Source organism: Cryptomeria japonica, chromosome 3 (genome assembly GCF_030272615.1).
Source record: "Cryptomeria japonica chromosome 3, Sugi_1.0, whole genome shotgun sequence".
In the NCBI taxonomy this organism is placed as follows: domain Eukaryota; kingdom Viridiplantae; phylum Streptophyta; class Pinopsida; order Cupressales; family Cupressaceae; genus Cryptomeria; species Cryptomeria japonica.
Genome location: NC_081407.1, coordinates 903446025 through 903590203, shown reverse-complemented (window position 1 = coordinate 903590203; position 144179 = coordinate 903446025).

The following is a 144179-nucleotide window of genomic DNA, read 5'->3' as shown; positions in this document are numbered from 1 at the left end:
AATTATCTTCTTCTCATTTTTTTGAGATGAACCAGATTGATCTTACTATTAAGATAGAAGTGGAGTTGAATAAATGTTTGAATATCAATAGAGATCTATCAGATACTAAAAAAGAGGCCCTTGTGGACTTGTTGAAACTTCATAAAAATGCTTTTGCATGGGATTACAAGGATATGCATGGGATAGATTCAACAGTTTGCACCCACCATATTTATATAAAGGAAGAGTGTTGCCCACTCAGACAGCCTCAAAGAAGAATCAATCCTGCCTTGAAAGAGATAGTTAAAGAAGAATTGCAGAAGTTATTAAAAGATGGGTTTATCTATCCTATCTCTGATAGCCAATGGGTATCACCTCTGGTCATAGTCCCTAAAAAGGGAGGAAAATGGAGGGTATGTGTTGATTATAGAGCTTTGAACTTAGCAACAAGAAAAGATCATTTTCCATTACCATTTGTGGATCAGGTATTGGATTCTCTAGCTGGTAAAAGATTATTTTCATTCCTTGATGGATTCAGTGGTTACAATCAGATCCAGATAGCCCTCGAGGATCAAGAGAAGACAACATTTACTTGTCCATGGGGCACACATGCATATTCTATTCTTCCTTTTGGGTTGTGTAATGCTCCAACCACTTTTCAAAGAGCAGTGATCAATATATTTTCTGATATTTCTCAAGACATTATGAAAATTTATATGGATGACTTTACAACTTATGGTTTTGAATTTGAGCAAGCATTGGGTAATCTAAAAAAAGTTTTGCAATGATGTGAAGACTACAATTTGTCATTAAATAGTGAGAAATGTTTCATCATGATGGAAGAAGGAATAGTCCTTGGTCATTGTATCTCTGTAGAAGGCATCCAGGTGGATCCAACAAAAATTGAGGTTATTCAGCATATCAATGACCCTGTGAAGCAAAAATATGTAAGAAGTTTTCTTGGTCATGCCGGATACTACAGACGGTTTATCAAAGATTTCAGTAAAATTGAAAGTCCATTATATTCACTTCTTATTAAAGATATGGAATTTAAATGGACCCCAACATGCAATGAAGCTTTCTTAAAGCTTAAGCATGCTTTGACTCAAGCACCAGTTCTTAAAGGCCCAAATTGATCTCTACGATTCTAAATCCATACAGATGCATCTGATTATGCGATAGGAGTAGTGTTAGGACAAAAAATTGACAAATTGGAAAATGCAATATATTGTATTAGCAAGAACTTGCAGGGACCTGAGTTGAATTACATAGTCACTGAAAAGGAAATGCTAGATATCATATATGCACTTAACAAATTTAGATATTATATCACAGGATATCCCATATTTGTGTATACAGATCATACTACAATTAGATATCTCATGAATAAGCCATCAATTACTGGTAGATTAGCTTGCTGGTTATTGTTGATGCAGGAATTTGATATCATTGTTGTTGATAAACCAGGGAAGTCTAATGTGGTTGCAGATTATCTTTCAAGACTTCAATTACAAGAAGATTCTACAGTGATAGATGACGCTTTTCCACATGAACATTTGTTTCTCATTCAAGCTCACACTCCTTGGTATGCTGATATTGCCAACTATTTAGCTGCTGCTAAGATGCCAATTTATTTCTCTCCTAAGGAAAGAAGATTGCTAGTTGAAAAAAGTTTTAACTTCTCATGGATTGTTGACTGTTTATTTTACACTGGACTTGACCAAGTCATGAGAAGATGTGTCAGAGAAGATGAAACGTATGACATCTTGCATGCATGTCATGATGAGCCATGTGGAGGCCATTTTGCTGCCAAAAGAACAACACTGAAAATACTCAATACAGAATACTATTGGCCCACATTACATAAGGATGCAACACAATACACACGGAAATGTGACAGATTTCAGTGAATGGGAAGACCTACAAAATATGATGAGATGCCACTATATCCACAAATATTAGTTGCACCATTTGATAAGTGGGGATTAGATTTTGTTGGCACAATTGATCCACCTTCTAATGACATAACTTATATTTTGGTATGTATAGACTATGTAACAAAATGGGTAGAAGCTCGTGCCATGACACATGCAAGAGATAATAAGGTAACTGAGTTTCTTTATGAATAGATATTTACAAGATATGGAGTACCAAGGGAAATTGTCTCAGACCAGGGACCTCAATTTACTTCAACATTGATAACAACTTTGGTCAATGAATACAATATTAAGGCATAGAAAATCTACTCCATATCATCCACAAGCTAATGGACAAGTAGAAGTTACAAATAGAGAGCTTGAGGCTATTCTTACAAAAATAGCATCTGTTCATAAAAAAAGACCGGTCTCATAGGCTTTCAAAAGCAATTTGGGCATACAGGACAACTTGGAAGACACCAATTGGTTTTACACCCTTTGAGATGGTTTATGGCAAAACAACAATGATGCCTATTGAATTTGAGCATAAAACTATGAGGACAACTTTGCAATTAAATATGACATTATCTGAAGCACAGAAAGAATGCATTCAACAAATAAATGCTCTAGATGAATGGAGGAAAATAGCTATTCAACAGACAAAATTGATTCAAAATCAAAGAGAAAAGTGGCATGATAAATATATCAAGGACAAGAAATTCAAAGCTAGTGACTGGGCACTACTGTATGATTTCAGATATAAAGATGTTATGGGAAAACTTCAAACCAGGTGGTTAGGTCCGTATGAGATAGAAGAATTTTTCTAGAATGGAGTTGTTCGTTTGTCCATAATTGATCCTGTTCGATTCAAACTCTTAATAAATGGTCACCGACTGCATCTATAGCACAAGTTGACCACTAAATAGGAGTTCCTGCAACAATTTGCTCGATAGGATGAAACAAAGGTTCCTGCAGCAACAGACAAGGTTCCTGTAGCAATTGATAATGATCCTGCAACCACTCATCAGCTTCCTACTGCAGTTGAGCAAGGTAATAAAGGTAAAGTTCCTATAGCCTCTGCAGTGAATATGTTTGCCGCTTAATAATAAAATATTTCCATATCTTATGGGAATATTCTTCTTCGTAAATAAAATTCCATCCATGTCATTCCATCCCACGTTCTTACCTGTCATTTCACTTCATTTCGTCGTCATTTTTTGTACAACTATAGGTATGTGTATATTGTGTTTTGTTTTAATTATGCATGTATTAGTTCATTATGATTATATCCTTTTTAAATCTGCTCCACTCCCCAAAATCTCATCAGCTTGTGTGGACACGTGCTAGGTTAAGTTGGGGGGGGTGCTTTATGGTTCAATTTCCAAAGTGATTGATTATCTATCCTTTTTGGTACTCTGAATTGATTTCTTTCCATCATTGCTTATCATGCTATTATTTCACACAAGGGAATAATAAATTCTACCGCCAAAATTGAGATATGTATGGGAATTTCAATTTAGTAAGTCTGTCACATATTTCGGTCTTCTGTTTCTTAGCTGCAAAGTAAAAAATAGCAGAGTAAGAGATGGGTGGTGATCCAATTCGCCATGAGCCAACGGTTCACGAAGTGTTGTTGCAGGATGCTCTTTGTGAGCATTATTTTAGACACCACGGCTGGCTGGATTACTTCTTGAAAATCAGAGATTATAATGAAGAAATTGCTTCAGAATTTATGCATTCCTTTAATGAAGGAGTAGCTATAGTTAAGGGCTTGAAGGTTATTGTTACGAAGCAACAAATAGCAGAAGTAACGGGGTTGCCGCAGGAAGGAGAACTATTTTTAGAATCAAAAGATGCAAGGAGCACCAGGGCAGAGTTCACAATTCCCACAGATGGACCCCTAATGGTGGACAAACAAGGAACTAGAAGGGTTTCTCTGCCAGCAGAGTGGCCATAGGTAGCTTTGTATGTTATGAAATACATTACATGTAAGGGGCGATATTCAAATCTACATTCACCTCATTTTAAATTACTTAGTCATTTATGACATGGTCAGCGAGTGAATGTTCCTAATTTCTTATACCACCTCATTTTTACAAGCACTAAGGAGACACAGAAAAATAGAAATTGCTCCGTTAGCCATCATGGATTGGTTAAGTTGCTTGTACAACGGTCCCTGAGAGACGTTTCACAAATGGAATGGGGCGTATTTGAGGATATACTGCAGTTTAGGGTTGAAGATGGCCCCGTTGCAGAGAATCCGCCGATTGAAGAAGAAAATGTTGCGGAACCCTCTTTCCCCGTAGTTGCCGAAGATGAGGATTTGCTTGTTGCTGAAGGAGCCTCTACTTCTCTTCAAAGCGATTCATCAGTTCCTCGAAGAAAAGAGAAGGAGTTGGAAAGGGATGAAACAAATGAAGAACCCATGGCCCAGCCGCAGGTAACTCAGATTCCTCCTACAACTAAGAGGCATAGGACAAAAAGAAAAACTCTTGCAGCAACTGAAGCAACTCCTGCAACCACTCCAAAGGTTTATGTGAGAAGAACACGTAGTAAGACACAAAAGGCTCATCCTGAGGGTAATCTGATAGAGGTTATTACAGTGGAAACTTTAAAAGAAGGAAGCCCTGCAAATATTGAAATTCAAGAAGAAGGAAGCCCTTTAGATGATGAAGTCCAAGTAAAAGTTGATGAGGATAGACTATCAAATCTTGCTTTTGTGGCACAACAACTTGAAGAAACTGTTGGAAATATTTCTCAGCAGCCTGAAGAAATTGTTGGAGATATTCCTAAGTAGTTTGAAGAGACTGTTGGAGACATTCTACAGCAGCCTGAGGAAAATATTGGAGAGATGCCAACACAAATTGAGGAGTTTATTTGAGTATGGTGCAAAGATCAAGAAATTCACTAAAGGGTTACCCTCCCGGGTTTTGCAGAGCCCAAGGTGTAGAAGGATTTGCAAAATCCTTGTCATAGTTGGTCCAATCCTTGTGATAATTTCCACGATTGAAGTTGGATACTTCATAGAAATTGGATTGAGTGTATTGGTGGATTTTGAAGCATAAAACCCAATTTGGGAACCGACAGTAAGGGTGGTGGACATTGACTGCACTCCTACGTGCTTATTATGAAACCTTGGCCAAGGTGGCATTTTAGTCAGCATGCATCTATCAGTCCATGAGAGTTAGATGCACTACTAGCCATAGTGTCATGCAAGTTAGGGGGAACTTATTGTGTATGACCGATTAGTCAATGTAGGTTCCAAACACCAAGCTCAGAGGCTTAATGGCAATTGTTTTATCCGCTATCTACTACCCTTGTGAAAGGTCAGGCCCTTCCAGTAGCAATTGACATGGGGGACTTATGTCCATGGTTGGGCAGAAAAGCCCTTGATGATTCTCTGCATATCCCAGTTGTATTAGTTAAGCATTTGTTCTTTGGAAGTTCATTATTCTATAACTATTCATTTATTGCTTATAGATTAGATGAAAAAAACTTGCAGACACAATTGAATCCAAAAGCAATAAATAAATATCAGAATGGATTGTGGAAATCAGATACCTTTAATAATTCTATAAACTCTTAACCCCTCTCTTTCTTTTGTTATAATCAGAAAGTTGATTAGATGTTAATTAATTTTCTTTATGCTAAAATGGTTAGTTGGTTGAAGTAAAAGTTAGTTAATAACTATTTCAATTTTGATTGAATGTGATCAAAATGAAATTATTTTTAGAATAATAGTTATATTTAAAAGAAATTTTCCATTCTAGAATTTTTGGTTTTTACAACAAATTGCACACACTAACACATCCTCCAAGGTTGACATAAAAATGAAACATGTAGATGAACAATGAAGCACGCTAACCAGTCGGCCCAAAAAGATTATCCAATGCATAAAACTTAACATGGATCTACACACTCCACAATGAGACCCATATCAATATCGAAACACAACCACCAAAGCATATATAGACCAAAAAACTATGTTCTAAGTAGGATACACCAACACAATCAGTCAAAGTCCAAAATAGGTGAAACAGAAAACTCAGAACATCATATATCCATTTGTCAATCAAATTATCATCTAAAAATGATGCAGAGCATCCGCACACACACAACCAAATAAGGGATATCTTTCTCCCAAATCACCTATCCAATTAGGTGTCAACCCTTCACTTTCTCACAAGATCCCTCACAAGGTCATTAGGTGCTCACAAGGCCTCAATACCTCAAAATACACCCATGTTCATCAACACTTACCCAACCATTGATATACACTCAAATAGGGCAAAACAACTTAAATAGTCCTCAATCCAAACTTTCCAACACTCACTCGCCACCAACACTCTTTTGATAACCACTCACTCAATACCATCTTCAATTAGGACTTCTAGTTGTCTTGGATACAAATCCTAATTCCAATTAAATGCTCCCCATTCCAAGGTACTACATGAAAACTTTAAGGGAACTCTTTTCCATACCCAAACACCAGGCTTTACCCTCCCATCCACCTTAGAACACATGGAGAAACCTATTGTTGTAACACTACCCTACTATGTAGTCACAACTTGTTTGGGATAGTCAAGTGACTTGGATTATTATTTTTTCATAGGATTAAAAACACTAACAATGAAACTAAATGACTCCTCCATTCCCTCCACCACCATAAAACTCAACACCAACCAACCTTTCAACTTTGCAAAGTATAGTGATTTCAATTTACTGTCAAACCGTGACAGTCCACACCAAGTTGAGTATAGTCATGGAATATTCCTATTTGTTTTGTTACTTTGACTTGAAAACCCTTTTAACATGCTTGTGACACTATAACACACCCCTCATTGCATTCATAAAGTCTTTGGGGGTTCAACTTTGCATTCACACCGTCCAAACTCATTAATTCATTGTTCTATCAGGCTGAGACACAGTGAAATCAATACTTCTCTCCCATTTTGCACGTGCCATCTCTATTATGGATCCTTGCAAAGCATAAGGCATAAAATAAAATATTTAAAAAAGATTTTCCATCCATTGGTGCAGCTATTTAACTTGGAAATAAAAGAAAAATCATTATTCTATAGTCACTAATTACCCTAGGTCAAGGTATGAACAACTTTCACAAAAAATGATATATCTTTGTCAAAATTTAAAGAAATTAAATGAGACAAAAGGAAAATAATAGTAAATTCACTCCTTGATCATATCCAATGGTTTTAAAAAGCATATGAATGAGATATCATAGAGAAAAATTCCAAAATACAGACTATTACGTGTGAGAATTACAAGAAATGTGCAGGGAACTCCAAGATTTTTATTGATTTTCTTTTCAAAAGAATATCAACCCATTTTTGGTCATGGGAAGGACCCAGATTTGAATTCTTCCAAGGCCTCCCAATGGTCATAACCAATTTTTGAACCAATATCACTAACAAACACCTAATTACCCATACAAACACAAAAGTTGCTTTGACAATTTTTTGTCAACATTGACAAATTTTGCCTAGAATAGGATATAAACCCAACCTAAAACCATTATGACTCAACATTGGTACAAATAAGACAAAATAGATCTAAAAGTCCCTTATACACCATTAAATCATCACATTAGACCCATTGACACATATTCCCCACAAAAAGATAATTTTGACAATTTTTTTTATCAACATGACTCCTACTAAGACTCCACATACAAAATAATGGTATTAATGACCTTATTAAATCAAATATGGTCTTTCAATACCTTATTTAATAATTTAAATCTTCAAAACACATAGGTTTCATAATTTTCCTCATAGAGGCTTGATGGCAACTTAGGTGCTCCTGCACCAAAAAACCAAACTAGAACATTGCACACACCATATGAACAAATCCTTCGAACTGTAGCACTTGATTCCACATATCCAAAAGCCACTAGGAATAATTTGGACCTATTCTAATGGACAACCTTACTATTAGAAGCAACAACAACCAACTCTGCCAACTCAGCAATATAGGACTTGCAAATGTGATGGAGGAATGTGCACTAAACATACATACGATATTCAAAACCATAACACATAATCTTCACAAAGAGGAGGAATGCAAGAAATTATTCCTTTGGGACATTAAATATTGTTTCCTACATATTGAAACTTCTATTGTACCACCCTTCTAGAAATACATCCACATCTCCACTAGATAATTCAATAATATCATAACACATAACTAGTATTTCTTGCATATTGGAACTTCCGCTACATCATTCTTACTTATGTACCATCCTAAATTGTCCTCCCTTACAATTTTGTCCTCATTTGGGCCCTCACCTTGGTTTTCATGTCCCGAGGCCTAATCGGAGTCTTGATTTTGCTCACACCATGCAAATTCTTCATTATTTTCAACTTGCACTTCATCTACCCTTTATTTCTTAGTTCCTGATTGGTCATTTCCAGGGCATTGGCACCCTACTCCTCCTAATTAGGACCTATTTTTGGTCCCCTTAATTGTCACATCATTTTTGTTGGGACCTAAATCCCATGGTTCATATCGGAAAATTAAGTTGTTTTTCAACAGACAAGTATAAAAGGAGGTCTACCCCTCTCATTTTGATATATCTATAAAAGCAATCACATATCTATCAAGAAATCAAGCATCAAATTCAAGTGAGAAAGCAATGAGTCTCTTTTCAAGCATTAGAGCAGAAGTAAGGTCACTTTTCAAGCATTGGGGTTGACATTCACGTTCTATGTTTATGAAGACTTCATGAAACTTTAATTCCTTGTGGAGACAAACCAAAATCCATTAAAAGGTACATCATTAGTGTTTTCAGTCACTATTCAACACCTCCCTCAAAAGGAAGAACATTTCCATTACAACAATTAAAGTACATTTCATTTCCATTTCATGGTTAATTCCAAAATTGAGGTTTGACTTTAAGGCAAACTCCTAATCCCAACCTATTTCCCTTCTCTAGTGGGCATAGGAGCAGGTATGAAGTTGTGAACTTCATAATTGTCTTTATTTATAGTGATGAACAAATTCCCCTTTGGATGGCGAAAAGTGTGGAGGACCAGTGCGACGAGCATACCGGTCCCGACATTTTAGGAGCTCCTTCTAGGAACATATCCGAATACACTTACATTCCTCAGATCCAGGTTTGTGGTTCGATTCGATGACTGTAGCTCACTATTCATGTGTATTTATTTCAATTCCAACACATTTACCCTAATTTCAACATTTGTCACAATTCTACTTAAAAGAGGGCAATCAATCCAAATAACTAGTAAATCCAATAGAATTATCATCCCTATCCTTGTTGATTTCTGACTAGATCCATTGGGTTTACCCCTCTTGTAATGTAATGGTCCCTAAGTAAAAATGAGTGGTTTTCATATATCTAATTGTGGAAACCCTAATTTTTCACCATCACATTTTGGTGAATCAGACTCCTTACACCTTTATTTCTAATTTATGTTATGAGATCTAAGTGTTTGTGTAATTTAAAATTCAAATTTATATTTATAAGTTTAATTTCCAATTGAATTTGAAAAATTTAGAGGTTAATTTCACAAAAAAACATTTTTTAATTCGAAATTTGAGCTTGTGGGTTGTCTAATTTAGATTTATTATTTCAGATCTAATTATTCATTTAATTTAAAATTCAAATTTTTCATCCTAGATCTTATTTTCAAATTGAATTGTATAAATTTAGTGGTTGAATTTACAAAAACCCTAATTTATAATTCTAAAATCTATCATGTGTATTACATAATTTTTCAAATCAATTTCCAGATCTGATCTTTATGAATGCTATGCTATGATCTAGATGCATTATCTTTCAAATTCACAAGTCAAATTGCTAAATCAATAATTTTCATAAACTTTTGTATTGCTTAATCATAATTTTCAAATTCAAATTCAAATTTCCCTCCTTTGTGCATGAGTTTTACTACCATTAGTCCCACCTATAATATTCTCATGAGAAGAAATTGTAGAATTAAAGCTTTCCAAGGTTTAATTACCAAGGATATTAACTTGTTTCATGAGAATTTGGGTGGTTCTTCTATTCCAACAATCAATGTCATTTATCCCCATTCTTTACATAATTCTCACAATGAGGGTGAATCACTAACCAAGGTTCCCGTTGATCAATTGGAGAAGATTGATAATGAATTTGAAAATCTTAAACAATGGATGAGTCAAAAAAACCCAGAAAGTGAGGCTATTGGGCCATATCATTAACACTAATATCATGCCTATGAAAAGTTGTGCTAAAGCTATTGGTTACACTCAAGCACCTAGTCAAATTAATCATTCTATTTCTATGGCTACATCTATGCCTAGTGTGCCTACTTTCACATCTACCACCATGGCTACTTCCACACAAAATTTTAATCCTATACATGTTAGTTAAGGGGGCAACATTAATAATCAAAACTCCTTCATACCAGTAAATCTAACTTAAAAGAGGACAATCAATCCAAATAATTAGTAAATCCAATAAAATTCTCAGATCTATCCTTGTTTATTTGTGGCTAGATCCACTAGGTTTACTCCTCTTGTAATGTAATGTTCCCTAAGTAAAAATTAGTGGTTTTTATATATCTAATTGTGGAAACCCTAATTTTTCACCATCACAACTTCATCATCATACTAGAACACATAAGTACTCTTTCTTGCATATTATAACTTCCACTACACCATCCTTGCTTCAACATCTATGAAAACTCAAGGTAGATTGACATCAATGACAACACAACATAATATGTCAAGTTTGCAACATTCTCCACATTTGTCATTGATGGTGGCACGTGTACCACCAATAGAAAAGCCAATTGAACTCGACATGTATATCTCTCCTCCTTTGATATAAAAGACAAAGAGCACTATACTAAATTTTCTCCCCCTTTGACATCAAGGAAAACAAACATAATTTTGAACAACTCTACTTATCATCACATAAGAAAATAACGTGAAAATATCACAAGAGACTACAATACTCCCTTTGACAAGGATGTACAATAGCTTATACTTTTAGTCATTAGAACTTCTATCATTTTTTCTTGAATCTTCCTAAGAACATTATATTTAGTAATTTCTTCCTTCGTCATACTTAATTTCATAATAGCTCTAACACAACAACTTTTAGGAATTAGAATAACTTTTCCATCTCTATGCATAATAAATCTACTATAGGCTTCCAAAACCTCACCAATGAAGAGGTAAACTCAAGAATGTATGTTTGTTTAAAGCATATTTAGCATCAATCCACAAGAGGGGTTGTAAGATATTCATTTTGCTCTCCATCTCAGACTATGCATATTGTTTAGTTACTGGAAGAAGAATCAACACCACTAAAGGTAGGGACCCATCCTCACATTTTTCCTCCACCTTTTCTTTTGATTCCTTCACCTGGGACATATTTTGCATCTTCTTCTTTTCTTTATTGAACCATTCATCCCATTTTTTTCTCTGAAGTTTGGCAATGTGTCCAACCTTGTTACAATTATAATATACCACACCTTGCTTATAATTTTTTTCATTTGTTCTAACATTTTTATCTCTTATGATGGTTCCACTTGTTCTAAAAACACTTATGCACTCAACAACCTTATGACCCAAATTGTTGCAAGTATAACAACATCCATTGAAATTCTAAACATTTCTACTATTTAAATTCTATATCATTCTACTTCTGCACTGATTAACCTTATGAGCAACATCATTACAAATGTAGCACTAACCATTAAAAATTTGAGATCTTATTTGAATTTTTCATTCACTGGCTCTATATCCAAGTTTATTACATATAAAACAATTACCATTGAAAGTTGATGAGTACCATATTTGAGTAGAAGGAGAATGAGATCTCCCGGACAAACTTTTTTCTTAAATATGAGGGGAAATTTTTTCACTAGAGTTCCTTGCTTCATTTATGACCTTTTCTCTACTGGTTTCATTCTGTTTAAACTCCCAGTTGTCTTCTTCTAGATTCTTTTCAACAGGGTCAAGCACTAGTTCCATTGCCATGCTTTCTTTTGTTAGATTCAGTTCTTCTACTACCATCTATCCCCAACATTTATCTTTTAAGATATTCATCTTTATTATAGCAGTAGGATTATCCACAATCATAGCTATTTCCTCAGTTTGATTACAAAATTGTGCCTATAAACAATTACCTCCACTATCATCCTTTATATAGTAAACATTGCCATTAGTTCTTGTACCTCCTGCAACCAATCTTCTAGATCTTCCCTTTCTAATTTCACATCCAATCCCATTAAATATGACCTCACACCCTTTGCTACATATTTGACTCAAACTTTATAGGTTATGCATCAAACCTTTAACATAATAAACATCATCAATTGTATGCATACCATTAATAGAAATGCTTCCTTTTCCACAAATTAGTGCAACTTCCTCTCCTACTAACTTAATTGATCCACCATCACATTTCTCAAGGTTAAAAACTTGTCTTTATCACTCATCATATGATTTGAACAAGTCAATGATCCATGCCATTGGTTCCACTTTAGCACGTAGATCAAATTTATCTTCTCAATTTTTGGACCATCCATCAATATTTTCTTCTAAATCCAGGAATAAGTATTCTTCATTCTAGTCATCTTCTTCTTCTGATGATGACTAGGAATTCGTTGAACATAAATTCCTCTTCTACTTGTGTCTATCATCTCTTCTGATATCCATGTTATTCCCTTTATAGTTCTCCTTTCCTTTGTTATCATCGTTAGGTTTTCCACCATAATCTTCCTTATACATACATCTAGAAGCATAATGACCTATTCTCCCACAATTAAAACATTTCAGGGGTAACTTAACTTTGTATTTGTCATTTCCTCCCCTCAATCTTCTTACAAAGTTTGTGCCAATCTCATCCAAGTCTTCTTTCTCTTCTAGTTCTTTTGCAGGCTTCTTTGTGGCTTAAAATGTTGCTTCCTTCGTTTCCTTCTTGATGTAATCTGATTCTACAGTCTCAAAGGTAGTAAGTGATATGAGGAGTTGATCTCTAATATTGTTTCCTGCATATTGAAACTTCTACTATACCACTTGTTGTCATAAAAGTTTCACCATGTGATGATCAACCTTGATCATCAACCTTGTGAAACATGGAAACAACCTCCCAAGTGTGGGACTTGTAGAAGTGAGGTTGAATCTCCAGAGAAGGCCGACTTCCTATCCAATCCAAATGTAGAGTGTTGGACCAAACCAATACTAGTAAATCTAATCTATTGATCATGATAGGGAAAAGGGAGAAAGAAGGGAATGCTTGAAAGAGGGGAAAAGGTTTGCACCTAGATGGAATATTGATCCTCCTGCCTGTAACTGCACAAGACATTAACAAAACCTGTCCAAGGTATACACAAGATTCTATCTAGATTAGTTATCTGAGAAAAGATGAAGGTTGGGGTTCTTATGAGATACAAAGGGGGCCTAACATTTAGCTCACAAATTGCATCAAGGATGGATTCAACACCATCAACTACAATTGAGAAAACTAAAAGAGATGCATTCATAAAAAGAGGTGATAATTCACACAAATTTAAACGAACTGAATCTAGGTAAAAACAGACAAGCTTTATTAATGTAAGGTAAAGCAAAATTTACAAGTGCACAAGAACATAGTTTTTTGTAGAAGAAAAGAGAGAAGATCTGAGGAAAATATAAATAAATTGCCTTTATAGTTGAGGCACAACTGAAAATTGAATCATAGATGGAAACCTAACCCTAAGAGGGTTAGGTTACAAAAATATCTGCAAGAGGAAGGATCAGATCGATAGGAAGGATATGATGGCATGTAAAATATTGTCTGTGAGTGTCTAATGTCTGGGAGGAAACAAAAACTACCCTACTGATGAAGCAACCCCTACATATAAGCATGGTTAAGTACACTCTTGGGCGAAAAAGTATTTGATCTGCAATGAATGAGCATGGATTGCATATGAAAACAATCCATAGAGTCCAATCTGGAATAATGGCATCAAAATCCGACAGCCGCATTGAATTCTAATTGGATTTGAGGCGTCGACTGAGCTCAATAAATCACCTCAACCATCGGGTTGACAACCACCATACAGGGAGCATTTAAATTCTAATGGCCTATGCAAGTTTGAATTTGGGTTGTTGGATCTGCCATCTTGCGCGAAGATGGACGAGCGGGATGTGGTCAAAAGTTAAAAAAAAAGAGTTTGGCAAGACAAAGGCTTCAACAAGATAAAAAAAATTGGTTTTTCGCCCCAAAACTCTAGCCAAAAAGGCCTTCACAATTCCGCAAGCTGGGCCCACCACAGTCTCCTGCATCATCAAGACAAACTGCTTCGGCAAGACCCAAAAAATATTGTGTCGCTCAAGGAAAATGAAGCTAAAAAAGGCCTTTGCCACTCGGGGCTCATCACATTCATCGCTCGCAAGCTCACTAAACAACGTTGAGGGAGCCAAAAGATACTGCGGAGCCGCGAGAGCCCAAAACTAACTGCCTGCGTGGCCATCCATTTTTGCCTTTGATCTATACAAGATAGTGGGAAGGCCATTTGCCTACCCTATATTCTTATCCTGCAAGCTCCCTTCCTTGCTTCTATTCACCTTGCAGGATAACAAGAAGACCATTCACGTTGTTATTTTCTTATCCTGCATGACCCTTTGTTTGTACTTTTGCTCAGCGAGGGATAAGAAGAAACCATTTGCTTTGTTATTAACCTGCCCCACGCGACTGTTCTTTTTTTCCTTTCTGCCTTGCAAGATAAGGGGGGAAACCCCTGCTTACTTTTGTTATCATCCATGGTGCCGCTTTGAAATTTTAATCAATCGTGAGATAACGAGGAAGCCCCACCACCATACTTTTGTCTTACCTCACACAACCATCTATTTTGTTATTAACCTATTACGAGATGAGCAAATGGCCTATTGATCTTATCTTGCAGGACCTTTTCTTTTGCTCTTTACCTGTCGTGGGATGATGGGAGAAGCCACCTTTTGCTTTATTTCCTTACCTCACATGATGTCGCTTTGTGCTTTCACTCAGTCACAAAATAACAAGGGAACCCCTATCTGGCTCTTCGGGCCTTATCCCGCACGACCCTTCGTTTGATCACTTTTACCTCACGGGATAACAAAACAACCTTACCACCAAGCAGTGAGAATGAACATGGGGACCAAATCGCCAATGGATTGGGACCCTCCATCTAGTAACCTTAAGTGATTTGACCGCCCCGACCAGTAAACTCAAAAATAGACTTAGAGCTCAGAAAAGAAGAAAAGACCCCTTTTGCAGATTCATCAATAAGGAATATGCATAACATGTAGGTTATGCAAAACTAAATTTCTCATATGGATCCTAAGTTGATAGAAAAAGGTCAACATTTTGGCGACTTAGAGAGGGCTCTAAGCTTGCTTAGGGAAAGACCATATGTGTTTGTATATATCCATTGGGCACGAGTCAAAAGGGGAAAACGAAGAGGGAAAAGATCTTCGCAACCTGCAAAAAATACCAAAACTCACCATTTTGGAGGAATGACCTGCACTCGAGTGCTTCATGAAAAACTAGAAAGCTAATTACGGGTATTTACAATATTTACAATGGCTGAAATTCACCCTAAGCACATGCTTTGAGGTGCATACCATTGACTGCAATAGGGAGGCCTTCACCATTTAGCCTAGCCAATTGAAAGAATTAGCCTCCTTGCAGCCTATAATCACATAAAGGCCACTCCATATGGCATCAAATTTTGAGTGTCTGCCTAGTTTTTCTCTGTCAGCATCCCATTTTAGGACAAAATCTCCAACTTGGAAGGTCCTTAAAATGACTTTCTTGTCAAAGTATTTCTTTACCTATCCCTGATGGACATTTAAGGTCTACTTGGCCTTTTCTCTAAGCTCCTCAACCTCTATAAGTTCAACATACCTCACTGATAAGGCATCATTTTCCAATAGCTCCAATTGATGTGCTAAGTCTAGAGATGGCAACTCAAGGGATAAGGGAAGCCTTGCTTCCCTTCCATATACTATCACAAAAGGTGAGTTGCCCAAAGCTCTTTTGGGAGTAATTCTATTAGCCCATAGGGCTCTTCCCAATTTGAGGTTCCGTGACCTCTAATTATCTTCAAGAGTCCTCTTAATGATTCTAATGAGATTTTTGTTGGAAGACTTAGCTAAACCATTGCCTTGGGGATAATAATTTGATGATGTTTTCAGAAACACATCATGATGGACAACCCATAGATTGATTTGGGATCCCACAAAGCCCTTAGCATTATCTGATATAATTGTGGAAGGGGCTCCAAATTTGGTTGCAATCTCCTCAAGGAATTAAACCACTGAATTTTTAGTCGCATCCTTCAAAGCAACAACCTCTGTCCACCTAATGAAATATTCTATGGTGGCCAAAATCCACTTGTGGCATGCACTTGATACTGGATTGATAGGGCCAATAAAATCAAGCCCCCACTGTGCAAAAGGCTGATTAACAGAGATGGGATGAAGGGGCAGAGCTGCTAATCTTTGTTTTCCTACAAAGAGTGCACACTCCTTGCACTTCTTGACCCACTTGTGAGCATCGCCAAAAAGAGAAGGCCAATAATAGACCACCCTTATGATTTTCATGGTTGTGATCCTTGCTGATAAGTGAGCACCTAAGGGTCCATTGTGAAATTCTTCTAGCAACCCAAGGGTCTGATAAGCTTGAATGCACCTTAGTAGGACACCGTTTAGGTCCCTCTTGAATAGAACCCCATCCACCAAAGCATAAGGGATGGACTGCAACATGAGATGTCTCCTCTTGGTTCTATCAAAGGAAGGAGGATAGCTGCCATCTCTTAGGAAGGTGATCATGTTCCGGAACCAATCAGATTGCACAGTTTCCTGGTTTTCAATTTGTTCTTCTTGCAGCAAGAGGGAGACCTCTAAACCTTTCTCAAAAGATGAATTGAACTGCTCATAGATTCCTCTTCCCCTTACTAATATGGTGATTTTGATATCAAGGTCATACTCCATGACCTTAGTGATCCATCTAGCCCTTTTCTCATCTATGTCCTTGTTGAGAAGGAAATCCTTAACACTAGCATGTGGAACTAGGAGTTGAATCCGGTTGTTTGAGAGCATGTGCCTAAACTTTTTTAATTCTCTCACCACTATGATGACTTTCTTTTCCACATAGTTGTACCTGAGTTCATAGTTCTTTAGGCCTTCACTAAAAAAAGCTATGGGTTGCTCCAATCCTTCCTGATTTAACTATGTCAAGACATCATATATACTTGCATATATAAAGGATGAAATCCTCCTCATAGTTTAGATTTACTAAGGTAGGAGCCTGAGCAATGGCTTGTTTGATCTTATCAACACCCTCCTTCCTTTCATTGGTCCATTTGAAAGGCAGATCCTTCTTGAGCATGGTGGTGAGAGGTTTGACCAAGGCTGCAAGGTTTGGAAAAAACCTTCTAACAAAGTTGATTCTTCCCATAAAGCTTTGAAGGCCTTTCTTATGATGTGGAAGTGGAAGAGACGCAATGACTTCCACACTCTTTGGGTCTATGGCTAGACCATCTTTGGATACAATGTGTCTAAGTAGTTTGCCCTGATTAGTAGCAAATACAGACTGGGTGGGGTTCAAAGACACACCATACTCTCTACACTTTTTGACTACTTTCTCAAGGTGAGAAAAGTGGCATGCTACATGCTTGGAGTATACAGTGATATAATTAAGATATACTAGTACAAATTTTGCTAATACTCCCTTAAAGACCATATCCATGGCTTTTTGAAAAGTGGCACCTACATTTGTTAGTCCAAAGGGAATTTTACAATAGGCATAAGTGCCCCACTTAGTATTAATTGCAATTTTAAATTGATTTGATTCTTGGACTAGGATCTGATTATACACTGAGTATCCATCCAAGATTGAAAATCTTTCTGAGCCACTAAATTTGGCTAAAAATCATTCCATAGAAGGGAGGGGATAATGATATTTGAGGGAGGCTCTATTGAGGTCCCTAAAATACACACACAATATGATTTTCCCATTCTTCTTTCTAACTAGAACAAGATTAGCTACCCAAGAAGAATGCTTGATTGAAAAAATAATACTAGATTCTATAAGCTTGGATAGTTCTTTCCTCATCGAAGGCTCAATCTTGGGTTTTATAGGTCTTTACTTTTGTCTAACTGGTTTAGCATTAGTATTTAACTCTATGGTATGCTGAGCTAAACTAGGGTCAAACCCTTTTAGATCCCCATATGTAAAAGCAAATATGTCATTATACTCTTGACAAAGATTGACAAAAGTACCTTGATCACTTGGAGAATATACCTTTCCCAAGTTGAGAGTTCTTCCATCAGATATAGGGACTAATTTGTAGTCTCCTTTCTTTGAAGCTAGGTTCATTTCTCTTCCTTTCATCTGATCATCAATGTTAAAGATCCCCTCCAAGGTGATCAATCCCTTGGTCAGCTTGTTTGAGCTTAGCTACATAATCTGATCTCCATACTGGTTCTGCAGCATGCCCTACTTCTTATGTGAGAACTCTACTTCATCCTGTAGGAAACTCACAATCTTCTAATCAAAATTAAAGTCTTGCCAATTCACTTGGTGATCAGGCACTACAGGCCTCACCACAAGTCTGATATGTTGCTCTTTCTCTGCTGCAACATGAGATGGAATGTCATGTTGAGCACCAACTATTGTTAATTGGTCAACATGTTTATTCTAATTTTTAGGGACACTAGAAATATTAAAAGCCTCAAAACCTTCAATTAGGTCCCATGCTCTATGCTTGCATGACTTGAGAAGGTTTTTCTTGGTGGTACTTTGAACTCTAACCTGATTTACATCCAACTCACTGTCTCCATTCACTTTCAAGGATTTGATCCCTCTCTTTTGTGTCATTTGGAGACCCAAAATCAAAGCTTCATACTCAACAAAATTATTAGTGTAGCAGAAATAATGTCTAAATAAAAAGTAATATCTGTCCCCTCTTAGAGAAATAAGTGCACTGGCCCTTACGCCATTCTTGTTCCTTGCACCATCAAAGAACACATAGTCCATGCATGTCACTATCTTCTTTTGAGAGATTGGGGATAGGGGCATCCTCTTCATGGATGCAATAGGTACCTAGGAATGTCAAGCTGAAATGCATTTGCCCATTCATCGAGTAGGCAATTAGAAACCTCCTCCAATTGAGTTGCAGGATCTCTTTCTGAAATTTCTTCTTTCTCTTCATGGAGGGTACAATTCATGTTAACGAGACTTGGGGTATAGGGCTCTATATTATCATTACCTATAGGCTCAACCCTAATAGTTACTTTGGTGCCATATCTTGTCCTAAACAACATGTGAGACCAATCAAAAGATAGGTAGTCACCTATCGTAGCAGTGAACTACCTAAATAAGCAAATAGCAATATAAGCAGGGAGGTCATTCACTGAGATGTCTTGCAACACACTACAACTTGAGCAGACATACAAAGTTAAATTCAAATCCTTAATGATCCCCAAGTTTGAACTGATGTGCCATTAAGTTGTACCACCCCTCTTGTTATAGGCTCATACTTGATACCTAGGCGGTCATCTACTCCCTTAGGCATAATTGAACTACTAGCCCCACTATCTATCATACAATTGTGAACAATATTATTTCCTATAATTAATGACAGATAAAAGGGGGAAGGCTTATAGATTTTCTTTTCATTGTCTACCTTGAGAGGTTGCACCAAGCTTGTATAAATTGAAGAGCTGCAACCTTGATTTCCTCCTTTTGCAATGTCAATCCCCTTTAGGGCTTCTCGAAGTAGATCTCTTCAAGATGGAATAGCAAGAGTATCCCACATAGATACAATAAGTTTGGCCCTCTTCACCTATTCAACAATATTAAAGGGGGGTGGCAACCTTAGTAGAGGCCTTGGTAGCAAGAAGGTCTGATTTTCATATGATAGGAGCCCTAGGTGACTCCCCTTGCATGACCTTTTGAGTCAAATCGTGCTCTTTATTCGGAGCAACCACCTTATTAGGGGTCTTTGGCATTGTAGTCTTCAAGACAACCTGTGGAGTTTGAGTTGTTGTGGTAGAAGAAGCACTAGGGTCTATGGCCCTCTTTTTTATCTTGTATTGTTGGTCACATTGTCCCCACCTGTTTGATTTATTCCATAGAAATCAACCTCTTGCCAATTCATAGAACTTGTATCTCCTTGTGGATGACTAGATCCATCAACAAATTTTTGCTACCTTGACGTTGTTGGCTCATTTTGTGTCACTAAGGCCTGAGAGAACTCACCATTCTGACATGAGGTCTAAGTGTGTGGCTAATTGCATGGAGTACACCAATCTTGTTCTTGAGCAAGATTGTTCTGAATTGGCCCTATAGCCTTTGAGGTACTTGTAGCTAAGGGATTCAAGCTATTCAAAGGCCTGGCATTACTCCATTGGTTCTGCCCTTGAAAATTGGATCTCTAATGCTGATAGTTCAGATTTTGCTACTGGTAAGGCTTATTATTTTGAAATTGTTGCCTCTTCAAGGTTACCAACTCATTGCTAAGTCCTTGCAGCAAGGACTTAAGCTCTTGCGACTCTAAAGGAGGTGGAATAGGTGCACGTGTAAGTAGATGGGTTGTGGAAGCCACTATAATAGAAACCTAAATAGGCTATTCGGTAGGAGGCTTTGGGAACAAGTGAATTGGAGGCCTAGGGGACAACTTCCTAGCCTGTTATGAAACAATTTTTTGCCCTTATGGTAGTATCATATGCCCCTATAAGATTATCTCCTCCCATAGATTGAATCATAGTGGCAATGTTACTATTTAAAGCCCTAAGAAAATACAAAAAAGCATGGTTTGATGAAGGCTTTTCTAATGATTGGATTCTATCCCATGTCTTTTGAAATCTATAAGTTAAAATCACCCACGAACTCATGGGGTACTCTTTTGATTATAGTTAGCTACTCCATAAGTGATAGATGGTCACTATTGTACTCAAAATGTTTACACAATTCCTCCCATAACTCATCCCAATTATGGATAGAGCCAGAGGGCAAACCCCAATACCATTGAAGGGATTTTCCCTTGAAAGAGGAGGCAAGAAGCCTCACTAAAACATTATCTTTGGTGACATCAAACATAGTGTAGATGCTCACCACATCCTGGATGTGTTCCTTCAGGGAGGTAGATGTCTCTCTAGTAAAAAATGGTAGAGCATTTAGGGTTGTTGTTTGAATATTATCTTTTTGAGTTAGGACTCAGGGGCTACCACAATTAAAGGTGACAAAGGTGTGTGTTCTAGGAACCACCATGGCAAATAGTGGCCTATTGATATGAATGGTAGGGCCTCTAGACTAAAAAGGTTTGATAATAGGAGGGGTAGAGAGGGACATTAGGGGTGTGGATGCTTCTACTTGAGTTCCCCTAACCAGTGACAAAGAACACCTACCATTTATTCTCCTATAATCTGAATAAGGAAGCTGAATGAATTGAAAATTACCTCTTGATGATGATCTAGTTTATATTCTTGGCATAAAGTTACAACTGGCATCACTGAGAGTCTAAATTTGTCCTTAATATTTTCCAAGTGCTTGATTGATTGTCTCCAATGGCAGGGATGCTAAGAGCAGCACTGAATTCTTAGCATGAATGTTGAAATAGCTATCCCACTGGACATACCAAAAATTGTTGTCATAAAATTTGCACCCTGCGATGATCAATCTTGTGAAACATGGAAACAACCTCCCAAGTGTGGGACTTGCAAAAGTGAGGTTGAATCTTTGGAGAAGGCTGTCTTCCTTTCCAATCCAAATGCAGAGTGTTGGACCAACCCAACACTAGTAAATCTAATCTATTGATTTGACAAAGAAAATGAAGAAAGAAGGGAATACTTTAAAGATAGGAAAAGTTTTGTAGCTAGATGGAATATTGATCCTCCTGCTTGTAACTGCACAAGACATTAAAAAAACCTATTGAAGGTACAATAAGTTATCTGAGAAAAAATGAAGGTTGGGGTTCTTGTGAGATACAAAGGGGGGCTAACATATAGCTCACAAATTGCATTCAAAGACGCTTTCAACACAATCAACTACAATTTAGAAAACTAAAAGAGGTGATAATTCACACAAATTTAAACAAATTAAATCTAGGTAAAACAAACTTGCTTTATTAATGTAGAACAAAGAAAACTTTACAAATATAGAACATAGTTTTCTGCAGAAGAAAAGAGAGAAGATTCGAGGAAAATGTACAAAAATTTCCTTTATGGTCGAGGCACAACTCAAAATTGAATCACAACTGGAAACCCTAACCCTCCTAGGGTTAGGTTAGAAAAATATCTGTAAGAGGAAGGATCATATCGACAAGAAGGATCTGATGGCATGCAAAATCTCCTCTGTGAGTGTCTAAGGTCTAGGAGGAAACAAAAACTACCCTGCTGATGAAGTAACCCCTACATATAAGCATGTTCGAGTACACTTTTAGGTGAAAAAGTCTTTGATCCACAATGAATGAGCATGGATTGCATCTAAGAATGAGCCACAGAGTCCAATCTGGAGTAATGGCATCAAAATCCGATAGGTGCATTGAATTCTAATTGGATTTGGGATGTCGAATGAGCTCAAAAATTGCCTCAACCATCAGGTCAACAACCACCATATATGGAGCATTTAAATTTTAATGGCCTTTGCAAGCTTGAATTTTGGTTGTTGGATCTGCCATCTCACACATAGATGGACACGTGGTATGGCGTCAAAAGTTCCAAAAAATAGTTTGGAAAGACAAAGGTTTCGACAAGATAAAAAAGTTGCTTTGTCGCCCCCAAAACTCTAGCCGAATAGGCCTTCACAATTTTGCAAGTCGGACCCACCACAGTCTCCTGCATCGCCAAGATAAACCACTTCGACAAGAGCCAAAAATCATTGTGTCGCTGAGAGAAAACTAAGACAAAATAGGCCTTTACTACTTGGGGCCCACCACATCCATCACCCTCAAGCCCACCAAACAACGTTGAGGGAGCCAAAAGAAACTACGGGGCTGTGAGAGCCCAAAACTAACTGCCCATGCGGCCATCCGTTTATACCTTTGATCCATGCAAGATAGCGGGGAGGCCATCCACCTACCCTATATTCTTATCCTGTAATTTCCCTTCCTTGCTTCTACTCACCTCATGAGATAACAAGAAGACCATTTGCGTTGTTATTTTCTTATCCTGCACGACCCTTTGTTTGTGATTTTTCTCAACATAAGATAAGAAGAAACCATCTACTTTGTTATTAACCTGCCCTGAGCGATTGTTCTTTTTACCTTTCGGTCTTGCAGGATAAGGAGGCAACCCCTATTTACTTTTTTTATCATGCACGATGTCGCTTTGAAATTTGAACTAGTCGCAGGATAATGGGGAAGCCCCACCACCATACTTTTGTCTTGCCCCGCACGACCATCTATTTTGTTATTAACCTATCGTGGGATGAGCAAATGACCTATTGATATTATCCCATGGGACCTTTTCCTTTGTGCTTAACCTATAGCAGGATGACAGGAGAAGCCCCCTTTTGTTTGTTTCCTTACCCCGCACAATGTCGCTTTGTGCTTTCACTCGATCATGGGATAACAAGGGAACCCCTATCTAGCCCTTCAGGCCTTATCCCGCACAACCCTTCATTTGACCACTTTTGCTTCACGAGATATCAAAACAACCTTATTGCCAGTCGGTGAGAACGAACATGGAGACCAACTTGCCAATAGATTTAGACCCTCCAATGGGTAACCTTAAGTGATTTGACCGCCTCGGTTGGTCAACTCGAAAATAGACTTAGAGTCTGGAAAAGAAGAAAAGACCCCTTATGCAAATTCATCAATAAGGAATGCACATAACACAGGTTATGCAGGTATGCAAAAGTGAATTTCTCAAATGGATCCTAAGTTGATAGAAAAAGGTCAACACCACCCTTTTGGAAATACATTAGCATCTCCACTAGATAATTCAATAGTACCAACACACATAAATAATCTTTCCTACATATTGGAACTTGTACTATATCATTCTTACTTCATCATCATACTATAAAACATAAGTAACATTTCTTGCATATTGGAAGTTCCACTACATCATCCTTACTTCAACATCTTTGATAACTTAAGACAAGTTGACATTAATTACGACAAAACACAAAAACTCAACTTTCCAACAATGCTCCTAGCTCTTTACATTAATGTAGGATTCATTCTTTTTGCTACCCCATTTTTGTGAGGAGTTTAAGGTGTAGTTTTTTGCCTAACAATTCCTACATGTTCGCAAAATTCATCAAATTTATTAGAAAAATATTCACCCCCATTGTCGAATCTCAATATTTTTTATATCTTATAATTTGATTGCTTTTCAACCAAAGCCTTAAATTCCTTAAACTTTTTTGAAAACTTTAGATTTTAAATGCATGAAATAAATCCTACTATATCTTGAGACATCATCAATGAAGGAAACATAATACCAAAATCTATTCAAAGAGTCAATGTCCACTTGACCACATACATCCGACTGATTAATCTCTAAAAGTCTCTTAGCTTTATTAAATCCTTTAGAAAATGAAGATCTATTTTTTTTATCAAACACATAGTGCTCATCTAAATCACTTACTAACAAAATAATCAGAATTCCCCTCAACTAGTTTCTTATCAAGAATGGTCTTAAGACCTTTTTCACCAATGTGACCCAATTTATGGTGCCACAACAAACATGCATTTTCAGTCATAATTAGAAAAGTTGAATTACAAAGAGTAGAAGCATGAAGCTTAAATAAAGTCCCTATTTGAGATCCTTTATTAGTTACCAAACTTCCCCTTACCAACCTACAATAGGACTTATCAAATGTCACATGCATTGCAAAATCATTTAACTTGGAAACCAAATGTAAACTTCTTGCAAGATTTGGAATATGTAAAACATTATTAATGGAAACAATCCTTTCATCACTAAAACATGACTTTACCTTTCCTTTGCCCATAGTCTTCACTGATGTGTTATCAATAAGAAAAACTTCTCCATCATATCCTTTATACAAAGAAAACTACTCCTTGTGAGAATTCATGTAGGAAGCACCTAAATCAATAATACAAGCATGTACTAATAGAGTTACCTGAAATAAACAAATCATTAGGATCGTTATCATCTAAGGACTTATTTGTGGAAGCTTTGATATTCTTTTTCTTTTTTTTACACTCATTCACATGCCCTCTTCTACTGCAGTTTCAACAATTTACTCTTTTAGGGGGTCCTAGAATGACATTTTATATTATCCTTCTTATTATCCCCTTTAGGTCCTTTTTGCTTAGACCTTCGTCAAACATGCAAGGCATCTTGGGAGCCAACATTCATGGTTTTTCTCCTCATATCTTTTGAAAGAAGTAAGTGGACCATGCTATCCATCTTAGGCTTTGCACCACCACTACACATGACAACAAGTAGATTTTCCTAGGAGAAAGAGAGCAATTCAATATGATATATTTATCTTCATCATCAATCTTAACGTATATTGAAGCAAGCTATCTTATAATCAAATTAAATGTATTAATATATTCAATAATAGAATCACTCTCTTTCATTTTCAGAGAACACAATCATCTTTTTGAATATAACTTATTAGACAGACTCTTAGTCTGGTAGATCCCACCTATTTTCCTCCATAGCTTGTAAGCAGTGTCTTTTGTATAGACATTTAGGAGGAAAAAGTCAATAAGACACAACCAAATGCTTCCTCGTACCTTCTTGTCATTTTTCTTCCATTCTTCATCTAACAACAAACCGTTTATTGGTTTCATTTCTTCACAAACATATAACCAGTGATCTCTATCTTCAAGGAGATATACTTTCAACTCCCACATCTCATAACTAGTGCTATTGAACTTCTCAATATCTTGACATGAGGTAAAGGCCATAGTCTACAACCTTTCTCAAATTTACAAAAAATCCACAAAGAAAAATCTCCCTCTACAACACAAAACCTTCAACACTTAATAGAAAAATGTCCCTACCTCAACAAAACCATTAGCTAAGGTGAATAAATCTTGCAATATGAACTTAAAATAAAAGTTATTACAATTTTGAGACTAAATATTAACCCTTAATAATGTGATTACAAAATCAAAACAAGAAGAAAACCATAACACGTGAAATACCTAATTTACATGGAGAAACCCTTCTAGAAAAAAATACACTACATAAAGAGAGGCGAGTATATTACTAATCCAATGAAGATTATAATAGCAACATAACTCTTTATAAATCTCTATAGAATCTAGCAACACTTCATTATCCTGAAAAACTGAACAAGACCGAATGAATAACTCTAACCTAAGGCACCAATTTATAAAAGTTTGTGAGGATGAATACCACTATGGTATCACCAAACAACAAGAAACAAAAGAACTTTAAAAAACTCACACCCAACTCCTTAGAATCAATCAAATCCACCTAGACTAGCAACTTATAAATGCTCTTACAGTCGTCATAAGGCATCTCATATGAATGGGCACATTTGTAAGGACTCTATAATAGATGTTGTCATAGTTGTAATAGCATATTAAAAAAAAAATTATAGTTGTCATAGATCCTCTGACAACTTATGATGTGTGTAATAACCCCCCAAAAATAGGAGATTCCAATTGGATGCCTAGCTAGTTTGTCTTTTTCCTAAAAGACAGATGGTAACCATAACTTTGCTTTTACATGGTTTCTTTCACCTCCGTTGGTTAAATGATTTAACCTCTTATGGGTAAATTATAAATGACATTAGTAAAATAATAAATTAAAGGATTTAAAGGGTTTGTGACACCTAGATCTCCTAACAATGACCAAGTCTTCTATTATGCCCTCAAGTGTAACTACTGAACTATCAACTAATGAAGGACTATAGGAGCAGGTCTTAAATTAGGTAGTTGAAAACTTTGTATAGTTTCCTTGGTAATCACATTAATAGTTTCCCCCAAGTCAATAAATGTCTTTGATATCATAATACCATTAATGGTGACATTTACTATAGGACTGCCATGATCAATGTGTTTTGGAACAATGACTTTTCTTAGCATTATGTCTGCATATTGTCCTAAAACGTGGATTGTTGGAGAGTCTTTTCTCTTTCTTCTAGGTTTATTTAAGAACAACTCCATGATAGTTTATCTACAAATAGGTACATCCTCGATGGATTGAAATAAAGTAATATTCTTTCTCACATTATTCAATTGATCTAGCAAATCAAATGTTATTTCAAGCTCATACTTTTAGATTTTCGATCTCTTTGGAAATTGAGGGGCTTGTATAGTGACATGATCTAGCTTAGGTTGAAAACTATTATAGTTTGATGGAGTACTAGCATCATTGAGGGGTTCTTCTGAAGAAATATCCATGATTAATGGTGATATTATAGCAAGTAAAGTTTTTCTTGAGTGAAGATGCACATTGTTGATAACAAGGACATAGATAGGGAATTAGAGGGCAGAATTGGCATAGGTATGTTTAGAAATTCTATTTTTGGGGTTAGGTGAAGTTTGTGCTAGTATTTGAGTGGCTCTTGGTGATGAGGGATCGTGATTGGTTAGGCATGATAGCCAACTAAGAAGTTGTCGTAGGTAGCTAGTGTTGGGGTTTCCCCATTATTGGTCACCCCTCTATTGTTGCTACTGTTGCAAGTTTAGTTGTGGAAATTGTTAGTTTTGATGTTGAACTTGGGCTTGATATGGAGGCCATGTAATAGAAGGAGTATTGTATGGAGGTGGTCCATAATTTACCCAACTGGATGAAGGCTATTTTTTTCATAAAGTTAAATTAGAATAGGAAGTATTATAGGATAAGGGATCATGAGAAATGCATTGCTTTAATTCCATGGCTTGCATTGAGATAAGTATAAAACCTAACCATCTTCATCCTTCCAGAGCTTTAAATTTAGGTCCCTCATTCTTATCTTTTATATTGGTAATCCTCTTGCATTTACACTCTTTCTTCTTCTAGGGGTAATGAGAGTAGCACTTCTTTAATGCAACTTCCATGTACTTTGGCTTCTTCCTAGCATGTAAGTTGTTTGATTGAGTTTCCATGTGTTTAATAATGTATTTTTTCATGTCCTTCAGTAACATCATGATTAAACAAAAAAAAGATTAAAACACAAAAGATGCAAACCGAAATAGCAAGTATAATAACCCTCTTTGATGCAATGATATGTCCTATGATGGAAGATTGGATGTGTACTCACAAATTCGGTAACATAACGATAATAGTGCTTCAAGATTGCTCAAGCTATGAGGGTTGAATGTATGGTGGCAATGGAATGAACTCTCAAATTCCCTTATTTTCTTGCTCAAGTGTTTCATAATCTAAGTTTTCATCTGCAAGAGAATGAATTGAATGTTTTGGTTAAGTGTGTGAGAGATGGAACGAAGGGCCGAGATTGAGAAATACAGATCAAGGGTGGAGGATGACTGGAGTTCTCATACTCCATGAGAAGTTGACAAGTGTCAACTTAGGATAGCTTGGGAGGACATAGGTGGGTGTAATAGTGATGGATAGAGTGTAAGGAAGATTTCCCATAAAGGCATTTCTTGCCTCCACACTCCAGGGTACTTGGGAGAATGGAATAAAAGAATTTTTAATTCCTTAGAGGGGACAAAGGGAAAAGAGACCCATATGGATACTTTCCCAAAATAGTTGGAATTTAAGGTTGAGGTGGACATGGAGTTGAGTTTGGAGGTCAATGTTTGGGATTAGGATTGTGCACATGTTTAGAGGGAATGAAGAGAGCAATAATTGTGAATTAGAGGGCAAGTGGGAAATGTAGGAGGATTTGAAACCTAGAGAGAGATTGAGTGGGGGAGTTAAAAATTAGATTTTAATTCCAAGTGGGAGGAAAGGGATTAAATTAAATAAATAAGAGAGTTTATTTAATTTAATAGGTTGATTAAGATTGAGTTTGTGATGCAAGTGGGAGATGTAGGAAAATTCAAGTGGATGAGGAAAGGGGAAATTTGGATTATTTTTAATTCAAAATTGGAGGAAGGGGTGGGAATATTAAATTAAAAAAATATGAGAGTTTATTTAATTAAATGTGATTAAGAACTTTAGGTAAATTTATTGAATTAATTTATCAAGGACTATAGAAGAAGACAACATTAATTAAATAATTTAATTAGTCAGTATAATATAGAAGAAAAAGGATTAGGAAAATTAAATTAATAAAATGTTGGTGATCAAATTTAGGTGTCTGACACTAATCTCCATTCTTGACATTACTATAGTTATCTTCAAGGTAAGAGGTTTCAAGTTGTGGGTCTTCTTCATTGTGGCTCTGGAGTACTATCTGCAAAACTTACATACATTCTCCCAAGAAACTTTAGAGATGTCTCCTACACCTATTAAATCTAAGGCATCCAAGAAATCATCATTAGGTCTCCTTAGATTAATTTTAGGGAGTCATCCCCCAACCTATTCTGTTTAGATTTTTGTAAATTGGACAAGAACCTGTCTACATGGTCTTCCAATGGCTCATCTTCTTTTTGGCTCATCTTTAAGAAATCAGCTCCTCTTGTATCTCCTCCTTTGCAGTAGTCATTATAATTCTCATGGAAATTTCCTTTCACTATAGCCCAATTGGCTATTACATCCCTTCATTATCCCATGAACCAACTTGAGGTAGAATCCTTAAGAGTGGTGGGAAATACTCTTAGCCTATGGGCATCCATGGTGTAATCATAATTGTTGGGATAATTGTTGGCTATTTTATTATGTGTGTTGCACCTACGAGAATCTAAATGGACATGAATCACATAGAGATTCCATTTGGAATATTTTTGGGCCACTTGATGAGTTGCATTGTAACATTGTAATATTATATTATAATTATTTAATATTTGAGAAAGATATTTAATAAAGTGAAAACTTAGTACCCAATATTAAATAAGGGGTAAATGTTATTATTTTCACATGGTTTTGTGGTACATGGATTTACTTTACCACTCGATTGTATTTATGTGAGTTTGTGTCTATAAAAGAAAGCATATTTTTAGTGGTTAAGATTGGCTAGTAGTTTGAGTTGTCTTTGTATTAAGTCCTTTGGAGGATTGTATCTGTGAAGCATTATTGTGATGATTTGATTCATTCTTTGACACATGGAAATGCATTATAGGGTTTGATGGTTTGAAAATATTCATTATAACTCTATAAGTGCTTTGTATATCGTTGAATAATACAATGAAGTATGGATGCTTTTGGAAGTTGGTTTTTTCTTTCACAAGGGTTTTCCTAGGGTATATCTTGTGTTATCTTTTGGTTAGTCTATTTGATATTTGTATAATGGTGATTTTGTAAGCTTGTATGCATGCTTTTCTCTCATGGGTTAAAGGAAATAAATTAAAATATTCTTTGTTTAGAGAATTATTTCTGAATGACTGGTATCAAAGCTTTCATGGTTTGATTTGGAGTTATAACCTTGTTGGAATCCAAGAACACTGAGAGGGGGGGTGAATCAGTGTTCTACCAGATTGATCAATTTTAACCTTATTAAAATATGCATACACCAACTGGTATACCGATACATATAAAATTGAAAGAAGTAAAACAACTAATAAGCCAATCACATGAATGAATACCATAACACACAAAATTATATGTAGAAAACCTCAAAGAGGGAAAACCACAGTGGGATTTGTGACCCACAATATCAATCCACTGGCCATATGAAGAAATATTACAAAATATAGGGGCCTACACTTGCAGGAAGGCTTACAACCTAGAGCACACTGCTCAATCACAAAATGAGCATCAATGACTACATACAAATCCAGACTACAATCTGAAGAAATGATTGAACTGCAAAGATAGCATCTTCTATGCCTAAATACAGTTCCGGTTAAGTTTTGTCTGTTTCGGTCTGAAACCCTTAACCCTATGCCGGAATAACCCTTTACAAAAATATCCTCACATACATAATCTCTCTCATATATTTCGCATCTACTTCATTATTCCCTTCCTTATACATATGACACGATATATCAAAATGATCTAATCAACTGACCTATATACCCTTTACAATTCATGATGCCTTATGTCGGCTTACAAAGATATTTACAATATGAATATACATGTCAGCTAGATAACATAGAACATGAATATCAAAGACAATTGCTGATGCCGGATCCAAAAGATGTCGGTCTCCAATACCGATAACCTAATTCTAAACCATGTTGGCTAGTATTGTCGGTAACTAAAGAAATCTATCCAACTTGTCGATGTCGGTGAAGTGTCTATGATGTGCCTGTCGGTACACAACTGAACTAAAATATGAATCTGAAACAAGTTGCCATGTTGCCATCAATGAAAACATATTGAAACCAACCAATTGAGTGTCAATTTCCAACAATCTCCCCCTTTGGCATTGATGACAACACTCATGTGAAAAATGATCATAGTTTCCAACTGTTGGTTCCATCCTAAGCCTGGTCCCCTTGAGCTGAATATCCTGAATATTTTCCACCTATACTCCCCCTAATGTATACAACTCCCTCTTTTTCTTTTTCAGATAAATATCTCTCCCCCTTTGACATCAATGCCATCAAAAATTCCAAAAAGAATACGAAAAACTGGGATGAAGAATGAAAAATACCGTACAATGAATATTCCAAAAATACCTTACCAGAGCTGAATTTATTTAAAAATTTCCGGATAGGCCTTCTCCAAAAGCTCTAGATAAGTATCCCAACCAGATTTAAAGTGTCGGAAATAGATACAAGTCCATGTAGCATATGTGCAAATGATTCTATCTCATTTAACTCTATCGGTGTGGGCTTACCAACCATATCTATACACTCCTTCTTATGTACACTTAATGAATCCAATCGGGGACTCACCATACCTCTAAGACTTCTGGCTCTTCTTATGATTTTGTCTTTTTCCCTTTCAAGAGAAAAAACTTGGGCTTCCGAAACCAAAATCTGACCATCAATGGACGTAGTCAATGAATTCAATCCATCAAAAGAGTTGGCTATACCTGTAATCTCCTCATGAATGTCCTTAATCTTTTTATTTGACTTAGCTATGAGCAGATTTGTGTTACAACATACCCTATAGATATTTATACACTGCCTTAAAGAATTATCTATCGATTTCAACTTATCATTGATTTCCTTCCTTTCAGACTCAATCATTTGATCAAATGTAGCTCTTTTTGCCTGTGTGAATCTCTCCAGTGCTTGCCGGTTTTATATATGTTGCAAGGACTGGAAATCCTTTGAAATGTGTTCAGTGATTATCTTAAGCTTGTCAGATGGGCTCGGTTCATTGCCAAATTTACACTCTGGGACAAGTCTATGCAAAATAGTGATAGACTGATCAATAACACCTTTATCCATAGATCCTTCCTTCATTATTTTTTGTGCAGCCATTCATCATGAGTTCAGTAGAATTCATCTCAATTATGTTTTTCTTTTCAACCCGCAAGGTGTCAATTGACAACAATGATGGACTCACTATCGAATTCCTCTTTCTTCTCCTCTGATGATTTAACCTTTATAGCTTCCTCACTTGCACTGGTGGCTTCTCCACTTGGTGCAGTCTCTATAACTGTCAGTTCCTCCCTAGAAACTTGATCCTCATCCTGTACAATCTAATCTAGAGGATTATTGTCCTCAACATTAGTAACCTGTTCATTATCAACCTTTACACTCTTTGTATTTGCTGGTATCTCAATATTTTTCTATTTATTTGTATCTACCAGGGGCTCAATTTCCACTATCTTAATGTTTTTCAAAATTGAGGGTGAAGCACCCATAATACCTTTAGCCTTCCCTTCAACCAGGATGTTTGCAGTATCTGTCTTAGATTTCGGTGAAGTATGAAAACCACGGTTCTCTTCAAGGAGCTTAACCCATGCCTTATGGGTCTCCTTGATTATCTCATTGACCCTTCCTAACATAAGACTGATTATTCTATGCTTGTTGTTAAAGATTTTCCTATCTGCAAATTCAAGTGTCTTATCCATCTCCTCTGGAGCAATAGAAACACAAATAGATAACAACTCTTGAATCTTTATACGCTAGTCCTCTTGTATTGTTGATAGTCTTCTAGCATCTAACATATCATATAACTGTGTCGGTATTTGGTCTTCAACTTCTAACAGGGCTTTCTTATAAATATCCAAATATAACAAAACTACTTCCTCTACTTCTCTTTGTTCATCATTATCTAAATGTTCATAATAAAATTGTACATTTTTTAACATACCATCTTTAGTATTTTCATCACCTAACTCTGCACAAGTCTTTGGTGGAATAATAGTTACATTACTAGATTCAATTGCAAGATCAATGTCATCCTTCTTCTTCCTTCTTCCAAGACCGGATGTGTCTGAAGGTGTTTATTTTGGTTCTTTCTTCTGTGCTGGTACCTTGGTAGTAACTTTCCTAACCGGTTGCTTCTTAGCCTCTACCTTAGTTTCTTCAGTTTTCTTCCTTATTACCCTTTTGAATGCCAGGGGTGTGTCATCATCAGATGCAGACTCTGCTGCAATACGTTCAATGAATATTTTTGGTTGTTTCCTCTTCCTACCTTTCTCTGGAACAACATAAATCAGTGCTTTAATGTCTTTTGAAAAAATTTCAACATATTTACTTGCCTTTCCTTCCTGCTTCTCTCTCTTCTTCCGGTTGAACTCAGTTTCAACCCCTTGCTTCTTATGTTTAGTAGTGCCAAAGGTTTTGACAGTTTCATCAATAGGTGCCTCAATTAGCATTTGTGCATAAGCATCAAGGATATGTGCATCAACTTCATAACCCATTTCCTCAATCCAAATCTTTTGGGGTTTTACAACTTCCATCAAAGTTTCATCTTTCTTGACCATGAAACATATGTCGGTTGAGTACTTCTCGACAATGTTCTTAGGAACCCTCATCCTAGAATTCATATCCTTTTGAAATGCTTTAAAGTAACCCCTTACTTTGTCATCTCTCTGACTACCCAATGTAGCAATAGAATGTTTTAATTGCCTCCCTACCGGGATATCGAATGCCCATTTTCTCTTCCCAAAACCGGGAGTCTCATTGATGAAAAATAACATTAAACAAACAATTAGGTTACCATACTGGAATGTTCCTTTCTTTTCTCCTTTAATCTTTCCTAGATTAATCAATAATTCATCCAACATCCAACCACATAGAGCTAACTTCTCATTCTCCCTCATCATTTTATGAGTTGCGTAAATGCAGGAGCTAGAAACAAAATTTAGTTGGTTTGATTGAGTTACCTTGTAACTAATGACCATGCTGCCAAATCTGATATCTGTGTCGATGATAGTACTAATTCTCATTGATCATTTGTCTGATGTTGCATCAGTAATCTTGTTAACCTGATCATTTGAAACTTTCTTCTCCGGACATTGCCCAACTTGCGGTAAACCAGCGATTGCCCTTATGGCCTCCTTCATAATCTTATATGGTCTATCCAACCAGATAAACTCTCCATGTACTCTGCTCAAAACATACCTAACAATTTCATCTTCAAATTCTGGAATATCCAGAATGTCGGTAAACCCTATATCAACAATATGCTGGTATTTAGGTTTAATCTTTCCTGAATTTCCCATTAACTTATTCATGTACATGTCCTTGATATCAATCATTCTCAAATCCTCAGTATGACAGTGAATGTAGCCTCTTACATCTTCAACATACACTACTCCTTCCGGAACACAAGAAAAAGCTCCAACCAAATCTTCCAGGGTAGCAACATGCAGATATCACTTGAAAATTGGTCTGGGATGGTCCTTGACATCAACAACTGTTGGATTTGCAAGAAACATAGGTACAAATGATGATCCCGCTTCCATGATTGAAGATAAATACATGTGAATCTCTGCCGGTGAAGGACCCTAAAGACCTCTTCCAGTCGCTGGTGAAATTGCTCAAGATGATATCGATCGCATTGATTCACCTTAGACTTCCTTTGAATCGCTCTAAATTTCTCTAATTGCAAAGTGATCATAAATGAAGTGAATTTGACCTTTTATCCTACAAGAAACCCTAATCCATTATTGATATTAATGACTTCCGATGGAAGATACCGGATCTTGATAAAATATCTCCATGTCGGATAAGCATCTCCAATGTCTGGAACATCTTCCAGAACCTCTTCCTGGGGCATATACAACATCTTCATGAATTTTTTATACCCCTAAGGCATCTGCCTTAGTTACCGGATGAGCTTCCTGTCGGTGTAGGAGCAACCTCCTTTGCTGGTTGAGTAACCGATGCATCTACTGATTATTCTTCTGACTTCCTGACCCATGTCTGGGTATGATCTTACCGTATTTCATTAACCTTTTCTTTCCCTTTCTCATTTGATCCTCCATTACCAACCGGTGGATTTTTGCTTCTACAAAATTTAACAATATGTCCAACCTCATTACATGCATAACATGTAACATTGTTCTTTTGAATTGCTTTGCTAAGCTAAAATCAATATAATTGCTAGACCTGCACTGATTAGCCATATGTCCAAATTTTCCACATGCATAACATTTAACATTCATTCTGTAATCTTTTGTCTTATGTCCATACTTATTACATTTAGAACAGTGACTGAGAGTAGAATCAGGGTTCTGATTTGCTCTATTTCTACATTGCCTAGCCATGTGACCAAATTTATTACAAACAAAGCATCTACCATTAAATTTATAAGCATTAAACTGCCTTACTGGTGCCTTATGGTTTTGATCTTCATTTGCAGTACTGGAACTTTGTCTTTGTTTAAATCCAAGTCCACTCGAATCTCTATTCTGCCTTTGTCTCTTCAATAACTCATCTAGTTGTGCTGAACTAATCTTGAATTTTTCTTTATACTCACTCGCAATAGTCAGATCATCTCTCAGAATTGTCATTTGTCTCTCAAGCTCTTGTTCATTACTCTGGGATTGTACTAAATCAATTTTCAACATATCATTCTCATGAAACAACCTACCACATTCTTCAAATTTGTTCTTCAGAGATACAACAAGATTTTATTCCTTTTTCTTCCGGTCTTCAATCTCCTTAAATATTCTCACTGTTATAGCTTGCATTTTATTTCTCATGACCATGTTCTCCTAACTTAGCTTCATATATCTTTCATTAAGTGCATCTTTCTCATCATCATCCTTATTCTGCAAAAGTTCCTTCCTCCTAGCTTGAATAGATGACAGTCTCTCCTGTAGGACAAGAATGAATTCCTGAGCAGAATTCAATTCATCTTGTAGCTTCAAGTTCTTCATCCTTTCAGCATCATAATTGTCAAATGCCACCTCAAGTTGCTTTTCCCAACTCATATCCATGGATTCTGGATTCAGGATCTTCCTCAAGCTGTTAAACTTCTTCCGAGGCACAAGGCTTTGATACCAATTGTTGGAATCCAAGAACACTGAGAGGGGGGGGGGAGGGGTGAATCAGTGTTCTACCAGATTGATCAATTTTAACCTTATTAAAACATGCACACACCAACCAGTATACTGATACATATAGAATTGAAAGAAGTAAAGCAACCAATAAGCCAATCACGTGAATGAATATCATAACACAAAAAATTATAAGTGGAAAACCTCAAAGAGGAAAAACCACAGTGGGATTTGTGACCCACAATATCAATCCATTGGCTATATGAAGAGATATTTAAAAATATAGGGGCCTGCACTTGTAGGAAGGCTTACAGTCTAGAGCACACTGCTCAATCACAAAAGGAGCCTCATTGACTACATACAAATCCAGACTACAATCCAGAGAAATGATTGAACTGCAAAGATAGCATCTTCTATGCCTGAATACAGTTCCGGTTAAGTTCTGTTTGTTCTAGTCTAAAACCCTTAACCCTATGTCGGAATAACCTTTTACAAAAATATCCTCACATACATAATCTCTCTCATATATTTTGCATCTCCTTCATTATTCCCTTCCTTATACATATGACATGATATATCAAAATGATCTAATCAACTAACCTATATACCCTTTACAATTCATGATGCCTTATGTCGGCTTACAAAGATATTTACAATATGAATATACATGTCGGCTAGATAACATAAAACATGAATATCAACAACAATTGTCGATGCCAGATCCAAAAGATGTTGGTCTCCAATATTGATAACCTGATTCTAAACCATGTCGACCTGTATTGCTGGTAACCAAAGAAATCTATCCAACCTGCCAGCGTCGGTGAAGTGTCTGTGATGTGCCTGTCGGTACACAACTGAACTAAAATATGAAGCTGGAACAAGTTGCCATGTTGCCATCAATGACAACATATTGAAACCAACCAATTGAGTGTCAATTGCCAACAAACTCTAGCTTGAGTGGAGAAGGTGCAAAGTTGAATCCATGGCTATGCATGCAAGATTTGAGACATTACAAGGTATCAAAAATATTTGCAAGTTGTTTTATTGCAAATCTAAGGGTTTTGGGTTTGTTGTTATGATGGGTTGTTTGTAGATTTGGAATGTGGAAAGTTTTTTGTCAATTGGGTTTTTTGCATATGCATTCAAACGAGTGGCTCAATGGGTGTTTTTAGAAATGAACTCCTGGGCAAAAATGAACCTCAACATTGGATCCAAGTTGGCCAAGCAAATAACTTTGATATAAAATTTGTCCTAGTTTGACCACAGTTGAATTTTTAATTTTTAATTTTATATTAACGATCTAATAGCAATAAAATTTTAGTCTACTGAAAAGGGCAATTAAAAAATAAACTCTCGTCAATAAAATTTTTGTACCCTAAAAAGTAAATTATAAATAAAAAAATTTAAAATACTAAAAGTGGCTAAGGGGGTTTTATTTTACAAAATGGAAAATTAAAAACAAATGTTTTGGGAGGTGCAAACCCCACCTCTCCCCATTACCACATACTCAGTTGTAGGCCACAATCCTATCTGTGAGCTCCAACCCCTTTTTTGGCCTATGGGTCCAACTATGTCGACCCTTAATTTTGGCAGGGGTTTAATACTGCAAAAAATAAATAAAAACCAATAGTTTGAAAATTTTCAATGTTTTTCAGTATTTAATAAATAAGGGGGTTTATTTAATTTAACAAGTGGACTAAGATTTGAGTTTAGGATGCAAGTGGAAGATGTAGAAAAATGCAAGTGGATGAGGAAAAAGCGAATTTTGGATTAATTTTAATTCAAAGTTGGAGGAAGGAGGGAGAATATTTAATTAAATAAATATGAAAGTTTATTTAATTAAATGTGACTAAAAAATTTGGAAAAATTAATTATAGAGGAAGCAAAAATTAATTAAAATATTAAATTATTTAATTAGTAAATAGATTATAGAAAAGAAGGGATTGATCAAACGTTAGTAATCAAACTTAGGTGTCTATATTTTACCCCTCTTATAATGTCGTATCAAAGAATATTAAAACATTGATGATATGAAGAAAGGTTGAGTGAAAACATGCCCTAGATGAAAATGCTAGTTGAACTAGCGGGGATAGGTGATGCCCCATCGAGAGGGCAAACAAGAAAGAAAAGGGGCCAAGTAGCATCTCGATAGGAAATAGAGTGAAAAGGATGAGGATAAGTGGAGAAATGTGATTGAAATCGAGGAAGAAATAGATCACATAGAAGACAATAAGGTGAAAAAAGAAGAGCATAGGAGAAAACGAGACAAATTTTTTTTTTTGTAGTAGGAAACAATAGGCAAATTAGGATTTTGGGGGACCCTATATAAGAGGAAATTTAAAAATTACCCCTTATTTGCATTCGTGGAGTTAAAAGTTGAGATAAAACCCATATAAATTTGAGCGAGGAAAGCTATCTGTTAGCGGGCAACTGAGACATCACGTGGACGTGGTACAAGTTGTGCGACAAAGCGGGAGGTTAGACCCATTAGTAAGTGTTGACAAACCATACCTTGTAGCTTTATTTTGTTGCATTTAATGCACTTTAAGATTAGATTTAGGCAATCCTGCCAAATTGTGTTTGGTAGGATAGAAAAAGATAGGCAAGAATGCTCCCCACCAAATTCAAGGCATTGGTTATATTAACGAGTGAGGGCAAGAGTGGAGAGACCATCAACAACACAATAAGAATGTCTGTGGATTGGTGGGGTTGATGATCCCACTGGGATATGGGCAAAGGGAAAATGGATTGGCGGGACCAACATCCCCACCAAATATGTAAAAGGTATAAATAGGATTGATAGAATCGTTTGCCATTTGATGGGACTGATGGTTCCACCAGAGAAAGGAGGGATTAGAGGGATGGAAAAAGGTTTAGCGAGATCATTGGCCAAAACCAATAGAATCAGGTTTAGAATTGTGGGGAGGAGAATTACGTTAGAATAGAGAAGGGGGTTCAGAATGTTTACTATCACTACTAGCGAGATAGTGGGTTGCTTTGGAAGGAGAAATGTTCCCATTAGAGTGGGGAGTTTGGTTCAATAGGTTCGTAAGAAGGACCAACAAGTTTGTGAAAAAAGACTTAGAAGAAAGAGTAGTATGGACTTTAGAGGATTTTTTTACATGGTTTCTAGTGACTGTGCAGTGGAGCATAGATTCATTAGAGGTGTGAGAGAGACGATTGGCATTAGCGAGGATTGTCGTTGGCTTTGGTGATGCTTATCCGGAGATCATTGACCAGATAAAACTAAGTATCTGGTGAGGATGCCCCAACTGCAATCACACATGGGACTCCTAATAGCTCTGATTGAGAGATGACGGTTGGATACAACCACCTTCCATGTATCGACTGGAGAGATCATAGTCGCCGTAAAGGAAATTTACCAGATACTATGGATCCTAATTATGGGTTTGTAGGTAATGATGAGAGATATGGGGCATGCAACAATCCTATTGATGCTTCTAAGATAGACAAAGTGCCCCTTAAGAAGGGGAAATTAGTGTTGATAGATGCATATATAGTAGTGACGCCAAATTGATATATTTATGTGTATGTTTGTGCCTTAATCAACATTTTTTGATTCCAGACAAGGGAGAGAGATCAATATCGATAGGTATGGTGCAAATTGTTGTAGATGTGATTTATAAAAGGGGATCGATGGCATGAGGCATGTTGGTACAGACAGAGTTACACAAAGAGATGCACATGATATGATATCATGGAGGGTCCAACACATGTTTCAAGACATTGTTGCAGGTATGGGATTGGGAGCATATCATGCTTACAAACCCAATTGCTGAGAGGAGAGATAGAGCAGATGACGAGCTAGTTGTATATAACTAGTGAGGACCATAGATATATGTTGGAGTGCAGGGAGCAAACTATTGATGATTGATGTTAGATCACTTGATCGAGGATAGTATTATTCTGTGCCCCTATAGATGCATGGCTAGGTGTCCAGAGGATTAGGAGCCTATTTCGTACATGGTGATCCCTACATACATTGTAGGGTACAAGGATTTTGTCATAGAGTGGTATAGGCTAGACCGGGTCATGTGATAATCTGGTATTCCATAAGACATTCTTGGGTCACCACAAAGGTTTGTGTGACTGAGCTGAAAGGGTAGGATATTAAGGAGGACGGTGGATAGGCAGGTGGTGAGGGAGAAGTGGATGGACTTGGAGGATGTTGCATGGGATCCCGTGGGCAGAGTGGGATATCCAAGGTGACATAATATGATTAGTGGTGGTGATTGCAAAGGTCATCAACAATGGGACCATCAGGATAACCACCACCAATTATACTAAGGAGATTGGCAGGTGGAGGTTGAGAGAGGAGATGGAGAGGGGGGAGATTACTATTGTTATGTTTGGTGAGGGGAGGAGATATAGTGGAGGATATTGAGGAGGTGGAGGTAGAAGATGAGGTGGAAAGGCAAAGGGTGGGGTTGAGGCTGCTAAGGTAGAGGTAGATGAGCCAACAGGGGAGGAGAAACAAGGGAGATGAAGGAGGAGAGAGGAGAGGGTGAGGCCAATGGTGGTACCCATGGTGTTGCCACCTGGGAGGAGAAAACAAAGGCAGTGGGTAGGTATAGATATGGAAGAGTAGGCAGCCCGACATGATAGATTCATTGAGCACCAACAATGCCACATTGAGGACCTCATAGATCAACTTGAGCAAGTGTAGAGGCATGGGGAGAGTTTAATGTAAGGGGTGTCGTAGGGATAGAGGGTCTGAGAGCTACAGTTACCCTTAAAATGGTTTTCTAGGATTATATGATGGGATAAGGGTGGAGAGGGATCAGGCAACGAGGGAGCTAGACAAGGTGACTATGGTGAGAGACAACACCATATGAAAGAGGGACACACTATAGGTGGCATGAGATCCACTAAAGGAAACATGATAAAGAGGGGCTAAGTGGGTTGATAGACTGAGGAGAGAGGGATGAAGCCCAACGAGAGAGAGATGAGACTAGGAGGGGTGGTGGTGTGCTTGGTGAGAGGGCACTAACAGGTGTAGTTTAGGCATGGACCCTACAAATACAACAACAAATAGGATAGATTCGACAATAAGTAGATCAATTGGGAGCCCTCATAGTGTAGGCCACATGGTATATGGATATGTATGAGGCATCGGTACCAGCAAATAGGTGGTAGGTGTTTGTGCCACCAAAGATATCTAGTAGGTCAAGCTCACAGAGCAAATCATCGAGTAGTAGTGGGTCTTCCACCCATAGTGGGGGGTTGTCAAAGAGAGGGGCCTCCTCCCAAAGTAGTGGGAATTTGAAGAGGAGTACCTCATCTCAACTCAAGTCAATATTATTGATGGGCCCCCCAAAGGTACCTACTAGCTTGGGTTTGGGGCCGATTGGACATAGATTGACAATGGGATCACAAGGATGGTTGTAGCGCCAGTATGGGATGGGATGGGGTTAGAAGTTATCGTTGATTCTAGAGGATGCAAGGTAGAGGGGGATGAAATTCCCATGGGACACAAGCCTACACAAAAAGGCAAAAAGGGGTAAGGTACTCCCACATGACATGTGCTACCAGTAATAGAATAGGGATCTAGGAAGGGTCCAAAGGAGATCCAAATAAGACCAAATTTTGAGCAACTTTTTGAGCTCATATACATTCAAATTATGTGACAGATGATTCTTATGTATACATGATTATTTTGATCAATGGATTGTATATATTTTGGACATTTTTTGGATATTTATATACATGATAAACTTTGATGGTGGCCCATTCATGATGTGTTATGCTTATGTGGTTATCATGGATTCTTATATATGCATGTATTTATTATGATGGATGCACTAATAGTTTTTGATGTAGGATTTGATGCTATGTGATGCCTTAATGGATATGATGTGACTGATCATGTGTATGATGCAGGATGGGATGCATGTGTGTGAGGTGGTTAAATTACCTAGACTTCATAAATTAGATCAATAAATCTACTAATTTCATGGGGCCATCTCTCATTAATGAGGAGATTAAATTTAATCAATCCAACCCTAAAAGGATTGAATATAGATCACACTAATCCTCCTTGTTTGAGTTGAAATTGTATTTGAATTAGATTTGAATTGCAATGCTAGATCTAGGACAAACAATGATATTTTGGCACAAAATAACAATAACAATAAGTTCTAGATGTCATGTAGAGTTGTAAAGTTGAATCTAAGGATGGGAAATAGATCATAGCCTATGACATAAAACTCAAGATGAATTGTTGGGACAAGGAGGTGGGGGGTGACCCGGTCCTTCAAATGTCTAATGTAGACAAATTGAATCCATTTTGAATCAAGATGACACACAAAATCTCCTGTCTAAAGTTTGTTAGAAATTATTGAGACTAGGAGGTGTGGGTGACCCAGTCCTCTACTTTTTGCACCTTCAAAAGTTGGATCTTATTGTCATCATATGCTCTCTCAAATTCCTCACTCATGGCTCTTTAGTTGATTTCCTATATGCATAGAGAAATAAATAAGGTTTGTTGATGGGGGTTTACCTTATGTCAAACCCCAATTTAGAAATTAACCTTTAATTGACCTGAATTATGAAATGGAAATTCTAAAGTAAATATTGTATGACATACTTCAGAACTATAATAATTGATAGCGGATGATGATGTAATGTCCTTTAGACGTTATCACAAGTAAATTGATGCAATAACATGACAAAGATAGAAACTCAAATACAAACATATGCTTGCATGAAAGTTGATGTGATTTGCTCCATGAAGCTTGAAGAATATGGTGGGATGAAATGCTACCTTGAATGGTTGAGAATGCTTGATGGAAAATTCTTAATGAATTCATGAATGATGGGGCACATTGTGGATAACTTCGTTTACATTGTGTTAGATCAGTTAGCTTGGGTGAAAATGTTGGTAGGAGACACTGTTCTGGTGAATATTGGTGCATGAGAAGTACTTAGGAGTTGTCATTGATGGAAAATTAGTATGAATATCATATCCGATGTATGCAAATTTGATTTACTGGAAGTCATATTATTATTAGGCATAAGTTTGGAAGGTGGAATACAATAAACGACAAAGTATGAGTACAATGTGTAGATCTTGATTTTGGTTGTGTAATTTCTATTATGGTGATAGAGGAAGATGATTCGAGGTTAAAGGAAGCTTATTTTGTGATCCCAATATCCGGTGTTGATTCATGAACGAGATTGAAGGTCTAGTATCTGGTAATCCTGGTAGAACAAAGCTATTTTGATGTAACGTGTGGTGTGAAATATTTAGGTTGCGTTCGGTGATTTTTTTTATGTTTCAGGAGTTTGGGCTAACATATGTGAATCCTATTATCATTTTTTTTGGGTCTGCATATGGATTTGTGGATGGATTGAGCCAACTTGTTGATACACATTTCATGTTGCGTGTTATGTGGTTTTTGGAAGCGGGTATGAGAATTGATTTATTTTTGCAGTGCAGATATATAAGATCGACTTGTATGATCATTTTGATATAGTAGATGTGTGGTAGATGTGTAAATGTAGATGTGTGATGAGAGAATGAGCATCAACATGCAGATTTGGTGCTTCGGTGTATGACTATGCAGTAGAACGTGACAAATAAGCAGAACAAAGGAAGACAGTCTGATTGAGCTTAACCATAACTACTATTTGGCATTAGTAGATGCTCTTATTCAATTCATTAATTATTTTAATCCATTCTAATTTCTATAAGGCACTGAGCCTTCCTCTGGGTTGTAGCCCTCTTTTGTAATTGAGCAGTGATCTCTAGGCAACGTGCCTGAATGCACGTGCATTCTCCTTTTGTAATATATCATACTCATGATCAAAGTATAATAATATTGCGGGTTCAAATCCCACTGTGGTTTTTCCCTTTCTAGTTTTCCATGTAAAAACTATGGTGTTATGGTATTATGGTTGATTGGTTTATGTTTCTGTACTTTACTTTCATTCTTTTGCATCAGGTGGTTAAAGAATCAATTTAATAACATTGTAAATTGCAAAACACTGATTCACCTCCCCCCTCTCAATGTTCATTGATTCCAATAGAAAATGAATAGGAATAATGCTCTTATATAGGGTTCCTAAGGTAATTTACTGATTAGGCTAACCTCTAATAGTCAAATTGAGGTACAAGAACCAAAATCCTTCGAGGAGGGAAAGTGCATCAACCCATTTGAAATAGGGCCTATTTAAGGAAGATGGTGGCACCTAGGGCACTCTACTCCAAACAACGACACCCCAAGCACCCTTATGCTCCCAAAATAGGTTAAACAAGTAGGTAATCAGGAGGACACCATCCCAATATGGGGTTCACTTGGTCACACAACCAAGTGACATAAGATTTGAGGTAAAAAGAGGCCAAAATAGACCTAAGGGAGAACTAGAATGGGACACACTAAAGTAGAGGCACAAAAGGTGGTGTAAATTATACAAGGTTAAAATTTATGATGCTACATTGAGCCCCCACTTTAATGAGAGTATGAGCCTATGTAAATACTCACGGTAAAGTAAAAAGATGAGGAAGAGAGAGAAAGGGGTATGATCAATTAGGAGTGAGATCACAAAGAGATAAGACATCACTAATTTCGAGGAACCAAACTCCTAATCTTGGGATCTTAACTTGTACAATCACATGCAATGGTACACAAAACAAGACAAAGACAAAAAAATCCAAAAAAAGACAATAAAAGTAAAAAAAAACACAACAAATGGGTTATTATTAAAACAAAAAGCTATCAAGTAAACTAGTTGAAGAGATATTGATAGTCAAAATATCTTAGCCACTAATATCATTTTCAGAATTCTATTACAAGGAAACAAATGGTCACATGGAAAGAACAAGTGCATGCATCAAGTGATGAATCATGATCTAACAACTAGAAAAGCTATGAGCTCATGGGGAGGAGAAAGGAGAGAACATGGAATGCATGGGCTAGCAAGCTATGTTATGATAGGTGATCCATGAGAGAGAGCAAGACAATACATGGATTTCATGAGCTAGCAGGTTGTGTTATGCTAGGTGGTCCATGGATACATGAGTTCTCATAGGACAACAAGTCATGTTATGTTCAATGATCCATGCAGGATGGAAGAGTCAAAATAGTATAGCAAGATATGTTATGCTAGTTCCACTCATCCTGAAAATGCAACACAAGGAGGGTTGAAAGGTCTAGCAAGTTGTGTTATGCCAGTCAACCTACCTTAAAGAAGTTGAAAAAGGAAGAGTTGAAAGGTCTAGAAAGTTTCTTTATGGTAGTCAACTCATCTCACTATATATGTCATTGTCTGGTTTCAGTAGTTGAGCATCTCGTCTTTGACTTTGATAGATCTAGTTTTGAGTATGCAACAACTTGTATAAGACATGCAATTAAAAAAGTTCGATTTTGAGAATGAAACATCTTATCTAAGACTTTGGTCTTGTTCATAGCATGCACATATCGTCTAATATGTGCAATAAGGATAACCAAACAAAACATGTTCGTAAGGAAATTCACAATCTTGAATTTGAATAGGATAACCAAGCAAGGCATCGTGCAAGGAAATCCTTGGTTTGCATTAAACATATGTTAGGAGGAGGTTGTGAGGTACACCCCCCTCAAGATGTTAACGTAGCCCTATGTTTATGTCTTGAGGATGATGGAAACAAGGATGCATACCTTCATTACCAAGGATATATCCTTCAGGCAACAATGTACATAAATCCAAGCTAAAAAGAAATAACTCTTATAAGCAAGGAAAAGATATTTGTAAAAGAGATATCTTGCAACAAGTGTCAATGGATCCTTTTGAGGGATGCATGGAGGAAGATATATTTATCCAAAGATATTCACCTCTGAAAATAGAGGAGATCTTTGATAAAGATAACACTTTTTAAAAAGGAGAAGGAAACTAAGAATACACACCTTCTCCCAATTCTAGGAAAAAGTGGATTGTTAGTAAAAGATTGCACACATTCACTAAGGATAGATCATTCATAAGAAGACACATCAATGCAAACAAAGAACAAGTCCAACCAAGGGACATATACGTACTCACATGGAGGACCACTCTATGTAAGAAAGGACCTCAAGTTATGAAAAATAAAAACTCAAAGGAAAAGACAATCTTTGAAAAAGAGAGAATTGAAATATTATTCTTGCCCCTTGTAGGCACCTAAAATTTGATTAATCTAATTAATTAAATTTTATTATCCTGAATGCTTTTAAATTAAATAATTAGCACTCTTCTCCTTCTAGCTACTTAATTTTATTAATTATGCTATAGCCTTGTTTGGTTAATTAAGGGATAATCTAAGACCATTTAATTAATTAAATCCCCTTTAGCCCTTCTTCTATTAAATAAAATAAATTTACTTTATTTTATTTAATTCATTAGCCTTTTATCCCATCCCATTAATTAATTCCTAATTACTTAATACCATCTCCCATTCCCTTTTATTAATTAATTTCTCCCCTTCCATTCCCATAAATTAATCAATTCCATCATCTTCCCTTTTCATTTGAATTATTTAAATGAAAAATATCCTATTTAGGGCACACGGCTCCTAACTTTTAACCACCTAACCCAACCTACCCTAACCCCCATCTAACCTACCCCTATCCTTACCCTTGAGTTCTAGCAAATCCTATCCTTTCAAACCAACCCTCCCTCGTAACCTCCATGTGTTCACATTCCTCCATATTTTCCAAATATGGGAAACACCCTATTTTTTGGGTGGTTATTCCCCAAAAAGACATGTATCCTTGAGGACACATGTCATCTCTTCCCAAGACAAGTGTACCTCCTTTGGGACACTTTTGTCTTCCCCTTGAGACTTTGGGGACAAGTGTGTAACCTTCTTCCACATGGCTCCCTTTGGAGTGCCACAAGTGTTGCACTCTCTCACCCCCTATTCTTCCTCTTATCTCCTATTTAACCCCCCTCTTTTCCTATGTATTTCATCTACCTTCATGCAACAAAACTCTTACTCTACAGAAATCATTACTCTCATTTAATCATCATCCATTATCAATTGTACCAATAATCATGGAGCAATATCGAGCATCCAAAGACATCATCGAGCACACATAAAATCAAGGAATAATCAAATTGAAGTGAGCATTCTAGTTTGCTTTGCATTGTTATTTTAGTTCCATTTTGATTTTATCATTTTAATCTTGAGGTGTATGATGTTTCATGTATGTTGGTTAATTAGTCGCCATTTAATCCCTTTGTATTTTGTACACATTTTTCATCCCACATTTTCTGGCACGCCCAGTGGGACCCATTTCACGGGTCATTTCTCACATTTTTGTTGTTTGAGTATCTTTTTCACAGTTTTTGAGTACTTGCAGGCAAAAAACGTTGGGATATACATGGATTTTCACCTTGGTAAGGGTCTATTTCATTGATCTTGACATTTTTAGAAATGACGGGTTTGCTCCTAGAAGCAGTGGGTTCACGTTTAGAAATAGTAGATTCGCATTCCTCCAATTGTACGGAAGGTAAAATTCCAAAAGTTTACATTTAGGATTGATGTAAATGTTTCTTGAAGTTTTTCAACTAGTATAGTGGGTTTGTCACATGAAACAACGAAATTGTTTTTAAAATGGTGGGAATGAACTGATATCATTTATAGAGATTTTAGTAGCTTAGTTTCTTGCTTTTTAACAATTCTGCATACTCCTTAACTAGCGGGTTTGTACTGTCAAATAGCAAGTTCGCTATCATAACATATTATATTTTAAATCTACATTTTTATAGTGTTTGAAATAACAGGTTTGCATTTCATAGTCATGTTCTAGTGGGTTTGTATTGTGTATAAGCGGGTTCGTTGTCTGAAAAAATTACTGTCAATTTCCATAATGTTATTTAATCTGATTTGGATTGATGTGCTAATATTTTGTGTCTTGATGTGATTTCGCTAACATTTGTGCAACCAATCGAACGAGTATAAGACCCCAAAATTTGCAAACATTAACACTTTCTTTGCAGGATCACCAAAGAGGGGTTTCATTGAAACAAATCTACTTTGCTTTATTTCTTTTATCTTTCCATATGTGTGTCTTGTGTTAATTAGGCACACTTGAATTTCATAAAGGAAATGAACCCCACGTCTTTTGTGATTCACACACTTGTGCATGTGTAGAGTGGTCCTACTACTAACACACACTATCCTCTCCCTTGGCTCTAGCGGTCCTACGTGCAAGAGAAAAGTGTTAGTGATGGTTGATTTTCTTTTATAGGTAAGGGGGCCCATCCCCTGAGTAGCCTATAAGGTCGGGTGAGGGGAGAACGACCCAAGTGGTACTTTCTTTCGGTCTGTTATATAAATATTCATGATTTTAGCAAAAGCTATAAATCAACAGGTGCCATTATGTTATATTGATGGTTTCCCTTAGTATCGCCATGCAAATGCTTTTGTGATTTTGATGAAATCGCCGATGCTTGTGTGTCAAATGCGTAAAAATAGTGTTTTATAGGCTGGGATATCTCTTAAATGAGTTAGACACCACATGTATAACCACCTAATTACCTCGAAAGTTCCTCCGACTATGAACCAGATTATTTTAGCAACCCAAATCCTTCTATTTGTTGACTCAGATTTGTGATACGTGCATGTCGAAGACACCCCTCATGTACTCCTCAAATAGAGATAGAGATTCTTTCGGAAGTGATTACCCTTGGAATTCGAAGCTTGGCATGGCCGAGAAGTGTGTGTCGAGGGTGGAGCCAGTGCTACCAAGCTTCTATCTATCCAGTTGAATGTGGTATTCTAGGCCGGGGATTCAACAGATACTATCATTTTGCTCCTACGAAATACTTGACTATTTATTTTTACTCAAGTTGTTCTTACATGCTTGTTGTGTTTGGTGTCAAAGTAATGCAACCATAACTGGTAAAAACCCTCAAAAGAGTCAACCGACTTATGCAGCAAGAGAGACACAACAGAAGCAGCAAGATAACATAACAAATTCACATAAACAAATCATATTAAACTCTTAGAACTTCCGAAAATCATCCGACAATCATCAAAGAACATCTGGTAATTAACCGATTACATACAGGATTCAAGCCAGATACAATCCAACCGGGACTCTAAGAATCAACTAGATCACAACATGCAAATCTCAATCCTTATTCTGAGTTCTACTTCCTCTACTCCTTACAATGAATACATGATAACATATTTATACCCACCATAACACTTCTGGGTTGACCTCATAAGATTGCATTCACTGATGTAGGAAAATGAAATGTGTAATTAGGTCAGCCCTAAGAATTAAGAAATCTTTTCGAAAAATAACAACCAAGTGATGCGATTCAGAAGGAAGGTTGGTCACACACCAAAGAACATCGGACAAGACCCAAGATGGATCCACGCACCAAGAATCACATTGGTAATGAAGGAAAACCAACCGGTAAGCACAAGAACTATCTCAGAACCCAAAAATAGTCAACCGAAAGCGATAACTGACCAGTAAAGGACCCAAATGAACTGGAAATATGGAACCATGCACATAAAACCATATGGAAACCAAAAATAAGATCTGCCATGAGGAATAAGCAACTACCAGTACATATCGGTAAGGATAAATAAAACTGCACAGAGAACTAAACATGAACTAAACATGAACAAAACTGAAAGGAAATATTTTTGGTTGATGCAAGATTGTTCATCGACCGGGGATGCTCCTGCATCACAAAGTATTTTGTCAAAACATTAGTCTAGCGAGTTTGCAGTCTAGTATAGTAGGTTTGCAGTCTGTTATAGTGGGAATGTTGCCAAATTTGAGCTAGGAGTGACATACTTAGCGCAGTCACTGTCATCTTATAATATCCCAGGTTTGCATCTCAAACTCGCGGGTTTTCTCTCTGTTGTGGCGGGTTTGCACTATCATTCTTGGTCCTATCTTTACAGTCCATTTTTAGTGGGTTTGTCATTTGTTCTAGTGGGTTCGTAGTCTCGTCTGGCGGGTTCACTACTTATTTCGGTGGGTGTGCTTTTTACTACTGTTATGCTGCCGAAGTTTTCAGTCAAGTTAATCTTTTGCTCTATTATAGTGGGTTCGTGGTCCAGTATGGTGGGTTCGCCATGTCCTATGGTAGGTTTGTTGTTGTAGTCTAGTTACACTGTCAAAATTGTGTTGCACCTCATTGCATTTCTTGAGCTTTTATGTTGGGTACCTTTGGCTTGCAATTTTTTAATTCTAAGGGTTGTCACGCTATCAAAATTATATTTGCATCATGTTAGAATTCTTAGATCTTCAACTTTGGTTACTAGTCCTATTGGTTTTTTGATTCTAGGGGTTTTCACATTGTCAAAATTTTATCTGGATCATATTAGAATTCATAGATCTTTAGCTTTGGTTACTATTCCTAGTGGTTTTTTGATTCTAGGGCTTGTCACGTTGTTGAAATTTTGTTTGCATCACGTTAGAGTTCTTAAATATTCAGTGTTACGTACTAGTCCTAGTGGTATTTTGGTTTTTGAGTGTTGTCACACTGCCGAAATTCTGTCAGCATCACGATAGAATTTGTTAGACCTTTTAACTTCCCATACTTGTTCCGGTGAGTTTGGTCTCTTGAGTGTTGTCATGCTATCAGAATTATGTTCGACTTATCATAGGATTGTTCGCCTGTCAAGATAGTCATTCTCTTAGTATGTTTGGTTTATTTTGTTGGTTGACTTGCATTGTCAAGTTGTTAGTTGTCTTGTTTGAGCTCATCTTGTATCATATCGCTCTTCTACCTCATTCATCTTCTATTCATTGATTGAGGTCTTTCCATCCCCTTGGGTTTTCCATCATTCTTGATCCTGATTAGATGGTGTACATCCCTTTCGCGATAGTTATTATATTTCCTTGGACTATATCATGTCCCAAGGTTGTCATCTTGTAATTCATTGTGATCTTATTACCTCGAGCTAGAGGCTCGATCCACAATGCTTTACCTTACTAGGTTTTTTGTTTTGGTGTATGCTCCTAAACTATCTCAATGTTGCATTGTTCCTCATCAGATACTATTGAATCATTTTCTAGGTCATCATTTTATCTCCACCCAATCAAATCAATCGATCAATCCCATCTATTGATCTCATCATTCACAATCTTTTTGTCTTGTGTGGTTCATGCCCATCACAATTTGGTCCAGATCTAGATAGGATATGGAACAATCATCTCAGTTAGGATTAGGGTTTTCAGATCCGCAATAAAACCTTGAGTTTGGTGTTAGTCCCATCATGATAGGAAATATTCTGGCCACTTACAATACTTTTCCTTTTGTCATCTCTGATGACACCATGATCAATCAACCAGATGATGCAAATGCCCAAATCAATTGGTTGACCAATTCTTAGCTAACGCAGAAAATGCCCAAATGGTCAATGAAATCATCGAAGCTCGCAAAAATATCATTATTGCCAACATGATCGCTAGTGGCATGCTTATCGCGTCACCTGATACACCTGTAACTGCAAGTCAACAAGAACTACCTCAACAAAAAACCCGATTATCCATGCCAATATTGTCACAAATTGACATGTCCACACTACTTAGGCAAGTATCTATGGATGTAGGCCCCTCGTCTTCGGGAGGTAGTGTTTACAATGCTCCAGTTAATGCGTTGTCCACACAACTCCCCACTTCACTACCACTGATGGTTCAGATGCCCATGACATCCAGTGTGATGCAGGTCACACCTTTCACTAATCTGGTATCTTGACCTATCAACATGTTCTCTACACATGCACAAAATTGGACTACCAGAATGCCAGGTTATCCACCATCATATGACACATAGACTATAGGTGGGGGCATGACTTACACAATGTCATTATCATCAACACCCCCACTAGTCCAATCAATTCCATTACCATTTTTGCCTCCACCTGTCCAAACAACACCACAAGTTGTCAGTGCTCCCCAATATCAACCCGAAGTGGCATCACAACCTATTGTTTCGAAACTGCGATTCAGTTACTTACGAGTGCCACCTACATCCTACATAGTCATGAACATTCATCAAGTACAGAGTGGTGCAGGTCAAAATCCCCCAGCAAGTAATATCCAATCTAATGTGCATCCTAATTATACAAGGGGAAGTTGTCGATAAGGTAGTGTGCCACAGATTCAACAATTTCAGAATTTGCAATATCAACAACCACTTAGTGCCCCACAAAAAAACTCAATGACTTACTCGTAGATACCCCAATACCAACAACAATCGTTTGGTCAACAACAAATTCCTGGCTATCAGAATATGACAAATTATCAAAACCCAACGCATCAACAGGGCTATCCGCATTCTCAACAAATGTCATATCAGGTACCGCGATATCAATCAGCTACACCATTTCTTGATTTTTTCTCAGTCAATACCGTGTGGGAAGAAATGAAAGCCACTCTTAAAAAATTATAAGAGAGTAGCTCTGAACGAGTCTTCAAGTTTGAAGAACTACGTCCATACCCATTTGACAAGTCCATCACACCTTTCCCAAAACACTTTGAAACACCAAAATTCAAAAAATACAAAGGGAAAGGAGACCCACATCATCATTTTAAAGAGTTTTTCATGGCTTGTTAGGAGGTATCATGGTGTGATAATTATCTTCTAATGTTGCTCCCCAAGAGTCTCAGCGGTTCGGCATTGGAATGGTTCTCCAAATTGCCATTCAGTGTCACCACAACATTTCCTGACTTATCTGAGCATTTAGTAGCCCAATATCATTATAACATACAAAATGGCATCTCTATGCTTAAACTATGTTAGGCTAAGAAGAAAGGTGGCAAGAGCTTTCTTGATTATGCCCAAAGATGGAGAGACCTTGTTGGTCGTCTCCCATGTATCATTTTGGATACTCAATTGGTCCCAATTTTTATCAACAATCTCCACCTGAAGCTTGCATATCATATTCGACTGAATTGCACAAGTACATGTAAGGATATCATGTCCAAAGGACCATCTGTTGAGCAAGCTCTAATTGAGGAAGGAATTATCTAGCTTTATAAAGAGTATCCTGAAAAGAACGGTAATGATAGACAACGGTATTGGAACAAGAACAAAAATGGCATTAGCGATGGGGTCATTGATTCCAAGAAAGTGCAAATGATCATGGCTGCAAAGCCACCACCCTCACCAATATATGATAACCCATCACTGCAGGCATATGTCAATCCTCGACTAGCACATATACCAAATGTGTAGGCTAATAGGACTAATATGATCATGATATCTCATGATACTCCATGCCAAATAAGTGGCAATGGTCCTCAATGCCAGTTCATACCCATGGCTAAACCATTAGATGACATCTTTAAACGTATGGAATAACATAATATGATTGTATATCCTCAGATGCAACCATTTGATGAATCCAAGCCTAAACTTGATTGGTACAAGGAAAATTAGTATTGTGCCTACCACTATATCAAGGGTCACAATACAAACAAATGTATGAAATTAAAACAGTTGGTTTAGGTCTCATTGACTAAAGTAAGATTCGACCCCACTAGGGGAAGGTATATATAAAGATGCTCTTCGTAAGCATCAGGGGGAAGAGAGTATGTCTAACGTGAATCAGAGTCATACGCCTAATAACATAAACTATAACAATGTGTCATTCGATTATGGTCCTACCATAAGATATATTTCTCAAGCCAATGATCATGTAAACATGATTCATGTTAAGAAAGTCGACATCCAATGCACAGTAACTATCAGGAGGGATCACATATAAGTCCTTGGAGCCCCTACATCCAATGTCACCCTTGTAGTGTCAGTACCTACACAGTACAACATCCTCGAGCATTTAAGGAAAACTCCTGCACATATTTCTATCTTAGATTTTCTAAAAACCTCACCTACTCATCAAGATATTCTCACACGTACACTTCAAGAAACTCGTGTTCCTAATAACATTGATCCCACACAGTTCCAAGCTATTGTGGCCCATTTTTCCTTTATGTAACTGTAGACACCCAAAATTGTCCAGTCTAATTAAATAAATATTTTATTTATTTAATTACTTTAGCCTAATTCTTCTATTAATTAAATAAATCTTTATTTATTTAATTAATTCATTTATCCTCTTCTAGCCTTATTTCTCATTTAAATAAATACATTTATTTATTTAAATTATCATTTTCTTAAATTAAATAAATATTTTATTTATTTAATTATCCCACTTCTTCTATTAATTAAATAAATCTTTATTTATTTAATTAATTCATTAACCTTTTCTACCCATGACACATGTCATTTATCTCTTAATTCCTACACTACCTACCTCTTTCATTATTTTATTATTTCTTTTACCTACCCTCTAATCATAGCCGACCTCATTTTTACAGCTCTCAATCTTATCCCTCCATTTCATATTGTGTCTTCTATATAAGGAGATACTTCCTTCATTAACAAACCCTAATCGTTCTATGCATTCTAATCATCTTTTATGCACTTCACTGCACTACGATCCTACTTGCAACCACATTCCGTTCTTTGTTGAGCTCTTGTGCACATAAAATCTGAGAGCAAATATATCAAGCAAGATCAATGGAGATAGGAAGGATGGAGATTCAAACCCTATTGGACATGTGATGGTATAATCTTTGTGATTTTGATTGATTTGCATTGTCTTAGGTAATCTTCATATGTTATGGTGGATCTTTGTTGATTGTTAGGCTAGGGTTTTGTGGTTGGATTCATTTAACCTTTCAATATCATTATTATTGTTATCCATTTTCACCATATACATTTTGGCACGTCCGGTGGGACTCTTGTCCCTTTTACATTAACATCTTGTTGCAAATTTTGTATTTTGAAGTTGTAGATCTGACGTTTTCGACAACATTTCGGCATTTTCGCGTCTACGCACTTTCGGATCGCGCTTTTGATTTTCTGGCGCGTCTGCAACATCTGGGATCACGTATGCGTTGTTTTTATCCACGTCTATGTCTAGGAAGCACATCTGTGTTCTGTAGGCGCGTCTGTGCTCCACAGAACCGCGTCTATGTCACCCAGGCGCGTCTGTGTCGAGGGTAACCGCGTCTGTGTTTACTAGTTTCAAAATTTTGGATTTTTATTGATTCAATTTTTGGATTTTGCATTTAGGGTTTCAGATCTAGTTTATTTTGAGCTAACATTTTCAGATCTAGCTAACAAAAGTGGTGCAGCTTGTCTTGAAGGCTAAATCGTTTGGTTGAAGGCCCCTATTTTCACAAAGTCTTTTGGGTTTAAAATTTACCTAACTTGTGTGCTTGCAGGAAGGGGTGATTATTTGAAAAAACCAAAACTACTAACAAATTTTTGCTACAGGACTTTGGCAAGGGTTTTTTGGATTTTTGTTGTGTGCCTTGTTTTCATAGACTAGCAAACACTTCAATTGGTGCACTAAAATTGAATCATTGCCTTTTGTGTCTTGAGCAATAGGCTCTTTTTGTTTAATCTTTAGAGGGCCTGTCTTCTCGTGTGGTCATTAGGACTACTAGTGAGAAGAGAATGACCCAAGTGGTAGCAAAAGAAAAGCCATCTTCTTTCGAACCACTATAAATAAATGTATTCATAGTGAAAACTATGAATAACGTGTGCTGATTAGTTCATACCGACACTATGTCTCCCCATAAACCCATTTGATCAAATTTATTTGATCAGTTGTAGGGCGTAACCCCTACCGGCTGGGAGCCTTCTGTATTTACAGAGCTGAAAGTGCCGCATGTATGGCCACACGAGTGGATGCCCTTACTAGCACCATTTTTTTTTAGAAGCCCAAATCCTTCTAGTTGTTGGGGCAGGAGGTCGGACCTCTGGTAGCGGCCCACACACATACGGTTCTTAGTAGAGATACAAAGTTCGCCACGGGGAGTTTTCATGGGGACTGATGCTTGGCTGACCTGAGAAGTGAGTGCCGACGGTGGAGCCAGTGAGGTCAAGCATCTAAGTATCCGCTCTGAATAGCGTAGCCTCGAGGGTAAAACCCCATGTGGGATCAACAACTATTGTCTTGGCCAGCCATAAGAATTATGCTTGACTTATGTTAAACATTCAAAACATTCAAGACCAAACAAAAAAACATTGTGTCTTTTGTGTCTTCAAGTGTATGCAAAACATTTTTTTTTTATCAAACAACACACTTTTATTGGAGTCATTTTGAGTCTAGACACTTGCAAACATTGGGTCTTCATCAACACTGTGTCCTCTTGTCACAAACAGTCAAACAGTTAGATTTGGTCACAACAAAACGACTTCACAGATTGTAAAAAATTGCACAAATTTTACATAAACGCGTATGTGTCAAACATAATAGCGTCTGCGTCAGGAAACCGCATCTGTATCGGACATAATAGCATCTGCGTCAGGAAATCGCGTCTATGTTGGACATAATAGTGTCTGTGTTGTATAACTGCGTCTGTGAAGGGCAGAATCGCGTCTGTGTTCCAACAGTCAACATTACACTTTGCAAAATTCACAAAAACACGTCTGTGTTAAAAAGAGTCGCGTCTGTGTTGGGAAACCGCGTCTGTGAAGTATATAGGCGCGTCTGTGTCCAGAATTGAAAAAAACTGTTACAGTCCAGCAAACAAACATAGTCAGTTTTGGAATTCTTGAGCTTCCCAGGTCATTTCTCCAGGGTTCATTTAGCATTCAACCTATCCTTGGGTCTCACAAAGTCCATCATTGCTTTACATTTGTCATTACATACACAATTGTCTAAACTTGAGTCAAAAGGTCACTTGCTTGTCCTCACTATACTTTGTCAACACACTACATACAACAACACTTTGCTAAGTGGTCCCGCATCAAGGTTTCTTACCTTTGGGTCTCATTTGGTCTTACTTAGAGTCAAGGTCAACTTACCTCATCAAGAGAAACTATCCTCTCTTTGGAAGCCACACCTACTCTACTACATACATACTTGGTCTTACACTTTGGACATTGCAAGTACACTTCAGATTCATTTACATTCCATCCAACTCTTGGTCTTACATACCCTTTCCATTTTTTCTCTCACATCTTGGTCAATACCTAGTTCATGGTTGAAACCCGTCTTCAAAAATCTAGGAGAGAAAATAAAGAGGCTCAAGAGCCCGCAAACATGAGTTCTTATGAGTATGACAATGATGTATTTTTCAATTCTGATCATACTACATTACCTGACATGGATGCCTATAGAAACATTCCAAATGTTAAGAACATGGACACTATAAAAAACAATGCTACACACAATGACAATGTGGATAACTTTTCAGTACATTCAGCAGATGTGGAAGAATCCATTATGAATCCCCATTTCAATCGATTGGTTGAGGAAATCATGAGGAGGGATAGACAATACTTCTTACAAATGATGGCACAAAGTGGAGCCAAGATACCTCATGATTTTGACATGTCTCAAATAATGGAACATAAACCTTTAAAACAACCTCACTCCAACATGGATCAAAGGAGACCTAATAGTGGAGGAAATAGAGGACCACACATGGTACCTGAATCACCATCAACTTTGCTTCAAAAACTAGAGGTCCCACATACACATGGTCAAGCATATGATACTTACCTTCGTAGACCATTATGGAAGTCTTATGTAGACAGATATGCTCAATCACATATCAATGCTAAGGATTAACCACCAAAGCAATTGGATATTCAAAGGCATGCTCAAAATTTGGACATAAGGAAACCCCGTGTCAAATTTGGGGGCAATACAATAGAACATGACATGCCTGTAGAGTATGGTATACATGCACAAAATAGATATGGGGTTCCTCAACATGAATCTATACCAAGTGGTCCATATATGCAACATCATTACAGACCTCCTCCATATGAACATGTGTATGATCAATATCATCCATATATGCAACACGCTCTCCCTCCAATGGGTACCTCAAACATAGGATATGGTCCAAGAAGTCGATCTCCACCTAAGAGCAATTTGGAACAACAAATCAGGGACTTACAAAAGAAAATGGAGGACATAAATACACCAAAGCCAACATACACAATGAGAGACATATGTCCTTATCCATTTGACAAGAGCATTCCAATGCCTCCTTTTCCTACACAATTTGTGACGCCTAAATTTGATAAGTATAGAGGAAAAGGGGATCCTAAGGCACACATAAGATAGTTTTTCACAGCTTGCATTGAGGTAGTAGCAGAAGAGACATATTTGATGAGATTATTCCCACAAAGCTTAGGTGATCAAGCTATGGAATGGTTCTCCCAACTCCCACTTGGTATTAAGTCATGTGGTGACTTAGCAGAGGCATTTATTCAACATTTCTCCTACAACATAGAGACAGACATATTAGTCACTACTTTGTGCAACACTAAGCAAAAAGAGGGAGAATCTTTTGCATCATTCTTACAAAGATGGAGAAATCTAGCCAGCAGATGCTCTTGTGAAATTCCACAAAAACAAATGGTAGAAATGTTCACCCAGAATGTTAACAAAGAAATTGGCTATGATCTAAGAAAAGCTTGTTTGTCCACCTTCAAGGACGTTATTGAAAAAGGCTTAGCGACAGAAAAAGTCCTAATTGAACAAGGAGTCATTAAGATATTCAAAGAAAACAAAGATGACTTTAAAGGAAAAGACAAGCCAAGATTTTGGAATAAAAACAAGAACACAGTCAATGATGGTGTTGTTGATGCCAACACAGTGCGACCCAAATTCATTTTTTCTGGATCAAGTTCTACAAACAATCAAGTGAATACTCAAACAACTTCCAGATCACGAAGGAAGTACACCCCATTGGGAGAACCACTTGAGTCAGTTTTCAAGAAGCTAGTGGCAAACAAGGTGATCACAATTCCAGATTTCCCGCAATATGAACCAAAGGTCAAACCAAATTGGTTGAATGATGATGAGTATTGTGAATTTCATAAGAGCAAGGGTCATAAGACAGGAAATTGCCATCGACTGAAGAACATCATACAAGATCGCATTGATAGAGGTGACATTGAGATTGAGGGACATTCGTCTAATCAAGAACATGAGATGTTTAAGAAACCATTCCCAAAACATGACAAGGGAAAAGCTAAAGCCACAGAGGATCAAACCAACTATACCAGAGCATCCTATAACTATGATTCAACCATCAATCACATCTCGATGGACAATTATGTCTCTACAATTATCATCAAGGACAAAACGTCTGAGAATTCTACCCAGAGACCCAAGATTGTTCTAAAAGGTGTTGTATCTTCTTCCGAACCTACCTCTGAATGTCATGTTACAACCCGCCGAGGTAAAATCACTTTGCAAGGTGCTCCAACTAAAAACACCACTTCCTCATCAACCAAACCTGAGTATGACCTTGTAGAACAACTAGGGAAGACGCCCGCGCTCATTTCAATCCTTGAGTTATTACGCATATCTCTCGCAGATAAAGCCATTCTTGACAAAATCTTGAGAGAAACTGCCGTTCCTACTAATCTGAACGTGGACCAGTTTCAAGCCATGGTGGGATACCTTTCCATTCCACATTCCCTTACATTCACAGAAGCGGATGACGCCTTCGTAGGTCAGCCACATAATGCACCATTGCACATTGAAGCCTTCATACACAAACATCGGATAAAAAGAGTTCTGATAGATGGAGGAGCAGGTCTAAACATTTGCACATTAAGCACTATTACACAATTGGGATATTCTAATAAAGCTGTGAATTCTACAAATCAAATCACCATTAAGGCATATGATGACGAAGAGTGTTCATCCAAGGGCACAGTCACCTTACCTCTCAGAGTTGGGCCAGTTGCAAAGGATGTGGTTTGTCAAGTCTTGGATTTAAATCTCACTTATAACATATTGCTAGGACATCCTTGGATTCATGAAATTAGGGCAGTCCTGTAAGGAAGTTAAGTAGCGGAAACAACTTCCTACACTAACCTTGAGAGGAGGGTAATGCAAAACTTTTTCAGATCATTACAACAGTTACAGAAAACAGAAATAGATATAATAGCAATCATACCACAACACAATGATTTACGTGGGGAAAACCCTTTCGGGAGAAAAACCCCACCCTCCAAAAGCAGCTCAATATTTTATTCAGCAATCAAAACAGATTACAAAATACTTGCAGAGCAAGCTCTTCACAGGAGTACCACTAATCAGAGATTCAGAGACAACTCAATAGCCATAAGACTCTTACACACAACCTCTATCTCACACACCTCATAAATAGGAGATACAATACAAGAAACCGTCAAACGGTATTACAAAACCATGGGCTAAAACCACCCAATAAGGTGTAGCCGACCTTATCTCCCTTCTATGACATGTTAAAGCACACATCAACACGTGTCGCTCCCTTTTACAGCTCATTTATGTATTCGATACAAATTATTTTTCCTATTTCAGGAGTACAAACTTCCGGAGGCCATAACTTGAGAACCGGGTGTCCGATTGACGAACCGTTTGAAGCGCCGAAAAGCTCGCGAAGTGCTCTATCACCTCGTAACCCGCTTCGCCGGTTACGGCAACTTTTCAGGGCGTTTCGGAGCCTCTAAAGTCCCCAAAATTAAGTTTAAACATTTTATTGCACCCCTCCAAGACGAAAACTTTAATATCTTCAAAACTAGCTGTGACCTTGCGACGCAACTTTACCGGAATGCTTATCTAGCCAACCAGAAGCTTCAGGGAGAGTTTCGCACCATTTCGTGCTCAAATAAAAACTTACTATAAATAGTAACCTCGCATAAATGCAAGGTTGAGACACCATTTTTCCCAACAAATCTCCCACTTGTCGAACACCTTGCATGAGCGGAAGGGAATGTCAACACAATGAATCAATTGCTAGGGGCCATAAGGCCCATAGACTCTGAACACCATCTGAACTTCTCTGTGCTCACAGCCTTAGTTAAAGCATCAGCAACATTCATCAAAGTGTCCACCTTAACCAGCTTCACCCTACCATCTTCGACCATATCTCTAACAAAATGATACTGAACATCAATATGTTTGGTCCGGGCATGAAATGTCGGGTTCTTAGCTAGGCTAATTGCACTCTGACTGTCACAGTAAATTGTCACTGTACCTTGTTTTATTCCAATATCCGAACACAGTCTCTTAAGCCAAATGGCCTCTTTACAAGCATGAGTAGCTGCCATATACTCTGCTTCAGTAGTGGATAAAGCAACCACAGCCTGTCGCTTACTCATCCAACTAATTGCACCACCAAACAAAGTAAACACATAAGCACTGGTGGATCTTCTGCTATCAATATCACCTGCCCAATCTGAATCCACATAACCATGGATATCAAGGGAAGTCATGTCTCCAACTGAATTACCATGATAACACAAAGAATACTCTGAAGTACCCTTCAAATATCTGAAGACTCTTTTGACTGCATCCCAATGAACTCTACCAGGATTAGACATATATCTAGAAAGTACTCCCACTGCTTGGGCAATGTCTGGTCTAGTACAGACCATAGCATACATCAAGCTTCCAACCGCACTCTGGTAAGGCACTCTGCTCATGTCTTCCATCTCCAATGGGGATGTAGGACAATCTGAAACAGATAGTTTCGTTCCAACTGTAAAAGGAACACTCAATGGTCTACAATTCTGCATGTTGAACCTCTGTAACACTGAATTCACATACTTACTCTGGCCTAGCCATAGCTTTCTGTTCACTCTATCTCTTCTAATTTCCATCCCAAGAATGTGCTTTGCTGCACCAAGATCTTTCATTTCAAATTTAGCAGCGAGCTGAGACTTCAGTTCTGAAATCATACCTTTCCCTTTACCAATGAATAACATATCATCAACATACAATGCAATGAATAAGAAATGATCACCATAAGATTTATAATAAACACAGTGATCTGATTTAGAACGTTCAAATCCCAAACTCAACACATATGTATCAAATTTCTGGTACCACATCCTAGGACTTTGTTTGAGGCCATACAAAGATTTCTTCAATTTACAGACCAAATTTCTTTTGCCTTTCACCACATAGTGCTCTGGCTGTGTCATATAAATATCTTCCTCCAAATCACCATGAAGGAAAGCAGTTTTCACATCCATTTGCTCAACCTCTAAATCATAAGCAGTAGCAATAGAAAGCAAAAATCTAATGGACGTCATTTTTGCAACAGGAGAAAATATCTCACCGTAATCAACACCCTCAACCTGAGAGTAGCCTTTTGCAACCAACCTTGCTTTATACTTCTCAATGCTTCCATCTGAACCAATCTTTTTCTTGAACACCCATTTACAACCAATAGGTTTTCGTCCTTCAGGCAATGGTACAAGATCCCATGTATCATTCTTTTTCAAAGCTGCCATTTCTTCCTCCATAGCAATCTTCCAGGATTCTGCATCATTCATACCTAATGCCTCTTCTACAGATTTCGGTTCATCCACACTAGTATTCAGAGCAAAAATACATCTCCAATCATCAGGTGAATACCTTTCAGGTGGTTGTCTATGTCTTGTAGACCTTCGAACAAGCTGAGTTGGAGGTTCTTCCTCTTCTTCTGAAGATTCAGAGCTAGACGAGCTCTCCTCAAATTCTTGCCTATCTAGGGGTCTCGATTCAACTCTTTCAGGTGTAGAAGGAAGTTGAATCACATCTTCCTTTTTAGTCTGTTCTGGCTGCAGTGTCACAGAAGGAGACTTAATTTCTCTAAAAATAACACTTCTACTGTGAATTACCTTTTGTGCAACAGGGTCCCAAAGCTTGTATCCTTTCACACCATAACTATACCCGATGAAGATACATTTCACAGCCTTGTTCTCCAACTTTGTTCGCTTCTCCTTTGGCACATGTGCATATGCCTCGCAACCAAAAACTCTAAGATGTCTCAATGAAGGCTTGTGACCTGACCATGCTTCCATAGGCGTTTTATCAACAAGAGCTGATGTAGGAGACCTGTTAATCAGGTAGCAAGCAGTGGCAACAGCTTCAGCCCAAAACTTTTGTTCAAGACCAGCACCACTCAACATACTCCTAGCCTTTTCCATCAGTGTCCTGTTCATTTTTTCTGCAACTCCATTCTGCTATGGAGAATATGGAGTTGTCTTCTGCCTGTTAATTCCACAGTCTTTACAGAATCTATCAAAATCATTAGAGCAAAATTCACCGCCATTATCAGTTCTCAAACATTTTATTTTCTTTCCAGTCTGCAACTCAACCATTGCTTTAAATTCTTTAAAACGACTAAAAACTTCAGATTTACTCTTTAGAAAATAAACCCATGTCCTTCTACTAAAATCATCAATAAATGAAACATAATATGTGGATTTTCCAATCGAAGAGACATCTACTGGACCAAACACATCAGAATGGATAAGATCCAAAACACCACAAGTTTTATGAGAACTCGAGTAAAACTGAACGCGGTTTTGTTTTCCATAAATGCAATGCTCACAGAAATCAAAGTCAAGATTACAGTCATTCAAACCTTCAACAAGGTTTTTATTTTTCAAGGTCCTTAGACCCTTTTCTCCAATGTGGCCAAGTCTCTGGTGCCATAACATAGTCTTCTCTGCAGGTAACTTTGCTTCAGATGAAAGTGCACCCTTAGGTACCCAAAAACCATTTCCATCTGCTGAAGGTGAAACCTTCAAATCTTCCAGTGAGGTATCCACAGATTTACTTTTTACAGAAGTGCTATTACACTCAACAGTGTATGCTTCAAGCTTATACAAAGTGCCAAACCTGACACCTCTAGCAACTACCATAGCACCCTTAATCATCTTACATCCTGTTTCAGAAAAGACTACCTGCACACCTGCATCTATTAGTTTGCTCACAGATAACAGGTTTCGTTTTAATCCAGGGATATGCAACACACCATTAATCCTTTTTATTCTACCATCAGAAAACCTGATTCTAACTTTACCTCGACCAACAATGTCTAAATGTGAATCATCACCCAAGTACACCTTACCTCCATTAAATCCTTCATATTCAGAAAACCAATCTCTATTGGAAGTCATATGAAAAGATGCACCTGAGTCAATTAGCCAGGCATCATTACCTGCATGAGTCGCCAAAGCCGCAATAAATGCATCGCCATCTTCCTTGTCGGACTCAGAATCAGAATCGAACTTTTTCTTTTTCTTCTTCTTTTCTTCTTTGCAGTCCTTACGGATGTGACCCGGTTTACCGCAATTCCAGCAAATGACTTTGGACTTTCCAGGAGATTTCGATCTCCCTTTGGATTTGGACTTGCCGCGCTTCTCATTCTTCTTGCCTTTCTCCTTAGGTCTTCCACGAACGGTTAGGGCTTCCTTTGAACTGATGGATACCTTCCTTCGCATCTCTTCACCGAGTAGGGCACCCACCACATCTTCAGATTTCAAAACAACAGAAGTACTACCGATAGCCATAACAAGAGAATCCCACGAATCAGGCAAAGAACAAAGCAAGATCTGACATTTCTCCTCCTCATCCATCTTAACACCGACGGATACTAATTGAGCCACAATCATATTGAATGCTTCTAGGTGGTCTGCAATTCGTCCACCCTCTTCCATCTTCAAGGAATACAATTTCTTTCTTAAGAAAATTTGATTTAATAAAGATTTCACTTGATACATCTCACCAAGCTTAGTCCATAGCTTCTTTGCAGAGTTCTCTTCATGGACATTGATTAGAACAGAGTCTGCCAGGCACAGTCTGATTAGACCCTTGGCTTTTCGGTCCATAACATCATACTGAGCTGCCGCAGTAGGATCTGAGGGCCTTTGGACATTCGCATCAACAGCATCCCAAAGATCTCGATCTATTAGCAGATCTTCCATCTTCAACTTCCACATCTCAAAATTACTTCCATTAAATTTCTCCACCTCTATTCTCCCTGACGAACTCGCCATTTGAATATTCCTGCAACAAGATCAAAAAGTGTCTTCTGCACAAGCTCCCACTCAAATCTGGATTAGTTCAAAAAACCCAACTGCCCACAATTGAAACCAAAGGTGATCAGGCTCTGATACCACTTGTAAGGAAGTTAAGTAGCGGAAACAACTTCCTACACTAACCTTGAGAGGAGGGTAATGCAAAAATTTTTCAGATCATTACAACAGTTACAGAAAACAGAAATAGATATAATAGCAATCATACCACAACACAATGATTTACGTGGGGAAAACCCTTTCGGGAGAAAAACCCCACCCTCCAAAAGCAGCTCAATATTTTATTCAGCAATCAAAACAGATTACAAAATACTTGCAGAGCAAGCTCTTCACAGGAGTACCACTAATCAGAGATTCAGAGACAACTCAATAGCCATAAGACTCTTACACACAACCTCTATCTCACACACCTCATAAATAGGAGATACAATACAAGAAACCGTCAAACGGTATTACAAAACCATGGGCTAAAACCACCCAATAAGGTGTAGCCGACCTTATCTCCCTTCTATGACATGTTAAAGCACACATCAACACGTGTCGCTCCCTTTTACAGCTCATTTATGTATTCGATACAAATTATTTTTCCTATTTCAGGAGTACAAACTTCCGGAGGCCATAACTTGAGAACCGGGTGTCCGATTGACGAACCGTTTGAAGCGCCGGAAAGCTCGCGAAGTGCTCTATCACCTCGTAACCCGCTTCGCCGGTTATGACAACTTTTCAGGGCGTTTCGGAGCCTCTAAAGTCCCCAAAATTAAGTTTAAACATTTTATTGCACCCCTCCAAGACGAAAACTTTAATATCTTCAAAACTAGCTGTGACCTTGCGACGCAACTTTACCGGAATGCTTATCTAGCCAACCAGAAGCTTCAGGGAGAGTTTCGCACCATTTCGTGCTCAAATAAAAACTTACTATAAATAGTAACCTCGCATAAATGCAAGGTTGAGACACCATTTTTCCCAACAAGTCCCATCCACATATCACCAATCCATTAAGTTTCCTCATAATGGAGTGGAAGTAACAATTAACGGTGATCCTTATCCATTCATATACTGCAATAATCTGAAATCAAAGACTGAGACCATCATTCCCAGTAATCATGAGGTTGTTCCTTCATCGGCATACATTGATCCTGAGTCATTAAAACCTTTGACATCAAAACAAGGTGAGCTTAAAGGCAAGTTTCAGGACAAAGGCACGGGGAAATATACTTTCAATCAGACCATGTACTTACGACAAGTCATGAGTTCCCCAAAAGAATATGGAAGACCACATCCTAACAAGCAAATCTCCATCATGATGCTCAAATGGGATCCTACCACCTTTCAAAGATGGGATGAACTAGAAGAGGAAGATTTATACAAAATGCTTTTCAGGGACAATGAAGAGGAAACACAAGACCACATCAACCTACCATGTGAGAAATATGGCAAAGGCTTCAAAATTTTACAAAAATTCGGGTATGATGGAAAAAGCCCTCTGGGGTTACGAAAGGAAGGCATCATGGAACCTTTACAACCTGAATTGACCCTCAAAAAGGAACGCTTGAAAGGACTTGGTTTCTTAACTCTCAGGGTCCACACCCAAAGGACAAAAGAAGTTTTACAAATCAAAGCTGCCAAAATGCAACAAGAGGATCGCTATTCCACAGATTCTAACGAATGGGAATGGGGTTCAGACAAGTCTTCCAGTGACTACGAGCTCAATGAGATATTCAGAGAGCCAGATGAACCCACAGAAGAAGAGGAATTTTATAACAAGTTCAGAGTTGGTCAAGAAACAACCCGGGAGGATTCCACACAGTCCTTGTCTCAAGGTTCTAGGTTGAAATCACATAGGATGAGAACACCTGTCCCGAAATGCGCTACTAGTGATGATAATTTGGATTCGCTCGTGATCGAGACTGATGAGGAGAGTGCTATCGATGACCTCGATAATTACCTTGAAATACCCGAATATAACCATATCTTCACTCTTAGCCCCGCTAACTTCAAAGATATTAATGGTCTTCCCCTTGTTCACCACCAACTCATTGACTGAGATCATGAAGGACTTGCACAGTTTGACACATTCCAAAATGATGAAGCTTTTATTGACTACCTTGGCATATGGGATGATATTCCTCCTGGAGACCATAAAGCGGGATACACTATAGAAATCAATAGTGTGGCATATTTTGGCGAGGGTGTCGGACCTTCCAGTCGCAAAAATGTGAAAATAAGAACAAATCAAGGGTCTTATGGCAAAAACCACACTGTGGCACTGTCTGACCCCAAAAAAGTAAAAAGAAAGGACGTATCTGAGGGCAAAAACCTCTCTGAAGCACCTGAAGATGGAAGGCTCGACATTCTCCCAGCATCATATGAGGAAAAGTCATCAATGTTGGTAGAGGAGACTATCAAAACAAACATTGGTACAAAAGAGGTTCCACACAACATATTCCTAGCTCAATCATTGACAGAGTCTGAAAGGTCGAAATTCATAAGTTTCTTCAAAGAACGACAAATCAACTTTGCCTGGTCATATGCTGATATGCCTGGATTGGATCCGGATTTGGTAATGCATCACCTGACAGTCAAACCGGGGGCAAAACCAGTGAAACAGAAATTACGAAAAATGCATCCACAAGTGGCTTTACTAGTCAAAGCAGAACTTGAGAAGTTATTGGATGTCGGATTCATACACCCAATCGATTATCCTGAATGGATCTCCAACTTGGTACCTGTTAGCAAACTAGATCGCAGCATCAGAATATGTACAGATTTCAGAGACATCAACAAAGCTTGTCCAAAGGATGACTTCCCATTACCAAACATTGACCTGATCGTTGATCTCATAGCAGGTCATGAAATGTTATCATTAATGGATGGATTCTCTGGTTATAAACAAATAAGGATCGCACCTGAGGATCAACACAAAACATCATTTACTTGTCCATGGGGAACTTTCTGCTGGAATGTCATGCCTTTCGGGCTAAAGAATGCAGGTGCTACATATCAAAGAGCCATGACTACTATCTTTCATGATCTCATGCACGTCACCGTGGAAGATTATGTTGACGACCTCTTGGGCAAATCAATAGACATAAATATACATTTGGACATACTTTCAGTCATCTTTGATTGGTTGGAAAAATACAAAGTAGGATTAAACCCCAAGAAATGTGTCTTTGGAGTAACCTCCGGGAAGCTCTTAGGATTCATTGTATCCAAAAGGGGAATTGAAGCTGATCCAGCAAAAGTCAAAGCCATCTTGGAAATGTAACCACCAAGAAATATCAGTCAACTTTGATCCTTACAAGGCAGACTCCAGTCCATCCGAAGATTCATAGCACAACTGGCAGATAAGTGTAATCTGTTTCAGCACCTGCTACATAAAAACATCAAATTCAAATGGGATGATAACTGTCAACAGGCTTTCCAAACGCTCAAAGATTATCTTCTAAATCCGTCAGTTTTGATGCCACTAGTTCCAGATCAGCCTCTGTTACTATACATATCAGCCACTCCAACAGCACTGGGGGCACTCTTAGCACAACAAATTGTTGAGGGCAAGGAAAAAGCAGTATATTATATCAGTCGCACATTGGTGGGATACGAGCTCAATTACACACCAATTGAGCGTGCATGTCTCACCATGGTCTTTGCTTCATGGAAATTATGACATTACATGCTCACTCATAAGACTAAGTTAGTTGCAAGGATAGACCCATTGAAATACCTTCTCAAAAAAGGCACACTTATTGGGCGACTAGCCAAATGGCTAATGATACTGAGTGAATTCGACATCGAGTATGTGGATAGAAAAGCAATAAAAGGACAAGCCATTGCAGATCAATTAGCAGATGCTCCCATGATAGATGATGTTCCTCTAAGTTCTGAATTTCCAGATGAATCTATTTTGACAATGTCACATGCAAAGCCATGGCAACTGTACTTCGACGGCTCATACACACAGCATGGGGCAGGAGCTGGCATCCTCTTTATAACTCCTCAAGGAGATTCTATACCAAAATCATACCGCTTATCATTTCCTTGCACTAACAATATAGCGGAATATGAGGCATTAACAATAGGATTACGAATTGCAGTTCAATGGAAGATCCAGGAACTTCATGTTTTTGGGGACTCCCAACTTGTCATCCGTCAAGCAACTGATGATTACCAAACAAAAGATGAAAAGTTAATGCCTTATAAACAAATGGTGGATGACCTGAAACAACACTTCACAAAGATAGACTTCGAGCAGATACCAAGAGAGCAGAATCGCGTCGCAGATGCCATGGCTACAATTGCTTCCCTGATTGATTTACCTCCAAACGAGACCCGCTATGAGTTCTTGGTGGATAACCTTTTGGTCCTTTCATATGAGATCATGCCTACTAAGACAATATGTGTTGTCAGTCCCGAAGCCCAATTATATGGCTCCATTTTCACATACTTACGTGACAATACTCTACCTCCTGATCTATCAAATAACCAACGTCTCACTTTCATTCGCCAGTCCTCTCGATATGTCATTTTAGCTGATATCCTATACCGGCGAGGTCTAGATGGCACTCTTCTTAGATGTTTAGAAAGTGAAGAAGCTCAGATTGCATTACGGGAAGTGCATGAAGGGATATGTGGTCCACATGCTAGTGGTCCTACCTTGGCCAAGAAACTCATCAGGACTGGATATTACTGGCCCAATATGGAAAAAGACTCATATCAGTTTGTCAAAAAATGTAAGCAATGCCAAATTCATGGAGACCTCATGCATGCGCCAGCACAAGAACTTCAACCACTTGTGTCTCCTTGGCCCTTTTTTCAGTGGGGACTCGATCTCATAGGCAAGATTCACCCTCCTCCTTCCAATGGTCATAAATTCATTATCACTGCCACAGAGTATTTTATAAAATGGATCGAAGCCGTGCCTCTCACACAAGTTACTGGAAAATAGATTGCTACATTCATCCTTAACTATATCATTTGCCGATACGGTATTCCTATTTCCATTATCACTGATAACATACGTCCCTTCAAAAATCAGGATGTTCGTGAACTCTGTGATCGCTTTCATATCTCTCATCATTTCTCCACACCATATTACCCCCAAGGTAATGGCCAAGCTGAGGCATCTAACAAAACAATCTTTAAAATCCTAAAGAAGACAGTCGACGATGCTAGTCGTAATTGGCATATCCAACTCAATCCTGCACTTTAGGCCTACCGCACAAGTGTCCGCACACCTACAGGAGCTACACTCTATTCACTTGTCTATGGCGCTGAAGCTATCTTGCCTATTGAGGTCGAGCTACCCTCTTTACGGGTTTCTTTACAAAACATCATCAGTGATGAAGACTATAGGGTCTCTCGCTTACAAGAGCTGAAACTACTGGATGAACAAAGACAAACCACTTTTAATCATCTCAAGGCTTACCAACAATGAATGAGTCGCAGCTACAATCACAAGGTCAAGCCTCACACATTTGAGGTAGGTGACTTGGTTCTTAGAGAAAATCCTAAAAATCAACAAGATAGAGAGAAGAAGGGCAAGTTCGAACCAAATTGGCTTGGTCCCTACATTATTATAGCAGCATATGGATTTGGTGCATATCAGCTCTCAACAATAGAAGGTGAACCTTTGGAGGATCCTATCAACAACATGCACCTTCGCCGATTCTACACATAGCTCTTCGAAATATCCTAATTTAAAAAATACAAAAAAAAAAAAAAAAATTTCAAAAATACAAAAAAAATTATAAAACAAAAAAACCGTTACTTGGTGAAAACCTGGCAAACAGGCGCCTTGTGACACAAAAAAAATAAAAATAAAAAAAAGTAAAGAGAAATAATTTTGTCCAACGGTGAAAACCACTTCGGTGGCGCCCTGGGCAAGTACCATGGTGAAAACTGGGTCACCAACGCCATGCATAGAGACATTGCTCTTCCCTCCTTCAGGATTCGCTTTCATCCTTTCACTTTGCACACACTCACAACCTATTCATTCATAATAAACTTACACATTCCCATCATGGCTTGTCATTGATCTACCCAAGATTGGTTAGCCATTCATAATACACCTCCCTTTCCATCCATAATAAATCAGATCCTATCTGTGGCTAAGGCAAAATCCTACGTCTAGTAATGAGAGTGGAACTGAGAACATCACATGCTTCGAGGAGTACAGTTTCTTCCAGCTTCCTTCAGTCTATCCATGCACAATCCGCAATAAAGCAACATCTGCATCACAACTCACAATAAAGTTTCATCTTCTCTGCAATAAAGTATCAGTTTCATGGATTCAGTCAGTTTCAGATGAGACATAATAGCAACAATGGGCTTCCACAAATCAAATCTTTCAACAGACTGAGACAACATTATGGTTCAGTGCTATCTATCCTTTTTGTGAAAGTGAACATTGTGACCACAATCAAATAAGACTTATACAAGTGACAAGAGACACTAAACTTGAGGACTATAGTGGATGTTGGTGTCGAGTCTTGGTTTTCTTTTGATTTTATCTTTTGGTGACATGTCTTTTATCTTTTCTGGGATGTCTTTGACTAGAGATTCTATCTCCAGGATGTCTTTGACTAGAAAGGCGAGGATGGGGTATCGTCACCTATTTTTCTTTGCTGTCTGTGGATTGTCTCTTAGTAATGCTATGACTTGTCCAAGGATATGAGGACACTGTGAGTCTAGTGTGAACTGGGGCATTCCTTGTTTGTGACTGTCTTAGCTCCATGCAAATAGGTACAATGACTTTCTGGGTCGAACATATGCCTCGATTGTCATAACCTTCTTGCCATAATAAAGCTCAATGATGATAACGCACAAGAAGCTCTTTCACTTTCATATCTTCTGTCTTTCATCCCCCTTTCTTGATTGATTTCCATCATCCTTCTCGAGTCCACGTAGCCTGCTATCACATGACTAAGTATAATGACACACCAAAAACATTTGCATTTCATGTAGTCGCACCTGCATTACCATATATAAGCATTTCATACATACATATAGATATCACAACTGCATCACATCCTGCACACAACACATGTTAGCACATTTACATTTGCATTATCATATTCATATTCATATTCATCTGCATTACATACATTTACATTTGCATCATGCATAACATGTTAAAACAGAAAAGAACAAAAATATTGCATTACATACATATTTGCATCCATAGCATAAAACATCACATAAGAATATCTCATCACATAGGTACACATGCATATAGCTGCCGCAAAAATGAATCATCTCATATATATAAATAAAGTGTCATGATACAATGATGTCAAAAATCATATGGCTACAAAAAGCACCCACAGGTGTCTACAATACAAAAATGGTACAACACTGATACAAAGGGAGCCTTCTATGGCTATGATGAACTCCCTCCCTCGGAGCCACCTGGCCTCGGTGGAATCTGAGCCCCTGAAGGACCCGCCCCAGGATCATCCTACCTGTCTCCTCTATCTGGTGGTGGCGGAGGGCCCATAACCCCACCACTCGATGCCTGTCTCCTCCAGCTCCCTCCCGTAGCTGTCGCTGTACACGATGGTCTATGGAAGCTCCTCGCCCATTGATCTACTGGCACTGCACCATAGTAGAGGTCCCTCTAGTAGGCTATCTCCTCTCCTGCCCGTAGGACATAAGCGTATCCTACCCCTGTATCCTCTGCTGCCTACCTCCCAGCCCTCAGTGCTGTCTCAGCCTCTATGTAGCGCTGGATAGCTTGATCTCGCTCTCGCTCAGTATCCCTGAGCCTCATCCTGAGCCGATCTCTCTCCCTCTCCAGCTCCTAGATCTCATCTGCCTGGCCCTGGCAGATCTCCCTCAGATCTAGCAGCTCAGCCTCCACTGGGTCAGCCCCCTCTGCCTCTACCTGTGGCTCCTCCTCTGCGGGTGCCTGCCCCTATGCCTACCCCTGTACCTATACTGGTGCCTGTACTGGTATCTGTCTCTGTCCCTGTCCCTATATCTGTACCTGCCTGGGACCCTGTGCTGTTGGCACCTGTAAAGGCAATCCACCGTGACCCCTCACCACCCGAGCCTACCTCTCCTCTCCACCCTCCCTCCGAGGTGCAACCCGCCTCTCTCCAACTACTCCCCTCCTCCTTCATCAGCCTCTGCCCCCATCACCTCCACTCTCCTCATCATCTCCCCCCATCTCCCTCCAATGCCTCTCCTAGATCTGTCAACCGTGGGAATGGATGCTCTGCCTAATAAGCTGTATACTCGGCATCCATGCTAGCGTCCTCAATCTCTAGCCACATGTCCCAGGGTAAGGGTATCATCTCTATCAGCTGAGTCACTGCCTGATCATATGACAGCAAGGGCTCAAACTGTGCCTGATCTCTAACTGTACGAGCATACATGCCTGAGCCCCGGGGCATCCTCTGAATCCGGTCAAACTATCGACCAACCCTATCCACCAGCTGTCTCTCTAGCACATAGGGTGTCTGCCCAATCAGGTACCTGCTCCGAAAGGTGTAGGGCAGCTCCACTGCGTCATTCTCCCACTGCTCGTAGCCCAGATATGGTCTCCATATGACAACATCAATGTCGTCCAATACTCGCCACCAGTACTCTAGCCTGCCAATCTACGGCTGTGATGTGATCATATCATACAAATGTACAAAGTTGCGTCCATGACCCCTGCCCCTGAAGTGTATCAATCGGGTAACCGGCAGATGCTCGTAGGCCTATACCTAAAGCAGTGTCACTCCGCAGCCCAATCCTACTGATCCATGATAAACAAACTGATGAAGCTCATAATACAAGTGTGCCAACACACACGGTCCCTAGGCATATCTGGTGTGCTGTGTCACCAATGTCTCTAGTGCTCCTCCCTAGCCCACAACCAACCCCCATGTCGCCCTATCCGGACACAGGAACTCACTGATAGCTCCTCTGATCACTGCCGGCAGCGCTAGTCCTGTGGCTGTCATGGTGTCCCATGCCACGTGTCCTGCCCTCATCTCCAATCCAGGGTCCTGAAACACCCGTCTCAAGGCCTCTCTATCTCCATCTCGATCATATGGGATCAGCTCCCCATCGATCGGTACCCGCAATATCCTGTACACATCCTCTAGGGTGACTGTCATCTCACCCATCGGCAAATGAAACGTGCACATCTCAGAGTGCCATCTCTCAGCCAACGCAGTCATCAAACCCATGTTTTCCTGAAACTCAGGCACATACAACACGTGTCTCAAACCCATCTCCTCGATGGCAGCTCTGTCCTCGAAGGACAACTCAGGTCACAACCTCTGCATCGACGGGAATCTCTCCCGTGACTCTAGCATTGACAAGTACTCCTGCGGTCAAACAACTCAATCATGTCAGTCGTAGTGGCATTCACTGTTTATCACAAAATGCTATTCGCTATTTAAATACATATGGTTATCTATCCTAGTGACACTCACTGTTCATCACAAAGTGTTGCTATTTATCCTAGTGGTACTCCGTGTTTATCACAAAGTACTACGTGTGTGACACTCACTGTTCATCACAAAGTGTTGCTCACATTTGCACTCACTGTTCATCACAAAGTGCTGCTCATATTTCAGTACTCCCTGTTCATCACAAAGTACTCTATCTTGGTACTCACTGTTTATCACAAAGTGCCTTGATCTATTCTAGTCTTCCTAGAGGACCTGCTTGAGTGTATCCTCTCAGCAGCTTATCCAATCGACAGCGTATGTTCATCACAGAACTGCCGATTTGACCTAGAAGACGCAACTTCATACTTTTCAAATGCAAACGCGCTTACATGACATAAACTCGCTCAAAGACTGCATAGACGCGCCTGAAAAACACATACATGCCTATGCTCTGCATAGACGCGCCTGAAAAACACAGACGTGCCTATGCTCTGCATAGACACGCCTGGTTGACACAGACGTGCCTTCTTGGCACAAACACGCCTGAACATCACAGACGCAGCCGCAATTGACACAGATGCGGGTCCAGACATAGACACGCCTGGCACAAACACAGACGCGCCTAGCGAACATAGACGGGCCTGGCACCAACGCAGACGGGCCTGGACGTTTTTTGACACTTTTTGGACCCTAGTCTAAGCGCATTTATTACCCTATTTGACATGCACTAATGACAAAAATTAAATGCGTCAAAGTACAAGGAGGTTTGGTGGTACTTACCGGCTCTCCTACCTCTGCTGGCCTTTGAAATCGACGAACGCGGTCGAATCTGTGAGTGAAAGCCATTGCTACTGACTGCTCCTGCTCTATTTTCGCTCTGCAATATGCTCTTGTGGATGTGTAGATGACAATGAGGATGTATTTTCCCCTGTGGTCTATCTTATAGCCCACCCTAGCCTTCGCCTTTGTTTCCCGAGTCAGTCTTCATTATCCCGTGACTCTGTCACTTTATCCGGTCAGTCCATTCTAGCCTTTCTTTCTTATCAAGAGATTGTCTGCAATCTTTTCAGACATTTTCATCCAATCTCTCAAGGGGGCATATCATTCCCATCCTGGGGCAACTCTGTATCAGTTCATCTTATCTTCTTTGAAACAACGCGACAAGCCGCATTGTCTCAAAGAGGGGCAAAATGTAGACACCCAAAATTGTCCAGTCTAATTAAATAAATATTTTATTTATTTAATTACTTTAGCCTAATTCTTCTATTAATTAATTAAATCTTTATTTATTTAATTAATTCATTTGTCCTCTTCTAGCCTTATTTCTCATTTAAATAAATACATTTATTTATTTAAATTATCATTTTCCTAAATTAAATAAATATTTTATTTATTTAATTATCCCACTTCTTCTATTAATTAAATAAATCTTTATTTATTTAATTAATTCATTAACCTTTTCTACCCATGACACATGCCATTCATCTCTTAATTCCTACACTACCTACCTCTTTTATTATTTTATTATTTCTTTTACCTACCCTCTAATCATAGCCGACCTCCTTTTTACACCTCTCAATCTTATCCCTCCATTTCATATTGTGTCTTCTATATAAGGAGATACTTCCTTCATTATCAAACCCTAATCGTTCTATGCATTCTAATCATCTTTTATGCACTTCACTGCACTACGATCCTACTTGCAACCACATTCCGTTCTTTGTTGAGCTCTTGTGCACATAAAATCTGAGAGCAAATATATCAAGCAAGATCAATGGAGATAGGAAAGATGGAGATTCAAACCCTATTGGACATGTGATGGTATAATCTTTGTGATTTCATTTGATTTGCATTGTCTTAGGTAATCTTCATATGTTATGGTGGATCTTTGTTGATTGTTAGGCTAGGGTTTTGTGGTTGGATTCATTTAGCCTTTCAATATCATTATTATTGTTATCCATTTTCACCATATACAGTAACATCTTAGCTTCTCCCAATCTGATGCTATGATCCGAGATCCTAATCATATTCATCCTTTAAAAAATGAAGCTATCGTAAAATGACATAAAGTGAAGCAAGTTTTGATTGATAACAGTTTTGCCCTAAACCTTTGCACATTGAAATTTGTTACTCAAGTGGGGTACACTTTCGTGGATATACATAATCAATCCATCACCATCAAGGCTTATGATAATGCTAAGAGAAGTTCAATTGGGATGTTCAATCTCCCAATCCAAGTGGGCCCGGTAAAAAAAATCACATTTTGTTATGTCATTGATCTTGAGCTACCATTTAACATCCTCCTTGGTTGCCCATGGATTCATGCCATGCAGGTCGTCCCTTCCACATATCACTAGTGTCTCGAATTTCCATTTCAAGGATGAGAGATCACTATCTGTGGTGACACTCAACCCTTTGAGTACTATCGTACACTCGAGGCTTCATCTCTATATTCCCATCATTTCCCATCTGTCACTCCATCATCCTCATATGTTGACCCTGATACCATATGAGTCGCCGCAAAAGAGAAAACTTCTATCTATTTTTCCTTTTCCCAACTCAAGATCAACAATGTTGGTTGTGGTGAATATGCCCTTTAAGGCACATTCATATTAGGTGCTTTGCCTCTAGATCTCCATGCTCATGGAAAACCTATTAAAGGACAAAAAATAAAGAACCTATGGTCTGACAGTGTGGCTCAACCACGTTCCAAGGTCAAGGAGATCTTAACCATGAGGTTATGGAAGGCGACATCAATCAATGGCTCTACAAGGATGCCCCTATAGATAATGATAATCGCCTCAAGCAACTTAAGGAAAAATATCGTGTTGCTCACAAGTGGGCTACTCAAAATGGAACTACCAAGGCAGTGGTTTAGGCCAAGAAGAACAAGGCATCAGAAGACCCATTGATCCCACTCCTAATATGAATCACCAAGGGGTTGGTTTTAGATTTTCCTCTCGTGAAGCCTCAAGTTTGGTTGGCACTACCGGAAACAATAAAAATGTTTCGATCAATATCAATGACATACCTGGGGGGGTTGTCAAACAAGCGTATTGATAACATCCGTCCTTATCATTGACCTTCCCCTTCACCATCCCAAGCTTATTGATTGGGGTCAAACTGTTGCACATCTAGACACATTCAAAGGTGATACAATGCTCCTAAAATTTATGGGGGCAACTGAGGCCGCACCATATCATCATCCCAATCAGATTACAATCTACAAGCTATATCCTCAAGGTTATTTCGGGGAAAAGTGAATCCTTATCTGCAAAAGTGAAAAAGAAATAAAAAATCAAGTCCTATGGTGAAAACCTCTTGACTCAAAAATAGTAAAAATAAATGGTGTATCTTCTGGTGAAAACCTCCTAGAGGCACTAGAAGATGAGGATTCTCTTCTTCCCTTCGCCAATGGTTATGCTCTTGAAAGGTCGCCTATTCTCATAGATCAGACCAATGAGATAAATTTGGGCACAACAGAAAATCCACACATCACTCATGTGGCTACTTCTTTATCTACTAATAAACTCAAAGTGTTCTTTGACATCCTCCATAAATGCCCCATTAACTTTGCATGGTCTTATGCAAAAATGCCTGGCTTGGATCCAAAAATTAGTAGTACATCATCTTGCAGTTGATCCCAACGCCAAATTGGTTAAACAGAAGCAACAAAATGCATCCCAAAGTTGCGTTGTTGGGAAAGGAAAAATTAGAGAAGCTCCTCGAAGTAAAATTCATCCACCTGATCAATTATTATGAATGGGTCTCCAATATGGTACTGGTTTCCAAACCATTTGGAGCAATTAGAATATGCACCGATTTTAGAGACCTCAATAAGGCATGTCCCAAAGATGATTTTCCACTTCCCAACATCGACATCCTTGTTGATATTATGACAAGACATGAAGTGCTATCTCTCATGGATGGATTTTCAAGTTATAACCAAATTCAGATATCTGAAGAAGAGCAGGATAAAACAACTTTTAACACACCATGGGTAACATTCTATTATTAGGTCATGCCCTTTGGTCTCAAGAATGCAGGAACCACATATCAACACCCCATGATAATAATATTTTATGACCTCACACACACAGTGATGGAAGATTACGTAGATGACATCCTGGTAAAATAAAAAATAAGAGCAGAACACCCAACTATCCTAGAGTTAGTTTTTTAGCGTCTAGCCAAATATAAATTGTTAGTTAATCCCCAAAAGTGTGTCTTTGGGGTTACATTAGGTAAAATCCTAGGCTTTATAGTTTTCAGACAAGGTATTGAGGTTGATCCCAAAAAATTCAAAGCACTCATGGAGATGCCTCCCCCTAGAACATTGAGGAATCTGTGTAGTCTAAAAGGAAAATTACAATCTCTTCAGAGATTCATTGCACAACTAGCAGACAAGTGTCAACCTTTCACACATTTTCTTAGAAAGGGTGTCAAATTCAAATGGGATGCCAAATGTCAACACACATTTGATAAGATTAAAGAATATTTGGTTCATCCCCTAGTGTTAATGCAACCCATCCCATGTTGTCTACTACTTTTATACATTTCAGTCACATCAACTATTGTGGGTGCACTCCTTGCCTAGCATGATGATCAAGGTAAGAAAAGAGTGGTATATTACATCAATTGAACTCTAATCATCTACGAGCTTAATTATTCTCCAATGGAAAAAGTATGCCTATCTTTCATTTTTTGTTCTAAAAAACTGCGACATTACATGCTAAGTCATACTGTGCAACTCATTTGTAATTTTGACCCTCTCAAATACCCGCTTTGCAGAACTACTCTAATAGGACACATGGCCAAGTGGGTATGTCACTCAGTGAGGTTGCCATTCAATATGTTGATCGGAAAGCCATCAAAGGACATGTTTTTGCTGATTAGTTAGTAGAGACACCATTGCTCAATGCCAATCCATTAGTTAAAAAGTTTCCTAAAGCATATGTATGTTCAGTCATTCAAGTGCCCCCATGGAAACTTTATTTTGATGGTTCTCAGACACAAAAAGGAGCGGGGATAGGAATCCTATTTGTCACTCCTCAAGGTGACCTTATACCCAAACCATTCAAGTTGGCTTTCCCATGTACCAACAATATAGCTGAGTATGAAGGATTGATCATTGGTTTGAAGATAGCCATTCAGTGGAACGTAATAGATCTCCTGGTTTATGGAAATTCACAGTTTGTCATTCGTCAAATCAATGATGAATACCAAACTAAAGATGACAAGCTCATGCTTTACAAAAGTCTGGTTGATGACCTCAAGTAGATTTTTTCAGAGTATCATATTTGATCAAATTCCTCAGGCTCAGAGTAAAGCGGCAGATGCAATGGCCACCATTGGATCCCTCCTGGATATTGGTTTAGATAGTCCTAGGTATGAATTTTTAGTTGAACAACTCCTGCCACCAGCTTTTGAGACATCACATATGGAAATGGTGTGTAACATTGTTGGTCCCCGATCACCTTGGTACTATGATATCCATGCCTATATTAAAGATGGTACCCTTCCCCAAAACATTTATCGCAATGACCACTGAAATTTTATTCATTTTTGTGCCTGATTCACCCTCATAGGAGACAATCTATATCGTTGAGGCTATCATAACATCCTTTCTAGATGTTTAGATTCAGTTGATCTTGCAATAAGAGAAGTGCATGCTAATACTTGTGGCCCTCACATGAGCCAATATGTTATTGCCAAACAACTCTTAAGAGTGGGAAATTACTAGCCCACCGTGGAACATGACTATTGTGAGTTCGTCAAGAAGTGTGTGCCTTGTTAGTGGCATAGAGATTTGATCCACGTTCCAACTAAATATTTGTGGCCCATCACAACACCATTTCTATTCTTTACATGGGCCTCAACCTTGTTGGTAAGATCCATCCTTCTTCCTCACATGGACACAAGTTTATCATTGCTGCAACCGAGTATTTCACCAAGTGGGTGGAAGCCATTCCTCTCACCCTCACTACTAGTGTCTAAGTGTCCAAGATCATCCTATACCACATCATTTCTCATTACAGAGCCCCTCTACCATCATCACTAACAATGGAAATCCATTTAAAAAACCAACATATGTGTGATCTATGGTCCACATTCCATATCCAAGATCGTTGGTCTACACCATATTACCTCCAAGGGAATGACCAAGAGGAAGCAACTAATAAAACCCTGCTTTGTATACTCAAGAAGGTTGTCAATGAAACTGGTAGTGACTAGAATCTCCATCTTAATCCCACCTTATGGAACTACTAAACAAGCATCTAAAATCCTACTGTAGCTACTCCCTATTCCCTTTTATCGATGTAGAAGCGGTCTTCCCAACTGAGGTTGAATTTCCATCACTACGTATATCCTTGAAAGATTTTGTTTCAGATGAAGACTATAGAGTGGCAAGATTGACTCAGCTTGATCTCCTTGATGAACAACATCAGAAAGCCTATGATCATCTGCAAATAAATCGGATCCGCCTTAGGAGGCAATATTTGAAGAGGGTCTGCCCTCATGAGTTTGAAATAGGAGATTTAGTCCTCAGAGAAAATCACATAAATCAACAAGACCGAGAAAAGAAAGGAAAGTTTGAAGTTGATTGGCTTGGTCCATTTATGGTCACAACAAAATATGGTTCAGAGGCATATCAATTATCCACTCCATAAGGGGAACCTCTCAACGATCTCCTTAATATATTGCACCTAAAATGATTCTATGCCTAGTTTGTGGCAGTGTACCTCATGTTTTCAAAAATCAGAAAAAATCAAAACTAAAAAAAAATAAAAAAACATCCTTTTGGTGAAAACCACTCCTTGTGGTGCCTTGGACATGTACATCTAGTGAAAACCTGGAAACAAGCGCCATGTGTAAAGGGGAGTTCCATTATAATTTTCATTTCTTGCATCCACCTTTCCATGGCATGATATCCATTGTTACCCGCCCCCACTGTATTTCCATTGCATTCATCTCTTTTCAACGCAGTATCCCATGGTACCCACATTTCCTCATCTCCATCCACCTTGCTTGTACGCAACCCTTGTAAATACCCTCTTGTTCTTAGTGCTTTTGTGCAGAGGGTTCACTGTATATATGTTTGTTGTTGTACATAGGTTTGTCTATGTCCCGCTTGTCAAGATCATATCCTCTTAGTTGGTTCTTGAACGCATCATTTAGTATTTTGATCCTCACATGATTCCCAGGTCCTTTTGTTGGTCCTTGGCTCATCAAATTAATCATCTGGTTGTTGCTTTGAGATATATCATTCTTACCCAAGTAATAATCTACCCTCCATCTGTGTACGATGTATCCTTCCTCTAGTTAGACAACATCATCAATCCTCATCGGTCTGTCATACTTTTGAGAAAAGAAATTTGTGACACTTGTGTTGGTTTTGGACTCTTTTCGATCTTGTTTATCTTTTAAATATCCTTGGGTCTTGTTTCCTCTTTGTCACTATGATCATTTATATCATGGTGCACTAGGAATGATAAGGCTCAAAATGTGATCTTGTTGCATTTTGTTTCTATCTAGTGTGTCTTTTTGATTTGTCACTTATTGTAGCCTCATGAGGTATCTATTATACCATGTTACAATAGGGCATGTTTTTTGCTTCTGGTTGTTCTAACATCATTTCCTGCAAGGTCTTTGTAACTCCATGTGATGCTAGCTCGGCTTGCGTGTTTGTCCATACATTGGATGTGAAATTCCACCCTGGTTATTCATACCTTGGTGACTCACAGACACTACTAAATCAAAATATGTGCTCACTGCATGGCGTCCTGTTTCACATGGATGCTCGCGCTCCATGATCTTTGTCTCCATTTCATTTCATTCATCTATTTTTCACTTCTTTCGTTCATCCTCTTTGGAATGTGCACATGTGTCTCCTAGCCCAATCCTTCTTCTCGCCATCCTGGCTTGGTCCTCCTGGAGCATTATCCATTTCATCATGCAGACATATGGGTTAGTACATAATCCATATACATCATACATTTTCCACATGCATTGCAATATCCATATCATCCTGCATCACATATGGGTTAGCACATATTTCCATATATCATATCACATAACATATCATAATTTGACGTCATATCTGCATACACCATCACATTATGCATAGTAGATCATGTCAAATATCACATATAGCATATCAAATCACATCATATGTTAGCATGCATGGAATAAATCATACATATATCAATCATCCAATCCTACATCACAAACATGTTAGGCGCATATCATGCATCCATAGGTAATAAATCATCCATACATCATAAAAGACACTAAAGTACCATATATACAGACCAAAATAGGGTGTATATCATATATCATCAAGCTCTCAAATATATGTCAAAAATAAATATACAGATATCTACATATGTACATCATCTATTGTATCTGATCAAAGAATATAATACATACAATATATAAATGAATGATGATCACCTCGCATGCTCATAAAAACTACATGGGGTGCCAACAATGAATATAAGGAGTCTAATACACATATTTTTCTGGTATATGTTACATAAAAAAGAATGCATCGAGCTTGTAAAAATGCTCTAGGATGACTGGGTTGGATCTTGTCCCTGTCCCTATCCCTAGGATCCATGTGCAGACCTCGATGCTGACCCCTAGATTACCCTCTATGTGGGTCCTCTTGCTCTATCCATCTATGTTGTAGCAAGATCTCCCTATACTTGTCCTCCTGCTAGATCCTTCACTACGTGAGGAACTGGCTACCTTGGCCCTCAAAGGTGCAACGTAATGCTCCCTCTGGTCTACTGGTACCGCACACTCATACTGATCCCTATCTCTACAATCTATCCCTTTAACATCTAGGCTAGTATCTCTGGTCCTCTTCCGCTGCTCCTTGCCTATCTTAGAGCCTCATCCCTCTCTTGCTGGTATTTGGCAATTGTCTCCTCTATCCTCCACCGTGCGTGCTCTACAACATCCCTCACTTGGAGGAGCTTGTTCCTCTTTGCTTGCAGTTGTGCCCTGGCTCCCTTTGTTGCATCTTGCTCCCTACGTAGGCTATATCTCTCCATAGCAACCTCTTGTAACCTACACTCTACTTCAGTCAGTTCCTCCTTGAGAGATCGGATCTGTCCTGTTGGATTCATAAGCATTGTTGATCCCTCTCCCCTCTCCTCTCTCCTAGCTCTCCTGGTGGGTATCAACCTCAGTGATGTCCTGCCTTGGCCTCGTGTCTCCTCCTATCCTAGAGTAGACCCATGTACTAGTGGGTATACCTCCATGGCCTCTACTCCATCCCCTCCCTCTGCTCCATCTCTGCCCTCCTCTCTCTTTTGTCCCTGTCTCCCTATCATAGATCTAGATCTCATTTGGGTCACTACCCTTTCCACCGTCTCTACTAATCGATGAGATGGGTGATACTATCCAACCCTCCCTCATCTAGCTCAGATTTCTACCCTCTTGACATTGAGGGGTGCTAATCTTGTCCTGCTCATCGGTCGAGGTCTGACCTCTACCTACCAAGTCTCATAAGTTGTTGTCACCCCTATGTTTGTTGGTCCGCGTCGTGGATCCCACTATGCTGGAGCTAACCTGGTCCACCCATCAATAATGTCTTCCCTGTCCTGTAGCAAGGGTTCTAACTCTACTACCCTCTCCCGAGTCACCTGTCAAAATCTGTATGGTGCCTCGGGTACTTTCTATACCTGACCAAACTATCTCTGCAACCTATCCACCTGGTACATCTCGATCACATACTCCCATCGGCCAATGATGTATCCTATAGTGGTCATATATGGGATGTGCCTCGGATCCTCAAGCCATGTTGCGATCACCATATATGATCTCGTCCATCGTCAACTTGTCAAAGGTTACTCTCTTTAGTGATCAATGTCATTTATGACCTCATATCTCAGACCACCTCCTTAGCTGAATACCATGGGTTGCATCAGATCCCTATCCTATCTGTCGACTGGTCATGTGTTAGCAATGTTCTCCCATGCCCATACCTGTAATAGTGTCTCAAATTCGAAGCTACGACCAGGATGGTAGACTATGTCATGGAGCTCTCTATATAGCTTCGCCAGCACTAAGGTACCATATGCCATAGGTCTTCCATTGTCGACCGCCTATATCACAATGGGGATCGTACTAAGTAAAACCGACCTGCCTCTGCGATTTGGTAATATATGTCCACTTACCAAGGTGCATACAAAGAATTAAATCCTCCTAGCAGGTGGTGCCTGCGCTAGTGCCTGTTGTAGTGATAGTTGTCCATGGTGTAAAGGAACATTTGTACCCACCAATAGTCTCACAACCTGTGCCTGGTCAACTCTCTTGGAAATGCCTTGAAATCCTCGTATTGACATTCTATAAGTCCAATACATGTCCTCCATAGTCATTATGATCTCTCTTGTCGGTAGGTGGAATGTTGTCATCTTGCTCCTCCACCACTCGATCAACGTTGTGATCATGGTCTTATGTGATATAATGTGGGGTATCCACCCCATGTATCCCAATCCAGTCACATCAATCTGTGCCCAATGGGTGACACTCATCTCTGCACCAAGTCTCAAGATTTTTGTCTGTCTCTCCTGGCTAATAAGTAAATACACGCTCCACTGCACATAAAACAACAACTAGTCAATTTATTGGACCTCTTTCTTTCTTGCTTGCCCGTCCCGTTGGCCTTTTCGGTGATTCACCCTGTCTTGTTCTTCCCTTTTTTTCCCTTTTCCCTCCCTTTGACCAGTGGGTTCACAAACCTGTTGATTTTGCTTTGGCGGGAATGCGGTCTCACCACTTTCTAAGCGAACCTGTCATAGTGGGATCATTTTCCTGAGGCCCCTTTCTCCCCACCTAAACCTACCCTAGTAGGATCATGGATCCGCTATGGTAGGATCGCGGATCCGCTATGGTGGGATCATAGATCCATTATGATAGGATTGCATTCCCGCTATCCCTTTTCATTCCCGCCCCCTTTGTGCGAGCCCGCTATCGTGGGATCGCATTATCACGGTATCTTATCACGAACCCGTCGAACACGGTCTGACACTTTCATGTCTCCTAGTGCCACAAATGCTAAAAACACAAGCAAAATGAAAACAAGATGAGTTTTAGGAGCCTACCTCATAGTCTGACACTCAATGTTGCCTCATGCTGTATACCATGTCCAGCTGGTGCCTCAATCTTTCCTACTCAACCATCTCGTCCCCATGCACAATGAGCTCAGAAATGCACTAAAAACAATGAAAGTCTCTCTCAGAGCTCACAATTCTCGCAATCAACGCATGTAAATGAGCCCTCTTCTGGTCATTTTTGAGTATATAAGGTGCCCATATGCTTCTTTTCATTGTCCCGGGCCCTCCCAGACTTTTTTAGCATATCTTCTTCATAGGGTCTCCTTTTAGGATGTCATTTTCACCTCTTGCTCCTGTTTCTTGTCCCCTTCTTTCTTGTTTGCTAGAGCAGTTTTTCTTTCAAGATGCCATCGGGGCTTCATTCCCCATGCACCCTCTCAAGGGGGAACCTCTACCCTCATCCTTCATCCTTTCGTTAGTTAGGTCCAGGGCATTTTTGCTTTGCCTCCTCTTCTTCAAGTCACAGGTGTTTTTTGTTGTTGTTGCACTAACGCTATTCTAGTGCCACCGCAAAGAGGGGAAAAATGTAGACACCTGAAATTTAATTAAATTTAATTATCCCGAATGCTTTTAAATTAAATAATTCCCATTCTTCCCCTTCTAGCTAATTAATTTTATTAAATACAATATAGCCTTGTTTGGTTAATTAATGGATAATCTAAGACCATTTAATTAATTAAATCCCCTTTAGTCCTTCTATTTGTTGATGGGTGTTTTGACACACTCACCAATAGTCAGGTAGCTTATGTGAACACTCACCACCTCTCTTGAAAAGCAGTAAGTTTTAGGAAACTAACCACTCCAGGGTCTCTATAGTCGGGTCTCGACGGTAATGGGCAACTTAGTGGCTGATGCGATTGTACCTGTCAAGGGTCTTGCTTGTTGAAACAAAACAAACAAAATACCTTTTTTTTGTATTTTCTGATTTGCACTCTAAAAAATAAACAACAAAAGATAGATCAAGAGAACAAGGAAGTAACAATGAAATTGATACAATAACAACTTAATGATCCACACGGTTAGAATTTCATAATCCAAATATTATCATTACCACTAAATCAACATTCAAATGATGAACTCCGGAAAATATATAAAGTCAGACAACTTTACACACCAACAAAAATGAATATCACCCAACCAATAATCGCCATATCAATTTAATCCTTCTAAACCATTTACATGCACAATATGATTCATAAAATAATAAAGCATCCAAAAGAACTAGTTGCTCATTCAGATGATAGAAGTTGCCAGATCACTAAGAACACAACCATATAGAACACACAAGTAGATCAGGCAATCCACAAGCTAAGTTTTGCATTAAACTTCAAAGAGTATCACAAAATCTTCTAAACTTATAAAAATATGCATAAAATCTCTAAAATGGACCTCAAATCATCAATTTGCGGACCCTCAAAATGGCCCAAATCCTATAATTTATAGAGTTTTACCCTACATTCTAGGAAAGAATCATGCCTATAGACTCGGGTTACAAAAAGAAAGAGTTGCAGTCAACATAGAAGTCATTGCTTGTGAACTCCAGTTAAGTGCTACTAAACTAACACTCCATGTCCACTTCAAAAACGGTGCTCTAGTGACAAGTATTTTGAGACATGCATAACACTTGCCCAAAAAGGAAGTATGAGAGGCAAATCTAGTTGACAGCTCAGTTGGGGTGGCGGTGACGGTGCTCCAACATGCATTTGCTTTTTTTACAACTACCTATTTTGCTTTTTATTCTTTTTGTAGTTTCAGTAGTTGGTGAGGAAACATTCCATGGAATCAACTGGTGGATCGACAACATACTGTATTTGGAACTTGGATACTCTAAGTATCTCTTTTAAATTTTCCAACCTATTGACCATATCATCCATTATTGGCTTTGCACCCTAACACTGAAACACCACATGCAAGTACCTTACCATGATTTCCACAGTAAATTCTACATTGTCCGCAAAATGGTTAGCAATGTATGAATCCCATCTATTGAGTATGGTTTCTTGATGTAGCACTCCTTCCTGCTTAAGGCTATAACCTTACTTTCCCAAAAACTTAACTATGAGTTGCTCATATTGATCAAGTGTCTTAAAAAGTGGAGGCTGCTCTTTAAGAATCTTATCACGACACTCTCCCAAGATCTCTATCTTTAAATCTGTGATATCTATATTAGATTGTAAATTAGCAAAACTTTCCCCGCCTAAAAAATCTTCCTTTGTAATGATTTCTTCTCCCAGTCTTTGAATATTCTTGAGCATCTTTTGTAATTGGGAGATATGAGAGATCTGTTGTTCCCATTACTTGGAACATGAAACAAGAGCCTTTTAATTATCATAAGTTTCTAAGACCACTTGCAATGTGCCTTGTAAGAACATTATGACTTTATCCAATTGATCACTTGTCCAAGTCTTAACTGTTGAGGCCGCCTTTCTCATCTCATACAATGCTTTTATGTCACCTTGAGGAAGCGATGGAGTAGATGGTAAAGCATCATCAATTCTGGAATCAAGAGGTTTGGCTATCTCTCTGATTAACTTTTTGTACTGCCTCAATTGTGCCTTAACCTTTTCCTTGGTCTTGTATTCTTTATCCATCCTTGATTGGACAGTAGACATCACATCAACTAACATAGCCATCTCTCCCCACTTGGTCTATTTTCCCAAATTCATTGTAGACACTTGATATCTAGGGGTAGCCTGAGAGGGTCCTTCAACATCTTGCACTGGCATTGCTACGTCGACGACTACTTCTCCGAAGTCTATGTTGGCATGATTGGCATAACTGATGAAGATGAGATGATGATAGATGATTGTACAGATAGAGGAAAGATGACATGATTAGTTATTTGTGTTGTCATTGATGGCAAATAGGGTCAACTAATGTTTGATGATGTTTACAGATGGTTTTCGATGATTGATTTGTTGGCTAAGTGATTTGGTCTACCGGAGTTAGAGTTTGAGAGTTTGACAGGGTTTAACGACAAGACTTGGAATTAGGACCTTAACCGGTAAAGCAGATAAGTTTTGATGGAATCAGGGTGATTGGTGATGTTTGGTGACTTGTGGTTTGAAACATAAGCTTTTATGATGGATTTGAGTATGTAACCAAAACTGCACCCTATGATGGTTACCGAAAGACATGTTTTGAATTTTTGATGAAGTTTTGCTAGGGTTTAAGAAGGGTTTAAGGACCGGTAAAGAATTCTCTTGACCGGTAATGATTTTTGGTTTGGTGGTGATCTACATAATATTCACATGTTGATGATAACATGACACAAACTTCATGATATGTTTAAAGCATTTAAAGCTCTTGTTGAGAAAGATACCGAGAAGAATTTAAAATGTTTGAGATCTGACTAGGGAGATGAATTTACTTCTGATGAGTTTGTGAAGTTCTGTGATGAACATGGAATTAAGAGGCAGATGCTAGCTCCTAGAACTCCACAACAAAATGGGATAGCAGAGAGAATGAATAGAACAATTGTTGAAGCTACTAGAACCATGATGATTCAAGGTGAAGTAGCTAAGATGTTTTGTAGAGAAGTAGTTAGCACTATTGTTTATACTTTGAACTAGGTATGTGTCAAAAAAGGTAATAACAAAACACCTTATGAATTATGGCATGGAAAGACTCCTAGTGTAAGTTATTTCAAAAATTTTGGGAGTAAATGTTGTATTAAGAGAGATGATTACATTGAAAAGTTTGATGCCAAGTGTGATGAAGGCATTTTTCTTGGTTACTCTACAAGAGTAAGGCATTTAAATGTTATAACAAGAGAACTAAGAAGATCATTGAGAGTGCTAATGTGAAGATAGATGAACTCTCTGAAGAATCTAGAGAGACTATTAGATCTGAGCTTGAGATAGATGAAGAAAGACTTGTGTTTATAGAACCGAAAGTGCAGAAGACTGATGAGAAAAATGTTGCAGAAATAGTTGCTCAACCGGTAAATACAGAGAGCGATGAAGAAGATGAAGAACATGAAGTAGGAAGAACAACACCAAAACCAGTTATTCCAAGGTATGTCAGGCTAAATCATTTAGAAGAACAAATAATTGAGATAGACATGCTAGAATACAAACAAGGAGGAAAATCAGAGAAAATTCATGTCTAATTTCTACTATTGAGTCGAAAATAGTAAGAGAGGAATTAAAGGATGATGACTGGATTAATGCAATGAATGAGGAGTTGGATCAGATAGAGAAGAACAAAACATGGACACTTGTTCCCAGACCGGAAGACAAGAATGTGATTGGAACTAAATGGGTCTTTAGAAACAAGTTAAATGAAGAAGGCAAAGTTGCGAGAAAATAGCAAGATTGGTTTGCAAAGGCTATGCACAAGAAGAAGGAGAAGATTATGGTGAAACATTTGCACCTATGGAAAGATTGGAAAGAGTAAGAATGCTACTTGCTTATGCTACGTTTAAAGAATTTAAAGTCTATTAGATGGATGCTAAATCAACTTCTCTTAATGGCATCCTTGAAGAAGAAGTATACATAGAACAACCAGATGGATTTTCTTTATCTGAAGACAAAGATGTTGGCATTTTGATGATTACGTTGTGATTGTCATTGATGGACACACACTTGCTATAAGATCACTTTGTGAATGTATGAATTATGCTCAACTAGTAATTTTTCCAAACCAGTATCATGTTGTAGTCTTTAGACTATTGATGTTATGCAGAAAGTGTTTACCGATCTCAAGCGGTATAAAGACCGAAGCGACATAGAGAGATCAAGTGGTTTAAGGATCTCAAGCGGAGCAGAGCAAAGGAGCCAGAAGTGGTAGTTATCTTTTTCCCAGTCTTCAATTTTTGTCAACCGGAAATCTGTTTGAACCGGTATTAGTCTAAGTTACCAACCGGTAACCAAAAAAGTTGTATAAATAGGTAATACTTTGTGATGAGTTACCAACTGATATATCTTTGTGATGAGTTACCATCCACCGACACTTTGACGGTGATTTTGTGTCATGTTACCAAATGCGTCTAGATACAATGAACCTAGGAACTTGCATGTAATCCTATTGGACCGACATGAAATTAAATTCCTTTTAAGGACATCATGTCTAGGGTTTTGTATGTGTATGTATGAGTGTAGCTGTTAGGTTTTGGTTGCCGTTGAAGCTCTTGTATGTGCAATCTTAACTGAGAAGATCAAGTCTGTGTACTGCAACTGAGTGTGGATTTACTAAAGATTGAAGTAATGCTAAAGAGCATTAGCTATGAGCTACAATGGATCTAATCAAGCAAATTGTGCCATTTGCTAGATCATTCACTTGTTGATTACTCACATCTTTGACAAGTCAGAAACCCTTAATCGGGTAGGCCCAGAAAAGCCTTTGTAAATCCTCTAACAAGGTGGTTCACATCTGTGGATCTAAAATCCTCTCACAAGGTAGTCTTTAATCAGACTTATCTCCTAATAGAGATTCAGATTCCTAACATGATCTGTTCTGGTAAAGAACATTGTATGACCTTAACCGGTCTGACCTTAACCAGTTTGGTTACTATTCTGCAGATAGTTACTTGTGAGTTTCATCTCACCATGGTTTTTCCCATTTGGGTTTCCACGTAAAAATCTCTTATGTTATGGTGATTGTGCTTCTATGGGTGAATTCCTTATTTTCTATTTGGTTTTCATGTGTGTTAACTGGTTTGTTTGTTAAATTGTTTTACTGGTTTACTGCTAGACTGTTAAAGTGTTTAATTACAATATTTTTTGGTATACTAATTCACCCCCCTCTTAGTATTCATCAATTGGTATCAGAGTCAACCTTTCTATAAGTCTAACCACTTGGAAAGAGATATGGGGGAATACACTGTGAGGGAACTTACTCATCGGCTCACTCAAACTGAGCAAGCCTATGATGAACTTAAAGTCAAATATAAGGCCTCTTAGGCAAAAAGAAGAGAGCATGCTGAAAAACTGATGGAGCTAACTAAAAATAGTTCTTCTAATGAAGTGGACATGGAAGCCCTAGTCCAAGAAGTTAAAAAATTGAATGAGTCCAATGCCAACCTAAGAAGGGAACTTGAAGGACTAACTATCAGAATGTGTCAAGAGCTTGAGAACCAGAGGAAAGTTGAAGATCTGGTAAAAGACAAAGATCATGAGATCTCCAAGCTGAAGCAAGAAATCAGTGCACTTATCGCTCATCCTCTTGAAAATAAAATGGAAAAGGAAGGAATCCAAAGTGAACTACACATGGTTGTTTCTGAGAATGCAACCTTGAAGGAATCCAATGCTGCTATTACCAAAGAACTTACTAAGTCAAATGAAATACTTGCCAAATTCAATAAGAGCACTGTCAAGCTAGAGCAGAAGCTTGAGTCAGCTAAATCGGTAAAGAATACCAATGGACTTGGTTTCTCTGATTAAGAGGAGTGTGAGACCTCTGGAACAAAAGATGGAGCATCAAAGAAACAACCGACACCAAAAGATAAAGGTAAGCAAAAGTTCAAACCTATTTGCTTTAATTGTCTCAAGGAAGGACATACTGCTAATGTATGTAGAAGTAAGGCTTACAATAATTTTCCTTATTTTCTAAATGATAAGCCTAGACCCAATAGATTCAATGGTAATTGTTATGCATGCAACAAGTTCAGGCATAGAGCATTTGAATGCAGGTCTGTCATGCCAATTTATGTCGATGGGTGTTTTGACACACTCAACAACAGTCGGGTAGTTTATGTGAACACTCACCACCTCTCTTGAAAAGCAGTAAGTTTTAGGAAACTAACCACTCCAAGGTCTCTATAGTCGGGTCTCGACGATAATGGGTAGCTTAGTGGCTGATGTGATTGTGCTTGTCAAGGGGCTTGCTGGTTGAAACAAAACAAACAAAATCCTTTTTTTTTGTATTTTTTGATTTACAGTCTCTCAAAAATAAATAACAAAAGATAGATCAGGGGAACAAGGAAGTAACAATGAAATTCATACAATAACAACTGAATGATCCACACGGTTAGAATTTTGTAATCCAAATATTATCAATACCACTAAATCAACATTCAAATGACTAACTCCAGAAAATATATAAAGTTAGACAACTTTATACACCAACGGAAATGAATATCACCCAACCAATAATCGCCCTATCAATTTAATCCTCATATACCATTTACATGCGCAATATGATTCATAAAATAATAAAGAATCCAAAAGAACTAGTTGTTGATTAAGACAATAGAAGTTACCAAATCATGAAGAACACAACCATATAGAACACACAAGTAGATCAGGCGATCCACAAGCTGATTTTTGTATTAAACTTCAAATAGTATCACAAAATATTCTAAACTTATAAAAATCTGCATAAAATATCTAATGGAATCTCTAAAATGGACCTCAAATCATCAATTTTTGGATCCTCCAAATGGCCCAAATCTTATAATTTATAGAGTTTTGTCCTACATTCTAGGAAAGAATCATGCCTACAAACTAGGGTTACAAAAAGGAAAGAGTCACAGTAATAATGCAATTCGCTGCATGTGAACTCCAATTAAGTGCTACTAAAGTGACACTCCATGTCCACTTCAAAAATGGTGCTCCACGACAAGTATTTTGAAACATGCATAAATATTTCCCAAAAAGGAAGTATGAGAGGTAACTCTAGTTGACAACTCAGTTGGGGTGATGGTGGGTCAGCAACATACTGAATTCGGAACTTGGATACTCTAAGTATCTCTTTTACATTTTCTAGCTTGTTGACCATACCATCCATTCTTGGCTCTGCACCCTGACATTGAAACACCACATGCAAGTACCTATCCATGATTTCCACTGTAAATTCTTCGGTGTCTGTAAAATGGTCAGCAATGTATGAATCCCATCTGTTGAGTATGGTTTCTTGATGTAGCACTCCTTCCTACTTAAGGATATAACCATACTTTCCCAACAACTTAACTATGAGTTGTTCATATTGATCAAGTGTCTTAAGAAGTGGAGGCTTCTCTTTAAGCATCTTATCATGATACTGCCCGACAATCTCTATCTTTAAATCTATGATATCTATATAAGACTGTAAATTATCAAAACTTTCCCCTCCTAACAAATCTTCCTTTGTAATGATTTCTTCTCCTAGTCTTTGAATTTTCTTGAGTATCTTTTGTAATTGGGAGATATGAGAGATCTATTGTTTCCATTGCTTGGAATATGAAACAAGAGCCTTTTCATTATCATAAGCTTCTAAGACCACTTGCAACGTGTCTTGTAAGAACATTCTAACTTTATCCAATTGATCGCTTGCCCAAGTCTTAATTGCTGAGGCCACCTTTCTCATCTCACACAATGCTTTCATGTCACCTCGAGGAAGTGATGAAGTAGATGGTAAAGCATCATCGGTTCTAGAATGAAGATGTTTGGCTATCTCTCTGATTAACTATTTGTACTGCCTCAATTGTGCCTTAACCTCCCCTTTGTCTTGTATTCCTTCTCCATCCTTGATTGGACAATAGATGTCCCAACAACTAAGGTAGCCATCTCTCCCCACTTGGTATGTTTTCTCAAATTCGTTGTAGACACTTGATATCTAGGGGTATTCTGAGAGAGTCCTTCGAAATCTTGCACTTGTGCTACTATATCGACGACTACTTCTCTAGAGTCTGTTCTTGAAAGATGATGAATAGTTTTTAGTTTCTTTGTTCTCCTCGGAGACTCTGTAATCACATCTTGTAATGTAATACTAGGGAGGACGACCTTCTCTTTCTTTTTAAAAGTGAAACTTAACCACTATGGGACAATATCATCATGCTCCTCTCCTTGTACTACTACTTCTGAAGTAACCTTGAGCCTCTAAATTCTATTCTCCCTCTTCTTGTTGTTGAATTTCATCTTGTTGCTCCTCCTATTGATGCTCTTGTTGATCTTGTTGATCTTGAGGAGTTGTTGTTCTTTGTTGATATTGAGAAAATTGTTGGGCAAGACTAGTTTGAAGAGATTGGTTGAGATTTTGTTGTATTTATTCTAACTTTTCAAAAACCTCTTCTTCAAATTGCATTTGTGTTTCATCCTTATTCCCCTGGTCATCTCCTCCCAACTATTGCAACAAAATCACTTGATCCTGAGGAGTGAGAACCATCCTTTCATCTTGTTCATCCTGTTCATCATCAAGTGCCACTTCTCCTATAACTTGTACATGAATCTCCATAGGCTGCAGTTGTACGGTTGGCTCTTTTGTAGTTGTAGCAGGTTTCTCCTGTGTTTCCTTTCATTTTTTTTCCACTTTCCTCTTCTTTGCTAAATTGTGATAGGCTCATCATCTTCATCTGAATTTGTTTCAACATCGTGGATGATGACCATTTCTTGTGTTGGAACGGGAGTAGGTGTAACTCTTTGTATAGAAGAAGTAGGAGGAGGTTGCACTTCAACTTCCTTTGTTTGAGAGGTAGGAGGGGGTTCTATTTTAGCTATCTCAGCTTGCAGGGCACCTTCACCTGGGACAAGGCCAATTGTAGGAAGGATAGGAGTGATAGAAGCATGCAGGATTTCTTGTAACCTTTTAGTGATCCCATGCTCCACAATAGTTTTAAAAAATTGGGACTCTTTCATCTTAGAATCCAATTGTCTTTTGAGCTCTCGCTTGTCAATTGGCACTGCTGCTTCTTTTGGATCAGTAAAAGTGTTCTTTCTTGAAACTGACATCGTTCTCCTTAAATATTCCTTATGCACTTTTGTTTGAAGGTTATCGATTGCTTTTCCCTTATTCTTTTCCTTAGCAGTACTAGGATAGATTCTTAATCTTAACCATTTCCTCATCATTTCCAAAACTTTTATTGTAACAATTTCAATATCCAACTCTTCTTGGTTGGACCATCTAATGGGAGTGAGCGGTCTTTAATCAATTCCCTTTTCTTTGAATACAAGGTCAAGTAGTTCACCGTCATCTCTTGATTCCTTAGGGATATTTGTTTCAATCCCAAAATTCTTGATTTGTGGCATTGACAATCTATAATATCCCTTCTCTCTTACTTTAAAACTATCTTGGAGGTTGGCCCAAAAATCCTCCAATGCGGGCTTATGTCCTTCATATGATTTTGGCATCATTTGCTTTAGTTTTCTATAGGGATCATAGCATTTGTGAGCATAATCAAACTCCTTTAAACTCAAATCTTGCAATTCTTGCTCGGTTGCCCTTGTTGCTTGAATGTTTGGACATGCATAGTATTCAAGAGAAACATGCAAGGTGATCTTAGTTTTACACTTAAGTGGTAACAATGTTTGTAGACCTGCCAACTCCCTAGCATACTCCAAAATGATTATTCTATTTCTGTAACATCTGGGTAGGAGGAATGGGTTACCTGTGAACCCGCTAACTTGAATATAAGTAGATCATTGGTTTTGCAACAACCAAAACCCCCACATTTTAATCATTTGCATGGCTTCAATAGTTAGCCTATATCCTACATTTCATGTCAATTTTATTATTACAACATAAACAAATGCATCATTTATCCTCTTGAAATGTAGTTTAGCTTGAGAGAGAGGTAGCTGAGTATAATATTCCCATACCCTTTTCTGTCATAGCTCTTCTCCTAGCTTTGTCTTATTCTTTAACCCCAGAAATTTACCAGCTCGGGCAACCACCCATACCACATAAGAAGTCATGAAGAACTTCATTGTCTGCTGGACTGTAATCATCTGATTGTGGATATTGTCAAAAATGATTTGAGGCCAGTCAAAATAATCTTTTCCAATCAAAACCATGGTCATATGGTGAAACATCCATGCATGAAAGTGTCTACAATGTTCCTTCCCAAAGGCTCTTCTTAGCATAATAATATGGTCTCTTTGGGGCTCTTGAAAATCTGCCCTTAGAATATCTATTGCTTTGAGACCGGTTTTTCTTGGCTCTGATAGCCATGCCTCATTAGTATGCCTTTTGTAATTAGAAGTGTTCTTTATAAACAAAGAAATAGCCTATTCTTTTGTTATCACCAATACCTTTTCCCTTACTAGTATTCCAAAAGTCATTGCTATAATGTCTAGGGAAAGGTTCACAATTACATTTCCATTGGCATCCACACATTGTCTTGTTTCTGACTAATAGTATTTTGCAATAGTTAAGATGAGCTCAGGTGACTGCATCGCTTGAGGGAAAATGGTTGCTTCTACCAAGCCTGATCTTTTGATTATTCTATACGGGGCTTCTAATGCTTCGACTTGCAATTGAGCTTCAATGTCCTCCATCTCTATGTGGCCAATCTCCGTATCAGTTACCCACTTCACTTTGTCTTCCTCCTCGGAAACCAGGGTCTGTCCTTGATATTGATATTTCATTGTTACCGGATTCTTGTCCAACTTTTTTTGTTCTTTGGTCTTTTTCTTTCTTTTGGATGGGTCCATCAATCTCCTTTATCCTGCAAGAAGAAATCCATAATTAGCTATTATATCATATTATAAAATCATCACATACTCTGGAACTCCGAGTTTCCAAGGTATGAAAACCTTCCAAAGTAGCTAATTTAAGGACTCTAGGGTTTTGGGGTTCTGAGTTAAGAAAAGCCAGAAAACAACTAACTTCAGGGTTCTGAGTTTGGTAATAGACCTCAAAAGGATGATTTCAGAACTTTGGAGTTCCAATGCGGATAAAACTACTATAAAGATCAACTTCAGAACTTCAGAGTTCCGGGGTTCCAAGGTGGGTAAGATTGCTCAAAACATAAGCTCTAGGATTTTGGGGTTCCGAAATCCCAAAGTAGGACAAATTTCTCAAGGATAGGTCTTCGAAACTCTAAGGTTCTGGAGTTACGGAGTGGGAAAGACCAAAATTTCAAATTGAGCTCAAGGGTTCGGGATTTTGGAGTTGCAAAATCACGAAATGGGTAAAACCTGTTAGATAGTCATTTCGAAACTTCAGAGTTCCGAAGTTTCAGGGTAGGTAAGATGAGCAAAAATGAGGGCCTCGAAATTTCAGGGTTCCAGGATCTTAAAGTGCAGAGACTAGGGTTCCGCAAGGCGAAAAAAAACAAATCGAAAAGGCCCAAAATTTATTGAAAACAAGCAAATGTTATCTAACCCTAGCAAAACAAAAAAGCACAAAAAATGAGAAAAGCAAGAAACACAGCAAAGGAAACCAACCTGGGAAGGCGATGAGACATAAAAAATAGGCGTGTGAGGAGGCGAAATGCATAGGAGGAAGAGCTCGAATTTCATAGAAGTAGGTTGCACAAATGAATGAAAATCACTCATTTTGGCCTATTTATGCTCCCGCCCTTCGCGACTGTATGACCTCACAAAACACGACCTTAGGATCTCGGGGTCCCGAGGCAAAACAAAGAGAAACTCGGAACTCCAGGGTTCCGAGGCTCTGAACCAAAATAGGAAAGCACACCTCTGGACTCCAGGATTCCAAAGTTTTGAGGCAAAACACAAAACAAGACCAAGATTTTGGGATTCCGAAATTTCGAGGTTGAACACAACAAGACATGAAGAACACGGTATTCCGGGACTCCAGGATTTCGAGGCTTCAACAAGACAAAAACCACAAAGCTTCTGAACTTTGGGGTTTCGAGGTCTTGAAGGAAACAAAAAGGGAGGACCTCGGGACATCGGGGTTCCGAAGTTTTGGGGTCCTGACAAAGAACAAAATAACAAAGGACAAGGAAACCATTTCAGAACTCCAGGGTTCCACAGTTCTGAAATAGAGAACAAAAGAAAATAAAAGAGCAAAAGGACCATTTTGGAACTCCGTTGTTCTGAAACAGAGCAAAAACAAGACAAAGATCACCTTGGAACTCTGGGGTTCCGGGGTGATCAAAACAAAAACATAGAACAAAGAAAAAGGAAGAAAGACAAACAAGAGACAAAAGGGGGACCAACATTTTGAAATCAAAGAAAATAATGTGGTGGGTATGCAAGGCATAACACTATTAAATAAAATAATTTTAATTTATTTAATCTAATTCATTAGCCTTTATCCTATCCCATTAATTAATTCCCAATTAATTAATATCATCTCCCATTCCCTTTTATTAATTAATTTCTCCCCTTCCATTCCCATAAATTAATTAATTCTGCCCTCTTCCATTTCCATTTGAATTATTTAAATGAAAAATATCCCATTTAGGGCATACGACTCCTAAATTTTAACTACCTAACCCAACCTAGCCTAACCCTATCTAAACTACCCCCTATCCTTACCCTTGGGTTCTAGCCAACCCTATCCTTTCAAACCAACCTTCCCTCCTAACCTCCATGTGTGCACATTCCTCCATATTTTCCAAATATTGGAAAATATCCTATTTTTTGAGTGGTTTTCCCCAAAAAGACATGTGTCATTGAGGACACATGTCATATGTTCCCAATACATGTGTTCCTCCTTTGCGACACTTGTCTCTTCCCCTTAAGCCAAGTGTGGAACCTTCTTCCACATGGCTCCCTTTGGAGTGCCCCTTGAGGTCAAGTGTTGCACTCTCTCACCCCTTATTCTTCCTCTTATCTCATATTTAACCCCCCTCTTTACCTATGTATTTCATCCACCTTCATCCAACAACATTATTACTCTGCAAAAATCATTACTCTCTCATTTCATCATTATCGATTATCATTTGTAGCAATAATCATGGAGCAATATCGAGCATCCGAAAACGTCATCAAGCACGTATAAAATCAAGAAATAATCAAATCGAAGCAGGCATTCTAGTTTGCATCGCATTGTTATTTTAGTTCCATTTTCATTTTATCATTTTATTCTTGAGGTGTATGATGTTTCGTGTATGTTGGTTAGTTAGCTATCTTTTAATTGCTTTGTGTTTTGCACACATTTTTCATCGCACACCCCAAAGCATGGAGACAAGAAAGAATGACTATTATGTTGTTGTCCAAGTATGATTGTAATTTAAGTTGTACCACCACACATAACAAAGAGCCCCTAATAATGGTAAACTTTCAATGCCATAGGGTAAAGAGAAACATAATAAAGTGAATGGAGTAGTAAGGCACTACTATTATATTGAGAAAAAGAGTAAGATAAGTTGTAAGAGTAATATGAGCTCTATCATATTAATATGGAACAAATTCTTTAAAAGCTTTACAATTTATCAGAGAGTGAGAATAGCTATGATGAAAGAGACAATACACATTACCATTTTTGTTCTTATAGTTATTGATATATCTTATGGAATGAAAAGTAAAGTTCTTATCATATTTCTATCTCCAAAAGATTCTTGTAGCTAGTTTTCTTGATGATTAACATTGATAGCTCTTGTCTTCAGAGATGTAGGGCAAGATATATTACTAGAGGAAGAAGGATTATTATCTTGTGGTAAAAGGATTGGGGTGGATTTGCATTGGTTAGGTAGTATAGGCCCTCTAACTGTTGGACATTGTTGTTGCTAGGATATGTTGTTGTCATTGATGTCAACATATTCCTGTGATTTATTGTTTCAGTGTTTGCAAATTTGTTTATTGGGATCATTTTTTGGTATATGGAGTATTTATAGTGTCATTATATCTTTTTGTATTGGTTTCAGTGATTTGGGAAGCTTAATTGATCATATCATATGATCCGGTTTGTAGTTGTTTTTCTCATCAGTGCTTTGCAGAGTTCGGTGTTCCTCCGGTGTGATCAGATCTTGAGTTGAGATTTTGGAAGTTTGTTTGGGATGGTCTTGTGTATCTTAATTTTAGATGGTTTGTGGTTTGGTGCTCCGCAACTTATCTTTCTTCATGATAGTTGTTGTTCTTTGAGTGTTCTTGAGGTTCATATGTTGATCGATGAAGATTTGATAAGTCTTGTTGGTGAAACTATTGCTGATGATTCTAACATGCTTACTCTATTGCTGATGATTCTAACATGATTGCTGGTGTTTCCTAATTATGTCCTATTTTTTCTGATGGTCCACATTGATCATTGTGAGAGATTTTGGTGTTTTTGCTAAACCGGTGATGTTCTTCGTGTTATGCAGTTTTCTTGATGGTGTAGCATGTTGCGATTGATCTTGGCATGATTACCAGTGGTGATGAGCATTTGGAAATTTGATTTAGGTCCATGTTATATTATGCATATCATTATATTGGTCTGGTGGTTGATATTTGTATCGTGTGATGTAATTTTGTAATTGTGAGTTGAGGGTTTAGCCGACCTTGTTGTGAAGGTTGATGAATTGAATAGATAGATGGTGTAGTCATATAATTTAGGTATCGAGGTTGTGTCTACATTATCAAAAGAGTGGTGTATGTGCAAACAAGAATTCATCTTTTGATGTGGTGTTGCAGAGAAGACAAATGTGCTTAATCAAAATTGTCATCAGGAATTAGTAGATGCTATTATTGCAATTCATTCCTTCCGGATGGTAGTCTGAATCTTGTTGTAAGTTAGTGAGACTTCCCTAAGGGTTGTAGCCTTCTGGGTTATTGTATCTTGAGCTGTAAGCTCTACACAATGTGCCTAAATGCTAGTGCATTACCAATTATAATTATTTTCACATACTACTGCAGAGTATCATCTTATTGTGGGTAGGTTCCCCTTAACCGAGATTTCCATGTCAAAATCTTGGTGTCATGTGTTGTTCTACCAATTTGGTTATCTTTGTTGTTGCTGCAGTTTATCAGATATGTATTTGTGGTTGAGTTTGTAGATCCGGTGAAAACTAATTCACCCCCCCCCCCCCCCCCTCTCAATTTCCTTCATTATTATTGCCAACAATTGGTATCAGAGCTAGATCCTCTAGAAGAAGATTAACCGCTCGAGGAGATCAGGGATGGCAATTGCAGGTGTTATCTTTAAGAAGGAGAGTCTGAGATTTGATGGAAGTAACTATGCTATATAGAAGAACCAAATGGAGCTACACTTGAGATGTCTTAGAGAAGATTACTAGAAGATTACAAAGAATGCATATTTTATTCCTTAGAATGGACTGGTTACTGCTGATGAGATCAAAGAAGCTGAACATAACATTAGAGATAAGGAAGAATTGTTGAGTGCCTTGACTAATTCAGAGATGACTAATGTGATGGGACTCCAAACTGCACATGAGATTTAGGAGAATCTTGAGACCCTGTATGAAGGAGATAAACAAGTCAAAGTTCCAGAGTTTGAAAGGGAAGTATGAGATGCTGAAGATGGGAGAATATGAGAATATAAACTCTTTTATGGCTAAGGTGAATTACCTTGTCCTACGTATCAGATGTGTCGGTGGAACCCTTGAAGAAGATGAAATTGTTGCTAAGGTGCTGAGATCATTGCCTCCTGATTACAAACATAAGGTAGCTATTGTTGATGAAATCTGAAGTGTGACTACAGTGATAAGAGACATGTTGGTTGGAAATATTGTTGCATTTGAATTGAGTGAATTTGATGAATCACATGGAAAGTATGAGACAATATTTAGAGCATCTATATCCGAAAAGCATACATATGATATGAAAGAGAAAGGAGAGAGATGGAAGAGCAATAAAGAGAATTGGATGAGCTTGAAGCATTGATTGCTTGGAGATTGCCTAAGGGAGTGTTGTCCCCATATAAAATTTTCATTCCATATGCATCCCTGTCTATAGTAATGCTTGTCTAATCCATTGGTCAAGAACTTGTTTAAATTTATTTATTTTGCTCATATCATTCAGTCCTCGTTAGGTTACACTGCATTGAACTTGAACCTTGAACTTGAACTTGAACCTTGTAGGTTCAAGGTTCAAAGTTCAAGAGGCGTTGTTTCGAGTATCTTTCCTCCCGCGCAATTTTTAAGCTTTGTGAGTTCTTGTCGACACTTTGCATTCTTTGAACCATGAACTTGAACCTAGTTGGTTCAAGGTTCAAGGTTCAAGATTTGTCATGTTAATATTATATTGTGATGATTTCACAAGGCTCTGAGTTTTAGGTATAGGTTCCTTGGAAGGCATGTGACTTGCCACGTGGTGACGGTGTGAAATTTTAGAACATGATAGACGACCATCGAAGGAAAGAATATCCTTTCCCTAATAATTTGAAATCTGCCATTTATGGCCAGTATGTGTGAAGATATGGTGTGTCAGAAGAGAGGTGACTTAATGGTAAGGCGTACCTCAACACAATCATATCAAAGTAAGGTCACACGAACAAGGAGTAATGAAGGCAGTTTCAGTAATGATGGGTAAGATTTTCACCGCTTTAAAACTAAGTAGTTGTCTCATTGGGGTTATTATTTTCTTGAGAAGATTTTGAGAAGGAGTTTTCAGAGTGGGAAAAATAGGCAGTGAGAGAGGTTTACAGAGAGCAGAGGAAGGTATGTTCAACAGTTTTCTAAATTGCTATAGTTTGTTTTACAAGATCTGGGTGTTCTTTAGCTGCTTGTTTTTGTTTTCACTTTCCTTCTTCACCTAGGATTGATTTGGGAAAACCACGAACCAAAATATGAGACTTGTTTTACCCAAATTGATGAGCTCATCTTCTCTTGTAAGCTCTTTACCGGAGTTGGGTGATACAGCACTGGTTCAGCTAGATTTAGAGGTATTTCTGAAGAGAGTAAAGAATTCAACCGCAGTCCCCATGATGAGAGATGTGGCTCAAAGTGGATTACTGGAAGTTGCCTCCTTCCCCACAGTTGCTCCTTGCCTTGAGTTAGTCTTAGGATGCATGAATCATTACGACAAGGGCAATAGGTGCATAAGGAAAAATGATGGTGAAGTCTTGTTGTCTATTGATAGACAGACAGTAATGGCAGCCATGGGTATTCCACACTAGGAACCCTATGAAGAATGGACCATTGGTAAATCTTACAGAATTTTCTCTGAGAAGAAGTAATATTATAGAACAATGATTGCACGAAATTGGCTCTTAAGATTCCAAAAAGGAGGCTCAAGGTTGCCGAGACCTTTAACTCATGAACATTTAATTCCAGCAATTCGAGATTTGGTCATACTGCTGAGCAGGGTGAAGGGCAATTCTCACTCTTTTTACTGGGAAGACTGGATGTATTTCTTCATCCAAGTTACTCTGGATAGAAACCGGTTCATTGACTGGGGAACTGTTATTGCAGAAAGATTACATGAAGGTCTGAGTAATTATCTTGGAATGCCTAATTTTTATATGCCATCCTATTTGTTATATATGCTTGCCTATGTGAGAGAGTGGTTTGGGTTGTCTCACGTAAAATGGGTTCAGGGCATGAGAATTTATGAGTATCATCCTAGTTTGACTTTGAGAGAGCATGTCGTTGATTATCTCTGTTGGAATGATGTTTTTGCTGGAAGGCTGACCTTTGAACTACAGGGTAATTTGCATAGAAGAATGTCTATGGAGGTAGTTGATCTCGTTAACATATACGACAGTTTCTTCATATAGTTCAACCATTTCACTTATTTAAGGGTCGGAGGATTTAAGGGTGAACCCTTTAAACTTCCCAGGTATGTTTCAGACTCCTACATTTTGATCGAAGTATCTAGACAACTTGCTTATGTTGAAAAGATTATGGTGAGGACTCTAATAGAAGTGGAATTTTTCCCATTGATTTAGGCCATTATAGCTGCAGATCAGTTTCTAATGCCTTGAACCTTGAACTTGAATTTAAAAGGTTTCATTTGAAGTCCTTTGTAAAAAGGGATAACTTTGATAGTAAGGGTTTCATTGCTCAGTATGTAAAGAAAGTGGTCCCTGATCAGCATGTTCCTCAGTTGGAGGATTATTGGGAAGGTTGTCAGGATGAATTTGAAGTGCGGAGAAGGAGTTGGTCTAGATTAACTTTGAGGAAAATTCATGACATGAAATTTTCCATGGATACCCCAGGTGTCTCTACTGATGATGAAGACATACTTGACCCAGAGTTTATGAAACGGGTCCATGATGAACCTCTTTCGGAAGTAGATTAGAACAAGAAGATGGGGGATAGTATTCAGTCACGCACTTTCAGTGTAATCCAAAGGATGAAAAATTGGCTTAGGAGTTGCCATTTTCATCTGGCATGAGCAACCAGTTCAAGAAACAGGTGTGGGAGGAGGAGTACTGCAAGTAAGACTTCTGTTGTGATTAACATTTCCGTTTTTGATGCAGGGAAAGCAAAGGCAAGGATTAAGGAAGAGAAACTTGACATCGGGGTTAAGCTTCCTATTGTCGACTGAGTTACCAGATTGAGATCCAAGAAGAGTTTCAAACCGCTAGCTTCTCACCTCATTCTGGATTTAGACCCAGAGGAAACACCAAGCAAGATGACATCCCCTATTTCTGAAGCAGACAAGGTTTCAATTGACATAGATACTATTTTTCAGGACTCAGAAGCACTCAAAATCCAGTCTCATGTAGACCATTCCACGCCGCCATCCTCAATAGAGTTTCCATCCATGCCTTCAAAAGAGCTAACCCTAGCACCAAAATGGCTAAGTGATTCAATCACCAGGAAAAGGAATGTAGTTCTGATTTTAGTATCAATGGAGGATGCCGTGAGTAAATGTCTGGGAAGGACTACAAAGCCCAAAAAGTTAAAAATAGAGGCAATGATTGACTTTGATGAAAATACGAAGCATTGGACTGCAAACATTGCTAGACCTGAGCCTAGCAAAGATGTTGCTACGACTTCAAAAGTAGACTATGCTGTTGAACGAATAGATTTGGGAATCAGAACCAGAGTCGTAGATGTTAAACACTTGGAGACGTCCACCAAATGAATTATCTCTCGTACTTGGAAGGATGAAAGGGAAAAGGCTGAGTTGAAACCGAGCTTAATGTAGATGGCCCAGTATATCCATGCTTTGTAGAACATCCCGTTGCCATTGTCCCAACATTAAGGCCCATTTACTCCAAAGTCACCTAACAATAAAAAATTCTTGGATGAAGTTCACCGAAACAGGATGATCACCGAGGTTTTCTTAGAATGGCTCACCTCGATCATGCACCAAGTAACTAATTACATAATTGACTTGGTCCAAATTTTCAAGGATGCCAATGAGGTCACCAAAGCCTTGGACTCTGACTTGGTCTCATGGCAGAAGGATAAATCTAAATGGGTTGTGATTTCGAAGCAGATGCAGGATATTCAATGTTATGGGCTAATGAACTTTCTTACTGAAAACCAAGTGTCGGGACTAAATGAAGATGTCATGTTCATTTGCAAGGAGAGTATTGAGTGGTGCAATCAGATTATTGAGCAAAGTTATAGGGAGTCAGCTAGTCTGCATGGCGAATTAACAACTTTGAGGGCGACCATGCAGAAGGACTTGCATTGTGTGGATGTTTAATTACTTAAGGAGGACAGTGAAACTCTAGAAGACATCACAGAGATGATTAACCAATTCGGCAGCCACATCAGATAGATCAAGATGGAGAAATCCTTGTCTGTGGAAGACTTTACGAGGATCTCTAAGGTGGGATTGATGCTCACCATTTGTCTCGATCATCTGGATTCACACAGAGATAAAGTGCAATTGGTAAAGAGGAAAAAGGAGCTTTGGAAGCAGAGAGTTATTCATATCAGTTTGCCGCACGTAACTATAATCCAGGAGTTTTCTAAAGTGCATCGAGAGTGGAGTGCAGTCAAGGTGGTGATGGTGTCTATCCAAGACACCAACCCGAGCGACCACACCAGAACTGAGCAAACTGCATGAATAGCACTGCTGGCAGTAGTTTGCCAGCGAGTCTAGTTATTTTCTTTAAATTTCAGTTATACAGTTAGGGTTGCCTTTCTATTAACTCTTATGAGTTAATTTTACTTTGGTTAAAATAACTATTGGGTCTGGTGACCTATACATATCTTATGTAATGACTCTGAATGGGTTTGCTAAGTTTTTGGAAAAGACTATCTTTAAGATTAGCTAAGAACATTTTGTGTATGAAGAAAGTAGATGACCATCAGTGAATGTGAAATCTTATTAACAACAATTTTTAGTTTCAAATCTGTGTGCTTGATTCTTTTTGAAGTCTAATTTCTATGTAAATCTATTTTGAAGAAGAGGCTGTTATACTTTCTATATGTGCAGAAAACTATTTTCTAAGTTCATCTTTATAAGCTTTTTCATTTTGTTTTAGTGTTCATATGAAGTCTGTTGGTTTATATAAAAATTTATATATGGATCAATGCTTGGATTCATTTTGTATTGACTGGTGTATGCAATTGTCTTTAAGTGCTTTCTGGTGAAAAGCATTCTATTGATTATATGTAATTTGGAGCCGAATGAATATTTACTAGAGGAAGCTGTACCTAAATTCAGAGGTTAATCAATTAGATGATTTTCCAACTGTTTGGTGGAAAGTTTTTCTGCTTTTCTATGATTCACAGTGCTTTAAATTAAATAGATAAGAAAAGACAAATCTATTTACCAATAGATTTTTGGCAACTCTGCTGGGGAATGAAGAGAATAACAGATTGTAAATCCAGATCGTCATTATAGTGTACTCTGTTTTCTATAAATGGTATTGCCTCTTGAAGGGTTTTTGCCTTTGTTGCAAACAAATCTAAACTGGTAACAAGAGGAACAAAGTAACATTACCTCAGAGCTGGATACTCTAGCCTGGAGGCACAAAAGAAGTCGAGCAGAATATGATAGAATCAGTGCCCTTCTTAGCGAAATAGAAAGACAATCGGATCAGCCTGTGTTAGTCATTGAAAGAATAGTAGTTCCTAGGGTTTTCTTTATCTACGTCCCTGATAATCAATTTCGGATTCCCAGACATTTATTGCCCTGATTGTTCCACATTGGACTCTAGACCATATACTAGATCCCAGAGGAGGGGGGGGGGGTTTCTGATCCTATTTTTGAAGAATTGCAGAATCTAAGTTTCCAACCCACCTACTCGCCCCAACGAAAGGCAAGAAGTAGGCCTCCATCTCCTTTGCCATCATCACTTGCATCTCCAGTTTGTCAAGCGTTGGTCCTGCACAGTGTTGCCATACCCATTTCATTCAACCCTACTCCCCTTAATATTATACTTCCAATGGTGGTCAATAACCCTTGGGGGGCAACTATAGGCCCATTGAACCTAGGCTTGAACCTTAATCCCTTGCCAAAGGCCGCCAGAGACCATTTGCCTAAATTTAGCGAGGATGGGACAATCATTGTAGATGAGCATTTCAATGCTTTCAGTGTAGCATGTGGAGTGATAGCGGTTCAACATGAAGATGTGGCTATTAGGCTATTTATCCAAACATTGACAGGAGTGGCGGCGAATTGGTTTTATCATTTGCTGAATAGCGTGATAGCGACCTGGTAGGATTTGAAGACAAGATTCAAAGCTAGATTCAAGGTAGCTGAAGATGAGCACTCCCTTCTAGATCAATTACCCCATTTGAAAAAGGAACTTCCTGAATCTATGAGAGATTTCATAGCCAAATTTGATAAGATTCTCCACAAGATTCCACTTAACCAAAAACCTTCAGATGATAATCTCAAATGTTTTTTTATTAACTCAATGCCCTCTGAAATAAGTTTCTTGATTCGTAGGCAAAGGGTTGCAGATTTGAATGCTGCCAAAACCCTTGCAGTTGAACTAGAAGATGATTTGATCACTGCAAGAAAATGGAAACGTGAAGTGCAAACATTCAATGTACAACCTGCTACTTCCTCAGATCCTGTCATTCAACAGTTAATGAATGATGTAATTTCCCTGAAGAGGCAGACTCCTAAAGTAAATACTTCCTATTCTTAGCCCTATCAAGATGTTCCTAGGAGATATCCTAATCAACAGGGAGGAGGTGGAGGGAGACAATTACAACTACCCCCTGTCCAGCAAAGACTTGCTATTGAAGCACCACCACTCAAGACAAATTCTTGTGTGTTTCATTTAACTGATGAACATGATGGATCTTCATGCCCGGAGATGGTTCATTTTTCTCAAATGATCAGTAAAGGAGAAACAATCTTAGAAGCGGATGAAGTAGGTTCCCAAGGTATGCCTAGTGACTCTGAAATTCATTATATGGAATATGTCTCCGATTCAGAGAGGGGAGGAAACATGTTGGTATCTTTGGAAGATTCCTCATATGCAATTCTTACAAGAACTCAATAGAATTTGAGATCCCAAGATGCTGCAATACCCGTACATAGTTCTGAGAAAGGAAAAGAAATTTTAACCTGTCATGGAGGTATGTCAAAAGTGGCTCTAGGAATTGCTCCTTCAAGTTCTGATTCTTCTACTAACTCTTTTGATATCATTGAGTTTTGCAAAACATCTTGTGTTCAGATTTCTCCAGCTGAGTATTTGAAGTTAAAACCGAGAGAACTAGATAGATTGGTTGAATTTGTTAAAGGGGATAATGCCCATGCCTTAGCAAGTGAAACCCAGACACCCATGAGCACTGATTCACCAGTACATGCTAATGTTATTCTTGCTCAAGTAACTCCTAAGGGCTCATCAAATTATGTTCCTCTGCAAGATAATCTCCTTGAACCCAACCTTGAAAATAAACCAGAACCTTTTTATGTGTCCTTATATATTAAGAGGCATAAGTTGAGTAATTGCATAATTGACTCGGGAGCATCTGATAATGTCATGCCTTCAGCTGTAGCAAAAGCTTTAGGTTTAACCCTAACAAAGACCTTTGGCAAATGTTACTCCATGGACTCCAAGCAGGTCCCTTTACTAGGGCAAATTAAAGATGCGCAGGTTGCCTTGGTAGCTCATCCTGCCAAGAGAATCAAGTTGACTATCCTAGTGGCTGACATTCCTGCTAGCTATGGTATGTTGTTGAGTTGCACTTTTTGTAAAGACATGGGAGGGGAAATTAAGATGGACTGGTCTTAGGCAGTGATCACAGTTGGAAAATAGAGAGTCCTCTTGCATCCTGAAATGAAGGCTAAGTACATAGTTTTTCCCTCTGATGATCCGAAAGCTCAAATTTTGTATCAAGATTGTGGCTTTGGTAATTACATGATATCGACCGACCCTCAGGATGAGAGTATGTTATTGAATGCAGGTAAGTCAAATGAACTCTGGTCTATGGAATTTGATGGGAGTTGTTCATCTTCAGGATCAGGGGCTGGGGTCGTTTTGATATCTCCCCGCGGGAAGGTAATTCCTTATTCTTTCAAATTGGAATTCCAAAACACAAATAATACAGCCGAATATGAGGCCTTGCTATTAGGTTTGGTTGAAGCAAAGAGGTTTCAAATCAAAATGTTGAAGGTGAGAGGTGATGCAGAACTTATTGTCAAGTAGGTGAGGGGATTATTTGCGGTAAAAAATGAGAGATTGAGACACTATAGGAATCGTGTTTGGACAAGATTGAAGCCTTCGATACTTTTTCAATCGAAGCCACCCCTAGGGAATTTAATTTGAAGGAAGATTCTTTGGGGGTATCTGCAGCCTTGCTGGTTCCACACCCAGATTTCGCGACCGACACTTACAGGGTTGAACTAGTTTATAGACCTAGTGTGCTAGATAATTCTGAATCCTGGCAGGTTTTTGAAAATGATAAACAGATTCAGAACTTTTTGCAATGTGCTGGTATTTTTACATCCTTGTTTTATGAAGGGTCAGAGGTGTGTTGTAAAGAGTTTTCTCTTGAACATCTTTTCGACAAGAAAGATGGATATGTTAAGCAAAGAGATAAGGAAGCTCTTGTGATTCGGAGTTCAGGGGAGTATGAGAAAATTAACATTGGTACCAATGATGATCCTAAATTCATTAATTTGGGAAAATGTTGTTCTGAAGTGGAAAGAAAGAGGTTCATTGATTTGCTGGTTGAGTTTAAGGATTTTTTTGCATGGAGTTATGATGATTTGAAGAACTTTAGGGATGGAAAGTTTCAACACCAAATTCCTTTGAAACTAGGTGTTAATCCATTCTGATAGAAGTTAAGAAACTTTAATCCCAAGGTAGCAGAAGTGATTTTTAATGAGGTTGACAAGATGTTGAAGGCCCAAATTATTTATCCTCTACACCATTCCACCTGGATTGTGAATATAGTTCCTGTTCGGAAGAAGAATGGTGAGATACAGATTTGTGTTGATTTTAGAAACTTAAATCAAGCAAGTCTGAAAGATAATTATCCCCTACCTGCGATGGATCATATTTTACAAACTGTTTCCAGCTCGGAGATGATGTCTATGTTGGACAGTTTCTCTGGGTATAATCAGATAAGTGTCACAGAGCAAGATCAACACAAGACAACCTTTATAACTCCCTGGGGAACCTTTGCTTATAATAGGATGCCTTTTGGGTTGATAAACGCAGGAGCAACTTTTGAAAGAGCAATGGGTCTTTCTTTTGGACATTTGAGAGATAAGATTATTGTGGTGTATTTAGATGATTTAACTATATTCTCCAGAAAAAGGAAGCATCATGTGTGAGACTTGAGAAAAGTTCTAATGAGATGTAGAGAGCATGGGGTATCCCTAAATCCCAAAAAGTCTGTTTTTGGTGTCATGGAAGGAAAAATTCTGGGACACATTGTCTCATAGGAAGGAGTAAAAGTTGATCCACAGAGAGTAAAGGTGACACAATAGCTTAGTCTCCCCTCAAATAGAAATGGAGTGAGGTCTTTCTTTGGACAGGTGAACTTCTTAAGGTATTTAATCCTTGATTTTGTTGAAACAACCAAGTACATTGTGAATATGATGAGCGAGAAGGTAGCTTTTAAGTGGAATGAAGTTGGCAGAAAAGATTTCAAAGAGATTAAGAAGGCAATTGCACATGTGCCTACTCTGGTTAATCTAGACTTTAATAAGGACTTTATTATTTATTGCTATGCATCAGAACATACTATGTTCGGGATTTTGGTACAAAAAGGTGAAGATAATGAGGAAGTGTCGATCTCTTTTATGAGTATCCCCCTGAAGAAGCATGAGTTGAAGTATGCATAGATAGAGAAGCAGGCTTATGCGGTGGTAAAAGTCATGAAGCAGTTCAGGTATTATATACTCCACTCGCATGCGGTTGTTTTTGTTCCCAATTCTGCTGTAAAGGTTGTTTTAACTCAACAAGATGTTGGCATCAACAATAGAGCATCTTGGGTTTCCAAGATACAAGAATTCAATCTAGATATCAAGCCTACTAAACTGGTCAGAGGACAAGACCTCTGTAGATTGATGGCGGAAAATGAGTCCAGAGAAGATGACAGTTTACCTTTGACCCTGTTCGTTGATCATCAAGATTCTTGGTTCACTAATGTGTTATATTATCTCATGTATGGGGATTGTCCAGATCATCTTTCTCCTAGGGAAAAAAGGAATTTGAGGTTGAAAGCTGCAAAGTACATTATCTCAAATAACATATTGTATAAAAAGGGCTTAGATGGCACTTTCCTCCAATGTGTGGACAAACCGCACCAAGAGGCTTTATTGAAGACTTTCCATAATGAAGCCTGCGGGGGTCACTTTTCTTCTACGGTTACTGCATATAAAATCCTGACAAACTGTTACTATTGGCCAGGGATGTTCCGGGATGCATACGCCTGGGTGGCAAGGTGTGAGAAATGCAAGTTGTTTACTGGTAAACCCCAGTTGGCCGCCTTGCCTTTGAGGCTTGTGGTAATCGAAGAACCTTTTAAGCAGTGGGGACTAGATTTTATTGGTCCTTTGAACCCTATTTCTAGCGTGGGGCACACTCACATATTAACAGCGATGAACTATTTCTCTAAGTGGGTGGAAGCTTTCCCTGTAAGGAAAACTACCTCAGAAATTGTGTGTACATTCCTTAAGGAGAATATCCTTGTCAGGTTTGGAGTCCCTCAGAAAATAGTCACAGATAATGCATCAAATTTTTCTTCATCAGAATTGAGCTTATTTTGCTATGATCACAGAATTGCTTTGGCACACGCTTCTGATTATTATTTGTAGGGTAACGGTCAGGCAGAATCAAGTAACAAGAACTTGATCAATATCATGAGAAAGCTAGTCAGTGAAAATTTCAGAGATTGGCATAAGAAGCTACATGAAGCACTATGGGCAGATCAAACTTCACCAAAACGGGCCATAGGAATGTCACCATTTGATTTGGTTTATGGTATTGGCACACAAATCTCTCTTCCTTTAGAGTTAGCGGCTTCTAAATTGTAGACGGTGATAGAAGATGCATTTTTTCAGAGCTCTCTTGAAAAACGAATCATGTATTTAACCAAAATTGAAGAAGAAAGAGAGAAGCTGGTTGACAGGATCATAGAGCATCAGATGAGGGTTAAAAAGATTTTTGATTAGAAAGCAAGGCCCAGGAAGTTCATGAAAGGAGACTTAGTGTTATCATGGGATAAAAGAAGAGAACTGAAAGGTGCTCATGGCAAATTTGAGTCACTGTGGAAGGGACCTTATGTGATTCAGGAGGTAAAGGGGCCCAATTCTGTTAAACTTGCTTATCAGCATGGTTTTGAACTTCCCCTATCTTATAATGGGCATGATTTAAAATTGTATCAATTGTAAACAGGCATCCCCTGTTAGTTTGTACATATATTTTTGTCGTGCTAGTTTAGGTGTGTCCGTTTTTGTTGTAAGTTGATCCTTAGTCAGTTATGCTGTGAAACCAAAGATCCCGTGATTCATTGCTTGGTATCTTATTCGTCCCAGTCCCCATGCAGAGCCACTGTTGGCTCCATATAAAATTTTCATTCCATATGTGTCCTTGTCTATAGTAATGCTTGTCTAATCCATTGGTTGAGAACTTGTTTAAATTTTTTTTTTGCTCATATCATTCAGTCCTCGTTAAGCTACACTGCATTGAACTTGAACCTTGAAATTGAACTTGAAACTTGTTGGTTCAAGGTTCAAAGTTCAAGAGGCGTTGTTTCGAGTATCTTTCCTCCTGCGCAATTTTTAAGCTTTGTGAGTTCTTGTCGACACTTTGCATTCTTTGAATTGTGAACTTGAACCTAGTTGGTTCAAGGTTCATGGTTCAAGATTTGTCATGTTAATATTATATTGTGATGATTTCTCAAGGCTCTGAGTTTTATGTATAGGTTCCTTGGAAGGCATGTGACTTGCCACGTGGTGACGACACGGATTTTTAGAACAAGATAGACGGCCGTCGATGGAAAGAATATACTTTCCCTAATAATTTGAAATCTGCCATTTATGGCTAGTATGTGTGAAGATCTACTATGTCAGAAGAGAGCTGACTTAATGATAGGGCGTACCTTAGCACAATCATATCAAAGTAAGGTCACATGAATAAGGAGTAATGAAGGCAGTTTCAGTAATGATGGGTAATATTTTCTCCACTTTAAAACTGAGTAGTTGTCTCATTGGGGTTATTATTTTCTTGAGAAGATTTTGAGTTTTCGGAGTGGGAAAAATAGGCAGCGAGAGAGGTTTACAGAGAGCAGAGGAAGGTATGTTCAACAGTTTTATAAATTGCTGCAGTTTGTTTTAAAAGATCTGGGTGTTCTTTAGCTGCTTGTTTTTGTTTTCACTTTCCTTCTTCGCCTGGGATTGATTTGGGAAAACCACGAACCAAAATATGAGGCCTGTTTTACCCAAATTGATGAGTTCATCTTCCCTTGTAAGATCTTTACTGGAGTTGGGTGATACAACGTTGGTTCAGTTAGATTTAGAGGTCTTTCTTGAGAGAGTAAATCATTCAACCATAGTCCCCATGATGAGAGATGTGGCTCAGAGTGGATTACTGGAAGCCGTCGCCTTCCCCACAAAATCTGCTCCCTGCCCTGCATTAGTCTTAGAATGCATGAATCATTACGACAAGGGCAATAGGTGCATAAGGAAAAATGATGGTGAAGTCTTGTTGTCTATTAATAGACAGACGGTAATGGCAGACATGGGTATTCCACATCGGGAACCCTATGAAGACTGGACCATTGGTAAATCTTACGGGATTTTCTCTGAGAAGAAGCAATATTATAGAACAGTGATTGCCCAGAATTGGTTGTTAAGATTCCAAAAAGGAGGCTCAAGGCTGTCAAGACCTTTAACTCATGAACATTTAATTCCAGCAATTCGAGATTTGGTCATACTGATGAGAAGGGTGAAGGGTAATTCTCACTCTTTTTACTGGGAAGACTAGATGTATTTCTTCATCCAGGTTACTCTGGATAGAAACCGGTTCATTGATTAGGGAACTATTATTGTAGAAAGATTACATGAAGGTTTGAGTAATTATCTTGGAATGCCTAATTTTTATGTCATCCTATCTATTATATATGCTTGCCTGTGTGAGAGAGTGGTCTGGGTTGTCTCATGTAAAATGGGTTTAGGGCATGAGAATTTATGAGTATCATCCTAGTCTAACTTTGAGAGAGAATGTCGATGATTATCTCCGTTGGAATGATGTTTTTGTTGGAAGGGTGACCTTTGAACTATAGGGTAATTTGCATAGAAGAATGTCTATGGAGGCAGTTGAGCTCATTAACATATATGGTAGTTTCTTCATATAGTTCAACCATTTCACTTATTTAAGGGTCGGAGGATTTAAGGGTGAACCCTTTAAACTTCCTAGGTACGTTTCAGACTCTTGCATTTTGATCAAAGTATCTAGACAACTTGCTTATGTCGCAAAAGATTATGGTGAGGACTCCGATACAAGCAGAATTTTTCCCATTGATTTAGGCCATTATAGCTGCAGATCGATTTCTGATGCCTTGAACCTTGAACTTGAATTTAAAAGGTTTCATTTGAAGTCCTTTGTAAAAAGGGATAACTTTGATAGTAAGGGTTTCATTGCTTAGTATGTAAAGAAAGCGGTACCTGATCAACATGTTCCTCAGTTGGAGGATTATTGGGAAGGTTGTCAGGATGAATTTGAAGTGCGGAGAAGGAGTTGGTCTAGATTAACTTTGAGGCAAACTCATGACATGAAATTATCCATGGATACCTTAGGTGTCTCTACCGATGATGAAGACATACTTGACCCAGAGTTTATGAAACAGGTCCATGATGAACCTCTTCCAGAAGTAGATTGGAACAAGAAGATGGGGGATAGTATTCAGTCACGCACTTTCAGTGTAATTCGAAGGACGAAAAATTGGATTAGGAGTTGTCATTTTCATCTGGCATGAGAAACCAGTTCAAGAAGAAAGAGTGGGAGGAGGAGTACAACAAGTAAGACTTCTGTTGTGACTAACATTTCCATTTCTGATGCAAGGAAAGCAAAGGCAAGGATTAAGGAAGAGAAACTTGACATCGGGGTTGAGCTTCCTATTGTCGGTCGAGTTACCAAATCGAGATCCAAGAATGGTTTCAAACTGTCAGCTTCTCACCTCATTCTGGATTTAGACCCAGAGGAAACACCAAGCAAGATGACATCCCCTATTTCCGAAGCAGACAAGGTTCAATTGACATAGATACTATTTTTCAGGACTTAGGAGCACTCGAAATCCAGTCTCATATAGACCATTTCATGCCGCCATCCTCAACAGAGTTTCCATCCATGCCTTCAAAAGAGCTGACCCTAGCACCAAAATGGCTAAGTGATTCAATCACCAAGAAAAGGAATGTAGTTTCGATTTCAGTATCAATGGAGGAAGTCGTGAGTAAATGTCTGGGAAGGACTACAAAGCCCAAAAAGTTAAAAACAGAGGCAATGATTGACTTTGATGAAAATACGAAGCATTGGACTATGGACATTACTAGACCTGAGCCTAACAAAGATGTTGCTATGGCTTCAGAAGCAGACTATGCTGTTGAACGAATAGATTTGGGAATCGGAACCAGAGCCGTAGATGTTAAACACTTGGAGGCGTCCACCAAACTAATTATCTCCTATACCTGGAAGGATGAAAGGGACAAGGATGAGTTGAAACAGAGCTTAATGCAGATGGCCCAGTATATCCATGCTTTGAAGAATAGCCCGTTGCCATTGTCCCAACATTCAGGCCCATTTACTCCAAAGTCACCTAACAATAAAAAATTCTTGGATGAAGTTCAACGAAACAAGATGATCGTCGAGGTTTTCTCAGAATGGCTCACCTCGATCATGCACCAGGCAACTAATTACATAATTGACTTGGTCCAGATTTTCAAGGATGCCAATGAGGTCACCAAAGCTATGGACTCTGACTTGGTCTCATGGCAGAAGGAGAAATCTAAATGGGCTGTGATTTCAAATCAGATGCGGGATATTCAGCGTTATGGGCTAATGAACTTTCTTGCTGAAAACAAGGTGTCAGAACTAAATGAAGATGTCATGTTCATTTGCAAGGAGAGTATTGAGTGGTGTAATTGGATTATTGAGCAAGGTTATAGCGAGTTAGCTAGTCTGCGTGGTGAATTAACAGCTTTGAGGGTGACCATGCAGAAGGACTTGCACTACGTGGATGTTCAATTACTTAAGGAGGACAGTGAAACTCTAGAAGACACCACGAAGATGATTAACCAGTTCAACAGACACATCAGACAGATCAAGATGGAGAAATCCTTGTCCGTGGAAGACTTTACGAGGATCTCTAAGCTAGAATCAATGCTCACCGTTTGTCTCGATCATCTGGATTCACACAAAGATAAAGTGCAATTGGTAAAGAGGAAAAAGGAGCTCTGGAAGCAGAGAGTTATTTATATTAGTTTGTTGCACATAACTATAATCTAGGAGTTTTCTAAAGTGCATCAAGAGTGGAGTGCGGCCAAGGCGGTGATGGTGTCTGTCCAGACACCAACCTGAGCGACCACACTGGAACTGAGCAGACTGCATGACTAGCACTACTGGCAGTAGTTTGCCAGCGAGTCTAGTTATTTTCTTTAAATTTTGGTTCTACAGTTAGGGTTGCCTTTTTATTAACTCTTATGAGTTAATTTTACTTTGGTTAAAAGAACTATTGGGTCTGGTGACCTATAAATATCTTATGTAATGACTCTGAATTGGTTCGCTAAGTTTTTGGAAAAGACTATCTTTAAGATTAGCTAAGAACATTTTGTGTATGAAGAAAGTAGATGACCATCAGTGAATGTGAAATCTTATTAACAGCTATTTTAAGTTTCAAATCTGTGTGTTTGATTCTTTTTGAAGTCTGCTTTCTGTGTAAATCTATTTTGAAGAAGAGGCTGTTATACTTTCTATATGTGCAGAAAACTTTTGGCTAAGTTCATCTTTATAAGCTTTTTCATTTTGTTTTAGTGTTCATATGAAGTCTGTCAGCTTTATATAAAAAGTTATATATGGATCAGTGCTTGCATTCATTTTGTATTGACTGGTGTATGCAATTGCCTTTAAGTGCTTTCTGGTGAAAAGCATTCTATTGATTATATGTAATTTGGAGCCGAATGAATATTTACTAGAGGGAGCTATACCTAAATTCAGAGGTTAATCAATTAGATGATTTTCCAACTGTTTGATGGAAAGTTTGTATGCTTTTCTATAATTCGTAGTGCTTTAAATTAAATAGATAAGAAAAGACAAATCTGTTTACCAACAGGGAGCTAGTAAGTATGATGGAAAATTGCCTCTGAAATATTTCTCTTGCAATAAGATAGGACATTTTGCTTCTAGATTCCCGGAGAGAATGTCTAAATATGATCGACATGATAAATTTGATAAGCATGATAGGAATGATAGAAATGAGAAGTACGATAAGCCTTATAAGTCTAATCAGAAGTATAAGCATCAAAAGAACTATTATTATGGTGTTGATGAAGGTGTTAGAGATGAAGAATCAAAAGGAGATGAAGTTTTGTTTATTGCTATCAAAGAAGATGGACCAGTACTTGTTGATTCCATGAGTTGAACTATTGAGGAGAAAGCTTTAGATACCAAAGTTGAAGAGAAAGATGAATGGGTGATTGATAGTGGTTGTTCACATCATATGAACGGTGATAAAAGAAAATTTGTGAGTATGGAAAGATATGATGGTGGAATAGTAATATTTGGAGATGATAAAGCCTGTGTGATCCATGGTAGAGGTTCTATTTCCTTTGATGGTAAGCATAATATTGATGATGTCTTGTATGTTGAAGGTTGGAAGCAAAATATTTTAAGTGTTGGATAGATGGTTGACAACGGTTATGATTTACAATTCAAGAATGGAAAATGCAAGATCCTAAATGCCTTCGGTATAGAGATTTCATCTGGAACTAGGATTGAAGGTAATATATTTCATTTGAATGTTGGTGAGAAAAGTTTCTTAATTTCTCAGATTGATGAAATTTGGTTATGGTAGTGGAGAATGTGTCATGTTAATTTTGACTCAATGATTAAAATCAGTTCTATTCAAGCTGTTGGAGATTTTCCTAAAATTGTTAAGCTTGCTAATCCAATATGTAAAGAATGTCAAATGGGTAAGCAAACACCGATTTCTTTCAAGAGTAAGCATTATACATCTGATGCATTGCTAGATCTTGTGCATACTGACCTATGTGGACCTACAAACACTAGAAGTGTGCAGGGTGATAGATACTTTATGTTATTGATTGATGATTATTCCAGGATGATGTGGGTTGTCTTTTTGAAGGAGAAATCAAAAGCATTAGACAAAATCAAGATATTCAAAGAAAAGGTTGAGACTAAGATAGGATTGAAGGTGAAATGTCTGATATCTAACAGAGGAGAATTTTGTTCTGGTGAGTTTGACTCATTCTCTGAGAAGCATGGGATTAGAAGACAATTATCTACTCCTAGAACCCCACAACAAAATGGAGTTGTTGAAAGGAAGAACAAAACTATCTTGGATGTTACAAGGACTATGTTGATTGAAGGAAATGTTCTGAAGATCTATTAGAGAGAAGTTGTTAGCACTATTGTTTACACATTCAACCAAGTACATATAAAAGGTGATACCGACAAGACTCCTTATAAGCTATAGTTTGGTCATGTTTATGCTGTGAGATATTTCAAAATTTTTGGTAGTAAGTGTTATATCAAGAGAGATGAGGATATAGGAAAGTTTGATGCAATAATTGATAAAGGAATTTTATTGGGATATTCAACAAAGAACAAAGCCTACGGATGCTACAATAAAAGACTGAGAAAGATAGTGGAAAGTGAAAATGTGAAGGTTGATGAGAACTATGGAAAATAAATCAGAGCATGCATATATGATGATGGCCAACATGTTGTTCTAATGCCTATTCAAAATGAAGAATTGATGCAGAATGATTTAGTAGAGACAACTAATCCAGATATTTCTATTGTCGATGAGGATATGCAAGAACCTGAAAGTCAGAATAATTAGAAGACTTTGAGGTATTTAAGATTGAATCATTCAGAAAATCATATTATTAGAGATAAAAATAAAGCTATGATGACTAGAAGAAGGCTAGTTGTTGAAGAGGTATGTTTGATTTATAAAATTGAACCTAAAGATGTTGTTGAGGCTTGCAAAGATGACAATTGAAGAAGGGCTATGGAAGAAGAATTGAATTAAATTGAAAATAATAACACATGGGAGCTTGTGTCTAGACCTAAAGACAAGACTGTGATTGGTACTAAATGGCTATTCAGGAACAAATTGAATGAAGCCAATGAAGTTGTCAGAAATAAAGCAAGATTGGTATGCAAAGGATATTCACAGAAAGAAGGAAATGATTATGAGGAGACTTTTGTTCTGATAGATACACTTGAAGTTGTTAGATTGTTGCTCGCATATGCTACCTATAAATATTTCAAGGTATATTAGATGGATGTCAAGTCAACATTTCTGAATGGTGATCTTGAGGAAGAAGTCTACATTGAGCAACCTGAGGGATTTTCATTATCAAATGATGGAGATATAGTATGTAAATTAAAGAAATCTCTTTATGAATTGAAACAAGCTCCTAGAGCTTGGTATGCTAGATTGGATAAGTACTTGCTGAAATTAGGATTTAATAAAGGTACTGCTGACAGTAATCTATATTTTAAGATTGAGAATGATAACATCTTGATTGTTGAAGTTTTTGTTTATGATAACTTGAGTATGAAGTTTTCCGGTGATATGCAGAAATAACTTGAGATGTCTATGATAGGAGAGATGAAAATTTTCTTAGGTTTGTAGATTTCACATACTGGAAAAGGTATTTTTATATCTCAAGCTAAAATATGTGAAGGAATTATTAAAGAAGTTTGGGTTACATGACTCAAAACTGGTTGGAACTCCTATGGTGACTGGCTACAAATTATCTAAAAATGATGAATCTCCGAAAGCTAATTAGACTTTGTACAGATATATGGTTGGTGGACTTCTATATCTTACTCAAATGCATGTTGTGTACATGGCTGCTAGATATCAAGATGATCCGAAAGAGAGTCATGTCACTGTTGTAAAGAGGATATTCAAATACTTGAAGGGGATTGTGGATTATGGTTTTTGGTATCTGAGCAATGATGATTTGATGTTATGTGCTTACACTAATGCAGATTGGGATGGTGATGTTGATGACCGAAAGAGTACCTCTAGTGGTGCATAATTTTTGGGTAAGAAATTGGTTTCATGGGCTAGTAAGAAACAAGATTCAGTGTCCCTATCTACTATTGAAGTTGAGTACATTGTTGCTACTAGTAACTACACTCAGGTGGTTTGGATGAAGCGAATGTTGAAGGATATCAGATTTATCTATGATGAGCCTACTGTCATATATTGTGATAATTCTAGTGCTATCAATATGTCAAAGAATCTGGTGCAACATTCAAAGACTAAGCATGTATCAATCAAGTATCATTTCTTGAGAGAAAAGGTTAGTGAAGAGGAGGTGAAGTTAGAATGTGTCTACAAAGGAACAAATTTTTGATATTTTCACTAAGCCTTTGCCTGCAAATACATTTGTCTATTTCAGAGACAAGTTAGGGGTATCCACCCCTCCTGATGAGAACTATATGCATTGAGTTGCATCAATCTGGTGGACTTCATAGTCTTATCTCTTTGTCCAGATTGATGAGTTGGTACTCCTACTCTGATGGAGTAGTCAATGTGTTTATGGGAGAGAAAATCATGATTTGCTTATTGAAGGGGGAGAGTAAGTTTGGTTTTTTGTTTTTAGAAACTTTGGCATTGTTGTCAAAGGGGGAGAGAAGCATGTGAAAAACTGTTTTATCTGCTTGAACTTAGGGGGAGTCTGTTGGAGATGTTTTCTTTCTTTGTATTGATTGTTTTTCACATTCATATGTTGCCATCAATGCCAAAGGGGGAGATTGTTGGACATTGTTGCTACTAGGATATGTTGTTGTCATTTATGTCAACATATTCCTATGATTTATTGTTCCGGTGTTTGTAAATTGGTTTATAGGGATCATGTTTTGGTGTATGTAGTATTTCTAGTGTCATTATATCTTTTTGTATTGGTTTTAATGATCTGGGAAGCTTAATTGATCATATCATATGATCCAGTTTACAGTTGTTTTTCTGATTAGTACTTTGTAGAGTTCGGTATTTCCTCCGGTGTGATTAGATCTTGAGAAAAGATTTTAGGAGTTTGTTTGGGATGGTCTTTTGTATGTTCATTTCAGATGGTTCATGGTTTTGTGCTCCACAAGTTATCTTTCTTCATGACATTTTTTGTTTGAGTGTTATTGAGGTTCAGATGTTGATCAATGAAAATTTGATAAGTGGTGTTGGTGTAGCTATTGCTAATGATTCTAACGTGCTTGTTGGTGTTTTCCTAATTATGTATTATTTTTTCTAATGGTCCGCATTGATCATTGTGCAATTTTTTGGTGTTTTTGTTGAACTGGTGATGTTCTTCGTGTTATGCAGTTTTCCTGGTGGTGTAGCGTGTTGCGGTTGATCTTGGCATGATTACTGGTGATGATGAGTATTTGGAAATTTGATTTAGGTCCATGTTATATCATGTACATCATTATATTGGTGTAGTGGTTGATATTTATATTGTGTGACGTAATTTTGTAATTGTGAGTTGAGGGTTTAGCCGACCTTGTTGTCAAGGTTGATGAATTGTATAAATATTGTTGGTATTTAATTGAAGATTACATTAATGAGCTATTGTGTTGTCATTGATGTCAATTGTAACCGGTAATAATGTTGATATTATATTGTTTTGCAAACGGTAGTTGAGCAAGTGAAGGAAACCAGTATTACTTAAGAAGCAGTAAGATCAACCGGTAACCCTACCTATTGATGTGTCAAACCCTAACCGATGGAGCTTGGTGAATTGGTTGTATTGGTTTATGATCAAATGATGAATGGTTATGATTATGCCACGTATGCATGTTGTATGTGATGAGTTTCAAATGGTTTTTGGCATGTACAGATAACGGTTTTTATCTTGGGAATGAGTGAGTACATTGCATGAAGATGAAACTGCGTGATGAGTTACAAGATTCGATGAAGCGGTGATCAAGGAGCAGTCGAGGTTGTCTTGAACAATGTGCAATGATTTCTATGTAATATAACAGTCATACTTGAACTGATTTGTTTGTAATCTCTATGAGATCTTAGGTTTGTGTTGTGTTACCGACCTATTATTTTTCTTATAAGGTCGATGAGTTGTTTTGTTGTAGTGTTGGCAGTTTTGATTAAGTGTCAGTGTGATTGGTTGTCGAACCAAAAGGAGTATCTGTAGTATGTGTGAAGGCAGATAGGTGCATGAAAAGGATCTGAACAAGTAGAGTAGTGTTATTTACTAGATCAACAAACCCATGTTGTTCTCTAACAATTACAATAGTCAAATCCCTTAACCGGGTAAGCTTTAACAAGCTTAGTGCTATCTAAATCCTCTAACTAGGTGATCCATTAGCTTGGATTTCAAATCCTCTATTGAGGTTACTCCTAACAAGGTATTGCTTCTAACAGGGAATTATAGTCAATCCCTTAACTAGGTGGTCCCTAACAGGATCTGTTCTTAACATGGCTTTTTGTAAAGCTTTAACAGCCTTGGATCCTAATAGGGTGAACTTTAGAAGAGTTCAAAATACTTGTGGGTATTCATCTCCACCGTGGTTTTTCCCATTTGGGTTTCCACGTCAAAAATTATTGTGTCAAGTGGTGAATGGTTTTTGTGGTTATGTTTGATATGGTTAATTTGCTTAACTGTTAAATCCACTTAGATATGTTAAGATGACTGACATTAATCTGAAATGTGCTTTTACTATTGTCAATAAAGTATTTTGATGTTTTGGTTAAATGGTTTGGAAGTTTTAGAGCTGTTATACTATTATTTTGATATGCTAGTCAAACTGGTAAACTGTCAGTGCTATTGAAGTTTGTAGTTCAGTGTTTGAATTAGTTAGTTCAGAGATTGACTTGTGAGATTGTTTTTGAGGTTGGTGAAAGTTTAGTCAGTTTTCTATCCACCGATTCACCCCCCCCTCTCAGTAGTTGTTTGGATCCTTATTGATTCATCATACCATCAAATAGATGGTGTAGTCATATAATTTAGGTATCGAGGTTTTATCTGCATTATTGGAAGAGTGGTGTATATGCGAAAAAGGATTCATCTTTTGATGTGGTGTATTGAGTTGAGGTGTTGCAAAGCAGACAAATGTGCTTAACTAAAATTGTCATTAGACATTAGTACATGTTATTATTGCAGTTCATTCTTTCTGGATTGTAGTCTGAATCTTGTTGTAAGTTAGTGAGACTTCCCTAAGGGTTGTAGCCTTTCGAGTTATTGTATCTTGTGCTATAAGCTCTAGGCATTGTGCATGAATGCTAGTGCATTCCCTATTGTAATTATTTTCACATACTACTGCAAAGTATCATCTTATTGTAGGTAGGTTCCCACCATGGTTTTTCCCTTAACCGAGTTTTCCACGTCAAAATCTTGTTGTTATGTGTTGTGCTATCAATTTGGTTATCTTTGTTGTTGCTGTAGTTTATTAGATTTGTATTTGTGGTTGAGTTTGTAGATCTAGTGAAAACTGATTCATCCCCCATCTCAGTTTTCCTTCATTATTGTTGCCAACACTAACTTCCTATGTGTTGCATGTGCGGTGCTCACAATGTGGATGAAGGTTGATAGTCTCACCATGCATGCGCCTCTCTCTCACCAACCAAACAAACCAAATACCCCAAATGACCACCAAACTATCCATAGGGTGCTCTTGACCCCAACTGTAGCCCCCCTATTGAATTAGAGAGGCCTCCATAGAATTTTAGGGGACCTCTCCCTAGCCAAATTGTAGGGCGAGTAGTCCCATATAATTCTTAGGTGAGCAAGCTGCTAGCCCCTCTCCCGCCATAGAATTGTAGGATAGTAGTTTGCTAGAGTAACAAAAATAATGGCTAGAATTGACATTAATGACACCTATAATTAATTATCTCACTAGAATAAATGATTAAGCCATGTTATGTGTTGGCAAATGCACACTCCAATGAGAAATTGTAGGTGATTGAAGGTATTGTCATTGATGGCAACCTTACAATGATGTGATATCGGCAGGCAGACATAGGCATCGACACCGACAGACTCTACATCGGCATATAGTTCATCGACAGCCAAAAAGATTGATTACCGACACCCTGGCCGATAGGAATTTTGTATAAATGTATTTTGTAATTAATTGTAAAATCTTTTGTAAGCCGACATGGCGGATTGTAATATGACTTATATATGTATGAGATCATTGTAGATCATTTAGGATATATGATATATATGGTATAATGTGAAGTATGAAAAGAAGGTAGCAGACCTAATATGTGAATTATTGGATAAGGGTTTATGTATATTGTAGAGCTTAAACCGGTACTGAATCTGGCATAGCAGATGCTGATCTAAAGTAGTACAAGACATTGGATTAGTATAATCCATTTTTGTAAGTCAGTGTGACTTCTTTTGTAACTAAGCAGTGAGCTCTAGGCACTTGGTCTTCCTGCATGTGTAGGCCCCTATTGTAAGCAGTAATATTCTCTTATTGGCCAGTAAGTGAATATTGTGGGTCACAAATCCCATCGAGGTTTTTTCCACATCGGGTTTCCTCGTTAAAAATATTGTGTTATGGTGTGCTTTTCATGTTGTGGTTGTTGTTCTTATTTGCTGCATTATTTCTGGTTTACCGGTACATAGTTTTAATATGCTTTTCATGTTACGGGTTAAGAAAATTATTATACCAGTCAGATACTGATTCACCCCCCCCTCTCAGTATCCTTGGGAATCCTAACAATTGGTATCAGATCTTATTCCTCTATTTTCAAAATCCTAACAACTTGAGGAAGATCTTGACATCGGTAGAGATGGAAAATTTGAGAAAGCAGTTGGAAACAACTCTTTCAGACTATGATGTAGAAAAAGTAAAGAATATCAAACTTGAGGATGATTTGAAGGCTGCTCATGATATTATTCGAGGACTTCAAGAAATTTTCACCATAGCAAGGAATAAAAGAAGAGAACTTTGTGAGAAGATGCAGAATGAGGAAGATGAAAAGGAAACTCAATGATCTAGTGAACCAACTGAGACAAGATAATTGTACAATGAAGAATGAGATGCAAGATATGACTATGAGATTTTGTAAAGAAATTGAATACATAAAGAAGAATGAAGATGATTTGGCTAGAAGACTAAATGATGTTGGAAATGAAAACACAAGACTCGGTCATGAAAATGATATGTTGAAGACAGACTTGATGCATACACAAAATGACAGAATTGAACTCATGAGACAAAAAGGAATCTTGGAGAATGAACTAACTGCTACAAATCAACACAAGGAGAAATTCAAGAAAAGTTCAGAAGAACTTGTTAACATGCTGAAGAATCAGAAACCTAATGGTGATATAAATGGCCTTGGCTTTGAAGTTGGTGAAAGCTCTGGTACTACAAACAGTCATGATCATAGCAAACCGGTAAGACAACCTAATGCTTACAAATTTAATGGGAAATGCTTTAATAGTAACAAGTATGGTCATAGAGAAAATCAGTGTAGATCTAGAAATTATCATAACACTAATACACCCATCGGTCAATGTTCTAAATGCAACAAAGTTGGTCATAATTCAGAAAATTACAGAATGAATGTAAGATGTTATGTTTGTGGAAGATTTGGACACCTATCTAATCAATGTAGAACACATACTTGCATAGGATATGGGAAAGCTATTCAGAATAACAATGTGATTTGTTATGCTTGTAACAAAATTGGACATATTGCAAAATTTTGTAGAAGCAAGATCCCACTGACAAATAACAAAGGTCCAAGTTTAAAAGGTAAAGAAAAGGTCGAAGAGGTAAAGAAAGAATTCTCAAAACAATGGATCAGAAAGTCAGATCAGAATGTTGATGGGAATACTCCTCCACCGGTAGAACAAAGTAACACTCCACTGACAGGAGACTCTTCATCTAACTGAAGGAAAATCCTTTGGGGGTTTAGCAACAAACTAAAAAATATGCTATTATACCCTCGGTTGATGGTGAGAAGTTGAATTACTTCTTTACGAGTAGATGAGTTAAGTTGTGACTTAACCGACAAGCATTAAATGCGGTAGCTGGAGAAAAGAACATTATAAAGCAAGTGTTTTGCCTCCTTTTTATTCAATGAGCATTCAAATCTTTGAGAGCGCAAAAATTCCCGAGTGAAGGCATTCTTAGCGAAGAAGAGAAGCAGTTCATCCAAACACTCACCCCTAAGGGAGATTGGTGTATTTATAAACATGGCATCCTCCTTTGTTCCTATATTTATAGCAAACCCTACTATAATTGAGGTTATCAAGTGCCCTAGACCTGTTTTCAAGCTAGTTCCCGAAATAGCTAAGAAAGATGATAACATAGGTGCATTCTCTCAAATTCCTAAAGGAGTAGTATATGCTGAAGATCCTAAAATATACATACATTGTCATATAGAGGAATTAGGAGATTATGAAATTAAGAAAATGTTTAGCACTGTGATTTGTGATAAAAATGGCAATATCAAACCGGAACACAAGGTAGTAGAAACCCTAGGTTTTCTGGATATTCTTAGCATTCCTGATTTTCCTGAAGATGTGATAAGAATAGTCCTAAGCAGAGTCCATGGTGAATTCTTTTGGTTGGATTCAATTCATAAAATCACAAAAGAAGCCGTTAAAGCAGTAACAGGGTTACCTTCCACCGGTAGCCGACCTGACAGAACTAAAACGGTCTCAAATGACACAGTGATGGATCGAACCGGCGCAACATTTGACAAAAGGTCTCTAAGGGTAAATCATGTGAAAGACATAAATGTTAGATTTATCAGTATGATCTTAGGCTACAAAACTACACATGCAAATAGGTTGAACTCAGTATCTAGCCTATGTATTAAAAGTGTATATGACATGGTCAATGATAATGCTAGAATAGATGTGTGTGAATGGCTCAAAGATGAATTGATAGACAATCTGAAAAAGATCAAAGGAAATAAGAAAGGAATCCTTTAGATTTGGAGATTTTCTTGTATGCTTAATTGTTGTACATTACTAAACAAGTACCCAGTATTGGTAGAAAATATATTGGCTTTGATATATCGGTAGGAAAGCAACTATTGGATCTATTAATCAACATGGGAGAAAACAGAGAGAAGAACATAAACGAACATTTTCAAGCATTGAAGGATCGAATGAAGACAAGAATAAGACTGTCATAGGCAATTGTAGATAAATATCAGAAGGAAATATGCTTTGTAATTAAAAATGATGAAATCTGGATGGAGGCAGTTGTCCCTAGGACAATCTGGGTAACTAAAATGGGATATGAAACAGATGATAACATTATTGAAACTTATGCAAAATCCCTCCTTGAAGCACCAAAAGAACCCTCTGGGAAAGTCTTTGGCAGTGCTGAAACAATAGAAAGTGGTATTCAGTCTAGGAAAAGAGTCAAGATAGTTGAACAAATAGTAAGAAAAGGCACTAGACAAGCAAAAGCACTTAAGGAAGATGTATTGAAGCAAACTGGTATCAAAGAAAGTGAGTTGGAAGGACTTCAACCAGAAACTCATCTTTCACCAGTTGCGACTTCCTCTGAGAGTGATATGCCAATGGTATTCAAAAGGGTAGAAAGGAAAAGAATACCCTCACCGGTACCCTCACTGGTACCCTCACCCACTCCTAGAAAAACAAGACAAAAGCAATAGGCAGTGAGGTCTCTAGTTAAGAAGTTAACTCCTAAGAAGAAGAAGAAGGTAAAACAAGATATTGCTCCACTGGATAAACTCCTTAGTGAAATAACAGAAGATGGAAAGTTGAAAAACATCAGCAAACTGTACAACACACTTTCTGCTGATGACAAAAAAAGCATAGAAAATAGTGTACTTTTACACTTGGATATATACAAGAAATTTTTGATGGAAATTGTTGCTGAAATACCTAATGACTTGTATAAAAGACTAGAAGCTAGAAGGGTAGCCATTGTTGAGATGGACAAGAAGATAAAAATTGAAAAATTACTTGCAGTGCATCTAGTAAACTCACCTGATGAGATAGACAAATTAATCAGCAACGTTAACCAGATAATATTTTCAATTGCTCACCGACATGTAGCACTGATGGCAGGGAGAGTGAATGGGGTAACAGAAGAAACTGCAGACCAATGGGACATATTCTTTGTTGAAAAAGAGAAACAAGAAGAGCTACTAAGACCTAAAATCATCAGGGTATACCAAAAGGACAAGGATAAGGGGAAAGGTAAGGTACGTGGACCTCCAAGGCTAAAGATAACTGATAACTTACCCCCACCTCCTTCGGATAATCCATCGGTAGAAACTACAGACAATCAACCGACTACTGAGAGTATGGAGACTCCACTAGAGGATACAAATTCAGAATCTGAAATTTTGTACACTATGAATATAGACACATAGGAAGTAAGTGTTGTGGTTGATAGAGAAACCATTGAGGATAAAAGGAAAGATGTGGCTATTGAGCCACTGACTGTAGATGTTGAGGTTGAGGTTGAGGTTAATGATACTGTTAACATAAGCACAAAAAAACCTACTCAAACAAAGCAACCGACAGAAGACACCACTGCAAAAACATTAGAAGAACTGGTAGATAAAACTGAAAAACAATTAGGAGAACCGAAAATGGACAGTGTAGAGGTACAAACTGAGAAACTGGAAGTGCATACATAGACTACATTTGAGAAACTGACTGTTGAGAGCTCAGAGAAACCTTCTGAGACACAGATGGAGAAACCTTCTAAAACACAGATGGAGAAACTGGAACAGAAATAGGTTGAGACACAGGTTCAGACCGAGACAGTGCCATCGCCTAAAATTGAAAATCCTAAACCTTTGCTAATAGAAATGCAAACACAAATTGACCTACCAGAGGTTGAAACAAGCAAGGTTATCACTACAACCGGCAACATGGATATTGTGAAAACGGTTGGGCAGACATCTGTTACTTCAATAGTAGAATTTTGGCCTACAAATGTGATAGAGGTCTTACTAGACTCAATAAAGAAAATCACAGAGTGTAATGCACAAGCATATAAGGCTATCAATGACACAATTCCTATTCTCAAATTGGTAGCACCCAAGTGCATTGTGGATAATAAATATTCTTTAGGTCAACTAGACACATTGTCTAAATTCATCACCGGCAACATTTTGACAGTTGATCAAATAAATGAAGATGCATTCAAAGAGAGGATGATTAAGGAGAAAGAGAAATTATTTGAGGAAATAGTGAAGAAGAATAAGGAACAAACGGAAACCTTATTACTAGCACTAGGAGAAACAATTTTGGATTTCAAGAAAATGTACAGGGATATTTGCAAAACTGACATCTTGACATAGGACATAGATTCGGAGATCAACAAAACAAAAACTGAGATTAACAATATTGCTGACAATATAATAGGCACATCAGATTCATTTTGGGAAACATAAAAGAAAATTGCAGATCTTGAAGAGAAAATTGAGAAGTTAGAAAAGGATAAAGAGAGAATAAAGGATAAAGCAAAGAGATTAAAATGTAAACTTGGTCCTAAACTAGATTACCTCATTTCTTTGAGAAAAGAAATTTCTGAGGCTTTGGTTCCCGGACTTAAGACACCGGAAGAGAAAATGCACATACTCACTGGTACAGTTTAGAGAACACAAGAGGCATTACAGGAAAGCAAAAGATTCAGCGACAGTTTAAATCTAGTTTTGGCAGATATATTCCAGATTGTAACCCACCGGTTACAAAAATCTAGGCAGGAACCTCACTCCACTGACAATGAATGACAACCTTTGTCATTGATGTCAAAGGCAGAGTAGTGTGATGAGAAAAATGATCAGAACAGGACATCATCAGCTCAGGAGGAGCATACATTTTTTTGGGCACACAGTTTTGGTAAGACAATTTTGGGAGATTCTTTTTGGACATCTTTTTGGACACTTATTTGATTTTTCTCATGAGTGTTGCCATTAATGCCAAAGGGGGAGATTGTTGGAAAATGCACACTCCAATGATAAATTGTAGGTGATTGAAGGTATTGTCATTGATGGAAACCTTACAATCATGTGATACTGGCAGGTAGACATAGGCACCGGCACCGACAGACTCTACACCGACATACAGTTCACCGACACCCAAAAAGATTGATTACTGGCACCCTGGCCGACAAGAATTTTGTATAAATGTATTTTGTAATTAATTTTAAAATCTTTTGTAATCCGACATGGTGGATTGTAATATGACTCATATATGTATGAGATCATTGTAGATCATTTAGGATATATGATATATATGGTATAATGTGAATTATGAAAAGAAGGTAGCAGACCTAATATGTGAATTATTGGATAAGGGTTTATGTATATTGGAAAATTATTATACTGGTCAGATACTAATTCACCCTCCTCTTCTCAGTATCTTTGGGAATCCTAACAATTATGCCCCCACCTTGTTTCCCTGCAATTTTATTAGGGAAACTACATCCTCCATGATTCAAGATACCTCCCATGTGTAAGGAGGGGGATTATTTGATGGAGGAAGATTCTTGGATTGGTAGTAATTTCAGTTTTTTGGAAAGTAATCATTAAACATTTGAACCTTAAGGAAATCATCCATAAATGATGAATTAGGATATCCTAGACCTTTTGTAGTAGATTGTGAGGGAGGATCTATAGGGACCTTAATTCCTTGTTCTCGTTTTCCAAGTCCTCATCCTCTATAGCCTTGTTTTGAGATCATATCATAGTCAACCTCATAGGATGTTATCAATTATTAAGGAGAAGGGCTTTCATTATGATTTTTTCATAATTTTTTATGTAAGGACAAGTTGAAGGACCAAAAGGATGAATAAATGAGGAAGAAATATCCTTTGTAGGAAAATTTTCATTTTCATGATTACTATTCATACCCACTTTATTAGGTTGGGAAGGATAATCCTCATCATCTACAACTTCATCTTTGCTTAATGTTATATCAGGAAATAGGTCACGAATACAGTGCATAACATCATATTGCCTACAAGTATGTTGATGATCAAGATATGCTTTTGGAAAATAAGGAGGATCTAGAGAGATCAATGTTCTAACATGTTTAACTTGCCCCCTTGCATTAAATCACCTTTATGAGAAGAAGATGGTGTCATGTTTCTCCTCAATATTGCCTCTCCATTAGAGAGATTGTTGATAGGAGTATCAATTCTTTCCTAATTATCATAAGATACTGTGTGTATAAAAGTGTGATCAGTAAATTAAACATGTAGTAAGTGACACACCAATGAAATATTATATTGAAGGATATATTTAAGAAAAACAAATTAAACAAACAATCCTTCAAAAGCATTCCAATGTTCTCCGTCTATAAGGATTCTCAAAGTTATGGTTTTGTTCTTAGATCATTGAGCTCTTAACTTTTAGAATGGCAACCTAAAGAACAAGTACTATGACAAAATGATCTATGTGCTATGAAATTAAGATCTTATATGATGAAAACCATGCTACTAAAATTGATCTATGATAATGGAAATATTATGCTTATAATAATAAAAATGCTAAGATGGATAATTGCTATGCTAATGAAACTACTATGCTTCTAAAATGCTTGTGCATGGGAGAGATTTGTATGGCTTGATAATGAAAGAACCTTGATAATGAGAGCACAAATGTATGTAGCACCTTGATAACGAGAGAATGAGTCCTATTTATAGAAGAAATGAGCAATTGGATGGCTTAGATGGATTTGGCTTAGCAAGGGCTAGGATTGCACGAGGAGGGCTTGATCCTCAATCCATGTTTGCAACTTCCATCAATGCCATGGTAACAATTGGCACCACGAGGAGGCTTGAAAGGAGACGGAAGATGAATTAAATGTTTAAAGAGACATGATGGTTACCCTAGGTGGTTTGGCTAGGGTTAGGTTAATGGATAAAGCTTTTATCCAAGGAACAAATGAATGTGCAAGGGTTAAAGGGTTACCTTAGTCAAAACATTAAATTCTTGAAGAGACTCGAGGGTTAGATGGATGGATGAGTTAGAGAAAAAGTCTCTAACCAGGGGTCAAAGGGGGGTTAGTTTGGTCAAGGACCCATATGGGTTGACTTGTTGAAGGGAGAAGGCCTTTAATGCATTGTAAGAGCCTTAGATATTTTTGAGAAATGACTATTCACTAATCCCTTAGTTAGGAATGTGCAAACACTTAGAAGAGGATTAGGATAATTTAGAAGGGGTTAGAAGAAATTAGAAGGTGGGTTTAGTGTGCAAGTGGGCATTGTAGGAGAATGCAAGTGGGTGAGGATTTAGGATTTTAATTAAAATAAAATTTATTTATTTCAATTAAATGTGGAACTTGCATTGGATGAGTATTTTAAATAAATATTCATTTATTTAAATGTGTGAGGGGGATTTAATTAAATTCCCCTTTCACATTTAATTTAATTAACTATGAAAGGGGAATTTAATTAAACAAATATGATTTATTTAATTAATGGTCTAAATTTGTCTAGGTGAATTAAATTAAATAAACTGAGTAATTTATTTAATTAATAGTAGAAGGGTGTTGGGATGAATTAATTAATAGTTGAAAATGGGGAAAGGATTAATTAAATATGAATTTAACTAATACTTAGATAATGATAATTAAACAAATATAAAATTCATTTAATTGGGTGGATAGAAATAGGTGTCTACATTTTGCCCCTCTTTGAAGTGATGTGTGGCGACACGTTGATTCAAAGAATAATTTGCTCGATGATGCTGATAATTTTTTTTATTTTCTCGAGATAAAATTTTTAATTTGCCCTAGACGTTGATTCTCGGACAATTATGCAACTATTCCCCCTTGGGAGATAATTTGAGAAAACTTTGATTTTTTAAAGATTTTTTGATTTGAAATTGATCTCTCGATAAAATGATTCGATCATTCTGAAATGTCAATTCCTTAATTGCCTTGATGCTTTCACCTAAATGAATGATGGAATGAGTTTGATTGACCTCATGATTGATAAGAACCAATGATATAAACTCAAATATTGATGATTTGATAGGTCGATTGATTGACTGACCTCATGATTGATGAGCATCAATGATATAAACTCGAAAATCGATGATTGTGTAACTTCATGATGAATGAGCATCACTGATCGGTGCAAAAAATCTCAAGTGAATGGATAGGATAGTTGATTGATTGATTGATAATTGACATTTTGTAGATATCAGGCCAGCTCATAGGGATCTATTAGGCAAAGGTTCAGATGTTGGTCCATTGGGGGGAGCAATAGGAGGTACAGTTAGGCCAACAATGTCTGGAGGGAGAACTACCTAAATTCATGTGTTCTGATTTATTGATGTATACATGCTCCTAATGACATTCGATAATTTATTTTTGACTTGAGATGTACCCCTCATATGTATTTGATATTGTTGTACACTTGGACATTGAATTTTGATTTATGATATGATATGCAACGGATGCAGGTTATGTAGTTTATGCTTTATTTACATGATGGATGTATGGATGCGATTTTAATGTGTTGAATTATTCTATGATGATGCAATATATATGCATACAATTTTACTGTGACATGTTCACATGATGATTATGCATTGGAATGTATGTATCATGATGACGTTTATTCATGCTTATAGATTGTATGTGTATGCAATGCTTATGTATATGATGCATGCCATGATGAAATTTATGCAAATGATGTTATATGATTATGTTGATGTGATGATGCATGTTACTTATGATGATGTGATGTATGGTATTAATGATTATATGATGGATGGATGTAATTATTTAAAATGTAATTTAAATGGAATGATAATGAATGCAACTAAATGCAATGATGTAAATGATGATTTTAACTATGCAAGCCTAATTATGCAATGTTGTCATTTTTTTGGTCAATTTGTGTGCCATTTTTATTATCATTAAGCTCTTAAAATGTTGGAAGTTAATACAAACATTGATGGTCTAATTGAACCATGATGACCTAAGTATAATGGATTTTAATATTGCAAGATGACACAAGCATCGAGGTATAATTGAACCATGATGACTTGAGTGTTGTTTGCGTAAAACAGACAAGAGTTGACCATTTTATTATGCAAATTAGAAATATCCTCAATGATATGTTACCAATCACGTCCTTGTGACAAATTTGCATAGTACTAATGATCTCCTCACAAATCTCAAAGTGATCAGATCATGATTTAGAATATATCATGCATTGAGTTTTTGGTTTACCAATCCTGATGTTGAGTTTGATGGTTGGCTTTGAAATTTGTGATTTGTGTTCAATGTTGAGTTCCTTTGTAATCTTTGTTTTTGATGTGTTGTCTAATTGTTGTTTGCATGTTGTTTTAAGCTCTAAGAAGATTGTCCCTACGTAGTTCAGGATTTTGCCCCCAGTCTAAAAACAACCTCCTATTATGGATAGATACAATGATCACCAAGCCATGGTGAGATGTTACTACCAAGCCTGATTATTTACAAGGCTTTATTATGGATATGTATAATGATTGTGAAAAGAGGATGCATGATCTATGTACTAATATATGGAAAAGCTGATCTATCACAAGTAGCGCCTATTTCCAAGTTTTCACTACTTGATTTTATTGCACCTTTTTTATTTTTCTGATTTTTTTTCTTTTTTTCTTTTTTGCTTCTTTTGTTTTTGTGCATTGGATGAATCATGTATAGAACCTTTTGAGATGGATGTTGTTGATAAGCTCGTCAAATAGGTCCCCTTCTAGTATAGATATTTGATATACCCCTTAACCATATGTTGATATGATGATGAATGTACCTAGCCAGTTTAATTCAAAATTTCCCTTCTTTTCCCGATCTTTTTAATTGTGGGGATTCTCTTTTAGTACCAAGTCACCAACTTGAAACATTTTTGGTATAACCTTGTGATTATAGCTACTAGACATCCGTTGTTGATATGCTTTCAGGTGATCAAAAACATGCTAACGACGTTCATCTAGCAATTCTAACTCTTGTAGTTTGTTTATTCGGTATTCTTGATCTGGGATGAGTCCTTTTAATGATACTCTGAGTGATAGTAACTCAAACTCGATGGAAAAAATAGCTTTTGATCCATGCACAAGTGCATATGGTATGGCTCTAGTCGGGGTGCTGATGCTAGTTCGGTATGCCCACAAGGCAGGGTTTAGTTGGACATGCCAATCATGGCCAGCATCGTTCATAGTTTTCTTTAGGATTTTTCAAAATGGTTTTGTTTGAAGCTTCTACTTGGCCATTCCCTTGAGGATAATAAGGTGTGGAAAAGTGATGTTAGATATGGAATCTTTCACACAATTCTTGTACATCTTGGTTCTTGAAGGGTCTACCATTTTTAGTGAGAATAGAACTAGGAATGCCATACTGACAGATAATGCAGCTCAAAATGGAGGATATTTGCTTTCCAGTAACAGTGGTTAATGGAACAACTTCAATCCACTTTGTGAAATACTTAGTGGTTGTGATTATGAATTTGTGCCCATTTGAGGAGGGATGGATCTTACCCATGAGGTTGAGTCCCCATTGACAGAACGACCATGATGTCATGAACGGTTGCAGTTCCTATGTCGGTGCATGTATGAGATTTTCATGAATTTGACATTTCTGACTTTTTTTGGCAAATTTATAGGTTTCCTTTTCCATGTTTGGCCAATAGTATCCCAGTCTTAGAAGTTTCTTAGCTAGAGTAGGACTATTTGAATGTGTACCACAAATACCTTTGTGAACTTCTCACAAGGTGGTTTTAGATTCCTCACATTCTAGACACCTAAGGAGAGTACCATCAAGACCTCATTGGTAAAGTGTATCAGCTATTAGGGTATAACAGGTGACTTGATGGATAAAGTTTTGTTTTTAGTTTCAAGATAGATAAGGTGGGAGGGTATTGTCTTTCAGATAGGTATAGATTTTCCCATAGGTTGGAGATTAAAAACCAACCAAGTGGCATATGAATTGGGAATCAAGATTGTCATAGGCAGGGGAAACACTTGTTCAACTAGAAATTCATTATGATTATGCTTATCCGATATTTTTAGAAGAGAGGCAATGGTCGCCATGGCATCTGCAACTTTGTTGTCCAGCCTTGGGATTTATTTAAATTTGATCTAAACAAAGCATTTCTTAAAATCATCCACCATTATTTTGTATGGCATCAACTTGTCATCCTTTGTTTTATAGTCATCATTGACCTGATTGACAACCAATTGGGAGTCACCAAAGACCTATAATTCTATGATCTTCCATTCTACTACCACTTTAATGCCAGTGACCAATGCTTCATATTCAACTATGTTGTTTGTGTAGGGGAACATCAACCTATAAGATTTGGGGATTTTGTGTCCCTGAGGAGTGACAAATAGGATTCCAATGCCTGAACCATGGTGGGTGTAAGATCCATCAAAGTATAATACCCATGATTATGTTGTAGCTTCTAGGATATTTGTATCTGGGAATTCAATATGCATTGGATGATTATCTTGTAATTGTGCTTTAGCTAACTAATCTACTATTGCTTGGCCTTTGATGGTTCTTTTGTCCATATATTGAATGTCAAACTCACTCAATATCATTACCCACTTTTCTAGTCTTCTTGTTAGAGCGGCCTTGCTAAGTAGATATTTTAATGGATCTATCTTTACTATGAGCTTGATTGTGTGGGTTAACAAACAATATCAAAATTTTTGAGATGCAAACACTACAACTAGACAAGCCTTTTCAATGAGTGTGTAGTTAAGTTCATAATCACTCAATGTTCAACTGATGTAGTAAAAAACCGTTTCTTTGCCTGTTGAATCTTCTTGTGATAGCAAAGCTCCCAAGGATACCTTGGTTGCTGAGATGTATAAAAGAAGTGGTTTTACTATTATTGGCTACACCAATATAGGTGGATTCATCAGATATTGCTTTAGCTGATCAAAGGATTCTTCACATTTTACCTCCCATTTGAAAGGAATATTCTTGGGTAGCAACTAAGTGAAAGGTAGACTTTTGTCAGCTAGTTGTGAGATGAATCTTCTAATGGATTTCAACCTTCCTTGTAGCGATCTAAATTCGCTGATGTTTCTGGGGGTGACATTTCCATGATTGATTATACTTTTTCTGGATCTATCTCAATGCCTTTTTCAGACACTATGTATCCTAGGAGTTTGCTTGATGTGACTCTGAATACAGACTTCTTCGAATTTAGCCTTACATAGAATTTTTCCAATTGCTGAACGATTTTATCTAGGATATCTAGATGTCCTTCCCTTGTGAATGGTTTGGCTAGCAAGTCATGTACATAGTCCTCTATGAATGTGTGCATCATGTCATGGAAGATTGTGGTCATGTCTTGTTGATAGGTTGCTCCCACATTATTCAATCCAAAAGATATGACATTCCAACAATAGGTACCCCATGAGCATGTAAAAGTTGTTTTTTCTTGGTCTTCAGGTTCTATTTTGATCTAATTGTAGCCTGAGAAACCATCCATGAGTGATAACATGACATATCCTGCTATTAAGTCCACAATTATGTCTATACTGGGTAAAGGAAAGTCATCCTTGCGACAATCCTTTTTGAGATGTCTAAAATCTGTGCATATTTTGATGCTTTTGTTTAGTTTCGATACATGTACAATGTTGGAAATCCACTCTGCATAGTCGATTGAACAGATGAATCCTACATCTAGTAGCTTTTTCAATTCTACTTTGACTAGAAGTGCTATAGATAGGTGGTGCATGATTAAATCCATATCTGTCCCTGGCATATCAGCATAGGACCAAGAAAAATTTATTTGCTTTTCTTTGAATAAATTGATGAAATTTGATTTTTCTTGATTTATTAATGATTCAACCAAATGTATGGTCTTTGCTGCTTCTTCAGTGTTGATGTTCATTAACTATGTAGGTTCAATCAATATTGATGATCTTTCCTGATAATTCTCAGGAAGAGTGTCAAGTCTCTCATCCTTCAGTTTGTTGGAGAGGTTTTCACCATTGGATACACCCTTTCTTTTTACTTTTTTATGATCTAACATTGCCATTGCATGGTTTTGACCATTAGATTGATCCTTTTCTTTATTCATTTTGCCACTAAGAGACTTGGCACTCTCCTGATTAATAGTTTTATTATGAGATTCATTGGTGGAATATGTTTATGGATTCACTGATCAGAAGTGATGAACAATAACATCATCATCTTGGAAGATGGGTATATTAAGTGGCTCTTTTTGTTCCCAGTCAATAAGTTCTGGGTGTACCAAGAGTAAAGAGACTCCTGGTTGGTCAAGGTTAGAAGTAGTAAGGGTCATGTTGGAAATGTTGTCAAGGTTTGTGATAGCGAAGTCAAGGTCTATGATATTACTCTCCTCAAGATTGTCTATCTCATTCTAAATCTTATCATCCTCACTAGAGTCATAGATAAGTTATGGTCCAAATTCAAATGGTCTAGACCCCGAGCTTTATCCTTCGTAGAGTACAGGTGCATAGGTTTGGATGACATCGATGTATTTTTCATCACAAGATATTTCATCAAGTGAATCCCATTCCCATTCATTTGAGTATGTTTCAGAACTAGCTTGCAATTTGCGGATCTGTTCATAGACATTTTGGGTAGCTTCCTCTTTCTTGATAGCCAGTTCCTCTTGTTTTTGCTCATATTCCTCCTCTTGTTGTTTATGGACTATTTCTTCCTCTTGTTGTCTCAGTTCTACTTCTTTGTTTTGTTGCTTGCGAACTATAGTATCCTATCCAAAACCTAGTCTTGATTTGTTTTTAGCAATTTGAGAAGGAAGTTGTATAGGTTCTAGAATGCCTTCTTTTCTTTTGCCAAGAGGACCATTGCCATCATATCCCATGTTTTGCATGATTTTAAACCCTTTACCATATTGTCCTATTTGTACTCTGATATTTAAAGTTGCTTCTTTGGTTTCTTCTTCATCCTTGTATAGCCAGTTTAGGATGTCTTTATCATCAAATCCATCCGCTAAAGTCCCTGCTTTGACACATGTACCATTAAAGAGATTGATAGGTTTTGAAGATTGTTGCTTAAATGTTGATGGTTGTCAATGAGATTTTGGTGAAACTGGTAGTTTTGATAGACATAAAGAATTTTCAAAAGAACATTCCCCCATACCCTTATCTTTTAGTTGAATCTTTTTCTCAAAATCTAGTGATAAAGAATTGAGTGGTGTTTCACTGCTTGATGAAGTAGAAGCAAGAGCTTCCCTGTTGTGTGGTATGAAGATATCTTGAACTTCCTTGAGATTACAATAGTACTGGAAGGGATTAGAATTTGTTGAGAATGAGATTTCTTGTCCATTGTAGAGAAATTTCACACATTGGTGGTAGGTAGATGGCACTGCCTGCATTTCATGGATCCAAGTTTGACCCAAGAGTATGTTATAGGTCAAGTCCATGTCCAAGACAACATATCATATTTTTTTGAATTGGTCCCACTTGAATGGGAAATACCACTAATCCTTATGAAGATCTCTCTGTTAGACTAAAGTAATTAATTAACTTTGCTCTCCTCTTAAGATTTCTCTTTATGCATACATTAGTCATTTAATAATTAATATTTAATTATTAAATGCACACACCTTAGGGTTAGGTTTTCCTTTTGGTGTTGATCTCCTTTATAAGGATTGATCTCTTGTATTATTCATATTCTTGATTCATTTTTTCTCTGATAATACATCTTTACTCTTTGTCAGAGCCAAAACCCTTGTATTCGTTCTCTCTCTTTCTCTGTGATAGGTTTCTTGCATGCAGGTTTCTTTTGGGTTATGTGGATTTGTATTTCTCAAATCCTACATGGTATCAGAGCCAGATCTGCTACAGCTTGTTCAGACTTTTGAAAGATTTTGAGATCCAAGTTTTGGTTGCATCAGATCTATGTTTGTCTTCTGTTTTTTATTTTGGAATAGGGGGTATTTTTTTTCGGTGCACTTTGAGCCCAAACGGACCTCACCGTTGAGCTCGTAGCACCCAAAAACCCCTATTTCCATATAAAATTCATCCGATTTGGACACAGTTGCACCAAGAGGCAAATTTTTTTTTGCCCCAAGGCCGTACGACCCTAGGGCATGAAAACCGAGGCAAAAAATTCAAAAAAATAAAATAAAATAAAATATTAAAATCGCCGTTTTTTGGTTTCCGGTAGGCACAGCTAGTGTTAAGGCTAGCGCTGCCCCCGCCCAGCCCGGCGGTGACCGCTCGGCTACTGCAGCCGGCGGTAACCTCCGCGCCGCCGCCCAGCGCAGACCGCCGCCCACCCGCCGCTCAGGCGTCGCCCGTGCGCCGCCCGCCGCCATTGCGCTGCCGCCGCCGCCACCAAACAGCGCTAGCCCCTGGTCGCCCAGCGGACCAGGGGCTTCTTTTTTTTAGCCCTTGAGGGCTGAAAGGGCCTATCAGGGCCTTTTGAAGCTATTTTTACAAAATTGGGCATAACTCGAGCATTTTAGCTTGGATTTTTGAATGGAAATAGGCGTTGGAAAGCTAGTTCCGAGCCCAATCTAATTGATGGAGGTCTTTTTCTCTAATTTTGCCGTTTTGTAGTGGTTTTTGCTAGTCAAAGTCAGAACAAGTTTTTTGCACTCCAGGAGCCATATCTTTTGCATACGGACTCTGTTTTTTGCAAGTGAATAGGCATCGGAAAGGTGGTTCTGTGCTCTTTCCAGATCTACAGTCTATTTCATTAGAAAATTCTTCAGGTGCTCCAAATTTTGTCTCAACCCGTTATTGCTTTCTATCATTTTCTGGCTTTCAATTTGTACAAGGGATTAGTTTTTTGCATTGTAGGGGGGTGTTTTCTCTTGCTTTCTATTATTTACATTAGAAAACTAGAATTTACAAACACCAATACAAAAAAATCAAACCCCCTTCTGCATCTTCTGTCTAGTTCTGAAAGACCACTTAATAATAATTAAAAATTCAGAGCAGTTGAGGCACAGTTCACAGGATGGCAGACAGACCTATTGAATCTCTCACACCGCATAATTACCACACTTGGAAGGGTCGCATGATGACTCTTCTCCAGTCAAAAGGGTTATGGTCCTGTTTGGATGAGGTTCAGCCTCAGTTGACACGTCCTTTTGAGATTATGCAACACAGGAACAATATGGATCAGGCTATGGGATTGATGGCTTTACACATTTCCGACAGTCTTCAGTTTCATCTTGAGGGTTGTCTCACTCCTCGAGCCATTTGGACCAAGTTTGAAGGACTTTTTGGTACTGTCAACGAGTTCAGAGCTTTGCAGCTTGAGGCAGAGTTAACTTCCTTGGTACCTGATTCGTTTCCTTCTATTGAGGACTTTCTGATGAAGTTCAAACAGTAAAGATCTATCTTGCAGGGTTGTGGTAAGACTAAGACTGATACAGAGTGCATTTTCTTGATTCTCTCCAAGCTTCGGGGTCCATTTCAGATCTTCTCTTCGACCTTCTATTCCACCATGGATGCCTTAGGTGCTCGCCATGTCATGCCTTCTTTTGAGGTCTTTTGTGATCGTTTGACTCGTAAGCAAGCTAAGCTTAAGCAGTTGGATTCCCTTTCAGGTTCACAAAACCAAGCATTGGTAGCCCAATCCTCCAAAGGAAAACAGAAGCAGAAACCGAAGCCTAAGAAAGATTCAGAGGCTAGTGAGAATCCCTCCAAGCCACCACCTAAGTTTGATTCAAAACCACAGTCCAATTCTAAACAGGGCAAATCTTCAAAGTCTGGTGAGTCTTCCTCCAAGACTAAGAAGAAATCAGGTGATCCTTGCAGTTTTTGTGGCAAGGAAGGACATCCCATTTCCAGGTGTTGGAAACGTTTAGAGGCTTTGGAGGAAGCCATGCAGCAGCATAATATCAGTGCACCACAGCCTCCTTCACAGCCCACAGGGAAAGGTCATGCTCTTTCTGCACGAGCATTGTCCTCAGCGTCCACTTGGATTCTAGATTCTGGTGCCTCTCACCATATGACACACACACAGGATTTGGTCACTGCTCTTGCTCCTACAGGCACTAGACATATTGCAGTTGGTGACTCAGCACAACTTTTCGTTCAGGGTTCTGGTACTGTTTCATTAGATGGTGGTTGTTTTCAGGATGTGCTTTTGGTTCCTAACATTTCAACAAACCTTCTATCCGTTTATCAGATTTGCCACTCTGGCTCTGGTAAGAGAGTTGAGTTCTCACCTCATGATGTAGTTATTCGAGATCTTCATGATCCTAACTTGGTTGTGGCTACTGGGAGTGTGGATTCTGCATCTCACTTATATAGTTTTGATGGCTTTGAGAGTTCAGACACTGTTGGTTCCTCTCTTATAGCACATGCAGATTCAGTGAGCAGGCTTTGGCATGAGCGTTTCAGCCATGTCAATTACAGATATCTACAGCAGATGAGTGCACAGGCACTTGTGATTGGGCTTCCACAGATTTCTTGTACAGATGGTGTATGTCGTGGTTGTGTCCTTGGCAAACATCATCGAGATCCTTTTCCTAAGGGTCGAGCCTCTCGTGCTAGGGCAGCCCTAGAGTTGGTACACAGTGATCTTATGTCCTTTCCGACTCCTTCCTTTTCAGGGGCCCGTTATGTACTCACTTTTATTGATGACTTCTCCAGACATACATGGGTGTACTTTCTTAAGTACAAGTCTGATGTCTTTGACTCATTCAGGATTTTTAAGACATTTGTGGAGAAGCAATCTGGACTTTCTATCAGGCGGATATGCACCGATAATGGGGGGGAGTATGTAAATCAGGCTTTCAGAGATTTTCGCACTGAGCATGGTTTACAGCATCAGTTTACAGTTCCTTACACCCCTCAGCAGAATGGTGTTGCTGAGAGAAAGAACAGAACCTTACGGGAGATGGCTAATTGTATGATACAGTCTCAAGCTATGAGTTCTTCATTTTGGGATGAGGCAGTCAATTGTGCCAATTATATTCAGAATCGGATGCCTCATAAGGCATTACGACATATGACTCTTGAGGAGGCTTGGACCCATGTCAAGCCTGATGTTTCTACATTCCGAGTTTTTGGTAGTGAGGCTTGGGCATTTATTCCTGATGCTCAATGGATAGCCATGGAGAGGAAGAGATGACCACTCATATTTGTTGGCTACTGTGAGGATGTTAAGGCATACAGGTTGTTTGATCCTGATTCCAGAGAGGTCCTGTTTCGGCGGGATGTCCAGTTTGATGAGTGCTATCCTCAGATGGATTCTCCATCCCCAACTTCTCCCTCATTGCCTACTCCTTCCTCTTCATCTCTTGAGGATTACTTATCTCTTGAAGATGATGTAGATGATGATCCACCATCTCCACCACCACCAGTTGCTCCATCTTTGCCGAAGTGGGCCCGTGATACTGTTGATGCAGCTGGTTCTTTGGCAGGTGATCCTTCAGATACTCATCGCACTCGTGCTCAGACATCTGGTTCTAGTCTTTTGAGTCATGCCATTTCAGATGATCCTCAAAAGTTTTCAGAGGCGACCAGACACCTTGAGTGGGATAGGGCCATGGATGAGGAGTA